At 39.8% G+C, this 143,360-nt stretch overlaps 4 protein-coding genes across 8 annotated transcripts; 2 read left to right on the top strand and 2 right to left on the bottom strand.

Moving 5' to 3' along the window:
• Window positions 1-28,694: 28,694 nt before the first annotated feature.
• On the bottom strand, window positions 28,695-50,402 carry PROS1 (protein S). The gene is made up of 15 exons (XM_036386620.2): window positions 50,268-50,402; window positions 46,655-46,812; window positions 46,208-46,232; window positions 45,805-45,891; window positions 44,416-44,538; window positions 44,163-44,285; window positions 42,331-42,456; window positions 40,170-40,291; window positions 38,407-38,525; window positions 36,781-36,970; window positions 35,958-36,125; window positions 34,768-34,936; window positions 34,167-34,315; window positions 33,243-33,456; window positions 28,695-31,042 (listed from the first exon to the last, which is right to left on the bottom strand). The coding sequence occupies exons 1-15, from the start codon at window positions 50,326-50,328 to the stop codon at window positions 30,897-30,899; spliced, it is 1,980 nt and encodes a 659-aa protein (XP_036242513.1). The 5' UTR covers window positions 50,329-50,402; the 3' UTR covers window positions 28,695-30,896.
• Window positions 50,403-50,864: 462 nt separating this feature from the next.
• ARL13B (ADP ribosylation factor like GTPase 13B) lies at window positions 50,865-84,283 on the top strand. 4 transcript variants are annotated; one of them, XM_036385312.1, is made up of 12 exons: window positions 50,865-51,104; window positions 53,462-53,634; window positions 54,990-55,060; window positions 56,861-57,110; window positions 73,256-73,361; window positions 75,633-75,835; window positions 76,830-76,923; window positions 78,061-78,277; window positions 78,642-78,758; window positions 79,202-79,270; window positions 79,951-79,994; window positions 82,185-82,268. In XM_036385312.1, the coding sequence occupies exons 2-11, from the start codon at window positions 53,576-53,578 to the stop codon at window positions 79,956-79,958; spliced, it is 1,194 nt and encodes a 397-aa protein (XP_036241205.1). In that variant the 5' UTR covers window positions 50,865-51,104; window positions 53,462-53,575; the 3' UTR covers window positions 79,959-79,994; window positions 82,185-82,268. The 4 variants fall into 4 exon arrangements, with proteins under 4 accessions (XP_036241205.1, XP_036241197.1, XP_036241223.1 ...); XM_036385304.1 differs by lacking the exon at window positions 79,951-79,994 and having other exon boundaries at window positions 82,185-84,283; XM_036385330.1 differs by lacking the exon at window positions 79,202-79,270.
• On the bottom strand, window positions 60,705-70,711 carry STX19 (syntaxin 19). The gene is made up of 2 exons (XM_036385344.2): window positions 70,442-70,711; window positions 60,705-62,093 (listed from the first exon to the last, which is right to left on the bottom strand). The coding sequence occupies exon 2, from the start codon at window positions 61,987-61,989 to the stop codon at window positions 61,111-61,113; it is 879 nt and encodes a 292-aa protein (XP_036241237.1). The 5' UTR covers window positions 61,990-62,093; window positions 70,442-70,711; the 3' UTR covers window positions 60,705-61,110.
• A 2,545-nt stretch (window positions 84,284-86,828) lies between the features above and the next one.
• Window positions 86,829-100,693, top strand: NSUN3 (NOP2/Sun RNA methyltransferase 3). 2 transcript variants are annotated; one of them, XM_054514050.1, is made up of 8 exons: window positions 86,829-86,918; window positions 87,600-87,709; window positions 88,565-88,615; window positions 89,364-89,656; window positions 90,912-91,066; window positions 91,578-91,699; window positions 95,864-95,943; window positions 100,061-100,137. In XM_054514050.1, exons 1-7 carry the CDS (start codon window positions 86,835-86,837, stop codon window positions 95,931-95,933), a joined length of 885 nt encoding a protein of 294 aa, XP_054370025.1. In that variant the 5' UTR covers window positions 86,829-86,834; the 3' UTR covers window positions 95,934-95,943; window positions 100,061-100,137. The 2 variants fall into 2 exon arrangements, with proteins under 2 accessions (XP_054370025.1, XP_036245926.1); XM_036390033.2 differs by lacking the exon at window positions 95,864-95,943 and having other exon boundaries at window positions 100,061-100,693.
• The last annotated feature ends 42,667 nt before the right edge of the window (window positions 100,694-143,360 follow it).

The following is a 143,360-nucleotide window of genomic DNA, read 5'->3' as shown; positions in this document are numbered from 1 at the left end:
GCTGCAAAAACACAGTGTGCAGGGAGTGATGTGCAGTTCAGCTGCAAAAATAGAGCATTTTTGTGACATTATGTTCAGCCTTCTTCCCCTGAGATGTCTCCTTCCAGGTCAGTGTGGACAAGGCAGCCATTGCCAGCACGATGGAGTCCATTGGCTTTTGTGCTTCTAGCAACTATAAAAGTCAAATGAAAAAAATTGGACTGTCAGAATCTCTGTTAGCAGAGATAAACACAGTTTGATTGGGGTGGGGAAGATTTTGTTAGAGAGAGAGTAAAAATATATATGTTTTGAACATATTTAGTTTCCATGAAAGAGACAGCTTAGAACATTTCAATAAGGGTCTTTCCATTTGTGTCCCTTTCAAGTTAAACTTCATCTTTTATTTGGCTTTCTTTTCTCCCATAATTGTCATCACCATCTCCACCTTTCATCCTGTTAGATTCACTGAATGGTCCCTGCCAGAGAACTTCATTGATCCAACCCTAATTTTTCAGGTGTGTCTATATGTAAAACTGTGCAATACACACTTGCACCTCTTAGGGGTGAGCAGCAACTCAAAATTCCTGTGGGAATCACCTCTTGGATTTCTTTTTCTTATCATGTTCCTGTCCTGGTATCATAGGTGGCTGGATGCTTTAACAACTGTTTAAAAATGGGAGCTCATAAGTGACAGGAAAATCCATGAATTGCCTAAATTCTGTGATCAATCGAGGTTTATAAGATTTTAAATTCTTATGATATAATTATAAAAACAGCTTTAAGGATGCACACTCAGAAAGTCTCAGCTGGTAGGATTAGGGGGAAAAAAGTCCTTTTGCAGGAAATCTACTGCAAGAAACAACTGAGATTTTGTGTAGCCTAAGTTTTCCTTAGTCCAATACATCCTGTATTCCATTCAGAGCATCACTTCTCAGTGTGACTCTCAGCTAGTGTGCATAATTCATTTACTAATGCAAATTGAATGGCCCAGGAAATAGCTCTTCTTAAAGGAAAAAAAATTAAAAGAAGAAAGGTAAAAAAAAAACCTCTTGTAGGAAAATGAAAATTTCTTTGGACAGTAAAATTCAGAGCTTTGTACTTTCTGAACTTGCATGCACATCAGCCACTTCTTACATGCACATCAGCCTATTGCAAACACCTTAGTGATATTTTATAGCCTTAATTTGAAAGATCCCAAGCTGGATAAGCTGCAAACTGGATTTGCCAACAGGTCTCTCAAGAGCTGATTTTGGTTATGGCCCATGTGCCAGTGGGACAGGCAGAGTGCAGAAGGCTCTGCTCCATTCAGAAATTCAGATTTTTGAGAGTCCCAGATCACAATGAGTTGATACTGAGACTTGGAGGGATGAGGGAAGTTGGTGTATTTGCCAGCTGTAAACATTGAGGCAAAAAGCTTGTTTTCAAGAGGTTGAAAAATGGTGTGGATTGTGCCATCCTTAATGCTGGATGTGGCAGCATTGATGAGATTTGTGCTTGTTTTTTTGGTTTGGTTTGTTTTTTCATTCCCCCCCCCCCCCCCAAGAGTGGGTCTGTTGCAGCTGCAATAGTTAATGAAGTGCTGGAAATGGAGTTGTTATCCAGCACAGGGGGAAGAGCCTTGCCTCTGCAGGCTCCCCACAGGCTGCAGGAGTCCCTGGGATGCCTCAAGGGGGGCACTTGGCCGTGAGCGCAGGCAGCAGAGCCCGAGGAGCAGGGCTGGGAGCTGGACAAACAAACATCTGGGCAGCTGCATCCCACCCAGCCTGGGGAGGGGAGGATGAGCTCAGAGCTGTGCCTGGAGCTCTCCTGAGCTCCTGCCTTTCCTCTGCAGCAAGTGGGGCTGCAAGCATTCTGCTGCAGGCAAAAAAGGACCTTCAGTTTAGGGTAAAGCCCTTTGTTTTGGGTTTGTCAGCCGAGGTGTTGACGTTTGTCTTCTTTTGGTTTATTTCACGTAAGGCTCAGCCACAGACATTCTCACAAATAAACAGACATGTAAGACTTTTGCTAGCATATTTACTTTGCCAGTGTGAAACTAATGAGTGACATATTTCTTTAGCAGCTGCCTCGGTTGTGCAGCCCCTTCCTGCAAAGATCATGCCCTGAGAATGAGGAAAAAAATTAAAAAAAGAAAGAGTTCAAAACCTGTAGAATGATAGCAAACATATAAGTATAGCTGAACAATTAATTGAAATAATAAATGACTCACTTCAGCAAGACTCTGAGTGAATCCCAATCCTGGACTTCCTGTGCTATGTGAAGAGCCCTGATTGTGTTTATTTAAATGGGAAACATTCTCTGCAAGGAAATGGGTAAATAGGGACCTCAGAAGTTCAAAGCTAAGGTCCTGCAGAAGAAATACCAAAGCTCAGGGCCATGCTCTTAATTTGTGTACAGCATTGGTCACAATTCATATCAATCAAAGATTTGTCTCTCAGTGCTTGTTCACGTTATTTGGTCTTACTGATCTTGCAAAAGTTGATCTTGTTTGACTTTAGCCTATAGGAGAGTCTGTCTCTTCAAGCTTTAATGACACATGAAGGTAACATCAGATTTACCTGATTTGGACAGTGGCTGACTGGTTTTGGTTCTCTCTTGAAACAAAAAAGGAGATGGATGTATCTAAGCATAGAATAAATTATCAAAGCAGTTACAGTTATTTAAAACCACTTGTCTCATATTCTGGAAGCCTCAGGAGAAACAGTTATCCAAAGACATTTTCTGGCTGCAGCAATCAGTGGAGGTCAACCCTTTTATTTGCCAATACCTTCTGCATTGTTTATGTGAGTTAAGTAACAATAATTTCCTTCAGCATGGATGTTTCCAGCATGTGTGAGACAATTTTTGCCAAATAGATGAAAGAAGAAGACATCTCCAAAATGTGCAGGTGAGGCGCAACGTCACATTTATAGCAGGGACAGCTTGTCAATAGAATTGTCCCTCTCCCAGCAGTGTCTGCTGGAGCTGCAGACAGAAAATCCCAAAGATGTGTCAGAGGTGCCTAAAATAACGATAAAGTTATTTTCAAGTTATTTTCTAAGGAGGTATCTCCTTCTGCCATGGCCTGACAATAAAGCTGTCAGAGATTTGTGCAGGCAGTTGGCCCCAGAGCAGATCTGAGTGTTTGCATAAGTCAGACCCAGGAGCTGTAGCACAAATATCTCTGAGAACATTACAGCTGAGAAGGTCTGCTGTGTTCATCACAGACTGAGTGATGCAGGAAGTACTAAACACAGTGATAAATTCAACTTTCTACTGAAATTTCCAACTTGATCATTGCTTGGACCACCCCTTGTGGGATACCTGGACCCCACAACACACTGGGATATCTCTAGAGCTGCTCTGAGAGCTGAAGGGTGTGACAGGATCTGTGCTTAAGGGCCATCCACTAAAATGCTTGGCTTTAACTCTGCAACAGTGTGGATAACTTCAGAGGGCATTGCATTATTAATTTATTTCTGTTAGGAGTGGGGTGAGCCCAGGAGGACCCCTTAGACCTGTGAGTGCAATTCAGTTTTTCTCCTGTCAGTTCGTGCTTGGTACCTCTCTTTCAAAATCATGTAACTCCAGAATGTAGCAGCAAGCAGACTGGGTAGCTTTTATTTTCTTGAAAGCGTGTGTGTGTGTGTGTGTGTGTGAGTGGTTTTTGTTGTTGTTCTTTCATAGGGTTGTTTGGTTTGTTTTTTTCTTGTTTTGTTGTTTGGATTTTTTTCCACTATTTTTAACAGGAGAGATATTTGTCATTCTCTATTTGTGGAAGTGTCTGGGGAAATGGACCACCACACAGACATGGTAAAATTACTTCAATTTAGTGATAATTCAGCGCCAGATTCTGGCTGTTTATAAAAATTCCCCAGGAGTTTTCAGTCCTACTTTCCCCTGCTTTAAATCCAGCCCCTGTTAACCACATCCATGGGACATCAGTTCCCATCAGGAAGTTTGCATTACCTGCACTGGTTTTACAGTGCCTGTCTAAAGTGCCTGGTTGGGTATTGTTTGACAGTAAAAAATATGCATTAAAAATAAAAAAAAAAGAGGGAGGCAAAAGCCTGTGAAAAATAATATGATGCTTACACTAGCATGAAAGTTACTCAAAGGCACCACTGGTGCTCTTTTGCAGTGCTGAGATGATTTTAGACCTTGACAAATTTAGAGCCTTGAAAGAGACACAGCAAATGTTAACCAAAGTGCCTCCAGGGTATTGATTTTAAACACCTCAACTTCACTTTGGTTTTCCATTTTTAGGCAGGAAGTTTGTCAGAAAGGAAAAATAGACACTGCAGAAAAGGAGAGGCCACTGGTAGTTTCCAAGTCAGCATTTACGTGACTCAGGTTCATTTGGAGGAGAATAATTTATGGTGGTGTGAATAAATAATAGCTGTGAGTTCTAACTGTCCAAACATGATGCATAATACCCCGGGAAAGCTTCCTTTGCTGTGTGCTAATGACTGATTGTTGGCTTTTATGTTATGAGTGACTGCGGCAAGTAAATCATTGGAAAATATCTGACGTGCTCAGGTTTGCTTAAGCAGCACTTGTCAAACTGCATCTTCAGCCAACATGAGTTCAGCTCGCTGCTGCAATCACTGTGGTCTCTTTGACTGCATTTGTTAGCAACCATGCAAAATCAGCTGCTGAACTTCAAATATCAATGGTTTGGTGTGATTTGCTTTGCATGGAATGGCTGCTGTTATCAGCATCCCTCCTCGTGGAAATAAATTTATCGAGACACCAGGTAGGTGACCATCTCATCTGGGGACATCATCTGTCAGCTAATCCTAAAAGCAGCACAAAAATATATTCTCTCATGTGTGCATTTTGTGTGTGAAGAAGCATTTTCAAGCTGTTGTTAATCTCACCATGTTGGCTGCTCCACTATCAGCATCTACAGCAGGTAACACTTCCTTTTTTTTCTTATTGCAGCTTTACTGAAATGGCTCTTTTTCTATTATTTTTTTTAATCATCAAAGAGAAGAGTGTTGCATGCTTTTCTCCCTGCCTGACACTGCTTCTTGACAGAGAACCTTGAAACTTTGTCATGAAAGGAAGCTATCTAAAATGTTGCTTTGATTTTCAGTTTCATGTCTTTATTGTTTCTATTGAGGGACCTTTTGAAAGGCAAGGGGTTTTTTTCTCTCTTGCAGAGGAAATAAAATTTTTGGATTAGGAGATAAATGGACAGTTCCAGGTTTTTTTCCCTGCATGTTGAAGCCTAAATTTATTGTGCTTTCTACATAAGCAGTTTTCTAAGTTGGGGAGAAAAAATAAGCAAACAAAAATAGCGCAAACAGTAGACCCACACCTTACAGGAGCAATAAAAATTTCTGTCTGTTCTGCCACCTTTTTTTTCCCAGATGACAACACATTCATGGAATTTCTCTTTGGCTGCCCTCCTTGTAATATCCAGGCACTGAGGTTCACTGTTAGAGCTGTGTAGGAAGGAAGTCTTGGCCTTCTTAATCTCAGGCTTCTGACAAGGACACAATTGCTCTCAATGTCACAGATGAGATTTAGGTTTTTTCATGTCTTCCAGCCCTCTGAGAGTGCAGGTTTGGGTTTTTAATTGCTTGATGTGAACAACAGATCTTAATTGGATTAGGAACATAAAGGCAGAGGATACCAAAACCTCATCCATGCATTGTCATGCCCATGGGTCACCATGGGTTTGAAGCCAGCCTTAGGGTGGTGACATGGATTTCAAAGCTTTCATCTCTTATTTAGAGTTCATTGAGCCTGCCAGTTCTACTGTTCAGCAGTCATCTTAGTCAAATCAGCTCTTCTGGCCTTTTTTTCTCTTTTTCTCTCTTTTTCATGGCAAGAAAACCTGCCCAGTGAATGATAGGGTGAAAATATCCCACTGATAGTGAATATCAGTGGTTGTACCATTGAACATGATTTTATCTGATTTAATTTCTCAAATAATATCTGTATTATTTTTAACAGGTTTTGTACTGGGGGAAAGTTTTTCCCTGCCTGCATTTGTGCTCAGTTCTGTTTACTTTGGATCCAGTGCACTCATCTGAATTTAGCATTCAGTGAGCAATTCTGTGGCAGTCATATGCATAACTTCTCACCATCTGGCATCACTATGGCTACTACTGGCCCAGTGCAGTTGCCATGGTAGTCAATGGAAATTTCTGAGGGTGACTTCACAAATCTAACACAGGAAAGAAAACCTGTCACTCCAGAAAACAGCTCAGCACTGAGACATACCCTTATCCTTTTCCTTTGCCCTATTTTTGTTGTGTGGAAATTAATTCCCCACCTGACACGTGGGGACCACTGTCTCCAGATCCATTCAGTATTTCTGAAGGGGTGGAGGATTGTAAAAACTGGTCCAAGAATTGTAAAAATAGGTCTTCCAAGCACCAGGTGAGCAGCCTAACTCTGGTGCCATCCTTGAGGAAACAGCTGAGGCATGAAAGCATAAAGGTAGGGGGGGAAATCAGCTATCACAGCATCACACTCACAGATCTGGAAACAGATCTTTGCTGTTACCAAGAAAAAATCCCTCTAAATCCTTCTATGGCTAAGTTTGTTTTAACAAAGGTATGAGTGTGTTTGATGTCTGATTAATGCAAGTCCTCCATTGTTGCTCTGGCTTACTCAGGAATTAGAGAATTAAAAGGTTACATTGAACAGGGTTCTTAAATTAGTTGAATGACTGTAATCAAGGGCAGGATTTGGCCTGGTATCTTGGTTTTATTGATGTCATCTACTTCATGTGTCTCTAATACAATGGAAATACGAGAGTAGTTTCAGTCCCTGTGACCCTCTTATGAGTGAGCCCAGAACCTCACTACGAAAAAGAGAGCTACAATATTTCAGAGTTATTTTCATGCAGACTTTCTTACTATTATCTTTTTCTCCTCTCTTCAGTGTATTCTTTTTCTCTGTATTATAAACCACTTCCCCTCCTCTGGAGAGATTTTCTCTATCCCATGCCCTCTCTACTCCCAGCTTCCTTGACCCTCTTTTTACCTTTCTTTTCACACGATACACAATTTGGGTTGTTTTCAAACAAATGTGAACTTTTGCTTTGTTCTGATTTTATTTGTGGTCTGAAAAACAAAGCACATTAACTTGAAACAGACACTGAATTGCCTATGGGGGTAACTTGCAAAGTACTGATGCTTGGAGAGCTCCCAAAAGAAAACAAAGCCCAGCAGTCTTGCCTTGTTTGTAGAGCTGATGGAGATCATTGACTCCTAAACCTTTGCCATCTCCTTCCAACCAGCCCCCTAAAATAACAAATACATGGGTTATGTCAAACAGTTATGGTCTTCTGAGCCAGAAGTGAGAGTGACATGGAGGCTGTTCCTGCTCATAAACACGAGTAGCTCATTTTGGGGGCAGCTCTGTCACTCACAGCCAGGCTGAGCTGTTTGCTCCCACCGGGAGTCTCCCTATCCCAGGGAGAGCAATCAAGAGATGGAGGCAGAACACAAAGCTCCCTGCCCGTGGTGTGAAGTGTCTCTGCAGGGTTTTTGTTTGTGGTGTCCCCATGATGTGCTCGGTGCTCTGCAAGCACAGAAGTCAGTGCTGGATGCACCAAATCTAACTCAGAAAGCAAAACTCTTAGAGAATGGTCCAGGCAGGGTAACTCAAAACCAAACTAAAGTGGGATTTTGTGGCTGTGGTCTGCTCACCCCTCAGTGGCTCAGAGTATGTGGGATGTGGATCAGCATGTGGGGCAAATGCAGGCTGTAGTATATGGTAGAGATAATTCATGCTATATATGTATAAAATATTGTAGAATCCAAGCTATGTCTTTGACCACCCTGGCTGGGAGCAGAGTCTTATTTTTATTGAATTAGTTCCCGGACAACGTTAAGATAATATCAAGTCTATTAACACATGAATGAAACCTTCCCGGGCCATGATTGCTGACTTCCCTTGAATATCTAAGATATCTAAGCCACTCACCAGGACCTGCACCTGGGAGATTGCATCTACCATACTCAAGCACCGGCACCACTCTGCTACATGTGAATGCAAGCTCTTCAGAAGTGTTCAGACATCCTCTGGACACCTGGACTTACCTTTGTCTATTCCTGCACATGTATGGCCTCAGTTCCACATGTGAAGGGACACAAAGGAACATTCGGTGATCCCTGCCTCAGGCAGAATAAACTGTATATAAGCTCATTGTACGAAGCACTCGGGGTGACCCACCAGGGACACGCTGACACTTTGTCGGTCGGATCCAGGTTCACCCAGCCCCGACACCCGGGGCTGACGCTCCCTTGGCTGTGGTGGTTTTTCTTGAAATTCTATTTTTGTTAACCATCTAATAAATCATTGCTAAATTTTCTTATAAATTTGGTTTCTGATTTGATCATTTATAACACAGGCGAGTCATGACACATCAGCATTCATTCAGCTGAGTCCAATATTTTTCTGTGCCTGTGTGAAAATAAAAGGATTAACACAGGCAGGTGCTGTAGTTTGTGTTATTTAAGAGAGCTTGGAATAAAGCAACTGCTCACTCAAAATTTAAAATTTGATAGCAAAATTTCTAAACTGCATTGCTAAAGAAGTTTTTTACACATATCATAGAAAAGTGTCATTCTTTATTGATGTTCATATAGTTCCAAAGTTTAAACAAGGGAAACTTTGCAGCCTTAAGGGTGGACCCAGCTAGAACTTGCACACAGAGAGAAGGAAGAGGACACCTCTAAACACAACAAATTGTCTAAAGGCACGAAGGTGAGAGTTGTTCTCCTGCTCAGATGGGAACCAAAAAAGGTCTGCTATAAGAAATGCCATTTGTTTCTGCTTCTGTTTTGGAAACAGCAGTAGTGTTTGCAAAGCTGCTGCTGGTAAAATGCAGAGGCACAGCTTCTGCCTTTGCAGTGTTCCCAAAGCAAAAAAAAAGAAAAAAAAGGAGAGAGTGATAGTATGGATTCTTGCTGCTTCCACTAGGATTTGCCACAGGCTAAATGTGTGTTTGCTTCCTAGGCTTGGTTGCCTCACCTTGATCCATGAGAATGATTTCTGCTTATCCCAGAGCTCTGCAGCTGGCGTGTGCTGTGCCCCCAGGGCTGAGCCCTCAAATGGCAAAGGTTCCCCTGCAAAGACTGTCATGAGGTTCAAGGGCTGCATGCCACACTTACAGCACACATTAATGTAATCAGTCCTGTGAATTAATGGGAATATTGATCACAGAATACTTTTCTTATTGATCCCCCCCTCATATTTTCCTAGGATATGTTTCCTCTTTTTGCTTGAGTTTCCTTATCCTTCTTTCTTTCCCCATCCCTTTTACTTTCCTGTGTTTTGGACATAAGTTCATCTATATCCAACAAAACCAGCATGTTTTTGGGCATGTGAAAGAATTGGCATTCTGAAAGAATTTGGTTATTATCTCTCACTCTTTGTCCACAATAGATGACTTTGGTAAGGAGCGGGATGCTGAAAACATCATTTCTCTCTCTCATGGCTCTCTGGAGTGACTCCAGAGTAGGCAATGGATTCACTCTCCTGTAAATACTGGTGAGAGACACCAGCCCTGAGAATTTCCTCTCACAGCACTCCCTCTTACGCTGCATTATGCAAATATATTACTTGTGTTCACTGCTCCCAGCATTTCTTTTTCAGGCCCCATTTAGGCAGAATTACTGAAGTCATCTAGGTAATAAGGTGAAAGAAAATAGACTCATTCAGTGACAGATTTTGAAATTGCAATTGGCCCTTGAAAAAGTGGGTGAAGTCAGGGACAGGTAACAGATGGTGGTGGTGGCTAATCTTTCAGCCTATTATTTTACCACATGGGGATCTGAGCCACAGATTTTCATGCTGAAAATAAAGGAGAAATTAATCACTGTATGACAATACATTGGTTAAATAGTGCAGGGATATTTGCCTCCATCCAGAAACCATATGCAAGGAAATAGGCTCCAAAACAAGAGTTAGCCTGTTTTTTGTGGTGACAGACATCACATGACTTCAGAGGAAAAAGAGCTCCACCATGTAGTTTACACAGAGAAAATGAATTTTCTGGCTATGCTAAGTCTGTTAAAGGAAACCTACATGCAAACAGCCCCATGGACTCTAATAGGAAATTATAGCTTCTCTGTGCAATTGATCTGGGAATTACATCACATGCATAGGACTCTATAGGATGGTTAAAACCAGAAATTATTTCATTCTGTGTTATTTGACAGTCTCTTAGCTGGCCTTTCATTGCTGAGGGTAGAAGTGCTTTGGTTACTGCAGGCCTTTATAAGTAAATTCTATTCAACTATATTAAACTTCTACAAATATTTGTATTAAATGCTTATTACACTTTGTAAGGTTTTTCTACAAAGGAAACACACAAAGAGCACTTGTGTCTATTCTCTTTCTCTATAAATCCCTCCTTAAAATGCTGTCAAGGTGAGATAATTTTTCCATTGGTCATCCAGAACTAGAGTACTAAAATTCCAGTTAACTTTCCTGCTATCCTCACTGTTGTTTGCTAACTGTGGAAAGGAGAAGCACCAGCTCCAAAATACTCCTGTCTCTATCTGACTATCAGAATGTGTTCCAGAGCCCACTTTAGACAAAGAAGACTTGATTTTGAAAGCAGATGTTGGGAAATACAGGTTCATGACTAGAGAGGAGGTGGGATACAGCTTAAGCCTGCAGCAAATCCCACAGCCCTGCCCATACATTGGCATGCAGAGAAAAACTATGAGAAGTGGTCAGGACTTGGTGCAGTGCACTACAAATATAAATGACTTTCATTAGTGGTTTTTGGAGGTGCATGGAGTATGGGAGTAGGAGCAATAAGAAAGTTGGAGGTGAAAAGCAAGCCATGGAATTTTGAGAGTCTAAAGAAAAGCAGAGGTAAAAGTTGCATCTCTGAAAAAGTTTCCCTTTGTAGTTTCCCCAACTCCATCTGTGCAGAAAGGGCCTTTTCCTCTGTGTGTGTGTGTGTGTGTGTCGCAGGAAATAAATATGCACAATTTGGTGATGTACTTGACACATGAAGTGCTGACAGAATTATTGGAAGTATCTATCACAATTTACCACGCCTCAGTGAACAGATCCCCTAGAATTTCTCCTGTGTCTCTACATCCAAAGAATAAAAATCACCACTAAAAAAAAAAAAAGAAAATTAGTAAATCCTTATAAAATTGTTGTTCAGATTAGCCTGATGTTGTGGTTAGTGGTTCAAACAGCCCTGGCTATACCTACTTTTCATTTAACTTCCATTTAACACTGACCCCAGTGTAACCCGGGGTGTTTGATCAGATTTTTTTGTTACTAATGAAGCTGTAGAAAAGGCCTTTGACACTGTCTTTCAAACCAAGGGGTGCAAGTGAGTTGAACCTTAAAATTACTTCAATTTAAATAGTTTGTAACAGAAATCCTAAGATTAATCTGAAGAGTTTTTTAGTGTTTCTTATGTTTTTTCTTGCATCCCCCAGATTAAAGTTTTCCTCATTTGGCATTTCTTGAACTTCTCTGTTACCTCTAGTCCTTTTCAAGCATCAGTAGAAACTTAACTCTGTGAATTCAGGCAGTGAGGTAAGTATTTTGTATATTTTAACACTAAAGAAGCCCCAGTCTTGACAAAGAAACACAAAATAACAAGCTTTAGTTTCAATTAAAATAGTAGCTACAAGACATCATCTTTTCAGTAGTCATCAATCAGATTTTATGGACAGACAGTTAACTGCTTCAATGCCTAATATCAAACAGAGAGTCTGATCTGCTCATTATACTGGTGATGTCTTTCCTTTCCCAATGGAGCACTCACATGGTAATGTGAATAGTTTCTTAGGATTTTTTAAAGGGCTTGATTGTACAAACTTGAGAAAGTGTCCCCACCAAACCTTCCCCACTGGTTCCTAGAGAGCAGGAAGCAAGGAAGAAATGTGGCTCCCTCAACAGAAGAGTCATATTTTGCTCACATTTCAGTGTGAGCCTGCCTATTGTGTTTGTGAAACACACTGAGGAGGCAAAAGCTGAAATTACAGTTTATCATCCAGCCAGACTGATTCATGGTTTATCTGCAGCTAATTGCTTACTACTTAACCTACTTTTAGCTGCATCCCCATATGCAGCCTTTTTCAGTCTTTAAATGCCTTCAAGTCAGTTGAGGAATATTAATTTGTTCCTCAGCCCAGAAGGGTGCCCAATTGTTGGGTCAGCTGTTAAGAAAGGGAAAATAGTCATTAGCACCAGGCAACTTGCTTTTCTTCCATTTGATCAGATTACAAATGATTTAATCAGCACTAAAGACTTCCCACAAGCAGGCAGTTCCATGTTTGTGGAGAGTCCACACTGTTCATGCCCTTTGTGAGGCATCATTTGCCATTATTTTGTATAATTTATCCAGTAGCAGCCCCTGGATGAATTAACTTATACTGTGCTTTAACTGGTGTCGGTCATTCAAACAGGAACACACAGCCCCTGTGTTATTTAGGTAAGTAAAGTTTATTATTTCACATTTATAGAGCCCTGGTTCTCCTGTGCCTTATAATCACAGAGCTCCTTTACTAGCGTGACCAGGAAATGAACTCACATCCATTTCTTCTAAAGAAATTCAGACTTACAGATTGAACATAAAATCACAGCTTCTGCAGCTCTATGAGGGTATATTGTGACTTACTTTCATCCTGTTGCTCTACAATGCATTTTAAAGCTGTTCAGGACAGTTTGAGAGCTGTTAGAAACCAGTGTATCACTCTCAAAGCCAAATGAGCTTCACTTGTTCACAGAGTGTGCCAAGGACAAGTGCAAGAGGACCTGGCCTCTTCCAATTCCTGCAGAGCAATAAATTCAACGTGCTCCATGATTTTGCAGCTGCCTAAGGCGGCAAATCTGTGTTCCTGAGGCTCTCAGTCCATTTGAAACTCTCAACTCCTGAATCAAAAATGGATAAAGGAAATTAATGAGCCAGGTTGTGCTTATTTTTATTATGGCCAAAGTAGAATAATCACGTTGCCAATATTGGTTAGACTGTAGTGACATTTAGAGGACAGGCCCTTACAGGTCGGTTGGTTGCTCTATAAGTAATTTCTGTGCTTGGAAACTCAGGTTTTCCTTCTCCAATGTTTCAGGAAATCTGCTCCCCATCACTGAGGCACCTCCATCTTGATGCTTCCCTTGATTGCAGCTCTCTGGGAAAATTTGCTTAGCTAAAAGTTCAAATACCTCTAAAGAATTTGACCTGGGCAGGCAATATGCAAATTTTCTCTCATGGTGGGAAAGGTTTAAGGAGAATTTGCTTGCCTGCATCCTCCTCCTCAGTGATTGTGCATGGGTACACTCAGCACTTGTCCCTAATGAGGCTGGAGCTGGGCTGGAGAGAGGGATCCTGCTGGGTGCAAAGCCCAGCATCAGCACTCCCACCAAGCCCTGGAGCTGCCTTTGCACATCTCCACCCTCCAAAGAGTGTGTTTGAAAAGCCCCCAGTCCTTCAGGGGTTCTGAAGCCAGGCACTGTGAAAAGGAAAGATGAATTTCTAAGCACAGGATTGCCCTCAACGGAGCAGAGGGGGAGATCCAAGTGCTGTGAGCAGCTACTCCAGTAAATCAGAACGGTTTTCAAGGGTCTCCAGCTGTGTTACAGCCCTGCTGCTGCTTCTCCTGCAATACAACCACAGGGAAAAGCAGCAACTCACACAAGGGCTGTGATCCTGTAAGTGCTGCAGCTCAGAATGCACCTACATGGAAGCACTTTTTGAGAGAAATAAATTTGGTTTCGGCATCAGTAACCAAAATCTCCAGCTCTTTCTGGGCTGGCATTCCCTGGTGTAGAAGATGGGAAGAATGAAGGATTCGCTGCAGGCTGGTGAAGAAATCTGGCTTCTAAGAAGAAATTCTGGCTGGCCACACAGCTCTTGCTCTCATCCACACCTTGTGTCACATTGCCACAGCTGAGTGGCTTCATGAATTGCACAATATGGAGTGAAATCTGCTTGCACCTGAGTTGTTGTTGGAAAAGAGTTTTTGCCCCTCCCCCCCCCCCCCCCCATGGATTTTGAAATAAGTGAATTTTATAACCTGTGAGTGTGGTTGGGCAAATTAAAAAACCTAAGCATTTATTGATTTTAGGTTTACTTTTTAGCATGTCTCAGGAATTTTGAGGCTGGACATATAGCTGAGGGTTTTTAAAATGCTTTGAGGTGGTGGTGGCACATCTTTGGAACTCCTGATACATCACTGAGGAAAAAGCAAGACAAGATCCTGCCCTTTGCATGTGTCCTTTGTTATCTGGAGCCATACTGTGGAAGTGAAAGGGATTTCTTCTGATAAACAGGAAGTGTTCTGCTGGCTTCTGGGTTTGGGAGAGAGTTCCTAAACTCAAATTTCCTTTCTGTCAGCTCATGTAACCATAATTACCAGGCACTGGTCCCTCTTATCCCAATTCCCTGTGTGACATCTGTACAGAACTCTGAAATCCCCAAAATACTGGTATGAATCTGTGTGAGGACGCTAGCTGTGGGAATTTTCTCTTTTTTTTGTTTTTCATTTGAGGGATTTATTTCTCTTTTTCTGATCAGGTGCACAGCACACTCCTGGTTCCCACACCAGAGAGGAAGCAGCTTCTTGCTGTACACTCTCCTGGGCAGTAATTACAATTTCTCAGGAACGAAGTTTAGTTTGTAATTCAACATTTCCCCATAGCACAATTGTGCAGCACCTATACAAATATTTGTTCCTGTTAAATGCCTGGGGAAAAAAACCCCAACATTATAGCAGAATAATGTAGCAGAATAGGTATAAGGTAGTCACAGGAACAAAACCTTTTATTTCCCTGCCCTTGAATCTTGTACAACATTCATTAAAATTGTCATAATACTTCCCTTGACTTCTGTAAGAATAATGCCTAAATATTTGTAGCTCCTGGTGGATTCTAGATTGATGTCCCTTAATCTATTTATATATTCAATTGGCATTTTAGAGGCACAAAAAAACTGTCATCCTTGCCCAGGTATAAATCTTAAGGAGCAGCAGCTGAGCACCAGCATGGACCTCAATTCCTGTGTTCCTCCAGTCCTGGAGAATTACAAGTCTGATAAAGCAATGGAAGTAATTTTTTTTCTGATTAACTTTATGCTCAATCTTCTTCTGGTGTCAGCCTAGTACAGGTTATACGATCTTTTATTCTATGTCAAACAGTCACAGAGAGAGGATAACATGACAGATAAAGCTGTGGTGGCTACCACTTTCTGGTCTTTTTTTAAGTCCTTAAGGATGAGCATTTAGAGCAGAACAAAAGCTGTGAGATCTGGAGGTTGGCCCCTAGGATTTCTTGTGATTATTGAATAGTTTTAGTATTATGCAAGTCCACAGCAAAAGAGATGGAAAATGGGAATGTAGATCAAGCAAATATGATTTTTCCCACATTTTTATTTTAATTTCATATGGAAGGAAAAAAGGCACGATAAAAAATATTTTAGAGAATTTATTTTTTAATTGAATATTCATAGCCTGCTGGTGAGAAATTCTGGATTATTAAAATATGTGTTTCTCTCATGTGGAAATAAGGCCATCAAATGTCTGTCCCCATCACAAAGAAATGCAATTGAAATGACTGTCAAAGTATTTACATAGTGCTGGCTCTTATTTAAGCTGTCGCCCTTAACACCCTGCAGCAGTACCCCCCCCCCCGCCTGCATCGTGGTGCCCCCAAACAGGCAGAGGTGTAGACTCAAAAAAGATTTTTTAAAAAGCAAACTTTCATGGGGGCTGTGGAATTTTTGCCTATGTTTGGGGTTGGACTGTATGAACTATTTGAAACATTGCATTTTGGGGAGTGATGTTTCAATATAATCTATTTGAGTGCGGGAAAAATCCCTCAGTGTTTTTTTGGGGGTATTTTTTGAGCACTCGTTTGTATGAAATTTTTATTTTTTAAGAGGGTCTCCTTTTTATTTTCCCCATGTGGAGTGAGAGGTCACGTTAGCTATCCAGATGAAGTGATAAAATTGTATTATCTTGTTGTGTAGAATGACAAGAGCAATGAATTCATAATCACAAAGTCATAGAATGGCTTTGGTTGGAAGGGATCTTAAAGCTCATCCAGTGCCACCCCCTGCCATGGGCAGGGACACTTCCACTGTCCCAGGTTGCTCCAAGTCCTGTCCAGCCTGGCCTTGGACACTTCCAGGGATTCAGGGGCAGCCACAGCTGCTCTGGGCACCCTGTGCCAGGGCCTCAGCACCCTCACAGGGAACAATTCCTTCCTAAAATTCAAACTAAACCAAATTTCTTTTCATTTGAAGCCATTCCCCCTTGTCCTGTCACTATGTGATCTTTCCTCTGGTTGACTTCTGAACCAAAGATTGTCCACGGGGTTCCAAGTAAAACAAAAATTGAGACTCATTTTGGCTTTTTACAATGCAGCTGCAGCTTTATGCTTTTGTGTCCAAAGAGGCCTTAAAGGTAATGGCATGTGAAATTGCTCCTCTGCAGCACTTTGGGTCCATGAGAGATGAAGCCACAATCCTTTATCTGTGTCGGCACACACAGAGCTTGCAGCAAGAAGAAGAAATTAGATTTAGAAAGGTAAGTTTTGGTTAACCTTAACTGGAAAAAAAAAGTAGCTGAAAATACCCTTCTCAAGTGCTCAAAAAAATTTCATTATGAAAAGTTAGGAAATCAAAACCAAATCAGAAGTCTGAATGAAATAAAAAGAAGTGCTCTCAATTTGAATTCCAGTGCTAAGCTATTAAGCAGCACATTTCCAAGTATTGCAACAACCCTGAGGGTGATATGGCAAATATATATATTTTTTACTGTGCTCTGATGGTAACTGTATTTCTGCAAAAGAGATTTGTTCTAGGTTATCTGTTGAAATCCAGCCAGGTCTTTGGTGGAAAAACCCTGTCTTTTGTCTATGTTTCACTTCTGCATCAGCAGCCAGACTGTTTCCATATAAAAGATGTGACTGGAATTTGCAGGTATGTCAGTTATTGGAGATTTCACACCTGCTGAGAAGCCAGACCTTTGACAGCTATAAACAGATGCCTCTGTAACACATTTGGTTCTGCTCAGAAAGTGGAAATGTTGTTTTAGTCTCTATTAAAATAATAATAGTGGAACCATAGCTTTACCCTGAATAGTAAAACTTATGCATTCACAGTCAGGAAAAAAACCTCTTCATGATAAAACTATTCGTATATTCATTCTAAAGAAATATTTTTTGCCTAAATTAATTGTAACTACACTTTATCAGGTGCAAGTACTGAGCAGAAACGAAGTTGGACTGAGGATGCTAATTCTTGTGAATATTCATCAAGCATGATCTTCACCTGGAGTTTCAGAGCCAAATACAGTGGCTCTGCAGGAAAATATTGCATTACCTGAGAAATATTGTTTTTCCATCCTTTAGGTGTGAAAAAAGAGGTCAGATTCCATATAATAATCCCTGGTTAGAAAATTTTAGTTTCTGAGAATTGTTGTGCTGTAGCAATCCAGAATAGAGACGCAGATAAGCTTCCAAATTGAAAATGACCCAGACATAGCCCATGAGGCCTCCGTTAACTGCAGTCTTAATTAAAGCCTGACTGTGGGCAGAAAAATGAAACAATAAAGTTCTTAAAAAATGCTTAGAGGTTGTTACAGTGGTTAGTAATGCTTTGCAATAATGTGTGTGCCTTTTCAGTAATAAATGGATTGCATAAATGATAGATGTAGAAGCTCCCATAACCTGATGAGTTCATTATGGAATTAGATCTTTAACTCACGTGCAAGACTAATGATAGAGGAAGAATGTTCATGCTGAAGCTGGTTGAATAGAATGGTAACTTAAAAGGCTTTAGAAGACATCAAAAATCTTTAAAAATCAAGTTACACAGGTAACAAGACCAGAATGTGCAGAGAAATCTAAGTTTTGATTTATTTATTTTTAATTAGTGAGTGCTCTGTGTAATGCAGCGAAACAAACCATGTTTGCCAGTGTTTCCCCACTTAATGTACTTTGTGAGAAAAGTCCACGTCCTGAAACATTTAAATCTAATTGCCTCTGACATCCCTGTGTCTATTTTTATATTTTTTAATTCTATTTTATGTATTTCTCTTCTTGGTATCCTGTTCTTCCTCGATCTCTGTTCTCCCTCACTTTCATGTGACCTTTCTTACTGTTTTCAGCTTCTCTTTCATCAGTGGGGATTTCAGTAGGGAGGCACTAAAACCTGCACAACCTCCTTTGGTGGGATGTTATGGTGTGCTGGGATTTTGAGGATGTTCCTGTTTTGATCAGGAGCCTGAGAACTGGAAGATATTGCTGGAGGAAAAAGGCAAATCCGCTGCTCTCTGCTGCACAGGTATTTGCACACCTTCCCACCCTGTGTAAATCCTGCAGCAGCTTCCCCTCTCCTCCACTCTCTGTACTGGGAGAGCTTTGGGTTGTGATCTGGATTCACACTTCACATGAGTGTGGAGATTAATTAAGTGAGGGATGGATACCCAAGACATGTATAATTAATGCCCTAAGTAAGTCATAAAGCAGGTCTCCAAAGATGAAAGCTCCCTGCTCGACTGATTTACTAAATCACACATTCCCTCTTGACCACTGTTTGAAGGGTCTGCACAGCCTTTGCCAGCTCTGTGCACGTGCTTTGAGAATTATTCACTTCAGAGCTTCCTGCACCATCAACAGCTCAGGATTTTTTCCAAGGAATGTTAAATCCTTTGAACCTGCATGGCTTCATAAGATCTGATTAAACCTTTTAGACCTGCCAGTGGATATTTTGCATATTGAAGGACTTCATCTCACCCTTCAATCTTGCTGGCTCACGGGGTTCCCCACATGAAAGGTGTTCTCCCTCAGCTTTGCAGATGCTTCTGTTTTCATCCTGGAAAACTGTGATGACTCTAAGGGGAAGTCTAAGAGGGAGAAAGTTTGAACCTTATTTTCTGCTACAGGGTGAGGACAATTTTCAGTTTCACTGAAAAATCTATAAAAATGAATAACAATTCTGGCCTCTTTCAAGGAGTTGCATACTTTTTCATTTCAGAGAGTGTGTTTGGAGTGTATTCCAACACTCCTGAAATATAAGAGAACCAGGGACAAGAAGGGAAGGCAGCATGGCTAAAAGCAAACTAAGGAGGTTATTAGAAGTATATTAGAAGTATAAAAGACACCCTTCAATAAGTGGAGTCCAAATGGAGATTGCAGAAAAGATAATAAGCCTTCTGGCAAGCTAAATGTGAAGCAATAATAAAGCTGGCCAAAAATGATTTTGAGGAGGAAGGGTTCAAAATTTAACAATAAAACCTTTTTTTTTTTTTGGACACATCAAAAGCAGGAAGTTTGCCAGCAAGTTGATGGGGACAATATATTACTGAAATGTAGAAAGACCATTCTAGAAGGACAAGTCCGTAACAGAGAAGCTGGACAGTATCACAAGGGGGAATGCTCATTAAGGAGGGCTTCTCTGTTGGAGCTGATTGCTGGGGAGTGTCCTGAGCAACTGCTGATCCTGGGGCAGTTGGATAGTAAAGTGGATTTGAACAAATCAACACAGAAAAAGGGGTAAGGGCCACGTTCTACTGGTGCAATCTGTGCAAAATCTCTAAAGAAACTGAAGGAGCAGCCACCTCTTATGGCACCTTACCCCTTCAGTCAGCCTTGGTTAAGAGATTAATGATATTCTGTGTCTGACTCTCCTTTCTCAAAAGACTTCAGGACAAGCAGGAATGACAAATGTGTGTCTGACTTTCATATTTCCAAAATGATCTAATATTCCTTTGTTACAGTCAAAACAGCAACAAAAAACCCAACCCAAGCCCCTGCTTATTGCAGAGCAAAACAGCTCAAATTTCCAGCCTCAGTTCTTTTGCATGAATAATTGTTCCAAATCCAGTTGAAAGGTAATATTGGGGTTTTATCTTTGCTTGATTTCGACAGGAGATCACTTTCTGTTCCAGCTTGAAGTCCTACCAGCTCCTTTGGTCTGATTCAGATTCATGCAGTGCCCAACTGGAGTGGAGAGGAAGAAACAATTCCGCCCAAAAATCAAACAGTGTCTGACAGACATTTGGTGGTTCATATTTATGGGACAAAAGCTGGTGTTCCCACTTCCATGTGCATCAGTGTGGCTGGTTTGGAGGGCTGGCCTCAGCTCTGTTCCCTGTCCCCAGTGCTCAGGGGGAAGATAAGGATTAAGTGATATTTTTGGTTAAGATGTACGAGAGCCACCTGGTCCCTGCCTGATCACCAGCATAAGCCAGAACAGCCAGCTCGTATCCAATTTCCTCTGGTCCCTGTGGAGCTCTGGAAAGCAAGGGAAAAGCCTAGAGCTCTGCACTTCATCTCTTTCCTTCAGCATTCCCATTCCTTGGTACAAAAGCTGCCATCTGCCTGGAGGACTGGAGTACATATGAGGAAAAAAATCCATTTTGCCCATCTTGTACCTGGCTGCACTTCTGCACAGAAAATGACTTCATCTGGCCCATTTTTGCCCTCTATTTTTACAGTCAGTGCCATAAACAGCCTGTACACAAACACTCCCAGGAGCTGTGAGCAGGTAAGGTCTGTGTGGCAGGGCTGTGCTCAGTAACAGCACAAAGCTCCCATTTCTGTGCAGTAAAATTCTTCCTGCCTGTGTGGGACAGGGCTGGGACATTTGTGTGTGGAGATGAACCCCCAATGCCTGTTGATATAAACCAGATGGGCTCATTCCATCCCAGTGCTTCCTAAGTACAGAGAATGTTGGTGGTGGTGATGTGTGGGCTTGCTACTTTCAGTTAGGGTCAAGGTTTAATTTCACTTTCAAAAACAGGTTGGTCATTCCTAGCTGGAAAACTTTGATCAACTTATCTGAACAAAAAGATGAGCTTTACCAGAAAAGGAGAATTGGAACCCAGCTGTACTTAAGAGGATCTTAAACACTGATTTCTGATCCCTAAACACTTCTCACTTGTTTGTTTGTTTGGTTTTTTTTGAGGGTTTGTTTTGGCCTTACTCTTGCCATGAATGGCACATGGAGACAGTAACTGTAAATGAGCATCTCCAGGTGGTTGTTGCATTTGTTATACTTTAAGCTCCTGGTTTTGGTCCTCTTCACTGTCAGGCACAAAATTTTTTTGGGTGCTGTGGTGCTGGAATTGCCTGCAAAACCTTCAGGAATGAGCAGACACTGAACACATAACTGGAAAGGATCACCTGCTTACCTGAGAATGCCTTCAGAGTATATTGTTGATACTTTTTTGTGAAATATTTTACATTTGCTAAAAGAGAAAAGTATTTTCTCTCTAGTATACTTCAAATATATGATTTTTTATTTATCATGATCATAGCTGTCTGCAGTAATGATTTTTTGCTTTTATCTTTGTTTGAAATTCATGGGGTGAGGTTTTTTCCCAATTTTATTAAACTTTGCATAATTACAAATTTTGTAATTTTTCAAACTGAGACAGAACCATCTTAATTCCCTTTAATTCAAAGACTGCGGAAGGGAAGATGAATTTACTGAGATTTACTTCAGATGTGCAACAGTTACTTCATGAAGTCTTCACATGCCATTTCAGATGTTCATCTAAACTAAATCTTTACTTTTTACATTGGTGGGGGGAAATCCTCTTTGCCCATCAACTGAAATAAAATAAAAAAGTTATATCTATGTTTAGAGAACTTCACAGGTCTGCAAATGGCAGGACCTGGTTCATTTGTATCACCAGCTGTTCCTGAGGATCACTTTATGCTCAGTTTCTCCCAGAAGTGTTTTTGTCAAAAAAAAAAAAAAAAATCTTAAAAAACCAGAAATGACCATTTTTGCACTAGTCATTTTCTTGCTTAAAACACCACGGGGTGGTAGCTGCCCTCGGGACTGTAGGAGAGGAGGAGGAGGAGGATGAGGATGAGGATGAGGATGAGGATGAGGGTGGGGAGGAAGAGGAGGATGAAGATGTGGGTGAGGAGGAGGATGAGAGTGAGGGTGAGGATGAAGGATGAGGATGAAGATGCAGTTGAATATGAGGATGAGGATAAAGATGCGGATGAGGATGCAGATGAAGATGAGGACACAGATGAGGATGAGGACGCAGATGAAGACGAAGATGAGGATGCAGAGGATGAAGATGCAGATGAGGATGCGGCGCTCTCCCGGTGCCGCAGCGCCACCGCGCGTCCCCTCCGGTCCCCGCACCGCTCGCGCATTCCCAGGAGCATCCCCGGGAGCTCGGCATTCCCAGCCCGCGGCGAGCGGGGACACAAACGCTTTCGAACGTCTGAAGAGGCTGGGAGGGGTGTTGGAGCTGGCTTTGACACCAGTTTGGAGCAGCTCTCGGATGCAGAAGCTGCGCTCTCTCCCCCGCTGCCCGCCCCGCTGCCGGGCTGGTCCCTTCCTTCCTCCAGCTGGAGCTGGCTGGGGATATCCGGGGAAAAAAATAAGTAAATCATCACTGGGGAGCATGAGGAAAGATCACCAAACTCCAGGTTGATGTTACTGGACTGATAACATTATTAGCAAATATTTTACATAAGCCTGGTTGTGTATTTCCAGGTAACTGTGCTGGGTTTAACAGCTCATACAAACATAACAAGATCTGGAGTATCACATTCTATCAAAGCCCTGAGTGAGAAACTGGCAATTGCTCATCCAAAATAATGCAGTTTGACATGAAAGGATTTTTGCCAGCCAAGGTAGAAATTCCCCACTGGGGGGGGATGCTGTATTTTGTCCCTAAAATGTGGGATTCTCCACAAACACAGGCTCCATTTCAGTAGTCAGCCATGTGAGAAGCATCCCTTTCTTGTTGGTTTTGGTATCTTAAATAAACTCATTTGCCCTAGGAGAAGAGGTGGAGTGTCTGAGGGGTCATGGCTAATATCTGCAGACACATGGCACACACACTATCTCCTCTTGTCCTGTGAGCAGGAGCTCCCCTGCCCCACCATTCAGAGTGCTTTGTATGGGATTTCTTCTTTGTGCTGTCTCAAACATCGAGTGTTTGTGTTCCTTTTTGGATGAACTTTGGTTCTGACCCTGCTGAGGGTGCATTGCTTGTTTTGGAAACACTTGCAATATCTCTGGACTGTTTGTTTTCCACCCCAATATGCTGCTACATTCCTGCAAGCTTTCTCTGGTTGTAATGCAATGTTTGGCCAGGAAACAGAGAATACAAATGGAAAACAGTGCCCCAGTCTTAGGGAAATGTAGTGAAACTGTGACAGAAAGTGTTTTATTGGAAACAAGACAAAGATTTCCAGAGAATTAATAAACAAGCAGCTGCTCAGCATCTCTGCAAGACCATCAACTCCAGATGTGTATTTTCTGGAAGGATCAGAGTATTTTGTTTAACTCTCTTCCTCTGCCCTCAGCAGGTAGAAGAAACAGAGGTCAGGTCTGGTGCTTGTGTTCCAAAGGAGATAATTAGATATTTAATAAGTGTAGCAACAATACAATTTGCATGACCAGCTAAGCATCTACAGATTTTTTTCCAGTAATAGATCCAAACCACTGATTTTCTCCAGGTATTTGTTGAAGACCAGCACTTAACAGCACATAAAGAGTCAGGCTCCAGAGGGGCAGCAGCAGGAGAACACTTCTCCCCTGCAGAGCTGAGCAGGATCTGTCTCATGTCAATGTTGGGTATCTTTTGCCAGGGCAGTGGAGTTTTGGAAGGGTCAGGACCTGTCTTTTCTGAAACAAACGCCCAACTCCTCCACAAAGAAATAGCAGTTTCAAAGCCAGTGATGGAGAACATGAAAGCAGACCCTGGTCCTCAGGAAGTCACAGCACCATCAACTTCTTGCACTGGGAGGGATGGAAGTTCAGCTCCTGAGGTGAGGCCAGGTACTGAATTCAACAGCAGCTGGTTAGGTCACCTCAGAGGGCTAGAGAGGAGTTCTGCTGCCCTGTCTCCACCCTGACAGTGCTGAAAATCCAGGTTCTCCATGGTAGCTAACACCTTTCCCTTCAAACCTACACCCCAAAGGGATACAACATCTCAGTACAACCCTAGAAGTGGACATTCCCAGTGGAATGGAGACCACAGACTGGCCCAGGGGAGCAGCAAGGGACTCTGTTCCCCTAGAAGTACAACCTGAAGAGCTATTGAACCAAAATATTAAGACCAAAATATTGTTGGGTGTCACCAGACGGTTTGAATCCCAACAACAGAAGCAGAAGAATAAGTGTGAGGCAAATCAGAGAAGGAGGCTCAGGTAGGCACTGCCTCATCCAGAAGCATGAAGAGACTTGGAGATCTTGGAGCTGAGAAAAACTGAGTGAAAGAGATGAGATTTCACAAAAGTTGAGAAAGAGGTAAAGTCCTAAAGGACCAACCCAGTTTCTTTCCTGGTTTTTGGAACAGCAAGGGAATTGATAATTCAATACCAGTGGTGGGCTCTGCAGTACAGATGTGGCTGAGCCTGGCAGAGCCCAGCATGCCTTTTACTCTGCAAACAAAGCTGTTTCATTGCTAAGCTAAGCAGGTCAGGCACAGACACTCACAGGGATCTCAAAATGCTTCCTTTGCACCCAGGAGAATTTCTGTGGGAGCACTCAGAGAGCAGCAGGACATCCAGGAATCTGCTTTCTCTGGAGTAGATGATGAAGGGGTCACCTCATACATGAAAGGAGGGCACTAACAGAGAGAATTTCCCTCAGGACAGTGTTTGGACAAACTTTTTCTTACAAAGTCAGGAGGCAGGATTGGCTTTTGCCCTGTGAGGTGGGGTAACAAAACTGGCATTCACTCAGTGAAAAAGTGAACCTTGTGGCCAGCAGCACAAAGGCTTTGAGCAGACAAAGCCTTGCAGGTAATGTGGATTTCTGTAAGTACATTTGCAGATGACCACATGAGCATTGCAGTGTCTGTGGAGACAAGGGACAGGACAGGTCCAGGGCTACCTGAGCCTTCTCTCCCTGTAACAAAGCAGCACAAATGGGCTGGCAGTGGAAAATAAGCCCAGCTGCAGTTTGCAAAAGGCATTGGTGTCATTGCAACTTCCTTCATCCTTAGGAACTGAAAGCCTGGAGAGGAAGTTCCTAGTGGGAGATTAAACTTGGTATTGCTGCAGAAAGCCAGCATGGCTTATGTTCAACATTTTAAAAGGTTTAATGCTGTGCATTTATATATAGCAAAATGTACAGCAGACATGGGAAGTCATCAGATTTCTGGCTTGTCTGGAAAGTTGCTTTCTCGCTCTCTGTATACACCACACAGCAGGGACAGCCTAAAGCTGGTGGCCCTGTGTAGGACTGCAGCAAACATGCATTATTTTTGTTTGAAGTCAGTGAATCTTTGGATTTACTGCCTTTCTCCTCTGACTGAAAACAAAACTCTGCAATTGCATCCAGGCAGATCTTTTTTCTGGTGAAGAACAGCACATAACCTAAATTTTGGCTTTGAGATCCTCAGTGTAACAAGACAGAATTCCAGAAGGATGAAGGGTGGTTGGGTGGTTGACTTTCAACGACAAAGGGATGCCTAAATTCCTTCTGTGCCCTTGGAGATCATTGCTTCGTGTATTGTTCTGCCACTTGCCTAGAAAAGCAGTTTCTGCAATTTAGGAGTTAAACCCAGCATTAGCAGCACAAAAATCAGTGCACATAAGGAAGAAAACCCATTTGGTTCTGAGCAGAGGCACAAAGAGCTTTGGGCTCTACTTAATATTCACTGTGCAAACTTCTGAGAAATTAATAACCACTTTTTAAGTTGCACTGGGTGCTTTTTGTTTGTTTGGGGTTTTTTTTGGGTTTTGGGTGGGGTGGAGGGATAGAGAATTCTTTTGATATCAAGACCTACAACAGGGTGTAGAGTAAAACTGATTAAATCCATTTCATCCTTCATTAGCAATGACCTCTCCAGGCTTCTGGTAGTAGCTCAAAGTTTCAAATACTGGCAAAGTTTGTTCTTACATTCTTGTAGATGAGCTAAACTACATTCTCACCCCTTGAGATCACAGATCACAGCTCTGCTTCACCAGCTTCAGCTAAGGATGACACTGACACCCAAAATAGAGCAAGGAACAGCTAAATGCATCCACTGCTAATACTGCTAGTGGTAAGGAACCTGGGACTCCTGGGATCTCCACCTTTTGATGTAAGTCCAAAGTCAATTGAGAAGAAAGGTTGCTACAGAGTGCCAAAAGGTGAGAGAATGACCTTTGAAGTAACCTTCTTTACAGTAGCTCTAAAAACCATTTTATTTTCCGTGGGAACAAAATATGGAAAGGTGACTCACATCATTCACATCAGTGGTTGGGCTTTTCAGTGACATGTAAAGAACTCACAAATCCCTCTTAACCAAATTATTGTGATTAGATTCTGTTCACTTGTCTAAAGAAAAAATCAGCCTGTATTTCAAATTCTTGTCAAGTTCTTTGTTGAAAGTCTTTTTGTGTGTAAATAAAGTTCAGGAAATAAGAGTGCAAGGCTTAAAAGAGACTGGCAGTGTGCTTGCCTTCTGTGAAGTGTTTGTTTTTATAGGTTGTGTTTTTAAAGAGGAAGATTTTTAAAAACAGAGCATGCTTGGAAATGCTGTTCATTTACCTTTGTCTAAAATGCTGAGTGGCTGCAAGAGCAGCCTTCTCCTGTGGGGACTGGGCACCACTCCCTCCCTGGACTGACCCAGACTGATTCCATTCCCCCTGCAGAGAGGGGCACCCCAAGCCCTGGGACTGAACCCACCCCAGCAGATGCAATGGCAGTTTGGGGCAAAGCCTGATGTCAGCTCGGTTCCCATCTGTGGGAAACAGCAAATGCAGCAAAATTTCTTCACTGGGAGTGCTTTGTGAAGCTGCCAATGAATTACTTAGGAAATTTTGCAAGACTGTGAGAGTTTAAACCTCCAGCAAGACACAAACTCCAGCTCATCTGTACAGCCTGGGTACATGCCTCTATTGCCCATGGTGCTTGTATAGGGTCAGGAATTACAAGGTGATGGGGTTTGCCTGCTCCAGGAAAATGGATTTGTTAAATCCACATGACCTCCTGTCCCAGAAAATAACCCTTTAAGAAAAAGGCTGGATTTTACCCGGGTTTAGAAGAGCAGATTGCGTTTCCATGGGCTGAGTTAGCAGGAGTCTTGTCACCAGCTGGTGGCAATGATCAGGCACTCTGTGATAGGCTAGGAAAGAGTAAAGCCTTGCTTTAATGACAGCTGTGGCTTGGTGAGGTGCTCTGTGAGCTGAGTTCTGGTTGATGGAAATCAAGAAGGGGAAAAAAAACATTCCTGGAAAGGTAAGATAGCTGAGTGGTAGTGAGAAATATTGTTTCATAGATAAACTGCTCTTTCTTAGGGCATGTTTTAAACAAAGCTATCTTTATTTGGTATTGTAAGTTACCCAAAACTTAAAACAATTCACATGTAGCTTAGCATGTGTCTTATGTCCTACTAATGAAGATTTTAAATATTAAGCTATTTAAATATGATGAATTATAGATGATGAATCTGATGAATTCTAAAAATATTCCTCCCCAGTTTTGTACCATTCATACCTGCTCAGTTTCCTCATGCAGGGTGGTAATATTGCTGGTGCTTTTTCTGTGTGTGTTTTGGGCTGGGGGGGAGGTTGTTTCAAGTTCAGTGTTATTTTTGAATGGTCATTTTGGTTCCTTGTGTCCCTCCCCCCCCAGTGCTCAGGTAGAGTGGACAGAAGCCAGTGCACTGAGATGGGTTGAGTTTCTGACTTTTTTCCTTATTTGCTGAGATACTAGAAATTCCTGAAAAAAAAAAAACCAAAAAATTCTTTTTTTTTTTTTTTTGTCACATAATTAAGTGCTGAGTTTGCTCAGTTTGCACCCACTTGGTTGATCCAAGTGTCTGTAAGCAACACGCCAGCTCCTTAACAGTTTAGCTGCTTATTTGCTTATTCACATATTCCTACTGAAATTCAGCTGCCCCTTGAGCAGAATGATGTGCCCAGTGTAATAAGGAGGGTATAGCTGTTTTGTGGATTGAAAGCATTTTTCAGAAGAATTAACATCTCAGTACCTTGGTTCTTACTCAGGAAGTGGTGCGTTACTTATCCATTGGGTATTAGCTGGTATGGTTTTCCTTGTATTTCTTTTTTTTTTTTTTTGGGGGGGGGGTATGTAACTTCTATTTCTGGCAGATGAAATGCAAAATTGTGTCCAAATCAGGGTGGTAATTTTGATATAAAAAGGTTTCTGAGGCAATAAAACACGAAGTATGTACATATGATGAATGATATTAAAGGACCAGCATCACCAGTGAGTGACAGGCAGGACTAAAATGACAAAAGTGAGCGTGGCCTCTCTTTCTTTGAAGATGATCTAGAGCCAGTCTTGAGCATCAAGAGCTCTCAATCCACCAGAAAACATGCAGGCATTAAAGCATGTAAACTAAACTGCTGTAGTATAATTGAGGACCAATTTCAGGACTGGGTTTCACTCTCAAGGAAACTGGGACATGTGGAGTTGTAGCACAAGTGCACAGGAGCTGAAAATGCCCAGCAGCTCCAGCTGTTCTGAATAAACCCTGAATGGCCCTTGCTGAAATGATTATGCCTTAAGATATAATGAAATACATCTGATGAAGGAGAAAATATAGGAATTGGTTACTTGCCCTGATCTTCTTTGTTTCCACATGTAGTTTTAAGCAAAGTCTAATTTCCTGAGGTACTATTGAACAATAAATTAATTATCTAGAGAGTATGGATGCCTATTTGGATAGCATGTTAATTGGAGCCAGTTCTTTTCTTTGATGCTGAAGGTGATCACAATCTCCTGAGTAAGGCATTAGACCACTAGAACAAGCCTTGCACAGCAAAAATGAACAAAAATATGCAAATACAACTTCAAATGAAAAGAAACTTGCAAATGCTGCTTTATTTAATTCTTACAATAGGGAGGCACTTTTACATTAAAAAAGAAGTGCAGAGGTTTCATTATTAACTACAAAACCCTAAAGTATTATTCCATGAAAACAAAGAGAAATAGTGTCTGTGTGACAAAGTGATTGGTTTTTCCTTTCATTTCTATACAATTTATTACATTTAAACAAACAAAACCTAAAAAAAAAAATCTAGAAAACAACAGCAAAAAACCTTTTCTTCTGTTCCTGCAGGCCAGAAGCACTTAGAACATTGATGACACTTGCTTTGTGCTCCTCATCTCTTACTTTCTGTGCTTGTTGTATGAGGCAGAGTCTGACCCAGGGGCTTTCCAAGATTAATGGGTGCCACAGAGATATCATAAATAAAGTGATCATGTGTTTATTTGATGTCACAAGTCTCAATTCAGCTCTGCCTTGCATGCAAAACCTGCTTGTTTCAGTCAAGTTATTCTCCAACTAACACCTGCATGCAGAGTGTGTGTGCTGGTATGGTGGAAGAGCAGGGAAGGGTGACTGCAGGAAAGGATTTCCCCTGCATGGAGTCAGAATTCCAAGCTTGTTTTCCATGCCATCCTAGAAAAATGATCTTGTATTAATGGCAATGAGCCATGTCAGCTTCTTGCTGGGCCGTACTGGGTGAAAGCTGGGAGCAAATCCTGCATTGCACTACCCAAGTGGGAAGTGAAGTTACCAATAAGTTCAGCCAAAGCAATAATAACACTGAGAGAGGGGCTCAGATTCTGCACTAACCCTTGCATTTAACACTGGAAGAAACCTCCCTAATGTCACTCAGAATATCCCTGGAGAAAGGCAGTCCTCCAAATGAATATTGTCACAATCCATCCTTCTGGACATTCACTTCAGTCTCTGAAGTGAGGACAGCAGAGCTGGGGTCAGCAATGCTGGCAGATAAATGTCTCTGCTTGATGGATGAGAGGATATATTTACACCTCACAGCAATTCTCTTGCAATTTATTTGGTTTGGGGTTAAGAAAACCACCAGGTGAGCTGCACAGGGAGGCTTCTGGTGCTGTGAAAATGAGCTTGGAAGTGGAAAGAACACTCAAAGGATCTTAAAGGAATATTGGAAATGCTTGAAATCAGCACACCTGAGGAAAGCAATACTTTTCTAATTACCTGTTGGTTTATTAAAGTTGGTTGAGCAGAATATGACTTTACATTCTGAGGTTACTGGCAAAACTCGGGCTTTCAATGGCAGCAGGGCTCACAAATAAACCTGTTCTGGAGCTCTCTGAAGGCAAGGTTACCCTAAATAAAGGGAATATGATGGATCATCAGACTGTGCTTATGTTGAACAGTGCTAGGTTTGATGGAAGAAGTATTTGCTGCAATTCCTTGGTTTTACTCAGCAAATTGCAGATTGATGTCCTGTGATCCAGAGCTCCTTCCTTCAAGTCATTTCCTCTGTTTTTCAAAATTGCCTGGGGTGTATTTTAGCCCACTTTGAAAGTAAATGACCTGACCTGATCCAGAACTCTTTTCAAACTCTAAAGCTAGGTTCTAAAGACAGACAAATTAAAGCTGGTCCAGTATTCTGGACTAAACTGTTTTCAAAAACTGAGCTACTTAAAGAAACACTTCCATTTTGAAGTTGCTTTACCACCGTAGATACAACCTGTAAACATATTCACAGAGAGTTTGGGATATAGATTCCAGGGTATTTTTTCCTTTACCAAAAGCACATATTACAAAACCTGTAGAGATTTTTCTTTGCATGTTATGCTTGAAAAAGTTTAGTAAGTCTGGTTTCATTTAGATTCTAATACATCAAAATTATTTGCAACTTGTAACTTTGTGCTGATATACGAAATAGAAGATGTAAAATTTTTTCTAAACAGAAATTCCTAAACTTTCTGTCCAAGCTAAATATGTCAAAGGACATAGCATGAACATGAAAGATAAATCTAGCCTTAAGATTTCCCACTGATATATAAAAGAATGTTTTACAAAATTTTGATCTTGATTGTCTCTTTCCAGCTGAAGAGAGAGGGTTTTTTCCCTCCATTCTATATTGAAAGGGAGAAAACCATACTGCTGCTTATTTCCCTGGCACATCTTGCATGAAACAATGCAAGCTCCATTATGGCATGAGACTAATTACACAAATTACATCTGAAAGAAAAAAAAGTTAAATTAAGATCTGAACAGTTACTGCATGATCAGTGGGCACGAGTGAGATCTGATGTCGTTGTGTTTGGAAATGGCTTCATCCAGATCCAGCTGTCTGTTGTTGACCTTCACCTCCATGCAGCCATTATAAAAAGCAGTCACTGGTGTAGCACCCAGAGGAACATCTGCACAGAAACACATTCAGTTCATTAGGCCAAGGCATGCAAGTTTCTATGGATTTTTCAGGTCAGTCAAAACATGGGGAATACTCCACTCCCCATCCATTATTTAGTCATGGGAGAAAAGGAGCAGTTTGGCAGGCAACACTTGAGTTCTTCTCCCTTTTCTTTAAGATCAAGATCAAGTCAGCAAAGCTGAGAAAGCCAGTAAAATGTTAAATATGCATTAGAAGGCTGTTCCCATCCAGAAACTGAACTCTAGGAATGTTTTCCATAGTAGCTTTTCCTGTATTAACAACAAGAGTTTGTTTCCTGGAGCCCCCTGTTCCTGCTCTGAGCTACAAACAGCTGTTTCTGGGCTTAGAGGTCACACAAAGAACTGTCCTGCTTCTGCCAGGAAGCTACTCTAGATTCAAATCTGCAGCTTCTCACTTGGGGCACCCCTGGGAACTTCACACATTTTCCTGCTTCCTCACTGCTGCTTCCAAGTGAATTCTCTGTGAAAGACTCACTTTATCTGCTGCTCATTTAGGTATTGTTTTGTCTTAGGGCAGCATCAGATCATGGATATGTTTGCAGGAAACAATATGTTAAGCACAAGTCTTAGGGTACAACTGGCTTCTTACAAGGTAGACCTAAGGGATGCAAGCACCTTCAGCAATTAGAATGAGGGTGATTAGGAGCTGATCTCAAAAGCACCCTATGTTTTTTCAGTTGTTAATCACCCTATCCCTCCTTAGGAGATAGATTTGGTTATCTGAGGAACCAGAAATGCTGTTTTCTCCTGATTTTATTTTGCTGTAAGCTGAGGTATTGCACAGAGTCCTGTAGAAGAGTTCCCTTCTGCTTTTTTCACTCAGTGAGGAAAACACTGGTTGTCACAGAACCATGGAAGTTTGATTTAACCTGCACTGGTTGTGCTGAAATAACAGGGGAATACTCCCACCACTGTTACTAGTTTGTGGAAAGGGGTATCAAAAGTGGAGACTTTTGGTCTTCATGAAATGCATGGGGTTCTTGAATGCAGAGGCTTTTTTTGGGGGGTTTTGTGTTTTTGTGTTTTTTGTTTTTTTTTTTTTTTCCTTGGGTTTTTTTGTTTTGTTTTGTTTTTGTTTTATTGTGGTAATTTGCATGTTTAAGATAGTTTTTAAAACTTAAAAACAGAGATGACAGAAAAGTGAGATTAAGGAGCAGCAAGTAACTCATACTTGCTTCTTATCTCTTTGGGATGCCTGAATAATGCAAACCTCTTCATTCTCAAGATGCTGATTTCTCTGTGGCTGGCGGTGTACTAAAAAAGAATCATTTAAGCATCACAAAGATGAAGAGGCCCAAGAAATGACTGGAATCTTAGTTACTGTGGCTCTGTTAAACTGCTGACTCACTTCTACTAAGTAAATACTGACTCATTCCTTGTCAATTCAAGACATGTCAGTCAAATTTGTAGCATTTTCTTAGGAACTGTGATTCATTCACCATAAAATAATAACATGATACAGAAAAGCTCTACAAGTAGCAACATTGTAACCATGGCACCTTTCCTCTAGCAATTTTTGAGTTTTAATTCAGGTTTTGACTATTTCTCACTGGGGCAATGCTATTTTTCCTCTTGATTTAGCCTGAAGTCAAACTATTCATACAGAAGTATGTGCACACTTCTTGGACAAAATAATCCTTGTGATAAGGATGATGTTGACATTATGTCTCAATAATGTTAACTTGAAGCTTGCTTTGAATGAAATATTTGCTGTTTCAACACATTCTCTGTCTCATAAAGATTGCGAGTCACCTCTCACTCACAGTTTAATTGCTGAAACCATATTCCTGACTTCCCCTTCTGCACTTCTGACACTTGGATTATTTACAAATACCTGCTTTTCTTACGTTTTTGATGCAGTTCCTCAGCTGTGCCAGATGGTGGCATTTCAGAAACGTACAATGCTCACCCAACTCGAAAATCAAGGTATTTTCCAAATTCAAACCTCTAGAGACCTGTCTTAATGTCCAAATAATGCTACTTATTTAAGTTAAAAAGCTGGCTGCCTCCAAAGCTGAAATGACTGGAGGAAACAATAGGCACTTGAGCGGAAAAAAACCTTTTTTTTTTTTTTTCTTTTTATAATTGTAGGCTTTTCCTAGCATGGGTAAGGCTGAATACAATCAGACTTGTAGAAATAATGAATTGATGAAAAGAAACAGGTCTCACCTGGCAGGCCACCCAGGTAGGTGACAACATTTGCCATCATTGCCTGATGCAGAATTGAGAGTTGCTCAGAGTTGCTTCTGTCTGTGTGTGAATCAACAGCCAGTTCAAGCTCCTGTTTGGTCACTAGAAGTCCAACCTGCACTCTTCTGGGGGTGCATAACTTCTTTGATTCCAGCTGTGCAACAATGATGTTCCCAATGGTCACAGTGATTTTCTAGATGGAAGAATGGTAGATCACCAAAAATGTCAAATGCAACTTTAATAAATCATTATACTTGGCCCTAGTGCACTTTGTATTTGCAAGTAAAAGAAAATATTAAATACTGGTACCTTTAGCTGGAAAAGCTGATGTGTAACTATCACTTCTGATGATGAATGCCATTCTTAAATTTATAAGTGAGAATGTTTTACAAGGAACAACTCTGGCTACAGTTCTGAGGTGAAATCCTGTTTCACCTACAGTTTTAAAGGTACCCAAGTGTTCACTACAGGTTCTTATTTTGGGAAAAAAACTGGATTAACCATGGTGTATAATTATGTTCTAGCTTGGGATGGCTGATGTAGAGGGATGTAAATGGAAACTCAAGGACAACAACATCAGTTTATAATTTGGAAATAACATGATGCCCTTACTGCATACACTGCTCATAGTTCCCTTTCTGCTCTGTGCATTTGGAAGGAAAAGTTAAGGAAAACATGATGGGATGAATCTGAGCTCAGACTACATAATATAATCTCCCTGGCAAGAGTGATTAGTGCTTAGTCACTGCTGCAGCAATCATTAATAGACAGATATTTTCTGCACATTATTACACAATCTAATTTTCAAAATACTGAAGCTACCAGCTGCACTGCAAGTGTGTGAGTAGCTTTTTTTTAGTTTGATTTTTCACCTGGCAGCTGCTAGGAGAATTGTAAGATCACCTGTGAGTCAGAGGAGTTAGAGTCCACTATGGACAATGCAAGAGGCACTGTTTCATTAGAAACCAAGGCAAACATAACACCAGTGTCTGTGGATGGGCGAATAGTCAGAGTCACATTTATTAGCCAATCTTCAGCACTGTCAAGATTATCTGTTTTAAAGAGAATAATTGAAATTAGTAAATCCACCTGCTGATGACAAATTAATACGGGGTTAAAAATTAGTATTTAAATCTCCTCCCTACTGTGGAAATATTAGTGCTAAATTTTTGAACTTAAAGGAAGAACTATAATTCTAAAGAAATGCAAGCAGATAAAATAAAAAACTAACCAACCCAACTAACTTTTAATCTGGGATCTTCAACAGTGGCCAATCTTTGCAAATAAACTTCTGAATGTAAAGCACTCCAGAAACTGAAGAGATAACACTACTGTCATCAGAATCCTCATTCAAGCAGATTCCTAAGAGAACTTAAGGGAATCACTGGTGGATGCAGAAGTGTATAGCTTAGTTTGTGTGCCTTTTTTTATTTTCTTTCTTTTAAAATTTCATCAGTTCCATCACTCAGTCAAACAAAAAACATGGGAATAGAAAAATACTTACTATAGTTTATTTGGAATGCTGCCATTCCAGTGCCAGGGTAGAAGGATCCTCTCCCCACTGATACTAAACAGTGTTTGCTTTGTTTTTCTTGAATAACTTCATTTACTCCTGAATGTCCCTGGTTCATCAAGTTCCAGGCCCGGATACAACCATCCAGACGAGGGTTAATCTACAGCAGAATGACAGCATTGGGGGTTTGAGTCCAAAGTTAGGTTTAAAAAGTTAATAATGAGTCATTATTTTCCATATTAGCTTATTTCCGTGTAGGCAATTTCCATGTGTAGCAATGTCTTAACAATGCTATAGGTTACAGCAGTGATGCTGGGAGAAAACCAAGTGGCAGGCATTTGGTACCTCAGCCTTCAAAAGGTATTTATGGTTTAGCATTTCCCACTTTGCTGCCAGGGATCTGGACAAGAGATTGCTTCTACTTTTAAAGCTTGTGTTGTGACCGAGACAAAAGGACAGCGGATTTTCTGTAGCTGAAAGAAAATTATCACTAGCAATGCTCCTTGTTCAAAGCTTTCTTATACCAAACTACAAAGAAATTTCTGGAATTGTTTTCTATTGGATAAAGGATGTTATTGTATTGTTCCATGTTTTTTTCTCTGCTTTGCTTTTCAGCAAAATTGATTTTTAAATTATTTTTTTTTCATCTAAACACTCTGTTGAGATTGCCAATTAGTTTGAAGGCTCCTGGACTGTAAAGAAGACAGTTGCAACAATTTGACTGTAGCCATTCTTGAGGCTGGGAGACTGAAAGAATCATGGGCCTTGTCCAGCCTGGGCTGTTGTAAAACCTTGTAAAAATGAAAGCTCACTGTGCTGCCTGCACAGTGAATGCTGCACTTATTTAGAGCTTAGCAAAAGCCAGGACCAGGACACGAATCACCCTGAAATGCACTCTCAGCAGCAGCAGTGCTGGTGATTTAGGGAATCTTAAAGCCATATTAGGAAACAGGCTACAGATCCTCAAAGATTAGACCAGAAGTGCTGTGTTTTTACAAGTGAAGCCTTACCGAAGGCAGACTGAAAAGCTTCACACATGTTTATTTGCATAACAGTGGTTTAATAACCACATTTTCATTTTCTAAACAAGTTCCATGCCAGGCTTGCTCCTTCTGTGACTTCCAGGAGTACACAATTGAACAGAGCATGATCAATCAAAATTAGTCTTATTATTTAATTACCTGCTTAACAAGGGCACCGCCCATTCTGCGAGGCAATCCTGCAATGTACACCTTGGTTTCCAAGAAACCCTGGGATTGTTTAAACAGAGTTCCTGGGCTGTTAATACTCATCACAGCCTCTTTAGCTATTTTTACACTGATGCTGTGTTCTAATTCTTCAACTGATACCTGGAATAAAATACAAATAATTACTTATACACACATACAAAAATGTAGAATATATTCATTTTTAATTTTTTTATAAAATAATTATGTAAGCCCTATGAAGCATGACTAATGTTTCTTTAAACCTTGTAAAAGAGTTTTAGTGCAGTCACTATTTAAACTTGATGCAGGACAGCTGCCCGTATCTAGGGACATTCACAGGAGGGTAACAAACAAAATCTGACATTAAAAATTTAGTGTGCTCTATAGATTGTGTGAGAAAGGCTTTTCATCTCAGGTGTAGAAGCTTGAAAAGCAAGATGAAGTTTTGGTCCAGCAGATGTAAAACTCGCTCTAAACACAAAGTATCCAATAGTTGTGCACTTGACCATGCAATCACAGTTTTGAATATCCTGCCACTTTCCTTTTCATGTTTAAAATTAATTGCTATGTTGATAGCTAGAGGTAATTATCTTCTCTTTGATTGTTAAAAGGTAGCAGAATTTCCTGATGCAAGGCATTCCTGTGCATTTCTTGGTTGGTTTTTAAACCTGGGGTTTGAGCGCATCATTTTAAGCCTTTTAGTAGTTTAGTTTAGCTCAGTTTCTCCCTCCTTTTTTATCAGCATCTTCCCACAGTGAGTAAAAGGAAGTGCGTGGGAGAAGGAAATCCAACTTACTATATGCCACAGTCCATCATTAATGGCCTTGCCTCCACTGGTGACTTTTGTTCCAAACTCATTCTTGAATTGAATCTCAATCTTCCCATCCCTAAGAGCAAGCAAGATCCACGCTGAGTTGTCCAGGGATTCTGCATACAGGATCACCCCCTCTGCGTCGTACGTCCGGAAATCAAACTCTGCTGTAAATCTGAGTTGTGAAGAAGGAATCTTAATAAGAACACAGGAAAGGTGAAATATTGTACAGCCTAGGATAACTCATTAGTAGGGTCAGAGAAAAGTTCATAGATAGCAACTTTTGGTGTCTCTAAATCTGAGCAGTTGTGACTTTTTTGCACAGTTAGTCAAAAGCAGAATGGAACATAAGCCTTGTTCACTCAAATCCAGTGGGAAGTTTCCAGGATAACACCTTGACCTGGGATTTGAAAGAACCTTGGTGCAGCTCCCAAATTCACTCTGAGCTTCACTTGTGAAGGATATCCCAGTCCCCTGAGCAAGAAGAGAGATGTAATATTCCTATTGCATTTTTTAGGAATGCAATGCAGACAAAACAGAAGATCTATGATGTGCTTCAGTACAGCTGGGTTGCCAAGTGTTGTCCTGAAAGAACTATAACCTAGAATTTGCTCATTCTCTCATTTGAGGATTTGTTGGCTGGATCTAGGTTGAGTGTGTGTATGTAGAAAAGTTAGGATTTACTGTGCATTAGAGGAGAGTAGAAGTAGAGTAAAAACTAGTAGTTTCTGGGACTAGACAAAACAGTTTAAGGGTGAAAGGAGAAAGCAAAGCATTTGGAAGGTGGGGTTTGCCAAGGCAGCTCTAACTCAGAAGTGGGTCGCTGTCCCTCGCAGTGCTGCTCTGTGTCCCCTAGATGGGGCTGTCCCTCGCCAGACGCACCCAAAACCGCTCTGTATTTACTTCAAACATTTGTCATCTCTGAAAGCTCTTCCAGGACAGCATTAGTGCCCGGTCAACTTGGAACAGCAGCAGAGGGCAGAGTTCTCAGTATTTATGTCCATCTGTAGGGTTCTGAGGCTCTGGGGATCACCAGCTCCACAGCTGCTGCTGCTGTTACCTTCCGGTTGTTGGGTCACTGAGTCAGGGAATGCTGCAATTTCTGCTGCTGCAGCAAAGAGGTCCAAGAGCAATAAAGGGGTCAGTGCCACGGGCAATCGCTCTGACAGCTGTAAAGAAAATCATCCAGCTGGTGCCAGAAAAGGTACTGTGCTCTGTGGGTATCCTTGGGACACTCTGTGTGTGAGAGGAAGCCCAGGGAGGGGCAGGGGGGCAATGGCCTGATTTTGTGGCTCAGCAGGACGGACAGAACATGTCCCAGCTTCTACCCAGAGCAGGGGTGGAGCAGCAGCAACATCCAAACTAAAACCATTCCCACATATAACTGGAAGGCATACTGTAAGTATTTTCATGTAAGTTCTGAATTTTATGTTGATAATTCTAAATGCCTTCTTGTTTATTCATTCATTCATCATGTAAAGGTATCTTATCCAAGGGGGAGATGGTGATAAAATTTAGGCATGCAATGCATTCTTCCTAAACCCTCAGAAAATTAATGGAAACAAATGTCTGTCATTCCAATGCATACTTTTATCAATAGCAAATGCTTACCTTGTGACATTTGGCAGTTTGAACTTTAAATAGAGAACAGGAATTCCTATAAATTGCTCTGCCAGGTAAAGCAGTTGATAATTCTTTTCAAGATTCAGTGGGATACACTCAGTAACAGACTGAAAATGGTAGAGAAAAAAAGCTGTAATGCATTGTCATAGCTTATGAAGCAACTCCTGTTGTTGCCTGCAAGCCTTTTTTATTTTTAAAGTAATGGCTAACCTCTGGGGTTTTTTTTAAACTTGAATACCTACGTACAAATGAAATGGTGTGGTTCTGGTTTTCTAAACATCCCTTATTTAAACTGCTGGAGGATAATCCAGGTTGACACACAGTTCTGGTGGATTGAAACTAATATTTAAATACTTAGTTTTTGAATTAAGAATTCCAGTCTTCCATCAAGCACTTTTCTTTCACCAGGGATATATGACACCCACCTTCTAGGGAACTACCCAGCTCCATTATTAAAGTTCTGCAGAATCTATATTTGCTCAGGTGTTAGAAGGGAATAGACAAGGGCTGTACCTTGGGAAGACTGTGTTAAAGAGAAATTGCAGAATCACAGTGCTTATGGACAAGTAGAAGCCTCAAAGCCTCTTTGATCAAATTTGAATCCTTCAAAACATTCTGTGACTGTCTTCTACTCTGATTTTGCTATGCCTGATGCATCAGTTCCATTAAATGTACAGGTGCTCTCCTTGGATTTTATGGCTACTTCATTTGATGGCTCCTGGTGTCACTAGTCTTTAGATTGAATGTATTTTCAGCTGACTGATCTTTTTTCCCCAATTAAAAGGCATAAAACTAACTTCCAGATAGAGACTTAATCGCTGTTGAACAACAGTACTGAAAATAAGAGCATCTTCCAGCCTCATTACATCTCACCATTTCAAGGATGAGCAAAATGAAATGGAATGACTGCCAAGTGCTGTTCATTAAATTTCAGAAAGTACAAACAAGCCCTAATACACAGATTCTGTAACTTGTGTCAGATCTTGTTCCTGCAGTTTAAGCCAAATTTTGTTATACTCTGTTAGAAGTGTTTTATTGTTGTTACAAATGTTTTATTGTTGGCAGTTATCTGAGCTCACTTCACATGACATCTCAGACTCCCTAACTTTTCTAAGTATACAGAGAACCACTTACAAAAAAATCCTTGGACTTCAGTCCTTAAATCCCAGTTCCCTGGAGTTTCAAACTTTCTGCTCCTAAGAAGTGTAAATTTTCAAACTGATCAAGAGCAACCCATTTTGGCTGCAAGATGTTCTCCAACTGGCAAGTATTACTGAGTGCTTTTCCTTAAGCTATGGCAGATGAGAACTGTGGAAAACAATCCAGGTTTTTTTTTCAATCCAAACAGAGTAATTCTGAAACAGTGAGTGAAAACTTTTGCACAGCCTAAGGAAAACTTGGGAACATATGGACAAATGGAACATTCTGTCTCTGAGTGGGCTGAGCAGGAATTATTTGTTTGATAGGAGAAAGCTGAGGCTTATTTTGGAAGCAGCAGGGAATAAAGATGCCTGGCTAAAGCAAGCTGCTTTTGACAGGACTCCTGTAAATGAGCATGCATGAACTGAATGGCATCCAAATCCCTGCTGCTTTGTGAGCCAAACCATAGATCAGAATCCCCAGCATTTTCTCAGGAATTTTTAATCAGTACTCAAATAGCTTCCTATTTTCCTTAATCTATGTTATCTTCTCATCAAGAAATACCAAACTTTGTGGTTTTCCATATGGAACTTTACATAGCACACTTTTACCTCACAATTCTTCATGTCCTTAGAGAGCTTGAACCCTTTCTTGCCATCACAATAGCAGCTGTAACTTCCTGGTGAGTTCACACAGAGTTGAGCACAAATATTTTCAGCACATTCATCAATATCTAGTGGAAATCAAAGCAGAGAGATTTTTTTTTCATGGCACAGACTGAAAACTAAAACAAATTAATGGAGTAACAGACAAGAGAGGTTCTCTGGAATAACATGAATTCAAAAGGTGATTTAGTAATCTGATAGAGGCCTGGAGCACAGAGCTGGAGACAATTTGGTCTGATTTCTGAGGCACAAGGTGGCTGAGTAGTGAGACCTCATAAATTGCTACCACAGATGGCGCAAATCCCATTCTGTCTCAGATCTCTTGCTTTCCTTGTAAGACTCGATGACAGTTGAGATTACTAAAAGTATATAGGGCAAATATGTGAAGAAAGAATGTGCTTTATTAATATAACCCCCAAATAATCTCAGGGCAAAATACCTTTTAAAATAACTTACAATAATCTCATAATGCCTAAGGTTCAGATAGTATCTACTTGTGAGAAGAATAGTCTGATTTGAGCTGTGATTTAAGCTAAATCAATAAAAGAATTTCATTTTTTATTTAGTAGGTTGTGTAAAATAAGTAATTTAGAAATGAAAGGCTGTTTAAACAGCCAATGTAAATTTCACATTTCTAATATAGAAACAGAATCTCTTCTTGACAAGAGACTCCAATAAGGGTGATTCGGGCTTCAGATTAAAGAAACTGCAATTTATTCTGAAACAAATAGCCCTTCTAGTGGGAAGAAAAAATTTTGTACCAATGCATTCATTTAAATCTGGGGGTTTTTAGGACTAAAATACTTTTTTTTTTTTTTGCTGTTGCTTGGAGAAAGAGAGGTAATGAAAAATGTAACAAACCCTGTTCTGTTCTTCAGCCTAATAGTATCTGTCATCATAGAGATAGCAGTGCATAAATGTATGTAAATTCAATTTTCCTACTAAGCATAATTGAGTTTAGCCACCTACAAGCAATATGACAATGAAAAGCTCATGTCATTTAGTATTTCTGTAAGGCTACATTCCTGTCAGGCTGCACAATCCTGTCCTTAGACAGGATTTGGTGACTCATTTAATGTGGTTACAACAAGGTCTAAAAGCTTAGCAGCATAATCCTCCTGCTAGGGAGGTAAGACTTTCCCTGTTGGAATGTCGTCATCTTGCAACCTCCTGAATCCATAGTCCCAGTAGAAACACAACACTTATGTGGGTTGTATCAAACTGGATTTATCTGAAGGAAACCCTAAGAGGAGTAAAAATTAATTACTGTGAATTTTTCTCACTTTGGTGCACACAGGAACAGGAAATTGTCAGTAGTGTTTTAATCCCGTAGTAACTGGACAAAGAGCTGACACCTGGATATGTAAACACTGCCACTGTGCAGAGCTTTGGCACAAAAGACCTGCAGGAAAAGCCATGGAGCAAAAGATTCATGGCCACCAGGAAGCTGCTTTTGTGTCCTTCTGAGCAGTATTACAAGGCAGCTTTTAAAATAAAAATCAGTCACTGATAGATTTTCCTTAAACTGACAGTGTAGAAGATTCATCTTCATTGTAAAACTCTAAGAGCTTTGATATCTGTTTACAGCTGAAATTAAATTTCTGATGTGCAGTAAACAGAAACTTTAGCAAGCGCAGAGAAATAGAAACATATTCTAAGACAAATGTGCAAACACTTTCAACACTGTAGAAGTTATGGTCTTTGTATGACTGGCTTCTTGCTACTTCACTGCAAGCTACCAATACTTCTCAGCTTTGCTATAATTGTTACAGAACTTTGGAAATTATTTTTTCTCCAGATTGTCATTTCAGGATAGATTCTTTTGGAGCAGATCCTTTTTTTTTCACAGTTCTTTCTCTCGATATTTAGGAATAGTTTTATTTGACATTTGAGATCTTTATAAAAAAACATTAAAAAAAAAACTTAAGAGAACTGCCACACTGTCATGTAATACAGCCTGACAACAATTAATTTAATAAAGAATATGAATATTCAGAAATGCACTGGTAGATGAGGAGCTGAGTTTGGTATAGAAGTGGATTAAAAAAGGAAGGGGGAAAGGGAAGATGAAAGATATGAAAAAGGGGGAGCTGGAGCAAAGACCCACCTTCACAGTTCTTGGAAGTTGAATTATATGTGTAGCCTTCTGGACATTCACACTCATATCTCCCCTGGGTGTTTTTACAGGTGGCTGTCCCACAGATGTTTGGATGTAGCACACATTCATTTATATCTAGAAACACAAACAAGTTATTAAAAAACAACTCCCATTCTTGCATACCATTTTTCTTCCCAACCTTATCCAACACTGTGCAAACTGAGTGAGGTTGGCAAAATTTCTTGGTAGCTCTACTATGCTGTCACAGCAGACTAGAGCTACAGCCAGAAAGATTTCCAGAGGGCTGTAGAAGATACTTCTGTATGTCCCCACTGAAAAAATTCTCTGCCTGCCTATCTCTCCCATCCCTTCATGTGAGTAACAGGGAAAGGGATGCATGTCTAGGAAGGCAGAGAGAGAAACAGGCTACAGATTTTCCATAACCTAAACCAGGCTGCATAGTAAAATTCCATCTTAGAAAAAGATATCCAGAAAGACAAGAGATAATCCAATCAGAGGTTCTTCCATGCTACAATCAATTCATGTCAGTTTTCTTTTAATTGGCTATGCTGAGAGGTGTTCAAGTCCCTCACTGTCTCTCTCTACCCCTCAAACCATTTTAGTGTCTATCTTCTGTCTTGTTTTCAATTTGTCAATGTCATTTTCCCAATGCAGATGTGACAGTGGGATTCAGGGTATAGTATCAATCTTACTAAGTGTCTTTGAGACAGAAAAATATCAGATCCCTGGCAGTACTTCACTCCCACTCGTGGATGCAGGGATCATTCTGGTTTTCTCTGTGGTTTTGTAGCAGTTGTGGAAATGGTGCTGCACAGGAGATTCTGCCGCTGGCTTGCTAGGAGTCCTGAAACTGCAGTAAGTCAAAGCTGCCTTGAATTGAGACTACTCGTCTACAGTTAATAAGTGTATTCCAAATTCCTGGTTGTTTAACTCTGTAGTTGCATGTAATAAAATACTTGAGTGCAGTTTATCAAATGATTAAACTAACACTCAAGTCACTAAGGTATATTAGTCTATTTTTATCTTTGATAACTTTTTTACCAGATTTTCCAATAATTACAGAAGTTCTAACCAATTTATCTGCTTGCCCTCTTTCATAAACCCACAGTCTTTTGTCATTCTGGCATGTCTTTAGACAAACAAAATTATCTGACATCATCCAAAACTGTTGTTCCATTAAAATGGAATGAAGTTGTCATTTTTTCTAAAAATGTAGTAAGAACTGCTAATTATGTCAATACACAGTATTTATTTGGAATGGAATGAAGCATGTAGATTGTGGCCAACAGTAGACACAAGCATGCACAGAAAAAATTATGCTGGGTGAATCAAAGAAAAATCTTTCTCTCCATTAAGAGATTTTTTGGATTCATTAATAGTTTCTTCCCCAATGAACTTCAAACTGCAGAAAGAGCAGCATGGCTAATTAGGAGTGATTTAGCCTAAATCAGTATTTACCAGAGAGAATTTCCATGGTAACAATAGCAGCTATTTGTATCACTTAAGATTCCTGTTTCAGTGTGCTTAAACGATATGTGAAACTGGTGTGAGACCAAAATGAGCTTTATGAAACTCCAGTAATGAAGCAGAATCTCATCTATAGCCATTCCCTCTTTCTTTCCTTGCTTCTTGGTCTGGTTCATTATTGGCTGTCCAAATGCCTGCAGTGTGTAAGGAATGAGCAGCCAAACTAAACCAGAGCTGTATTTTTCAGAGTCAAGGCAAGAGCATTTATGGAACTACTGGATCAAACCCATCCCTCTCTCTGGTCAGCAGGCACTGTGGTGGCATGGAAAGATGTTCCCCTGAAGTCTCCCTACCTCCACAATCCCTTTTGTTGGAATGCATGAAGTAGCCATCTTCACACAGGCAACGGAAGCTCCCAGGGAAATTGGAACAGCGTTGGCTGCAACCTCCATTGAAGTCTTCACATTCATTTATGTCTATAAAGAAAAGGGAATCAAACTCTCAGCTGAGTAGAAGGCATCAACTGACCAGCTGCAAGTACTATTCCATAGCAGAAATGTAATTGTGCTTCTGAGAACCAACATGCCATGAAATTGAAGACTGTACCTTCCTCACAGTTCTCTCCTCTCCATCCTGCTTTACAGACACAGGTATACTTGGCTTGTCCATCGATGCAATCCTTATATCCATCTTTATGGCACGGCAGGGGGCTGCACTGGTTTGAAATTTCTGTGGGATGGAAAACATGAAAGATCCTTGTTATTTGGGGTTATTTCTCCTCAAGAATCACTTTAGTCTTTCTTCTTCTCTTCCCACAGGTCATGAAATAGGAAAGGTCTTAATGTATAATATGAAGCACCCCTACAAAATCTTGCTACATTCTGTCAGCAAGAATTTTTAAGTGAGTGAGAACATACAAAGCCACCAGTACTTTTTCTATGTTAGGCAGAAAACAACTAGAAGACAAATTACTTGCTAAGCTAATCCCTGCAAGATGTGACTAGACTCGATATTATTATATTTAAAATATGTATTTCAGTTTTTAAAAAACAGTGCTCTGCCCCCATCATACTATCACAAATTTCACTAGAAAGATCAAAGTTTCAAGAACTCAAGGTTAGAGAGCTGATTTCCTCTGTTCAAGAGTGGTCAGACAGAGAAACTGGTAATTTACTGCACTATTACAAAGTGATCTGGAAAACATGTTCAGCCATGACCATGTGCAGTGTAATTATTAAGGATTTTTTTTGCCTTCTATTGCTTTCAATGATAAAAATAGTGTCAGGTGGTTAAGGATAAGTATTCTTATTCAAACTAACTGGAAGTTTCTTTGATATAACCAGGCTGTAGAAGGTTTAGAGAGAGGTTTAAACTGTGACAGTAGGAAATATGGTAAAAATGGCTTGCTGTGAATTTACTGGAAAGAACATAATACACGCTGGGCCTGTGAATGCATAGGCATAAAAATCAAACATTTGAGAAATATCCCAAGTTTCATGCTTTGTGACCTTTTGTTTGGAATCAATGACTGTGTTCCAGATAATATTTTGATGATTTGTTTTGTTTTTGAAATTTTCAGCTGTTAATGTAACTACAGGCCAAAGAGTAGAAGTAGAAATGACAATTAACAAGAGACTCTCTTACTCTACCTGACAGAACATGACTTGCTAGAGGCAAAGGGTTTGGCATAACTGTTTAAGATGTGGTAGAGTACAGAGGAAACACTGGGGAATATTGCTGGGTTGGTGCAAGACGCTTCTGTTTGCGGAAGAACTCTGCCTTCCACGTTGCAGTCAATCGTGTTCCTTTATCTTTTTAAAGTTAAAAGCAGTCACTTAAACTGCTTTCTCTGGAAATGCTCTGTCTCACCTCACATTTTTTGGTCAATTTCTGGTTTTGATTATTGAGTTTGCTTGAGTTAAACCATTTTTTGTCTCTTTTTGTGCCCTTGTGAAATGCTTTTTAGCCACTGTGTGTTCCAACACCAGCACTTACCCTTGACACAAGCCCTCAGGTCAGCTGGAGAGTCTGGAGTGACTGCAGCCACCCTGAACACCCCTGCTCGATGGGAGGCAAGGCAGCCTGCAAATGCAAAGCCACACAATCAGCTCAGGGTCCAAACAACTCATTTACACTGAAATTACACCACTTGCTGCATGGCATCTTCAAAGAGCCTGTTCTCACAGCCTGAATAGCAAAACTGGTCTGGGCATGTTAAAGACAGCTCATGACAGCCCAACCTTCAGAGTGCCTCTGTGAGGATCTCAGCACACAGGACATTCTCTGCACTATAATCAGCATGGAAATCATCCCAGTGCTAGGGGCAGAAAAACTAAACCAGTATTACCCAAATGAATCATACACTACAGTTGTTTAGGGTGGTTTTTTTTGTACTTACTTAAATATTTGGGATAAAAATATTCCTGCAGAAAGAAAAAAAAATAAACACTAAGAAAAATTTCAGGTAGATAAAATGACAACAAAATACATCACTGAATATATTCTGAAGTATATGGGTATTATAACTACAAAAGAAGAAAAGAGTTACATTGAGTAACAGAATATAGTCCTGTTTTTTTTATATGACTGTAGTTTGGGCTAAAGCAGAAGATTATTTAATACACACAAGCCTCAGTGGAGAGATTTAAATACTGCACTGAATTGGACACTTGCAAAATGAACGCAATGCAAATGAATTGGATGTCAGAATTACTTTGAAAATTGTCTCTTTAAATGGGAGGATCTTGCCCAGTGTCGTTATTGGGACCTGTAAATTCCATGTGCTTCTGACTTTCCCTCTGCAAAGAACTATTATCTATGTCATAGATACTTATGAAATACTTACAGTTTCAGGATTATTTTCAAAGATTTCCCTGGCTTCTTCCCTATTGCATAATTCTTCAATGCATTCTCTTTCTAGATTTCCCTTCTTACTTTCTTCCATGAAAGAGTTTGCTCGGCGTTTCCTCAGCAGGAACTGAGAGGCATACTGCTGGGATAAAACTTGGGAGAAACAAAGTTTCTGTTATTATTTATCTCTTTTTGCAACAGCTGAAAAATGCTGTGAACACTGAGCAAATATCAGAATTTAGCACAAATTAAATTAATTAAATACTTAGTCAGGATTTGATGTTTGCCATTGTTTTGAAAAATGTGAGCAAGACATTTTAGGATTCTCTATGTGGGAGCTGTTTCTGATCAAAAAATCCTTAATTTGTGCTACTTATCCTTAATAGCATCCATGCCTGAAGCATAATTTACGTCATACTCAGGACAAGATTTATTTTTTTAGATTATGGTTATTGCAAAGTGAGATATGTAAGCAACAAATAGATAAAACAAGCTGATTGTATTACTGGTTTCAGTGATCTGCAAGTAGATATTCTGACCCTATAAAATTTATGAGAGCAAAATTATGTCTTACAAAGTCAGGCTACCCCTTATATGCAATTAACATAAATGCCATTTTTTTTTTCAGAACAGTGAAGAACAGGACAAAGGTGAGAATGCTATCCTGGGAATATCAAGGCAGACCATCTATAAATACATCCACATTTTACAAGGTAAAACAATTCTAGCCAGCTTTTATGTTTCAGACCCAGTATGAGTCATTACTTAATATTCATGTATCTGGTTATTGTCATTTTAGTGACTTTTAACAAGTGCTGAACATTGAGAAGTGACACTAAAAATGAAAGATGTCTGCTTCAATGTTCTCTGCAGAGCACACAACACTCCAGGAACAGCCTCTAAATTAGACTGCCTGGTTTAATTTTTGGAATATAGCTTGTGATCAAGAGAAAAATGGATGAGCACAGCTGGAAGAAGTCCAGCTGATTGGGTTAAAGAGAGCAGATGACAGATGTTAACTGGAGTGCAGCACACTTTCCTTTCCTCAGCCTCTGCTCAACTTAACCTGTCAGAGCTGCCCAGCTGTGTGAGGGCTGTGACACCTGCAGTGCTCATCAGGTCTGGTGGCTGTACATATTCATCCCAGCTCCACAGAAAAGAGCCACTTAAGCACACAAAGTCCATCCAGTACTGCCTGTGACAATTCCTCAAAGCCAGAGCACCTTCACCAGCCACACCAGCAGCCAAGTGCCAGAGAAGAGCTCCCAGTTCCTCTGCACTCTCAGGAAAGAAAAAAATTAAAGAAGCTGACTAGAAAGAGCAGCTAATGAGGCCCAGGGCTTGAAAGGAGACAGATTTAACATTTAACTAAAATCACACCATCCTAAACACATTAACGGTCTCTACTAAGTGACAGGGAACATTCTGAAGTGCTGCAACGTTGGGCAATGACCTGAAGAAACCTTTGTGTTACAGCCTCCTGAGTGAATCTGACATGGGCTGAGCTTGTAACTACAAACTAATCTATTTGCTTTCATTCTGGTAAAACTAATCATCCTGGTAAGGCAGTAAATAAGATTTCCTGAGCATAAGGTGGATGTACAGCTCACCTCCAAGGTTTTACAGCACACCTCAGAAATGAAAGAAATGCTTAGAAATGTAAGAAGTTCAATTAATTAGATTAACTGCTTTATTTCTCATTAATAAGAAAGATGCAGAAAGACCATCTGTCCTGAGGCAAAAGGAGTGACAACAGAAATAGGAAAATTGTGTATTATAGCTGCTGGGTTTATTTCCATGGGGGATATCTACCCTCACAAAGATGTTGACCTTTAGCTACATCATTGTCATTTTCACATAGTTTTACAGTAAATAAAAGACAAGAAATTTTCAGACGTGTACAAACAGTTGTAACACTTTCTACTTCATGCTTTCAGTACAGTGGGGCAATGGGAACAAGTCTTTTTCCCTATATCAGAGCAGTTTATCCTTCTCCCAAGCTGATTTCCTATAACTTCTGACTTTAAATAAAACACGTAACTCAGAGCAAATTCCATGTTTTTATAGTGCAAATATTTCAATCCCCATGCCAGAATTAGCAGAGTATTTATTCATGTGTATTCTAATTACAAAGATTATGATAGGACCTTTATTAAAAGCTAAAAATCCTGACTGCTGCTTCTGCCAGTCCGATTACAGGAAACTCCAGCCCATTTCTGACCCTGCCAAACCAAGTTAAACCTTAACACACTCAGGCTGCTTCACATGGTGATCACTGAAGCCTTGTGCAACTCTAGAGCCTAACAATTTCCAGAGGTGGTGCGCAGCCACTGGATGCTTGATAAGCAAGCATCTGAATGTGATGCTGCTAAAAAAGAAAAAAAAAAAAATGTGAGAGGGGATGAGATTCAGTGGTTTCTTACAGCTCTTCTGTTATGCAGATACAACTGTAAACCTGCTTGAAGTGGGCCACTTAAACATAACTTAGAGCTGCTTACCTAAAACTTCAGCCAAGGAAAGCAATTGAATAAAACTGAATAAAAATCTTGTTTGCACAGCTCTGTAACTCCAGTGACAAGAGTATCCTGAAAAGCTCCTCAGTGACATTATGCAGCCAACAAAATAAAATTGGCCACTAATATTTACCTGCACCTTGTGTTCCTCACCTGATGTTTGACCAAATCCACCTGCACTGAGGCTTGCAGAGGCAACTTTATGATTATTGAATGGCATGAGCTGCATTTTTAAGCTGTTTTCTCTTCTTCTCCCTCTCCTCCCCTGCCACTCCAGAAATCCCTGGCACTGTCCAGAGCCAGGCATAGGAAACTGGAAATATGGACCACAGAAATTTTGGATGAGCAGGACAGCTTATTTCCTGCTCTTAAGAAAAATGACAAGGTACGCAGTGGAGAAGATAAATGGAACCAAAAACGTGACAAAAACAGGAGAAAAGATCATTATGAAATATTTATTAGAAAGTTTATTTTTAGGACCTGTTAAAAACGTTACAAAATGAACTTTCATCTTTTGATACTGCTGCCTTCCCAAGCCAGATACCCCAGCACCTTGCAGAATAGTAAACATTCGGTTTCTGTTCTGCCAGTTTAATCATTAGTAAAACAGGCCAGAAACAGCCTTACTTTGAGCTGCAATTCTGCTGCTTTCAGCCACACTGTCTTCTTCCACTATTGAGCTCAAAGTCTTTTTTGTCAAAGACGGAATACTTTATTTAATTTTTTTTTTTATCTGTATGTGAGAGCACGTAGCTCTTAGGCTGAGAGGTGTGAATTCAGAAACAGGGCGAGTGCCGCTTGTCGGACTGCACAATAAAGCCACTTTTCCGAGCGCACCGCGATCTCCCGAGGGCTGTCCTTGCAAGGGAGCCAAGCTCCCTGTGCCGACACCTTCCCGTGGGCGGCTGAGCCGCGCTGCGGCCGCCAACAGCTCCGGAGCCCCAGCTCGGCCGGCCCGCAGGAACCGCTGCGGGGAGCTCCTCACCCCACACACGGCCCGAGCCCCCGGGAGAACCGAGGGGCCGCGATGCCCCCGGGCCGCCCCTCGCCCCGCACCCGGCCCCCGCGTCCCCCGCCCCGCCCCGCATCACTCACAGGTCGCCGCCTGGGCCAGGGCGATGGCGAGCGCCAGCAGCGGGAGGCACCGCGCCCTCATCGCTCCCGGGGGCGGCCGGCACTGCGCGGCTGCTGCTCTGCGGGGCCGGGCGAGGCTGCGGGGGCGGGAGGGAGGGGCGGCGGCGCGGCGGGGGGAGGCTGGGCCGTGGCCGGGCAGCGCTGCCCTGCGGGAGCGTCACCAGGGCGCCGGGGACAGCGCCGCGGGGACGCGGGCGGGTCGCGCCTGGACCGCCCCGCGGAGGCGGCGGCCGCACACGGCGGGCTCGGCGGGCATCCCCGGCGGGAGCGGAGGGCGCAGGGCGGGCAGGGCCCCGCGCCGGCGGGAGCGGAGCGGGACAGGAGGGGCGGGCATTGCTCGTTGCCCCCCATGGCTGCGGGGCCGCCCCGGCTCCGGCGTTTACTCCCGGACGGCGCCGGGGGGGCCGGGGCGCGAGTCCTCGTCGCTGATTGGCCGATCCTCCGCCGGCACCGGGCGAACCTCCCGTTCCTATTGGTCGGCGGCGGCGCCGCCTCCTGGCGTCTGCGTGCGCGCTATTAGGTGTGTCCGGTGCCGGCCGCCGTCGGCTGTCTCCCGGGGTGACGGGATCGGTGCGGCGTCCCCGCGGCCGCCGAGCTCCCGGCGCGGCCCCGCCTGAGCAGCGCCTCGCCGGGAGCGGCCCAGCGCAGCCCGGAGCTGACCGGGAGCGGCCCAGCGCAGCCCAGAGCTCACGCCGGTCCCCACCGGCCGCCGCCGCCGTGGCGGGGCCGGGCCGAGCGTGGCGGAACGCTCCGGGCCGCGCGCAGCCATTGAGCTGCGGGGCCTCAGCGGAGGCAGCGGTGAGCGGGGCGGGGAAGGGGCCCAGGGGGGCTCGGCAGCCTGAGGGCTGGCTCTGTCCTTCTCAGAGAGCGGGTTTTGTAAAAAGCGTTGGGCTTATAAACTGAAAAAGTGCTGCCACAGTGGGAGAGAGGAGCAAGGGACACGTGCGGGGTTTTTGAGTTGCTGCTCTCTTGGAAATGGGAAAAGAAAGCTGGGAACGTGGCCGGAAAGTGCAGATGCTCTCTTGAACTGCTGGACGTGTAGTTACAACTCTTTACAGGAAATATGGTGGTCCTAAAGCTGTTCCGCACAAAGATTTGAGTGCCTCGGGCTTTCAGGATGTCACAGTTGTTGCACCTCATTTAGCTCTCAGCTACAATTCTGGCAGAGAGGATGGTGTTCACAAATTATTGCTGAATATGCCTCCTTTCCTGTTCAGTCACTCTGTTATATACATTATATCAAAATAAAACACAGTAAAGTGCACTTATAATTGACATTCAGACAAGAAACATTATAGCAGGAAGTGAAATAATTAAATTGTGTGAGGAGGGTCATTTCTAAGTGATTTGTTTAGCTGTGTTTCCAAGAACGTGAAAGCTTGATGTGGCTGAAATAAATTCTGTATTGTAAAAGCCTCTAGTGAAGGTGATGTACTAAATGTACTCTACTGAATGGTGTGCAGGCTTCACTGATAAGTTTGACAGGTTTTTGGGCTTGTTGGTTTTGTTTGATCTCAGCAAGCTGACAGATGTAATATCTGGAACAGGTTTGGGATGTTGTTAGTGCACCCTATAAAACACCTGACATGCTCTGTACATATTTCAAAGATCCAGTCTCTTCAAACTGGCATAGTAGAATAGGATTTGCCTCCCAACCATAACATTTTCAGCAGTGTTGAATGTCCTTTCCCCCTAGAGTGGTTTCTTTCTGCAATTTTTTATCTAATTTGTCAATTCCTGCCCACCTCCTTTTATGGTTTTGTATTTAAACAAGATTCTTGTGCTAGGGCTTAGCTGCTCTCTGCTTTTCGCTCTTGAATAAGTTCTGTTCGTGTCATGAATCCCATCTGAATGCTCTGGGCCATATATAGGCTCAAGAGCAATTTTGTGACAGTTTGCAAAGATAGTCTTTATATAATGGGATGGGAATTGCTCTGTGGAGGTGCTCAGGCACCGAAAATGTTACATTTATGTCATTGGACACAACTACAATGGCACATTTTGTTCACTGAGCTGTTACATTTTGCTTTCTAAAAATTTGTGTGGCTCTGTTCTCAAAGTGAGCTTTGTTCAGACTTGCTCGTGGGTTGAGGGCACCACAGCCCACTGCATGTGGGCTTTTTTTTTTTTAAGATTTTGTATTCTTCAGAGCTTGATTTTAATACTTGAAACAGTTTTAATCATCTTGCTCATTTTAGGAACTTCTCTACTCTTCATATACTCAGCTCTCCCATGGAGAAGCTATTCTCAGGTTCTTGAGGATAATGGAATATAAATGTTTAAAGAGTAGCTGTTGTCTCTGCTTTGGATGAAACCTGACCTGTTCTTGGCACTGAATGACAGCAGACCCATGCAAAGGCATCCTTGAAAATGAGCTTCATAAGATCAGGAGGAGTTCAGTTCCTACCTCTATAAATTATCTAAGCCCTCACAGTTGATCAGGATTGCTATGATCTTTAATTATTCACTTTTTGCCATCATTTAAAATTGCCTTAGTTTGAGGGTAGCTATAATTTAAAATATGAAGGGAATTTTGAGATACAAGCTTTAGGAGACCTGCTATGATAATTCTCAAAAAGAGGAATAATCTGTTTCTTTCTGCTTGAAGAGTGGAAAGTGGGACTGTGGAATGATGGAAGCACTTGGTACTTTTATTTAAATTAGTGACATTTACTAGATATCATTGCCAGTTCCTCAAAATACTCACTAGAGAGCCCCAGCTTCCTTGCTCTGGGATCTTTTTGTGCAAAAAAATTGACATTTAAATGAATACACTTAGCAGGGATGTTCTTTGTTTGCTTTTAAAGCTTTATCCTGTTATATTCTTGTAAGTTTTACTCATGCTTGAAATTGGCCCTTATTCTCTGTCAGCAGGGCTGTGGCACTTTTGGTGAGACAAGGACTGAAATTTTGTAGCTGGATGTGTCTGTTCCTCTAGCCTCCAAGTTTCCTTCTGTGCTGTGGCCTTGCATTATTATTTGGGATAAGCAGTGTGTGGTGGCTGTCCAGATCTGTAAGAGGGGGCTGGATGAAGTGTGTGAGGATGGAAAAGGGAACGATAACAAGACTGAACATAACACACTGAGCAGGAGGCTGCTGCCTTTTTTCTACAGAGTGCCTAACTAATGGTTTTTTGTCCTTTTTTTTCTTTCTAGGAGTGACAAGAAAGACCTTGGCTCTGAAGTCTCTCTGCCAGTCTCCTGGGGTTGCTCTGGCCCGCCCACATCATTCCTGCAGCGTTGGTGGCTCTGGATGGCTGGTGAAGAGGGATGTTCAATCTAATGGCCAATTGCTGCAACTGGTTGAAACGGTGGAGGGAACCTGTCAGGTAAACATGGGAGAGTATTTTACATTTCTCACCTTCCCAAACTGTGTTTTATTCATTGTTTCATATTTGATCATGTCCAGCCTCTCACCCACCAGCACCCCCAAGTTCTTTCTCCCCAGGCCTCTTCTCCATGTGCTGATACCCTGACCCAGCACCTTGTACTTGATCTTAATAAAGCTCCTGATATTCCCATGGGGCACTTCTTGAGCTTGTGCAGTTCCCTCTGGGTGGCTTCCCATCCTTCAGGTGTGTCAGCCTCACCACTCACCTGCAAACTTGCTGAGGATGCCCTCAGCACCTTTTCTGTCTCATTAATAGAGATGTTCAATAGCACTGGTGCCAGTATGGACCTCTGAGGGGCACTGCTGCTCAGTGGTGTCCACTGGGACTCCGAGCTGTCACCACTACCCTTGGGCTGTGAGTGTCCCAGCAGTTCCTTATCTACCTGCTACTCCACCCACTAAACCCCTCTCTCCAATTTGGACAGAAGTCATGATAAATTGTATCTGTAATCCTTCCTTTGTCCTCTGCTCTGGTCACTCCATCACAGAAAGCTTCTAAGCTGCTCAAAGTAAAGTTTGTTTGGTTTTTGCCTCACTCTTCCAGCTTCTGCATTTTGAGATTCTAAAGTATAATTTAATTTTTGGGTTCTTTTCTCAGAGGTTTCTTGCTCTTCTGAAAGAACCTGTATTATACTTCATGTTTGATAGTATTACATTTTCAAGTCTGCAAATAACATTTTTTCAGAATTCCTTCACTTAAGGGAGCATAAAATTGAGCAAATTGATTTGATCACTGAGTCTTTGTGAACAGGAGGAAGAACTGAGGTATACACACATAAATATGATTTTCCTGTGCCTTTTAAAATCCTATCCTGAGAAAATATTAACCTGTATACAAGTTTGCTAATAAATTGTGCATTCCTAGCACCTCTGGTTTGCACATTTACAGTCTAGAAACAAAGGCATGGTAAGTCCCACATATTTCCAGCACAACACAGGTGTTGTTCAGACACACTGATGGAGACAAAAATAATTATCTAATACAGGAAGAACTCTGAGGCAGAGAGATGGTAAAAATACAGGGGAATGGAACTGCAATTACAGGAATTGCTAAAGGGACCATGACAGGACACTTTTCATTTCCTCCCTTCTTCTGCTGGTCTGTCTGATCAGATGATTGGACATATTAAACACCAAACACACAATAGTAACGGTGCCTTGGTATTTTGAAACCTCTTCTTTCTGTTATTTGATGGTAAATTTGCTGTGCATGTGTTTAAAAAAATAGAGTGAATGGTGTGTAGCTAGAGGGAAAAAAGAATTAAATATCTGTTTTCTTTTCTCCTTATGGAGGAAGGTGACACTAATAATGGTGGGTCTTGATAATGCTGGGAAAACTGCTACAGTCCGAGGAATTCAAGGAGGTAAGTGATTGATTTATCATTCAAATGAAGCACTGAGAATATAATTCCTAATTTTCTGTCATTTAAATCTGAAAATATTGCTGCATCTCTTAATGTATCTCTCCCTCCCATCTTGTTGAAAGAAAATGTTGGTGGTTGTACCATCCAAATACCATATATCACATTTTAATAAAAACTCTACAGTGGACAATACAGTCATTGGACTTGATTTTTTTCTCTTGTTTTCCTTGTGTGCATGTGCTGAAGTTGCTTTCAGGTGACCATTCCAGTAATGTGCATACAGCAGTAAACTTTATATAAAAATCAGTGTTGTGAGTATATATAAGGTCTAAAAGAAGGAAATTGTTATGTGTAACATTAAGGATGGTTCTAGTGTTACATATTTTTTATCATGATTTATAATCAAAAAATGATGATAAATAAAATTGCCACTAAGACACCACTTGATTGCGTGCAAGCAGGATATAATTTGAGATAAAACTTATGAAAACAAAAATTCTGTATTTGTTTTTCCTCCACTTGTGGGATTGTCTTTCTAAATAACTTTCATCTTGTGCAAGAACAAGAGTTTACTTAGTAGTGTTTTGGCAGACTTGGAGACTCCACCTCGAGTTTGTTTACTTGTGTTATGTAAGTTCACAGACTTGCTAAGGCCCAAATAAAATCATGAGTATTCTCTCCTATTCCTCCATCTTTGCCCTAAAAACAGGAGTGTTTCATAATTTAGCCTTCCATTCTATTTGAAAACCACCTTTACTGTCTTTACCCTCTGAATATAACAGTTATTTCTAAAATTCCTATTTTTCAGGGGGAAAAAAAGTGAGATAAAGATGCATATTTCTAAAGGGAAACTCAAGGAAAAGATAGTTCTGATTTCCTTGAGTGATCCCCAGGGCTTAAATGTCCTGAATGCTGATCTTGGCTGTCTTAAGGGTAGGAGCAGAAGGCTGGTGAGGATTCAGTTTCTGCACTGCTCTTCAGAGCTCAATGCTTTTAGCCAGACCTTCATTTTTTTCTTGTCAACAAGCTGAATTTTCCATGTTTGTCCTGCCTTGAGCTACCCAGGTGCATAAAAGAGAGATGCAATTATCTCAGCCCTGCAGGCACAGCTTAGTGGTGTGAGATGAGTCCAGGCTTTCTTTGCCCTCAGGAAAGGGAGACAGCAAGCAAAAGTATTAAACAGAAATCTGTCATTTTTTAGCATATTGCATGGCAAATTAGAAAAAAGCAGCAATTAAAAATTAGCAAACAAAGGCTAAAACCTGACCTTGAATAAAGGGAATCAAATCATTTACATCTCAGAAGAAGATGGTTTCAGTCATTTCATCTCAGCCCTTGGTTTGAACTTCTGAAGCTGTTTTGGCAGCCATGAAGGATAAAATATAAATTTGGCAGAGCACAAGGGTTTCCAGGTCATAGTGCATTAACTGGTTTGGTTGCTTTCCTTCTCAAAGTTGAATTACTACAATGAAAATCAGTGGAAGTGAAAATGCAGTACAGTAAGTGCCACTGCAATGGAACTGTGGTGTGAAATACTAAAATCTGCCTTTTGGGCCCCTCTCTTTTCTCCCTCCTTCCCACTCCCCCAGTGCTCCTAACTAAATAAATGTAAAGTGACTAGCTGAGAGACTAGTTAATTTAAAATTCCCTGAGGAGAGGGGAAATCTTCATGTAAGCAAAAATGTGGTCAGTAATATTTAACAAGGAGTTTTTGCTCTGTGTTTTTAAAATGTGAATTTTGCTACTACACAAATCCCACTATAAAATCCTCTTTAAACTGAAGGCTTTCTTCTTTGACAGAGTCTCCTGAAGATGTGGCTCCAACAGTTGGGTTTTCCAAAATTAATCTTAAACAGGGACGCTTTGAAGTCACCATCTTTGATTTAGGAGGTGGAAAACGAATCCGGAATATCTGGAGGAATTATTATGCTGAGTCCTACGGTGTCATATTTGTGGTGGATTCCAGTGACATTGAAAGAATGGAAGAAACAAAACAAGCCATGACAGAAGTATTAAAAAGCCCTAAGATATCAGGAAAACCTGTGTTAGTGTAAGTAGTATAATAAATGTTCTCCTAATAATCTGAAATTGGGTGAAATTAGACCTAAAGAACTATTTCTGTTGTAACTAATACTGCTGTAATGTTAGCAGTAAGCAATATTACAATTAGTTTTACGCTTTTATGTTTTATTTAATCCTTCTCAGGGATATTTATTTCTCTCCTCTTTCATTAGCCATGGAAAAATAACAAGGTGGGATTTTTTAATGCTTTAAAATTCTAATATTACTTGAAATACTAGGTTAAAAGGCTTTACAAATTTCACGTGGCAACATGATGCAAAAATATTGTTGCTACTTATGCCTACATTAATTAATTAAATGGTAAATCGTTGATTATACTCAGCAATAGGGTGACCTCTCAGCAATAAATGTCTTATTTACTTAATACATGGTTCTGCTGATATATGATCAACAAAATCTCATTAAAGGAGGCTTGCTTTAATTATTTTGGGCACCTGCTTTTTCTCTGTTTAATAAGGTTTGTAAAAATATTGGAAAGAACATATTTTTTTAAATTCCACACCAAAAATATCTGCTAACAAATAAGCTTTTGAAGTTAAAAAAATAAACTCTGAAAGTTTAAAATGGTTTGTCAAGTCAGTATCTTTATGTCTGGTGAGCATAAGAGCTCCATAATGCATAAATTGCACAACATCCCTGTACTATCATAAAGAATGTGTACAGGTAAGAGGAAAGACCTCTTATTTTTAAGAAATAGTGATGCTCTGCCAGTTTGAAGCTGAGCCTGGCTAATTGTGTTGATGAAGTGGAGGATAGTTCAGCAAAGTAATGGTGTATATGTTGAAAATAGATTAGATTTTACCTTTCATTGCTCTGCACGTTACTGGCACAGGCAAGGCAATAAAGCCAGCTTAGTTTAACTCAAATGAAAATGCAGCTGGGACTGTGGAAAGCTGTGCTGTGTTTTTTAATTAAATACAATTTTATGGGGGGTTGGGGTTGTGTTTTGGTTTTGTTGTTTTTTTTTTTTTTTTTGGGTAGAATTCTCTATAATCTGATAATGATATTTGTGTGGCTGACTGGACCTGCAGAGAACTCACTCACTTCCATGGATCTTGATACTGCTTTTTGATCCCTATCAGTAGCTAATCAGAAGGTAGAGTGTATTTACTAATTGCTCTAATGGTGACAAAACCAAGTTTGTTGATGTTATTACCATTTATTAGATTAAACTTAAAGCCTTTGATCAGATTTTGCTTTTCAGTGTCCCAATTCTGTGGAGGGATCCAGTAGTTCTTTGGTTTATGCTCCTGTGTGACCCTGCCTCTTGAGTGAAGAATTGTTTCCTGTATTGTCAGATTTCCAAATTTATGCTGAAAGTTAGTCTTTTTTAATATAATATTAATTTTAATGTTGAGATTTTGTTTGTGGGCTTTTTGGTTTTGTTGGTTTTGGTTTTTTTTAAATGACATACTTGCTACCCATGTAGCAAGAAGTTCCCTAATATTTTGCTACATTTTTTAATTGGTGCATTTTAATCCATGCAGAATAGGCTGAATTGCACAATGTGGACATAAAATTGCTGCTAAATTCTCTTATCTTACAGAAATATGGGAATATGAGAAATCTGATGTTCAGTGTGATGTTTTCTACAAATTTAATTGCTGCTCTCCCACGTTGTTATTTATTGCTGCCCATGGAGGTGTCACAGAATCATTTTAAGACAATTTTCCTCAAATGTGATAGTATTGTCTTTTACTGTCTCTTGGTATAGATTACTTAGAGATGTTAAACTTGTCATTTAGGGTTTTTTACTGTTCAGTGTTATCACTTTATTAGTGTTTATGGGTAAATTCTTCTGGCAGCATCCTCAAAACTTATAATCCTAAGTGAAGAAAATTTAAACTTGTATATTTTTGTCCTTTCTTTTATCAGAAAGGAGCACACAGACATCATATTATGCAGGCAAATCCTGGGTTTTTTGGGATTAGTTGTGTTTGTTTGGTTGGAATCTTTGTTTTGGTTTTGGTTTTTTTATTTAAGTTGACATGGATCATGTAGAAGAGGAAATGCAAGCCCATGTGCTGTGACTGATATTTTATACCAAGGAGATTTTTGGGCAGGTATTTTGTTAGGAGAAAGCTACTTTCTACCTGTTATTTTGGTGATAAGGGATTATAGCTATTAATGTTTCACTTTTCTTCATAGAACCCTTGAAGCTGGGCTTTATTTTGTTTGGTTTTCTGCATATTTATGTAACTACTGAAAACACTGGAAAGTTACTTTAGTGATTACTGCAAATCTCTACTGCTAATCATTTTGAATGCTCAATATCAAATTCAATGTAAACTGTAGTTCATACTATTATTTCATGCTATTTATTTTCAGTTAATAGTACCCCCTTATCAAGGAAAAGTTTTCCACAAATCTTTCTCACTTCCCACTTCTCCTTGAGTGTGTTTTATCTGTCTGTTTCTAACCAATTTATGTCTGGAAATGACTTAATCAGGCAGCTCTTTTCCTAAGTATTAAAACTTGAATTTTGAAAACTTGAGTTTTATTCCACTATTGGAAGTACAGCTCTTGTTTATTGGCTAATTTCTACTCTGCCCTTGGAACATAAATGTATTTTTAATATATGCAGTTAAGGGGAGAGTATTTAATGAAATTGTTCCAGTGATGTCATCATGTGAGTTTATTTTTTGTTGCTACTGTGTAAATAGTACTTTTTACTTTAAGGTTTAGACCTTTGATTGTATTTTGATAGCAGTTAATTTCAGTTGCAGTTTTACTCTGGGATGGAAGGAATCCAAGTATTTCTAATTACCACAATGTGAAAATTACTTTGATAGTAGATTTTTTTTTCTCCTACGTGCAACTAAAGACATCCATTTCACTTAGTGTCTTGCTGAATTGCAGTGCAGTTTGTTCTGCCTTCTCTGACTGTCCAAGTAAGGTGTCTTTGCACAGCACAAAGCAGTTCAGGAATACATTTCTGGTTTGCTATTTGGTTTTAATGTGGATTTTTTTTTTTAATTTCTTCTTGGAAAGAACTTTTTCATCTCAGTTACTTTGCTATTGTCTGTTAAATTGCATGGAGAGCTATTTCTCACTCAGTTCCAAAAGGAGCTGGTTGCCGGAGGTTCCTTCCAACCTAAATCATTCTCTGGTTCTAGATTATGGGGGAGGAGTAGGGGGTGTAAGGATGGAGTTCTGTTTTTTATTCTATTTTTTTGTTAATTTTGTGCTAGCAAAAGTGAGACTGCAAATGTCACTGTGTATTTAGGTAGGACTGGCAGCATTAAGAATGTGCCTTGTGAATGTGTAATTAAGGATCGTATTCCCCTATCCTGGTAGGGCTCTGCCTGTAGAGCTAAATAATATAAGTATCTCTGTATCGATTTATGAAAAGTTTATGAACTTTTCCTATGGATGTAGTATTGTAACATTCCTGATAAGTTTTCTGACTTCTTGTTTGGTTTAGGCATCCCATTCTAGATTGTTACTAATGGTGTCTGCTTTATGTGTGGAGGTTTGTTTTGTAGAATTTTAGACTCCTGGGGAAAAAAAAACATTTAGAATTTAAGCAAATAAATATAAATGGTAAAAAACCACAAGGCAATTAAAAATACTTATTATTATTTTGTGAAAAGTAAGTAAAACATTTTTATGAATCCTGTCTTTGAGATTAACAATATTTTCAATGCCTCCCAACAGCACAGGGAGTTTATTGCCACACTGTTTTAGTTTGAAGAACCAAACTAAACTTTAGAACTTCTAAACTTTTGAGAAGTTTATAAGAACAAAAAAATGTCACTTTTATCCTTTGATCCTTTCCTGTAGTTGACATGTTTCTGTGAAAACCATAAATTCTTTACTCTGTCTTGAAAAAGGATGCAGTTTTTCCTGAGAGCTCTGCTGAAGGGAAAATGGAGAAAAGTAAAGCAGTTAAGGGATCCCAAGAGTGCTTTCCAAGATCAGTTTGGTGCGGAGGAACCATTGGTATTTCAAGCAGTTCATTTCTGGTGTCATCTGCAGCACGGACAACACCAGCAGCAAATTGCTTTGCAAGGGTTTCTTCTTTTATACCTGACTGCAAGCCCAAACTTTTCTTTAGATGCTTGAGTATATTCTTGAGCATTGTTCATGTAGATTTCTATATTGTTGATCATCTGCCCTTGCTCCTCCACCAGAAGTGAGATCTGGATAAAGAGTTCTTTCACATCTTTGATCTGGTTCTCCAGATTGACCAGTTCTTTGTGTCTCTGCTCTATCTCTGACAGCTGAGCTTTAGTAATCTTCACTTCAGTGAGTAGATTTTCATTGAAAATCTCCCATTTTCCTTGCTGGAGCATGTCATTGACCTCCTCCTCAGACACCTCTTTGCCAGCCACCTCGAGCTGGCGGAGGATGAAGGTCCTGCACTTGTCCTGCTTGGCCGTGATGGCCTCGTTGTAGGAGAGCATGGCCTGCAGGTAGCGGTGGGACAGGAAGGCGTGCTGGGCCGCCAGGATCCTCACCGTGGCTCGGGCTGGCCCCTGCTCATTCTCAGCTCTCCTCACTGTTTTGGACAGCTCATCCAAACCTCTGCGTACGTGTTCTGCTTGCAGTTTGATTTCCCTGGCTATGTTAGATTCCTTTTTGAGAACGCTGAACCTTCTCATTGAAGACACGAGGCTTTTTTGTTGTTGGCTGAATTTGTTGACTTCTTCCACCAGGTTATTAATTTCGTTCTGAAGCTTCTGGATGTCGTGCAAGTGCCTTTCAGTTACGGGCTCTTTTTCATAAATAATGGCCTGCTGTTCAAACTCCTCCTGCTCCTCTTCTTGTACAGTTGCACCATTGTTTTCCCCACCCATCTGTAGTTCCTTAGCCCTCAGTCTGAGCTCTTGCAGACGGTCTCTCATGGTTTTTGTGGTCAGGATTCTTTCCTGCTTTTTTTTTTCCCCTCTCCTCTTGCGACACAGGAAGTTAATTCCAGTATCTTTTTGGTTTAGTTTGTTTCATTGCACTGTAATCAAAATGTAACAACAATCAACGTTAGTGGCTATATGTATATATGAAAAGTAGTTTTGGAGATTAGAGCTACTTCTCTCTGCACCAAAGTAAAAGTAGGAATGAGTTGGAATGGGGGGTATTCTGAACAAGTTGTGATTAGTAGCCCAAGGCCATTTTTGAGGTATATTTGTGATGCAGCACACAGAACTGAGACTGGAGAAGTGTGGGGGGATAGAATGTAAGAAAATAAAGACAGCGCAGAAGCACCCCCATCAGTCTCACCCCTGAGGAGTTGCAGTTGTATTAATTACCCAAGATTAGGAACAGGCCTGCCCTTAACAGGCCACAGCTGTGTCTAGTAAGGATGAATGTTATAAAGGAGTGGGCTAGCTGGGAGAAGAGAGCTGGGGATTTGTTGGCTGTGCTGTGTAGAAGTCGTCATTGCTGTGAGGAGCTGCCTATGCGAAATCACCAAGAAGGTATGGAACTTTTGCAATAAGATGACAACAGAGAAGACTTATTTTGGGGAGGAAGAGAGAAGTAACTCTAATTATTTTATTGTTATTCTTTACTTGATGAAAACTAATCAACCTATAAATATTTTTGGAAATAGAAGTGGGTGTGGCTGTGCCATTCTTGGATTCTCAGTAGGAAGTATTTCAGTTTTTGAGATTATGAGGCAGACTGTAATGAATCAGCATTCTGGTGTGAATTAAGGTTATTAATTTGGCCACACTCAAAAACCATTCTCTGTTTTCCTTGCCTGGGGAGTTAGATAGTAACTGAAGCAGTTAGCTACAACAAAACAGAACAGACCTTTCATCATTTAAGAACTCTAATAATTTAGCATGAAAACAAGTTAATTTTTTATGTTTGAGTTTTTATGGAGTTGACTCTATATCACTAATGTTGCAGCATGAAGATATTCTAAGCCTCTTTGAATTACTGTTATCTACTCTTACACTGTCATTTACATTCTTCATAAAATTGATGCAAATGTGCATTGTGAAGCACAATAGGCTACAATTCAGTGCTGTTTCTTATTTAACAGAAAGCAGATACGGTTTTGTTTTGTTCCCTAGCTGTTGTGCAAGCTTTACTGGAGAGATAATTAAGAGCAAGATATTTTCTAAAACACGCCCAATGGAAACTAAGTTCAGCTATTTTTAATCATAGGGAAGAAGGTATTTTTCTCAAACTCTACATAAATGATTTCCTTGGACTGTGATCAAGAATGGAAGATTTCAGTAAGAAGTAACATGTTCAGGACTAGAAGATTATGGGATTTTTTACTTAGGGTCTTCTGGTTCAATCAGATATGTGTCTTTCAAAGGGCTGTTCAAGCATAAAGGTTAAACAGCACAGTGGTATCTTTTGGCTCTTTCAGAGCTTTTAGTGCTGTTTTCTGAAATAGTAGCATTAAATAGTTGCAACACTTATTAAACCCTGATTTGACAGATTATATTTTTTCTTAGCAAGCAAATGTAGGATTTCTTAATAGTATCCAAAAGATACGTTTTTAGAAACTGCAAAAGGTCTATCCAGTAACCTGTCAATATGCAAACGATTTTCTTGCATTTGAACAGTTCCAAATGATACTGCTGTGGTATCTCTGCTCCCCCATGCATATTTAAAGTCTCTGAATAGATTTTTGTAAAAGTCATGGAGTTGAGCAGTGTGGACATGTCTTCACAGACTTAAATCTAGCTTTTTGCAGGAGGACTGGCTGAAAAACAAAACTTGAAATGCTTCAGAGGTCAGTCATGAGAAAGAATGTTGATATTCTACCCTAGTGTGAATTTTCCTTACTGCTTTTTTTTCCCTCTAAGTGGCTTAATATTTGAATTCAGTGTTTGTCAATTCACATCAAGAGAAGACTTGTGATCAGACAAGTTTGCAAGTTATTTATTGGGGAGTGTTATTCTTGGGTGAGGAAAATGCAAAATGTGTTCATTTTGTGACAGTAATGCTTCTCCACTGCTGAACTTTTCAGTGGATGTCCTCATGGCAGAAGTCAGGCAGTTTCTGCCATATAACATTCTTCAGGAATGTTCCGGAGCTGCTTGGCACCACCAACAGGGAAAGTTCAGCCTGGGGCATGTGAAAGGACCCAGGGCTGCTAAACAGGGCCTCAGAGAAGTGACCTGAAAATCTGTTGTAGTCCAGCCTCACACATCTGCTGACCCATGTTAACTTAGCAGGGCTGGGCAAACCTGCGATTACAAGCAAGTTCTAAGGGCACCCTTAATGCTTATGCTGTGAGGTGACAAGAATTTTTTTTAAGAGAATAGGTCCATTGCTCTTGAAATAGCTGTGTTCTTTGGAGGTGGAGGGAGGAACCTCACAGAACTGAAAAACAAATCTGCAAATATTGTTAAATATCAGAGAAGTGAGCGGAAAATACTAGAGATTGTTTTTTCTTGTTTAAAGATTAGTCTCACAAAAGACTGGAATGCAAGCAATTGAATCTTAGTTTCATCTCTTCCCTACTGTTGGGCTTGCCTTCAAAGCCTGCCACTGAAAAGGCTTGCCAATAATTGTGCTTGATTATACTGGCAATTGGAACACATGCTGGTCTCAAAGAAATGAGGATGTCTTCATGACAGAGATAACCTTGGAAATTGTTGGCTTGGCTTCTCAAGTGTTCCACAACAAGCTCTGTTCATTTATTGAGGCCTTGTTTTGTCCTACGTGTTTGTGTATAGGGGCACATCCTGTTTTTCTTTTGATTGAGATGAAAGCACTTCACTTTCCTTAAAGTTTTTGTCAGTACAGAGAGAAAATACCCATTCTGTAGAGTGGAGTAAGTGGCATATGTGGACTGAAAGCACTCTAGTGACTTAGTGTGGCCCCTATGTTCGCTGCCCATTGCAGTTATTGTCATGCAAACCCATTGGTGATTAGGTTTGTTCTTCTTTAAGCATCTTTGTCTATAGCAATCTATAGTTGGCAAGTTCAGAAATGCAATTTTCACATCCTTGTCAAATATATTTTAAGGGTATATCAAGAGTCTTTGCTTTCTGATAACTTGGCTGTGTTGCTTCTCAGGAACAGCGTTATGTGAATCTCACAATTTAAACAGATGCCATTGTGAATCTCACAATTTAAACAGATGTGTGACTGGGGAAGTCTTGATAAAGACAATTACCTCAGGACGCTGACTAGGGGAATAATAGATCCCAGTAGCTGGACCACCATTAGAATCTGTCATGATAAAATATGTCTAGAAGTCAAAGATAAAGAGGACAGAAATGAGTTTTTTATATTATCTTCTGCATTTGATAAAAAGGTAAGTTGAAAGGACCGCTTGCTTAATTGCAAAGAAACCGCTTAGAATGTTCTTCCACCTGTCTGATAAATTTATCAGTAGACCCAAGAAACATGGAGCCTACATCCAAAAATAAGATTTGGGCTACCTTAAGTTGAAAGACATAATTAGATATGTAAAATAGGAAAGATAATCATATGGAATTCTCTTGTTTCTGGTTGTACTTGGGTTTAATGTCTTCTAATTTGGCTTTGTTGGATTATTTCTTCCCCAGTCCCCAAATTACCAAAGCCTCCTGTTCATTTTAATTTCTGCTTTTGTTCACTATTTCTTAGTTAATTCAGCACTCTGATTAAAATGCCTGCCAGCAAAGGCTCTGTTTCTATTTGATCTTTGATACAATTTGCCACCTCTCCTTGGTTTTAGTATCTTCCAGAGAGGAGGACTTGCAGGCAATCAAGGAACAGAATCCTCTCTTTAAGAGCTCTTTGATATCTACGATCTGTGTTCTGGCTCATGCTGCCTTCTTTACCTCTGCTGAAACGGCTGGATTTTTGTTTGTTAGTGTGGGTTTTTTTTTTGTTTTGGGAGGGTTTTTTTAAATGATTGCACCAAAAATAAGGGTAGGCTTGTTTTCCTGACCCTTAGCTATGAGTCAGTTAAGGGCACTGAGTAGACTTTCAGGCAATGTGTCCCAAGGGAATTTCATGTTACATGTAATCTTAAACATTTTTTTTAAATTATTATTTCTCATTCATTTCCAAGCTGCAGTGGAATTACATTACAGCTCTGTCATGTGGTGCCAAGAAACCCATCTAACTTTCTTCTGAGCACAATGGCAATGAGTAAATCTTGGAGTCATACTCTGGAGCTTGATTACTGCATAAATGTCTTAAGTTAGCAACAAAATAATTTTTTGTTGCTAACTTAAGAGACACATATGTGAGACACATATATTATTAAAATGGTTATAGTTTAAAATACTTATAGTAGTCTTTGGGGAAAATTGGTGTTTTGAGCTGAAATTCAGTTTGTGCTCTCTCATGTTCTCACAAGGAAAGAAGGCACTTGTTTGGTGGTGTTTTGAAATCTCGCCCTGTTACTCAAAGATGTATCTGAGGTTACTAAAGTAGGACAAGTTGCTGTAAGTTACATTTAGTTTCTTCTTTGTAAAGTTTCCTTTAACTTAAATACCTTGTAAACAAACATACTTAAACACCAAGGATTATAAGACACAAGGTGGTTGGATGAAAATATCCTCTTAAGCATCTCTGTTGTAAGAGAAGTCCTCGAAAAAACATACTTAAAAATAGTTGTAAGTTCAAGTTTCTGTTTATGGAAAGTGTGGGAGTGGTTCAACAAGAGAATACCAAAGGCAGAGAGCTTCCCCTGCCTAAAAATATGCCACAGATGAGATGATAGTGCAAAATCAGTAACAGTTTGAGCAAAGGGGATGATCACAATTCTTCTCTGGGGGCAACCTGTGCCAGAGCCTCCCCACCCTCACAGTCAAGAATTTTGTCCTAACATGTGATGCAAATCTTTCTTCTTGCGTTTAAAACACTTCAGCCTTGTCCTATCACTGTGTAAAAACTGCCACAAGACTTCCCTAGGGAAACTAAAATTACCAGAATGTGCAAGAATAGAAATGCTGCATCTGAAGCAAGGTAGCTTGGGAATTCTTTAATTAGTGTGAAACGGATTGTTGGGAGGTGAAGAAATGAATAAATTGAATAAAACCAGCAAATTCAAATACAGTAAAGCAGACCTGAGTATTCAAAGAATTCATAAGGTGGGGAAGAATTAGGCCAAAGTTGCTGGCAATGTGTAGGCAAATCATGCCGTTCTGGAGTGAGTTTTCCAAGAGACCTGGAGAGCGGGAGAAGAGACTCAAGATGTTCTTGAGCCTTTAATCTGTAACACAGTCATGTTGTAGGAGATATATGGTGTTTTGCTATTTTTGAAGTATTTAGTTCAAAGATACAAAGAGTGAAATCAGCTGCAAATCTGAGCTTGTTCCTTGGAGTTTTGACATCTTTGTTATGATAGTGTGGCTGCAGATGTAGACTTGGGGAAAAGCATCTGCCAGCATTTCCATGTCTGCAGACATTCCTGCTGATACTTTGGGTAATAGGGGGTGAGGAGTTCATGCTTTGGCACTGATATAATTCCCAGTGAGGGTGATGGACACTGCACTTCACTGACAAAACAATGATCTCACTCTCCAAGTCACTTAGTCTGCAGCTAATTCTCTGTAATTGGTAAGAACTTCATGTTTTGATGGTGGTTTTTTTCACCTGTTTAACCAGAGATTTGTTGTCAGTAGTGTTCTTTAGGAATCCTCACAAACCTAGAGGTTACAGAAACCTAGAAAGTCATGATCTCCTCTGCCCAAAGATCACTTCTTTAAGGTCCAAATATTGATATATTTTAAAGCAGTACTTGAAAATAAAATAGGAACAAGAGAAAGGGCTGCAGCAGGATAGAATATAGGTGGGATTGTTTCCATTTAATAGGATATGTAGTTTGAATTCATACTTAACAGCTTTTTATTGCTCTAAGTGGTGTGAGAGATTTGTCTTCCTGACAGAAGTGCAGACTCAGAATTTGTGCTGTGCACCATCCCACCTGCTTTACATTCCCATTTAATCTCTGTCAGACCACAGAGCTGCCTATCACAGCCTTGGAACTCAGCTGTAATAAATGTAAGGCAGCTTTTTTAAAAAAAGTACAGCCTATTTGACTATACTGAATTTGCCCATGGCTTGATATATCAAGGTGAAATAGAATATAAGAAACCAATTCACTTTTTTTTTTAAATCTTGTCCGAAAATATATTGTTATATCACTTAGCATCACTTGTTTTGAAATTACACATCTGGAAGCTGAACATAACTTGCTTTAGTTGAGCTCAGCCATTGTTGGCTGCAGCCTGTTTGACTAGGAGGTGGGATTGAACTGATAGCAGACCAGTGTGTGACGAAACATTTTCAGTAAATAGGAATATGATTCAGACCTGTGGTGAGAATGAGGCCACTTAAGAAAATGAAACTAATTATAATTGCTGTTCTTATGACCAGTTCAAAAGCTAACATGAGACTACAGTTGCCTGGAGATATTGTAAACAGGAGGAGTTTAGAATCTTACTTTTAACTGTTCTCTTATTTAAAAGTGACCTGGAGGAACTGTCTAGGGAAACTGTTGACTTATTGAAATGTCTCCTACAGCTCCCTGGAGTTGTATGAAAGCAGGCCAATAATCTTGTAGCACTTTAATCACCTTTTTCTCATTATAGTTAACCATAATATTCAAAGTGTTGTTTTGCATGAGAATTGGAAGGCATGAATTGAAATTAAGTCCCTTTGAGAAAGAGCCACGTGTTAATCATCAAAATTTACTGATAGGTTTGTCGTTGTTGTCAGCAACCCAGAAGGGGCAGGGGCTGGAAACAGTAAAGAAGAATGTGCTTGGAGATCTGTCAGCACTTCCATTTGGAAGGCAGTCTGCAAAAAGTCATAGAGCATGCTTAGAACTTCATCAAAAGTGCCTTCTGTGGGCCACTTGAAAGTCTTGGTCTGCTCTTCTATTTGTTTGTTAAAAGTATGAAGAATTATATTTTCCATGACTTCCTCTAAAACCTCGTGAACTCCCAATAACTGAAGAAGAAGGAACAAGAAAAACAAGAAGACAAGTCACTTATTTATGCCTGTGTGTGGGTCAGGAGCTTGACTTTCACGGATGTTAACATAAGCAAAACATAAAGAGACAAAGTTTTTCAGGCTGCAGCTGCTGAGGCCTTACTTTTTTGGACTAAAACATCCTTGTGATGGCTGTCCACAGGATTGCTCAAGATAAAGGTTAATGGATGAGAGATAAAAATTCCAAAGGGAAAAAGGGTAGAACAGCACTTTAAATAGAAGATTCACTGTAGAGTGAAGAATATGGCTTTGTTCTTTCCCCTTGTTTAGACTGCTGTTAATTTCAAAGGTTCTGGCTTTGTTTTCCCAGCTAATTCCATCCCTTAAAGCTAAGACTTCTTGAAGTAGACTTAAAGACTGATCTTGATCATAGGCAAACCATTCTCATAAAGATTCATTTTCCTATAGTTGCTTTCAGTCATGGAGATTGTTCTGAGGCTAATACTTTGACCTCAGGGATGCTTTGCTTTTCATTAATTTTGATGGACGCTATGCGGATCTTTCACAAAATTCTGGGGTTGTGATCACTGATTCTAAACAAATGTAAACCCAAAAGTAGCATATCTGAGGCATTCTTACAGATTCTGTATTGCAAATTAAACTTTTAATACTGCTTTGGTTTCTGTTGGGTTTTTTCCCCCTCTTTTGCTCAGTATTTGAGATTTTATAGACAGGTCAAGGAACTTCCATAGCATTCAGACTTTGTTTTTCTCTAGCAGAAGTGGCTTCTAAGAGAAATATTGTCACTGAGCTGTAGATGTCAGTTGTGCCAATGCACACATAACACTCCCTTTCCACATTGTTTCTCGTGACTCTTAAAGTTGAAAAGCTCTCCAGTTGCTTAGAAAAATCCTACTTGATCTAAAAGCAGTAGGTGCCAACTTTCTCTTTATTTCTTGCATGAGGTATGTTTGTTACACTAAGACAATTCATATATACTTTATGTGAAACTGAAATAAGCCAAGCATGATTTTATAGATGAAAGCTTCTTACTCCGCGAACTTAGTATGATAAACTAACAGCCACTCGTCTGTGCTTTCAAGTATGTTTTGATATATACCTCCTACAGGGTTTTAAACATGATAAATTGCTATATATGAAGTTCAGCTGACTTGGAAAATTAAAATCAAGGTCTGTCTTTTAAGATAACTGATGTATTCCCTAAAGAAGGGGGTTTTTTTGCATAAAGCTTGCCTCAAACCCTGGTGTTCCTGTGAAAGAGCAGCAGAGCTGTGAGTCCATATTCACCCACAGAAATACCTAACTCTTTGCAAGGCAGACGTATATTATTTTTATGTCTTGACACTTAGGCACATTTCCATTCTAAATCCCACTACAAAGCCTTTTTCTGATATTTTCAAATTTAGAAACATTAAGTAAGAGAAGAGTATTTACCTCTGAATCTTGTGCTGGTGGCTTTTACCCTTTACACAGGAACTCCTGAGGTTAAGCTTCAGTATAATCCCAAAAAACATTTTTCCAGAATATTCCCTAGGCAACTTGGCTTGAGTAACATTCCATGAGGTATTTCCTTCATTCCTCCTGCTTCTAATTCTTCTATCGTTGTCCAGGTGTGATCATCCTCAGGAGTGGTAGGTAGAGTGAGAGAGAAACTGCCTTTTGCAACTGCAGGAGACAGGCAAATCGATTACTTTGTGCCTGGGGAATCTGGTTGTGCCTGTTTGAAAGCCAGCCCTGCTGGGAGGCGGATCCCTCGGAGTGCCAGGAGCAGGAAGTGCCTTGGAGCAGCTCCCTGTAGGAGCTGCGAGTGGAGCACTGCTTACCTTGGAAGCACGAGTGTAACTGCAGGCTTTGCTTTCTTCTGCACCAAAGCATGGAGGGAAAAGGAATTATTGAGGTGCATCTGTTCATGGGGATAAAAAATGCCCCTGCAGATAATGCATTTTACTGCAGTATCTTGAAAATACCTGAAGTCCATTTAAAAGTTTGACCTAAAGTCTGAAGAGGGCGTGAGTGTCCAGCAGTAGATGGACCTCAGCAAAACCACTTCAGTTCCTGGTGAGAATAGCCAGAAAATTGCTTTTCCAGGTACAGCATGTCAGCCAGGTTTTTGTTAGTATTGCTGCAGAGAAAGTGGAAGCTAATTGACCAGAAAGACAAATATGACACCTTTGAAGGTGTTAGAGGTTAAAAATCAGCAGCTACTGCGAGCTGTAGGATGTTAGTGTCAAACTGCCACTGAGCTATGCAGCTTACCAGCATTTCATTCTGCTTCAGCTGTGCTTTGTAGGCTGTGCAGAGCAAAAATAGTGCAAATAGTGCAGTTATTTAATCTTCAGGTGAGAGAGGAATAGGCTGTGGCAACAAACACTGCTCAGAAATATTTCCTTCAATTAGCTCTAGATGAATTGACAGCACTGCTGAGGAATGCTTTTTGAGACTAAGAGGCAGCACAGTAGGATTTTCAGACTGTAACAAAATAGGTTATGTGGGGGAGAAAAAAAGTGGAGGTAATTTTTTTCCAGTCTTTAATTACTTTTTTGCATTACATCTCAGTTTTTCCCTGGTTTAGCTTTGGTTTCATAGCTAAATACTGAGAGGACAGGTCTTGTTCTAGCTGGTTGGTGAAAAGAAGCAGTGCCAGAGTATTATAAACATATTGAAAGTATCACAGGTTCTGTCTATGCTTTGAGCAGCAGTTTGGGAATCCCTGCACTAAATCATACAAAGCACTGCAGAAGTAACCTCTTTAACTAGTGAGAATTCATTATCAAGGAAGGGCAGGGAAGAGCTTTATGCTCTTACCAGCTCTGCTGGCCAAGCCAGCAAAGTTCTGATTGTCACTAGGACAGAGGGATTTTTATCCCCAGGATGATGATACATAAGTGAATAGTTTGAGTGATTTGGACACCAAATAGTTAACAATGGTGAAGATTGAGAGAGACTGGATATTTGAGATGCTGCTTTTCTATGGTCTCCTTCATAAACAAATTCTTCTTGAGAAGGAAGATGAAAGATTAGATAATGAATGGTAGCTCATGAGGGTAATGGTGACAAGGAATGTGGGGTTTTGGGCTGTATATGCAAAACAGCTTTTTTCTAATGTTTTTGATGCTGAAAAATCTTGGGAGTGAATTAATTAAGAATTGAAGCTCTCATACTGGGATTCTGGAGAATAGGGACAAGTAAGGTCTTTGATCAAATTAAAGTGCTGACAAGTTCTGGTAACTATGGAGTGAATTCTTACCACTGTTCCTTCCTAGCAAAGAATTAACATAAATTCAAAGTACAAGCTTTGGCCTAAGTTCCCTAAAAGCCATTTGAGCTAATGATAATAACTTGAGATTTCAGGAGGAAGGCTATGATATCTGGTTCCAAAACCTTCTGCCCCTGAGCTCATGGATGCCAAATATTTGTCTTCTTATCCAGAAAATGTTGCTAAATTTCAGAGGAACGTTATTTTAGTGGAATTCCTTTATTAGAGAGAAGCAAGTACAAGTTTCATATTTTCTAATGCTGTGCAGCACGCTAGCTTGGATTATTAATGTTATAAAAAGTGCAAAATGAGGTTGGATTGTAATTTTATACTCCTAATGAATGTCTGTCTTCTAGGGTCCTGTTTCCTACCATATATAAGTGACAAAACAATGATCTTCATCTTACAGAATACTTATTTTGTGAGTTATGTGGGAGTCTTTTGCTTTCCTCTGTTTAATAAAATATAGTTTTTTAGAGCCATTCATGCAAGTTCTTCCCTGTACCCTTTAAGTTTTACTCGGGAAGAGCAAGTTCAAAATATTGTTAAGCATCAGAGAGAAATGCTGGGTCGCAGGCAGAGCTGAGATGATCCTGAAGCACTTTTAAACAGGGAAATGCTCATAGTTCAGGAAGTTGCAAAACTGTGAACTTTCATCCACAGGCTCCAACAGATTGTCCTGTGTTGCTTTAGATGTAAAGCAGGATGGTCTTTTATGTCCATTTTCTTAACTGTAAATATGATTGCTTTCACTAGAAATAATATTAACTTAGTAATAAGCACTTCGGTGATTATCTAACATTAGTATCTGATGAAAATAGTGCATAGATGAACATGCTTATTGAGTAGAAGAAATAATTGAAGCTGAAACAAGGAATTTCATCTTTTCTTTCTCAGTCTTCTTCCTAGTTTTGTCACCAACTCATCTTTTGGAGATGTGAGAGCCTCTCTTGTGGCAGGATGCTGAGTGTTTCTTTTGATCTTCCCTCCAGGCTGGCAAATAAGCAGGACAGAGAAGGAGCTCTGTCAGAAGCAGATGTGATCGAGTCCTTATCTCTGGAAAGGCTGGTTAATGAACACAAGTGTCTCTGTCAAATTGTAAGTAGATTTTCAGATGCTGTATTTTCTCATATCTGTGTAAAGCTTCCATTAAGGTAGGCTACATGGCATAAAACTGAAATTTAAATGTAGTATTCATTGTCCTGTGAAGAAAAAACCTAGCAGGAAGTCGTTGTGGGGGAAGCCAAAACCAGAAGGCTTTATGAAAGCTGCTTAATATTGGTCAGTATTTCAGATAATATATCCAAATTAGTAGTCCCTGAAGTTTTTCTTTAGGCCTTTGTTTTAATCTCCCAGTGTCTTAGATAGGGCTTTGCTTCCACAATCTTTTCCTGATGGCAATAAAAAACATTTTGAAAGACAATGAGGGTTGTGGTGTTATTAACCAAGATAAGAAGGCAGTTTTGCAAAACCATTTAAGCTTTGGATTTTAAAAATAAAAACTAATTTTAATTCATTAGGGAGATTTGCAAAATTTATAGAGCACTACATACTGCTATTTTCTCTAATAGCTGAGTTAGAGCAGGGCATAGCTCTGTTTATTATGTCATGATTATCTGAGTGTTTTTCTTAGTGCACTTTTGCACTATGCACATATAGCAATCATAAAAATTAAATTTGCAAGTTCATCCTTGTTTGTTTTTTCCCAAGGAGCTTCTGTGCCAAAAATATTTTCTTGAAAAATATTCAGTAAAAAATGACCTGAAAGATACTAGTGTATTCCAATACATCTCAATTGTTTAATTTCTGACATGCTGTTCTTGTTCTTTATTTATATTTTGTGTGTAATTAGGAAAGACACCAGATCACGCACTCTTAAGACTGTTTCATACTCTAATGGACACCTTCTGTACCAGGCTCTTCAAAGATAAACATGGTCCCAAATTCCTTCAGTAGGAGGACTCCTGGGGTCAGTTTAAGCAGAGGCATTGTGAAACAAGATGGAAAGTTAGGCAATGACCAAAAAAACTTTTGTTTCTTCTTGTACTTAGTTTTCCACTAGATCTTTAAATTTCACCACAAAGTATTAAAGCAAAATGAAGGAGTAATTTGACAGTGTCAGTGAGAATGACCTTCCTCTTTTTATTATTTAATGTCTGTATATTCAATTTTTCTAAATTTTTATATTTTGTAACCAAACTGGAGCAACTATAATCTTGGTGCAAATTGAGAAGAACATTGCCCCAGTGCTGGCCAGTGTTTGATCTCAGTTTTCTCAGAGAAACAAGTTGTAGACATCTTCTATACATCTCCTTCTTGAGTAGATTCTGCTGGAGGGTATTGTAAGGTTCCGTAGTGAAAAGGACTCATATTTGAACCTTAATTTAAACATAGCTGGTCAGAATATTTTTTTTCTGTTGTAAATTGAAAAACATTCCATATCTGACTGTGGTGCCATTTAAATCCTTGTCAGATGGAGAGAGCACTGAGAGCTTTTCACATGTTGGCATTGGAGAGTCTCTTTTAATCTTCATAAAAACAAATCATGAACACTATCAGTGTAAAATATCATCTCTACATGTCACACAGAGCTGGATCTATTCAGTTGTTATTCAGAGAATGTTTTAAAAGACACATAGAGTGTTCCAAAACAATCTGGAAAACAGTTCCCAGGAGATTTTAAGAGAACATCTTTTCCATGTTCCAAGCTTGAATCCAAAAAGCTTTTTTTGTCCCAATTAAAGCCTATTTTACTTGTCCTCCTGAAAATTTTTCATTTCCTCCTGAAATGAAAAATTAAGAGGAAATTATTCTTTTCCTACTTGCAGTTTCACCTTATGTTTTTGAAGGCTATTTTCCTATCTCCCTGAAGTGCTTTAATCTCAAGAGAGGCGCTCTTGGTCCTTCAGTGTTTTCTTACCAGATGTGTTTTCAGAACTATTTCAGAACTATTTCCTCAATGAGGTTTGTTTTCTCTTTCAACAGATTTGCCTAGATCATGTTTCTCTCACTTGCTACTGAGAGTATAATGACAAAAAGTATTACTCCCATTGACTTGCCATGCCTGTTCTGATGTAAAAAATTGGTTTGACAGCTTTTCTGTCAAATTCACAGGAGATTTTATTTACCCCCGAGGTGCTTATGAACACGTTGAACTTTTTTTCATGAAATGAAGCAAAGCTGATTCTCTTTCATCTCAGATTTTTTCCATTTTGATTGATAAATCTAGCATGGACTATTTTTAACCCATAATTCTCAGTGTTTTAGAAGCTTCACAGTCAACAGTCATTGTTCAGCTAATTTCTTGTTTCCAGTCAAGGAATGTGTTCTGAACTGCAAATTTTTCTCTCCTTTTCCATATATTTACAGGAGCCTTGCTCAGCAATCATGGGCTGTGGGAAAAAAATTGACAAATCAATCAAAAAGGGATTATTTTGGCTTCTCCATATCATAGCAAAAGATTTTGATGCCTTAAGTGAGCGCATCCAGAGAGACACTACAGAGCAGAAGGTGCTTGAGGAGCAGAAGAAACTGGAACGAGCTGAGCGAGTCAGGAGGATACGGGAGCAGAGGTATTTTCCTGTGATTCCCCACTCCATCCCTTCCTCCCTTCTCTGAGATATTTGGGTCATTCCTGTGCATAGATCTTCTGGGAACCAGGCTATCCAGGATTTAAAGCTTACAAGCCAAAAGTCTTGAAGTTTTTGCCTATTCATTCCCTTTATTTGATTTGCTGGAAATGTACTGTGAATGAGAATTGCAAAGTAGTTGTGGCATAAATTTGGCCTTACTAATATAACTTCACAGAAGGCTGACCTAAAAAATAATTCCTGTGATTTAATCTGAAGTTACCTTCTAAAATAAAGTATTAAGTTAGAGTCTTTAACTTATATGTGAATATCAAAGACTAGATATGAAAATTTATTCAATACTATGCTTAATAAACTTCAGGATATCCAACAGGTGAGGCATGAAGGAACTAAAGATGATGCAGCGAGGGAATGCAGGATAACTGATTTATTACTCCCTTTCAAATCCCTTTCTGGTCTTCAGCAGCCTGCTGGGGTGCTTGTGAAGAGCTGATGTGAATCATTTTACTGGGGCATTCTTAAAATATTTGCTGAGCACCCCTGTCCTCTCCTCTGCCTCATATAGGCAGAGAATTTTGAGTCTCAGTTACTATGAGAAGTAGCTGGGAAGTATCTTAGACTCTATTCTGGCTGTTTTGGTTTAAATAAGCAAGTAAATTACTAAAGTACATTTTAAACAGCTGCAACTTGACATGGTCTTCATATATTTTTCAAAAATTTCTAAAAAATTGGTTTGCTCCTAATCTACCACATGTCTCTGCACACACAAAACCTCCTGACCATATTGGATTTGTTGGGTTTATGCGACACTGAGAGGTGTAGTGGAGAGGCTGACATTGTTCTCTATAAAATTTATGGCTTCTTCATAATTCTTTTTTCATTCTTCCTCTTTCCCCTTCCCTTGCCCCCAAAAAATGTCCCCAAAACCAAACACCAAAACTACTGAAACAACATAAACCCAACAACAATGCTAAAGGGAAAAAGAAGAAGGAAATGCACCTGAGGAGGAAGACCCTGAGCCTGGGAAATGTGGAAACCCCTTCCAGCCTATATCTGCTGTAATCTCTGAGGTAGGAGAATATGTGGAAATCTGGATCTGTTTAGAACTATCACTAACAAATGTCCGAGAGGGAAGGAGAAAAAGGAAAGAGTTTTTCTAAGCCTGTCTGCACAGCACTTCTTTAATTCTTTCTTTAATCTTGGCAGCCTTGTTTTCTGTGCATTGAATTAACGTTTTCATGATAAGAAAACCCTTATTGATTAGGGAACAAAAGTTTTGTAGACACAGTAAAATAAATGTAAACACATGACCGAAAACATTTCCTAATTAAACTCCTGCGATTCAGAAGTGGAAAATATTCAAGGTCTATTAGTTTCTTCTAAGGTGTTTTAGTGATGTGGTGAGTCATATCAAATCTTCCTGACATCTTGAGTTATTCAGATTTGTGAGCATAACCTCTTTTCAGTTGAAAATAGACTCTTGAGAATTTTTTATTAATTTTGAAATATGAAAATCACGTTCATATTAAAGTTTCCTTAACCTACATTTCTGAGTTAATATTATTTTTATTCAGTTGCCTGGAGATAACACAATCTAAAGAAACACGTAAACTTTTCCAGCAAGTAATTCAAACATTTGCTTTTTTCCAAGACAAAAGCCCCCATATCCACAGAACGTGTCAAGGCAGCCTTATGCACAATAATCCATTAAGCAATAACATCAAAAACAAGAAAATGAAGGTGCAGCTGTGAATATTGCAGAGATGGTGATTTAATGATACAGAATTGTAAAGCAGCCAGTCATTGAGGCTGTATGCCACAATAGGTATTTATCCAAACTGGGATAGCATTTTCTGGAGACTTAGGCTCTGTGCATCTGTACTTTTTTAACTAACACATAAAAAAATAGTTGAGGAGAAAGAAAGTAGAAGGTTGTTTTTGTTTTTTTTTGTTTTTTTTTTTTTTAATAGGACCAAAAATAAAACAAGAAAATGGGCAATAAAGCTAAAGATCCTTTTGTTTTATAATTCCCCCTCCCTTCCTCTGGATAGGATATCGGAAATTTAATTTCTTCATATATTTGAAAATAAATTCTATGCTAAATGTAGGATGTATGGGGAATATTTTTATTTTTTAATAACCTTCCTGTCTTACTAGTCATTTTACAGCATTAGAAGTCATTTAAAAATTCTTGTCCTTTTTGTTAGAATGAAAAACAGCTGGAAAAGGAAAAGAAGAGACAAAAGTTGGAGACTGAAAAGGCTACAATTGTCTTGAAATCCCAAGCAGAGCAGGACCACTTATCAAGTAGCAGTAGCCAAAACACAAATGATAGTAGGCTGGAAAGGTCCAACTCTACAACTGCCCAGCTTTTGCAGCATGCAGAAGAGAGTGACCAACAAGCCTCAGAATGCCTTGACTCAGGTGAACTGCTGCCTTTTAAATCATTTCATGTGATTTTTCTCATGGTTGTTCCTTCTGTCCATGTTATTTGTCATGATACCACATCCCAATGTCATCTATTGGAAACACAAAAATGCAGGAGTAAGTTATATAAGTTGAATTTCTTCATGGAAATTTCTTCATAGAGTTATCATATATTTTATGCCCACAGCTTACTTTTTATAGCAAAATGTTGTGTGACTTATATTTCCCATAATTTATGTCTAAGTTTGGACTGAAAGCTCTGATGTATTCTCCCCAACAATTGTATTATAATCTTATGTAGGATATTACCTGAATATAACTGTAGGATATGTAATGGGTTTTTCTTTTCTGTTGGATGTAGATAACAATAAGAAAAAAAGTAAAAAACCAAAATTAAAAAGGGGCCACAGAGTAGAACCTGTCAATGCAGAGGACTCTCTTCCCAAGAATCCTACACCACCAGCAGCCCTTCCACCAGGTAAGTGTAAAAACAGTAATTGATGTCTCAATTTGTAGTTGGTAATCCTTTAAAAGTCTCATTGTGCACGATGAAATGGGACTGGTTTTCATACAGAGAGGAGCTACTAAACCTTTCTCTCTAGAAAATCTTTAATGCAGTTTCCCACTTCATGATATGAACTTCCAGCAGTATTGATTTGGCCTGTTCCATGGAGAAAATGTCATTTTCCCAAAAATAGAGCCAGAAACTTGATTACTCACTGAAGTGATTAAAAATAACAATATTTTTAAGATTAATCAGTTTATTTTTTTAAGTATTTCATTATTCCTTACCATGGATGCAATGTAGTGCTTGGGCATTTCTAAATGCTTTGATTTCTCCCAAGGAGATGTGGGGTCTGTACAGCTCAGAATAATCCAGCGCAGTCATGGAATGCTCTGACAGTTTTTGTTTTCCTGTAGTTGGATGGGGAACTCCCAAACTTAATAGACTTGGAAAACTTGAGCCTCTTGGTGAAACACATCATCCTGGTAATTGAAAGTATTTGGAGCTTTGTACCTTTTTAAACCATTCTCCATTGTCCATTCACTTCTACATTCACTTCATTCTTTGTCTGTTTTTCATTTCTAAATTCCAGTTTTCACTGACCAAAAGCTTTCCCTTTTGCTTAGTAGAAAGCATCTTTTTGATTTTTTTCAAGTCTTATATTTTATTAGGAAAAAGAATGAGTTCTCTCCAATTTCCTCATAAAGTTTAAAGTGGCATGGCATATCAGAAGTTGTTAATGATGTGAAGTTATTTGCACCTAAAAATTATAAAGTGACACATTGCATTTAAAATGAAAATTTTTAACTGGAAATATCAAGGTGCAATAGGCAGTCTTGATTTCTTGCTTCAATAATGACTACTTTCTATTTTTGGAAGATTGTGGAAGACTTTTTCCTATGTTGATGTTACATTTTTTCCTGAGTTTGAGATGATAGCCTTTTCATTTTTCTTACATTTTTATTTTTCAAGTTTTGAAAAGTGAATTTGGAGACATGTGGAACACAAGAACAAGGAACTTTTCTGCCAGAGAACCAAAAAATGCCTGAAGGGGAAATAAGATATCTAAACCCAAAATATTTATTTCTCACAAGAAGGAAAGTCATGTGCTTAAAATGTGATTTGTAATGTTGATCCTAAATCCATCTTGCTCTTTTTTTTAAAGGCAAATAGAGAGAAGGTGACAAGAAATGAAAGCCAGATGAAGAGGTAGGGAGGGGAAGAAAAGGAACTCAATTTTTATCTGTGCCTAATGGAGGTGTTGTATTCTGTAGGAACAGCATGGGTGGGACCAAGAGGAAAAAAACCTGCCTAAGCTAGGTGTTAATTTTTAAAATAAGTACAATTTATTTAATATTTTGGAAATGGCAAATATGTTGGTAGGGAAATTCTCTTGACCAGAGATGTAAGAGCAAACTTGAAGTACTCAGAATTTATAGCTGAATTCCAGGCATTGCCTACTCTTTGGGAGATTTATTCTTTTTTCCGGGAATTTTGAACCACTCACAAGATTTCATACTTGCAAATCCTGGCAAGAAAACTGCTTTCAGGAAAGCACTATTTATAAATGAGCAAAGTTCTTCACATTCATAGCCCAGCACTGTCAAACCTTTAGTTAGGTCCTGATTTCCAAAAACATCATTTATTTATTTCATTTGCTTAAAGCAGCTGTGGGGTTTTAACTCTGTCAATTTGAGATCCATAAAATCAGAGAATTATTGAGATTGGAAAGGACCCTTAAGATCTTTGAGTTCCACTGTGAACCCAGCACTGCCAAGTCCATCCTGCACTGATTTAATTTCCTACCTGGCCTTGCCCATTTTCTCTTACACAACAGTGTTTTTCAATGAATTCTTACATATTTTGCACACTGAGAACCTGCTCCTCACTGGAAACTCAGAGTTTCCCTAAAACCATTGGACCCTACCTTGGATTCTTTGTTTATAATAATCCCTAAATTGCGTCTTTCTGAAAATCAACTTATGCTTTGTTGTCCCTTCAGCAGAGAAATAAATGAGTGTTGATTTTTTTTTTTTTCATTCCCCCACCTTTGCCCAAAATTCAAAGGTGGGTTTAAAAGCTTTTTCAGACATTCAAACTTTGTAATTACTCACTTATATTCACTGAAGACTGCAATTTTTTCAGTCATGCTCATAATTTTGGCACAACATGAGGTGATGAGTGCCTGTTTATTGTCATTGAGGAGGATACATTTGCAAGAATGTTAAACCTCTTTCATTATAGGAGGCAAGATTCTTTGCAAGTCCTAAAGTGCTCTGCCAGACCTCAAAAAATGGATGAATAAAACCATCCAGTGGAGACATTTTCATTGACCTTTGAATCATTTGTTGCAGTTTTCTTGCTGCTGTAATTAGTGCTATTGAAATCAAAATATTTATGACAATAACATAAATGTGTTCTCATTTTGCTGACTAAATGGAAAGATAATTAAAACCTCAGTCCTAGAGACAGCTCCACATATTCTTGAAGTAGTGTAGTCCAGTTTTCCTTTTGTTACTCTTAGCTCAGGAATGCAATTCTAACAGAAGTTATTGCATCTGTAGGACAAGTGGAATATATTCTTCTTGGAAAATGATGATTTATTAAAGCTGAATTTTGTGTTGGCAGGCCATCAAGGCTTTCTTGGGGAAGAGGTGGTCTGTATAAACAGATTGAGATTTGAATGCTTCAAAAAGCTGCTTTTTTTTTTTCTTGATTTCTACCTCTTTCCTCTTCCCATCTTCCATATTTTTTTGTTTGTGAAGTGCTTTGCATGTTCCAGTCTGCATGGTTTTTTTACTTTATATCCATTACAAATGCTTGAGAACACTTGTTACTCTCTTCTGATGTACTTACTAGCTTTGTCTTGTACAAATTTACCACTTTAAATTCCTTTATTGATTAAAGGAAATGCTGCAATTTTATCTAAAAATTCTGAAATAGTTCTTTTAGAAAGTTATTTTAGCTTGGAAGATAAATGCCATGCATAAATGGTTCCAAAATCTTGGATTCTGCTCATTATTATTGTCATTTAAAACTATGTTGTAGTGCAGTCTTGGATACAGCAACATACAAAGTTCAGTGTTTCATTTTTTCAGTGTTATTGTACACTTTGAATTTCTCCTTTCCCATTTTTAGGGATGCTTACAGATCCCCTTTGGGCTTGATCTTGCAAATGCTGATGCATGTGTAACAAAACGTAATTAAACCCTCGTTTGGCCAATCCATCTCTAGACATTAATTAGCACTAGGTTTGAAAGTTTGCTTGGAGGAATTAGCTCTAAACTCATAGAATAACCTGGCTTTCATTAAGGAAGTAATTTAGTAAACATTCTCTGAGCCAGAAAGGGGATAGGTGACAGATTGATGTGTTTTTCTGCTCTGGAATTTCTTCCACAGATTTCTATGGAAAGCCTCTGCCCCCGCTGACTCTACGCCAAAGACCCAACAGTGATACCCATGATGTCATTGCTTAACTGGAGCACAAAGAGAATTTTAAAAAAGCATAAATTAAAAATCCTATTTTTTTTATCCCTTGAAGGAACTTTTTTTATGTGACATTTTATCAGCATGTGACAACTAAACACGGAGTTCATCCTGTTGTGCTTAATGGTCAGACTTTATCATTTACTTTTCACATCACCAGCTCTTCTTCAGGATTTATGTGGTTTACTTGTGAAAAGACATGGCTGTAAGCCTGAAGAAAAACACCTTCAAGATCCCATAGTACTGGATTGTACATTCCCACCGAGACCTTTCTCCAGGTGCTGTGCAGGTGTTGGTATTTTTTCAGGGAATAAATTATTCTAAAGCGTTTTGTAAGATTCCTGTATGATAGGGTGAATATAGAAAGGTTAAACAAATATTGAATATATTTTTCTACCTTTTTATAAAATGAGTTGAAAGTTTGAATGGAGCTGTGTACCTACTACCAATGAAATGATACCTAGGGAGCATTATAAAGCTGATAGTCAAGTGCATAAAAATAAAATGTGTTTGACTCTTATATTTCTTTTATAGTACCTGTAATTTTTCTTAGGTATTACACTACATATTTAATATTTCTGACAATCTGAAGCAGAGGGTACGATAAAAAAATGAAAATAAATATATTTTATACAAAATAGTGCTATTTGAACTATCTGGAAGTTTTCTTACCTGATGTTTTCTTTGTTTTGTTAACTGAGTTTGACATAGGTAATAAATTCTGTGGAAAAAAATAGAGTGAATACTGTATTGTCTACTACAACAAACAGGAAAATTCACATAGTGGGAAATTTGCACTAATTAAATCATCAATTTTGATAGGAAACTGAATCAACCAGTATGCAGATGACCTCCCTCAGGTTTTAATCTCAATAATACTAAAATATCATCTTGCAAACTGAAGAAACCCTGGGTTTTTAAGGATTTCTTTAACACTTCCATGTAATGTGTTGAAAATCACATACCAGTTATATCTAAACAAGAAGGGTTGCAATTTGTTATATTCCTGTTTAAATGTTTTTACTGTTACATTGGAGACAACCAGTGGTGTATTTGTAAAGGTTCGTTGTTCTGCCACTTAATGACAGACAGGATGAAGGCCCCATCCAGGGGGTTTTCTGGAGAAGCAGTATTTGATAATTTTATGTTATGGTCTGTCATCAATAATGTGGTTTTACCAAAGGAGTTTAGATGTTGAAACAATGTGGTGTATTATGTGTTCAGCACTTTGAAATCCTTGCCACGCCCCCCTTGCAGCAAGGAGTTGAACAAACATCTGCCATATTAAAATGAAATAATTAAGATTTTTAAATAGTAAGATGGAATCAGTTTTAAGGATACTAAGTTTGGAATAGGTGGAGAGGTTTATTCCTCTATGTTTGCTAGTTTAGAGAAAGGAGGAAACAATTTCGATCTGACTACCAGCATGAGAATACTTTTGCTGTATTCTAATACTGGAACATGATTCAGTTGAATTATTCTCAGGATTTGGTCATTTTCCCTTCAGACAACACAATACTACGTGGAGGGGAGGTTGCACAAAAACATACATGTGCAATCTCCACTTGACTAACACTACTCTGTTACCACTTAAGTTTTTGGCTTAAAGGTCCTACTTTTGCAGACTTACTTTTTTACAGCCTCAATTTCTAGGAATGTATTACACTTTCGTTTTCCCTCTTTCCTACAATAAATCATGGAAGTTTTTATTAAAAATAAAGCTAAATACTGCTGTGGTAACAAATTTGAGAAACTAAAATGTTGATGCTTATATATGAACTGTGTGTTCTGTGTGTCGTGTGTGTGGACACATGTATCATTTTTGCTTTTAAAATAAATTTTACCAGTATGTGACCAATGTACTCAAAAATATTTTATAAGTTTTTGTTTATTAATATGCTTTGTAATTATTTACTATGCTGGGGGTTTTTTTCAGTAATTTATACTGCTATGACTTTTTATTTGCTCGAGATGACATTTATGTATAGAATAAAACTAATGTAAAGCCTCAACATGATTCCTGTTTTTACAGTTTTGTGGAAGTAAGTCTAGCCTATAAATATTTAAGGGCTGCAAGTCTCACATTCCTAGAATTCATGAAATAGTCCTAATAGATAGAATCTTTGCATATTTTTGCAGAGAAGTGTGATCAAATTTAGAATATACTGATAGATTGGCAATAAGTTGAGTGTATATGTATACCTGTAAAGAGCTTTGATAGTGCACTTTAAATAAAAGTTGTGCAGCTAAATTGAGAGCACAAATTAGATTTTGCCAGACTTTTTGTCATCCATATAATCACTTTAGAAATATATCAGTGCATGCACTAAGAGTATTTGTATTTAAATACAGGACTGTTAAGAACACAGAAATTCACTATTTAAGCAGAACATTTTGTGTTATCTGTATCTAGCATCTTGAATACATTTTAGACAAAATATTTTAGAGGTAAGTTAAAAGTATATTCTAAGAAGGAATAGTAATGTTCATTAACTGAATTAATGTGAGAGACTCAGTGCTTCAAAATAAGTTGTTCAGTTGTCTTCCCTTTTAGTTACATCCTAGAATCTGGAGGAAGACCTTAATTATAGATTTTGAGGTTTTTAAATCAAAATTATTAAAAATATACATATTTGGTATCCATTAGGTCTCTGGTGTGAGATTGGAAAGGATTGATGGACCGTTACAAGGTAAACAACATTGATTCTTTTTTTTCCTTTAAATAAGATTCAAGCAGTATTTTTTTCAGTAATATATTCCAGTATTTTAGTGGGAAGTTTACTACTGTAACATCAGGATGCTTGCTCAATAACTTTGCCATCATGTTAGCTTCTTGGCTTCTAGGATTCATTCAATTTGAAGTACTTCACTATTTTGAATAGAACATACCCACCAGCATTTCATTTGTAAATGGAATAAGTAATAGAGCCTGTTGTAAGTGTAATTTGAGGTAAGTTTATCTGCAGTAGCACATGAGAGTGACACAAGATGCATTATTGCTGTTTGCAGTTTGGCTGTGATGGTGGTGGTGCTGATGAACTGGAGTCCTTTCTTTGGTGGAAGTCTGGTGTCAGACACATGGCACTATCTGTCATATAGTGGAATATAGCCATAGATTTAGGGGAAGGTGACTCATTCAGCAGACCTTTTTGTTATACTGTTACAGTAAAATTCAATTATTGTGTACATTTTCTGGTATGCTACTGGCCTTGGTAGAATTACAACCACAGAGAACTACTTTTTATACCAGTTTTGTTCTGTGTCTGTCTGTAAAACTCACTTATCAAAAAGCCTTTCAGGTTTCCTGCATGTTTGATATTAAGAGGTCTCTGTTTTGCCTCCAGGACCTTTGTCACAACCCTGATAGAAGCATTTTAAATCAGCTTTCAAGCTAATCTGCATGAGGTGAGCAAAACCGCTTAGTCTTCATTAGCTTCATTAGGTGCCTGAAACTCAAATATTTATCCATACAGCAACACTCCTGCCTTTACCTTTGCACCCCTTTCCAGTCTGGATTTCAGAGGCTGGGTTCAGCCTGCAGAAGCTTTAATTAAAACCACTCTCAAACAAGTTTGCTGCTTCCACACGGCTTGATCTTAGCAAGAGAGTTGGCAAATGGGCACAAAAGGGTTTGTGGGGATTTGTTTTGTTTTGCTAGGACACTGATTGCAGGATGCCCTTCCTTGGAGGAGCAGTTTGCAGGTCTCAGTTCTGTCGAGATGAAGGGATCGGATGAGAGCAGCCTCTGATTTTAGTGCTGCTAAACCAGGGACAGCTGAACTGGGGTACAGTGGTCCTTCTGATTCCTGTCCCCCAAAAATGTTTGATCCTGAAAGTGTGTGACAGAAATCTCTGTGAATAATTGATTCTCAAGCCTCTAGCAGTTTTTCATGGCAGCAGCAGTGGGTTAAGCTAGAGCTGATCTCCAGTGTGGTTCAGATGAGCTGAGTACCACTTCTAAAGCCTTGGGCCAGACAGGAAAAAAGATCTGGTGAAGCACAAGCAGAGACCTGATATTTGGGGGGGGTGTGGATGCCATCAGACCCTCCAGCAGGTGCTTGGGATGAGGATCATTTTTATACATTGATTAAGTAAGAGCCGAGGTGTTGTCTAATCCTGGTTTGGCTACTGCTGAGGCAGAGGAGTTGGGATGGTGAGTCAGGCTCCCACGGTAAAAAAAAAAAAAAAAAAAGGCAGCTAAAAATTAGGAAGTTTAAGGGGGTTTTGTTTGTTTGTTTTTTGGTTGGTTTTGTTTGTTTGTTTGGTTGTTTTTTACTGTGAGAGTAGTGAGACACGGCAGTGAGGTGCCCAGGGAAGTTGTAGGATGCCTCAAACCATGGCAGAGTTCAAATCCAAGCTCGGTGGGGACTTGGGCATCCTCCAGGGGGTTGTGTCCCCACCCTTGGCCGAGGGGTTGGGACCAGCCGATCTTTCAGGTCGGTTCCTGCCCCTCTACGTTCCGTGGCGCTGTGAAGAGCTCTCATTCCCAGCCGCGCCCCCGGCAGCGGCGGCACCGAGCGTGGGGGCCGGGCCGCGGCCGCCCCGCCCCGGGCAGCTGGGGCCATGCGGGGCCCGGCGCTGCCGCTCGCCCGCCGTGCCGGGGCCGCGCTGGGGCTGGGCCGGGCGGCCGGGCAGGACCCGGGGCAGGTGAGAAGGGACTGGGGCTGTGGATGGGGCTGGAGCCAGGCCGGGGGAGCCGGGGCCGGAAGCGCGGCGGGAGGGGCCCAGCCGCTTCCTGCTCTGGCCGTGCGAGGAAAAGACGGGAAAGAGCCGGCCCCGTCCCGTTGGCGCTGCCCGTGTCCCTCCTCCGCAGCACCGAGTGTGCCCTGGGTTTCTGTACCCACGGCCGGCAGCTGCTCCGGCACTGACAGAGCTTTCCGTGGTGCCCGAGCTCCCTCCCGGTGCTGTTTTTGGAAGGAGCGCGGTGGGACGGGACGGGACGGCTGCTGGGTGCCCCGAGGGAGGGAAATTGAGCGTTTGCCCTCGGGGTTTGCTTAGGAACCAAAAGCTCTTTCCCTTCCTTTCGTAGGGTAAACTCCATCAGAGTGTTAGGGTTATCAGCACAGTGGATATGGAGGGGTATTTATTAACCAACCGAGTAGGGAGGAAGAGTGTGCTGTAGCTTAAATCTTCTGCTTTCTGAAATGTCTATTACATCTTCATTACATGAAGATGTGATATTTAAGCATTCTAGTATCACTGATATTAATATTAAGCATTCCAATAACACTAAGTTGATGTAATTAGTAAGATGTTTTTATTCATTCTAGTGAGAATTAGAGAGGGTTTAATTTGGTTTTATTACTTTCTTTCTTGCTTTCTCTGAAGCTGGAAAAGAAGGCAAAAGGGAAGCTCCAGAAGCAGATCTGCCAGGTGGTTCTGGATCACTTCGAGAAGCAGTACACGGCAGAGCTGGGAGATGCATGGAGCAGTGTCAGGTCTGTGGCTTTGAGGACATGGAAGGAAAGGGAGAGATAAGGAATTGAATTAGTAATGACACGTGTGGCGAAGGCTGTCACTAAATTTGGGTCTTGATCACAAGCTGCTAAAGAGCTTCATTATTAAAAAACAAAAAGTGCCGATGCATAGCATTAGTTTAATTAAGTCAACTTAAAAGCTCTTTGATTGGATCAATGTGTTTTTCTGCTTTAGGCAGTGAATACTTCTGAGGAATTTTTTTTTTTTTAGATTAAATGAAAAATTTTTAATAGGATTTCAAACAGAAAGGGGGAAATCCATGCAAGAAAGAGCAAACTGAAATACAAGCAAGCATGTTTCTATCACACACCACTGCTGTCTTCCAAAAATATCTGTTGATTTAAGTTTTACTGGCCCAGTGTTTGCAGAACGTAAAATGTAAAAAAGAATACTTGTAAAAATGGCATTTTAGTGTTGGCTGGAATAAGCATTGTAAAACCAATGTGTGTGTGATTATTTTTGTTGTTTACAGCTAATATTACAGTTATTTTTTGTCCCCAGGGAAGTACTTTATAGTTAGGAAAACCATTCTGCTTCATCATTTATATCTCCAACATAAAACAAAAAAAAATGGACAATGTCTTGTTTCAGAAGAAATTGGTGCTTTAAATGCAATAATTAGAAAAAACAGTGGCTTGATTTTCTATTAAAATTACTTTCCTGTGTACTTTTCTAACCAAAATGATTAATTTCACCTTCAAAGTGATGAATTCCTGATTACACCAGAATTATCCAATAGTGAGATTGTAAGTAAAGGCTTCCTACACTGTTTCATTTGATGGGTTATTGAATGGCTTTTCCTTTTTCCACCCTAGAGACGTGCTGACCTCACCGTGGTGCTGGCAGCATGCCGTGCTGCTGAACAGGTTTGTGAAAAACTGAATGCAGTTTGTAGAATTTTTTAAAGTTTAACAGTAGTAGGAAAAGGAGGACAATATTTCTAGTACTGGGGTGCGTCTGGCCAACAGCCGGAGAATACTTCTGTGTATACAAACAGTGTTATCTCTATACTGTTACGTTGCCGAGGTACATGTGTAGTCATGTGTTTCATGTAATATTCAAACATTCTGGGGAAGTTTCTGATGATTTGGGAACTCCTTTGTTAGACTTCTTCACACACTGCCTTATTTGCATGACATTCTGGGTGTCAGGTCAATGTCTTTTATTTCTTCTTTTGTCTCCATCCTGCTGTTTCACATCCTCTGATAAGAATTTAGTATGTCCTCCTTAAATTTAACATGGTATCTCTAATTGTCCTCTGGTGCTGTGGTTTGTGTCATGGTTATCTTACCACTTGGATAGGTTGGTCAGTGGATGGCCTTACACTGTTTTTAGTTACACAAAAGCCTTTTTCACATCTTATGTTTTGCTGAGGTCTATAATATAATACATTAATCACACTATTATTTCCATAAGTGATACATAGATAATCTATTCATTACAGTACTATTTCTGTGAGCAACAGGTGCAAACTTAAACTGATAGATTCTATTATATTAAAAGCAGCTAAAAAGAGTTATAATTGATACTATCCTAAATACTTGTAATTACTAACAACTTGTATAAGCTAATACATAAATGTGAAAGCCAATATTATCTGGTCATTTTTCACAGGTTCAGCCAGAGCCCTGGCCTGGAGAGTAGCCTGGCTGAGCAGGGATACCATCCTGCCTTCCCAGCAGCCCTGCCCTACCTCCCTGCAGCCTTCAGGTGTTACACCAGGACAGCTCCTGGCAGATTCCCTGCACAGAAGCACCAGCCTGGCAGGCTGAAGGAGTATTACCTGCTCAATGCTGCCTCGCTGCTGCCCGTGCTGGCCTTGGAGGTGAAGGATGGGGAAGATGTTCTGGATCTCTGTGCTGCACCAGGGGGCAAATCTGTAGCTATCCTGCAGTGTGCCTGTCCAGGTAATGGAGCCAGGTGCTGGTGAAGGGGGAAAAAACCAAACAACAGTTTGTGTTCCACCTAGTTCTGTGCTGTTTCATAAGGATTTTATGAAATCTGTTTGCCTAAAAGAAGATTAAAAATGCAGTCCTTGCTTTAAGGTAGGTTACTGCAGAGTGACAGGCAGAAGTAGAGTAGCTCTGTGGATTTTTTCTCAACTATTACCTCTTCAGAAGTTGCTTAAAGCCATATCAGTTTGTTGGCACAGGGATGTAAGTAATCTGCAGACTTGTTCTTGTCCTTTTTTACTTTTTTTTTCGTTCTTCTCTGTTGCCTCTTTTGCCAATACTGTGCAAACACTACAGGTAAATTTAAGTGTGCTGATGTAAAGCAGAGCTTAAGAAATTATGCCAGATGCAATCTTGAAATGTGCAAGATCTGGGCAAAGAGAGAACGTTTATGGTAAGGAATTGGTTGGAGGAGGATTCTGAGATGATCAGAGTGTTTAGAAGGCAGCAGCAGCAAGCAGCAGCTTGGACCAAGGAGTTCAAGCAAGCAGGGATTGCTGTTTCCCAGTTTATTTGATGGCTTGGGTAATAATTGTTTCAAAATGCTCACAGCACCTTGTGCTCCTGCTGGTGAGACCATTACTATAACCACCTGTACCAGCTGATTACAGCTGGTTTCCCTCCCTCCCTTTTCTAGAGGAATGGGGAGATGCTAGTGAAGTAAATTAAATAGGAATTGTCCTTTCAGAAGGTTTAGAGAAAAAAACCCCAACACTTTACCTTCTGTTTGCTTCTGAAGAGACCAAAATGTTGCTGAATGGGAGATGTGAAGAATTTTATTCTGAACATACCTCAGTGAATGCTAGGATGTACCTTAAGACAGACAAAATTGATGCTTTATTTATTTAAAAGGCAGTTTAATAATATGGGGCATGCACTTCATTTAGATGGTGGCTCAAGGAGCCCAGGAAGGCACTCACTCTTTGGATATAGGTCATGATTATAGTTTGTTTTACTGTGGAAGTCTGTTGCTACAGAAGGATTTGCTAGTAAATATTTAGGGTTTGCTCTGTAGGAGCATGTTGAAGTTTATTTAGGTTTATAAAAATTCAGTAGTATTCTTTAAAAGTGCAATAACACAGGCACATAAGGTATAAACTTCATGGTAGTCATTGAAATGCAGTAGAACTTCCAAAATGGGTCTACCTATCCTTGGGTGTTTACTTCTCTTTGGGTTTTTTTTTGTTTGTTTTTTCCTTAATTTTCTAAGGTCATTTTCACTGTAATGAATATGATGATTTGAGGTCAAGATGGTTGGAGCAGACAATAGAATCCTTCATCCCAGATCCTTTTATTAACTTGATAACAGTCTCTAAACTGGATGGTAGACAGATTGGAGATCTTCAGCCTGAATTTTATGACAAGGTAACATTATTATTGGCAAATTATATGTCTGCATTCTGATTCTTCTTACTCTGTTGCTGTCTTTCTAATTTTCTTTTTTTTTTTAATTTTTTCTGGGCCCCCCACAAAAATACCTGACTGTCACGGGGAATAAAATAATGTACAGGATTTGTTGAGCTTCAGGAAACACATTATGAAGCTTGTACATTTATTCCTGTGTTGGATGATGCTGGGAATGAATTCTGAAGACCTTGTAGCTGTAATTTTTGCATGATGTGTAATTAGGAAGGGAAGGACAACAAGAGAGAGCTGCTCAGGTAGATCTTACTTTCAGGGCACTATTATTTTATTTCCCCAACTGCTAACCCTATAAAAACATCTAAATAGTAATGGGATCATTTCACCCCCAAAATGGAAAATAAAATTTTCTTAATATTTGCAAAAGAAAGTTGAATATATTTTGGCACACAGTGTTCAAAAAGTGACCATCCTTGTTGAGATTTTGTATAATTTGATTTTATTAATTGTTTAGGTCCTGGTTGATGCTCCTTGTTCAAATGACAGAAGTTGGCTCTTCTCTGCTGACCCTCAGCAAGCTGTGCTCAGGCTCATGCAAAGGAAGGAGTTGTCCTCCCTGCAGTTCCAGCTTCTAAGGTGAGAAGTGCAAAAAGGTAAAGGAACTTCCTGTAATTAATAAAAATTACATGGGAGCAACCCAGGATTCCTCCTCTGGAAGTAATGTCAGGAATATATGGTTGGGATGCTGTTTAGAGTAGCCAGTGGGTCTGAGATAATGAGGATGTGGAAGTATCTGTGGGTGATATCAGCAGTGAGGCCTTGGTCCTCTTAAGTCACTCACAGGAATGTCTGCTTGCACATGACTCACAACAGCCTGGTGTAAAATCAAAATATTTTAGGTGGACACAGCTAAAAAGGGTTTAGATATATTCTATATTGATTGTGTAGCACAGAAAGGCTCCCAGTCCTAACTGGCAGGGTAAAAAAGTTAAACAGTGTGAGGTTTGGTGGGGGAAAGAGAGGATTGTTTGTTTTTGAGAACACGCCCCCAGTAATCCAAGGCCAGGCTGTCGTGTATTACACATTTTAATGCTACCAGCTATGGGCTGATATTTGTGAAGCATTTCAAACTGCACAGTTTTTCTCATGGGGGAAAAAAAAAAGAGTGACTTTTCAATAAAACCTTCTAAAATAAAACCTTGAATGTTATTTGTGGAGTAACAGTCATGCCTGAAGTCCATCTGTCAAAGCAAATTGAGGGAAAAATAACATATTATAAGAAAAAAAAGGAAAATTTTTATGGAAAGTTCCCATTGCAGTTCAAGATCGTTTAGCAAGACTTCCAGTTGTAAAAGGCCTGGCAGAAGCCTGTGATTTATAACAGAAATATGAGGATCTTATTGCAGTAATGCATCATGTCATCCATTTCCTTTGAAGACATCAATCACATTTAAAACACTGACCTGTTCCAGTTTTCCCTTTTCAATATCTGACATGGAAAATCCAATTTGTGAACCTGTAGCAAAAGGAAGCATACATCATGCAGAGAAATTTTGAGAATTTGCATAAATCATTCCACATTGTAATCCTGGAGAACTCATGACAGCAGAAACCTTGTTTTTTTTGTGTTTTTTTTTTTTAAATACATTCCTGTCAGCCCAAATCAGATTTAATTGAATTATTCCTAAATAGAGAGAGAACTTTCTGTTGAACATGTTCTTTACTTTAGCAAAAGAAATAAGAATTTGTAAAGACAAAATTCCTTTGCTATATAAATTAGTAAAATACCTTTACTATATAAACTGTAGTAAAAGGATGGTTACTTTCAAGAGTTAGAGTTTATAAGGGTTATTGGTAAAGTATATATGGCTTATTGATTGGGTTATTTGTGTTACTGGGTAAAATATTTAAAGGATAGCTGTCCACTTGGTGGTTATTGTTCAATTTACCTGATCACTTTAGAATGAATTCCCAGTTCTAAAGACATCTCAGATCCCATGTGAAAGGGGAAAAAGGAAATGATAAAGCAAGATGACAAAAGGCTGAATGGATTGTGACAAGTGTATTAGAACTAAAATTCTGGAATGCTTCCCTATTCAAGCCTCTGTTTAATGACTAGAGTGCATAATTATAAATAAAAAGCTGAGTTTGAATCTCTTTTCCAGTACTTCCAGTAATATTCAGGCGGGCTGAACCTCCATGAATATTACTATTAAAAAAAAAAGAAAAAGAAAAGCTTTACTGCTTTTTACACAGCCAGCTCATGCAGGGCTTTCTCTGGTTCATTGATTCAGGTTACCTGGTGCTTGATGCTCCCAGGTGTTCCTGACCTTGGTTCCTGTATCTGTAACCAAAAACAAGTGTAAGGCTGAATCCCAGCAGTTTTATTGAGAGTAATGTAAGAAATACATTATAAGAACGTGGAGTGACAGGACAAGGGGAATGGCTTCAAATTGAGAGGAAGTAGGTTTAGATGGGACAGCAGGAAAAAAATTCTTTACTGTCAGAGTGCTGAGACCCTGGCACAGGGTGCCCAGAGAAGCTGTGGCTGCCCCTGGATCCCTGGGAGTGTCCAAGGCCAGGTTGGACATAGCTTGGAACAATTTGGGATAGTTTTGAGGATTGGACTGGAAATGGATGATCATTAGGTCCCTTCCAACCCCAGCCGTCCTGTGATTTGAAAGTGAAGCTTGAGGGACCAAACATTATTTCAGTTTAGCAGGAGGATGAAGTGTAACATAAAAATGAGAAGAATGAAATGCAAAGTGGAGTTCTATTTTTATTTCTGTCAAGCAACAGCCTAAAATTTGAGATTCCCTCCTTCTTAATGAAGGAAATGCTTCACCTCTAACTTGTTTTTATGGATCTGTTTCTGAGGAAGCTGGGGTCATCAAAGAGGGAGGTTAAGGAAGGAAAAGTATTACATTAATTACATGCAATACAATGTAATTAATTAAGTACATAGAGGCTTCAGAGAATGAAGATCTGGAAGAAGCTGATGCAACAATATTCTTCCTGCAGCCTGCATAAAATCTGAAATGTAAATAAGTGATATAAATGCTGAACAGCAAATGTTCTAAGCAATGAGGGCACCACTGATTTCAAGGAAATCGAGATTGTAATGATTGTTCATACCCAAACCAAAGCATCCCTGCTGAGTGCTCTAATCCAAGAACACACTGCAAATCTTGTTAGTATTTGGAGTGTTCATGCAGAAAACAAATTGCAAAGTTAAAAAAAAGAAATATTCACTTCCTGATGCTAAATGCTAACACAAAATACAGTGGTTCCCAAAAGCAAATTTACTAATGTTATCAGTTCTCAGAGAGAAATTAAATTTTGGGCTAAGCTTGAATACCCGATTACATAGTGGTTAAACTGTTATGGATGTTGTAATTATTCTTAGACTGGTTTCTGCAGCTGAAAGGAACTTGTGTTAGGGCTCAGCAGAACAGAAATCCCACAGAATACAATTTAGAAAACTCAGCAAAGGCATTCAGACTGCTGGAACTCTTCTATACACAGCATCTCTGAGTAATTAAACAGCTCTGTATTCTCACTGAATTGTGGGGTTTTCCACAGGAGAGAAATTGTGTGTTCTTAGCTGGGCTTTTTTGTGGTTATAGAGTGAATGCAAAAATTGTGTTTATAAATATAACATCATATATTTAGCATATGTCACAATTTCTGCTGTGTGGAGTAAATTGTGCTGGGAATTGCTTCATCACATCTTCAGCTCTTTCCCCTGGAATTTTTCCTTCTGTTCCTCTGTAGCTGCCCAGTTAATCCTTTTATTGTCCAAAACCATCTTCTCCATTAGCTCCACTGGGAATTTTTGAGAATTCCTGCTGTTGGACCAGCAAATCTGCTGTGGGTTGTGTGGATGGTAGGATTCTTTAGCCACTTTCTATCCTACAAAAGCTGAATATTTTGTGTGTGTTTGTGCTGTGCCGTTCCCCAAAACACTTTTGATTGGGTTGTTGGAGGTTTTACGTGGTTGCTTGGAATTTCTTCAGAAAGAGTGAGTGCTGTGGCCACTGCTGTGGCTCCAGGTATTCCGTCAGGTGTTCCATCATGTTTTATATTAAAATAATTGGTTTCTGATTTTAAGTGTGGCAGCACTCAAGTCCCTTAGGATATATTGCAAAGCCAGGTTTATTGAATATATAACTGTATGACTGAACAAATAAGCTACTCAGCAGCTTTTTGGGATCACATATTTGAATTCAGGCACAAATTTTGCTTTAATTCCACCTTCAGTCCTTTCTCTCTGTGTTTTATGACTGTGAGGATAACCACTAACCCTGAAGTTCTCTTTAGTGGGCTTCAAAAGTCTTTCATTCTCCCTCCTGGGCTGTCTCATATCCCTGTTTTAACAGGATGAATATTCCAGAAGTCACCATGCAATGAAGGAGAAAGATCAATAATTCTAGCTGTTTTTTTTGTCTTTGCTTTAGAATAATTTAGAATTATTTGCAGTAGAAATGTTGCTTATTTTGGGGACAAATTTTGTCTAGGGTAAAACACACTTGGGTTTTTTTGGATTTGTGGGTTTTCGTTGTTTTGTTGAGAGGGGCTTGATGCTTGTATCTCCTTTTACTTATAATTCAATTTAATGTTGAAAAACACAGTGATTTTCGTGGTTCTCCTGTTATTCTGAGCTGCAGTGTTTCTCCACAGGAGCAAATTTTATTTAGAGAGGAGCAAAGGGAGTGCTTGAACTACTGTCACTGCCCATCACAAAGTATTAAAAAAATTGGTATTTTGACACCGAAGTATTTCCTTTATCATTTTGTCCAGGTTCAAAGAAATAAAAGCAAAACCTTTAACATGCGGGTCATATTGCCACAAAGTATCTGGACTCTTGTGAGAGGCAAAAGGTAATGTGGATATTTTAAGTCAATAAAAAGAATAGAATTGGCATTTTTTATTCTGATGAGACATTATCGTGCCTGCTGAGCAGAAATACATAGTAGTTGCCAAAAGATGGCACTGTTGAAGTGTTTTGCTAGTTTAAAATTGCCCTAAAATTGTGTCATCTATAAACTTTAATACAGAAAATGGTCGAATTATTAACATAATTAATGCTGCCCCTTCCCATGGCATGCAGCATAAACCCACGTGCCAGAGGATAGGCTGGACATGCAGGTGCTACCTATAGTGTGAAATACATATTTTTGTGTCTGCCCAATTTTAAAAGGCAGACACAAAATATTTGAGACACCCAGACTTTTCTCTGTCAGTGGGAAGAATCCTTTTTAAGTCCTGGCTAACTACATATTAGCTGCATGGAAGAGTTTTTTGTGTTTGTCACGTGGCTTTAGCAAGATAATTTTTTTCCCCTGAGATATTAAACAGTAATGCTGTAACAGTAATTACCTAATTTAGTAAATCTTGAGAAATAAAGTAAAGAAAAAAAAAAGAGCTTTGAAATAATATATTTCTTTCCAAAGTCTTTTCAGGTATTCCTGTAATACAGGGAGTTAGGATAGATGAATGCATCTGTTGTACCTCTGACTTCCACAGTACAACATGAACCTGTACCTAAAGAAACACCCTGCAAAAATAAAAATATAAAATATTTATTTATATATAAAATATATATTTAATATAAACATATAATATTTTTACTTGTTTTTTGTTTGTGCTGTAAAGTCTCATTTGGAGGGGAGCAATCTGCATCTGTTAATTTGTTTTACAAAACTTGCGGAATGAGATGGACAGAAAAAGGCTCTAGAAAAAGTTTCCAGGTCTCTTAATGTGTGTTCTGATGTTTATCATGTGAAGCATGAAACCTTGCAGTAGTAGTGCTTGTAAACTTGTAAAATTCATTACAGGAAATATATGTACCTGAAATAGAATTAGGATATTAACTAGATGTTTATAGCAGCTGAAAGTTTTAGCTCTTTAATAAATAAATGTAATCTGTGCCACCAAGAGAAAAAGAACTGCAGATTAACTACTTTTAAATAATGTGAGGGGTTTTTTTAACTTTGTAATAAGAGGAAGGTGAAAAAATATTTTGGCATCTTCATTGTTCTAGATTTGACTTCCCATTTTTGGGAGTCACAAAGTAACAGGTGCTGAATTCCTTCAGCTAAGAGTTGATAATTAAGATTCCCAAAGAAAGAGAAATCTTAATTCCTAGATGGTGGAGTTACAGTAGGACTAAGCTATGCTTCATCTCCAGGCTAGCCCTTGGATGAGCTTGTTTCCCTCCAGTGGTTAGAGAGGAAGTTGGTTAAATATATTTGAACGAATTCCCTGATGATCAGATCCTGCCCTGAATGAATTCTCTGTGCTGCTGATGAGGAGAGGACCAAACTCCCTGGGTCTGCTGGCCCAGCTCAGTGTCACCTGTGTGACTTTGAGCCCAGCACTTCCTCACTTGGAATTTTGCAGCTCCCTGCAGGTTTATCAGAAGCCAGGCACATCTTAATCAGAGCTGGGGGCATTGACTTTGAGCACAGGCACTGAAACAACTGTTGCTGCTCTTGACAAGATGGATAGATACATTGATTAACCTTGCTGCCTGAAGTAATTCTCCTCAGATGTTTTAATTCCTGCTGCAGGTTCAAAATAAAGAGAGCTGCACTAAAAGGCTGACCTTTTTGGGTCATGGGCCAGTGAAGATTCACAAGTTGAGGTTTAGACACAAGGGGGTTTTGAGGTGAGATTTTCAAGTTTTCCTTCAGAGACCTGTGCTGCTCTTTCCTCTGATGGACTCAGCTGGAGGAGCATGGTGCCCTTGAAAATGTGTCTTGATGGATTCTTGTTTTCCATATGGGAAGAAGAGGACATTTAGCAAGTGTCCAGGATTTTAACCTTGTAATCTGTAGCTACATCTACTTTTTCATCTTTTACCTTTCCCGTTTTTACACGGTAAAAGAATTTTCTCTCTTGTGTAAATGCTGTCTTAGAGGAAGGAAAGTTGTGGCCATTATCTGCTTCTCTGAGTAAAATTCTCAGGTTTGCTAAAAGTGTATCTCAATTGTCACATTGAAACGTTCCCAAGCTTACTGGCTGCCCTCAGGGCTTGGCACTCCTGCATGCATGGAAAAGGTGTAGCTGGCAGGGGAAAGTCTGTCAAAAATGAGTTATGTGGGTGGATTCTGATAAAAATCTGAAGATCAGCTTGACTTCATGAGAGCCCATTTAGACTTCAGCTCTGTTCTCTTTGATTTCTAATGTGAAAGATAAAAAGCAAAATCCAATATATGGGGGGGGAAGCGATTTTTAATTTCCTCAAATGGGAGTGAGGCCAAGATATAGGGCATCAGGCTCTCTTGCTGGTTTGGTGTCCATGAGAAGACAAGGTTGCACATCCCTGCTTTGTTTGAATTTAGAAGTTAAGTCCATGTATGTGGGTGCACTGTGGTTATCAATATATACTTGGCTCACTGCTTATCATAATCAAGACTCATAAAAGAATTGAGCAAGGTCATGTGTATGCTCCCAACAGAAATAGGTTTGGTATAATTCTCAGGAGTTTTCACCTGGTCTTATCATTGTCTGAAGCAGTGTCCTGGTGTTCCCACATTACTTTGGACAGGACTTTTTAGAGCAGCTTTGAAAGCTGTGATCAGCTTTGATCCTCCTTGTGCTGAAGCTTTTCTTTATTGATTATTTTCCCAAAAAGTCTCAATTCTGTTAAAAATGGCTTATCTTTTCCCCCCTTGTATTTTCTTCTTTCCTTTCTCAACCGTTTTTGGTCAGCTACCACCCTTGGGAAGTCCTCAGCTTGTTTCTAGAGCAATTGTTATTTCCATGGTATTGTCTTTGTTAACTAGACTTGGAATCAGACTTCTGCATTTGGGGGCTGCTCACCTCATCTGGTTTGAGGAACTGGTTGTTTCTTTTCTTCTTATTTGTCCCAGGATATTTTTTCTCCTGGGGTGTGGGCACAGTTTTGTCAGCATTATCTGACAAGTCTCTGATTATTCAGTGTCATTTACACCATTCACCTGTTCTGTTTTTTTTGGTATTAAACAAAAGAAATCTTATTGAGGGAAAAATTGTATTTAATGTGGTATTTTCCTGTAGTATTTGTTTGTATACCAGCTTACAGTTCAGTCTTTGACCCAAAAATGCCTCAAAAACATATGATTCAATGGGATTTATCTTCCAGACAGTGTTTTAATAGCAAATGAACCTCTTGTGTAGCTTCCTCTTTTAGAAATGTGGTGGTACCAGGTTTGAAGAATACTTCTGTGCTGCAAGATTTTTGAGTTTTCTCCTTACTCTTTTAATTTGGAGTAGGTGAATACAACTTGCATATCTCATTTCTATACTCATAGGTTGTATTTCATGTGTCTGAGTAAGGACTTGGCAGATCTTGTAGTGGGAAATAAGCAGTTTATTTAAATTCAGTTTTGGTGGTAAAGTGATAAAAAGCCTCTGTTCCCTCCATCCAACAGCAGTTGTGAAGCTTTCAGGCTTTAAGCGACTATTTTACCTTGTTTGGTCAAAATTTGTCAACAGGTTTATAAGGAAGGGCACATAAACAAGCAAGAAATGATCCTTAAAAAGAGATTGAAAAGCAGTGGCTCAGTGACACCCCCAAATCCTCTTACCTGCTAAATGAGTTGCAGAATTAGCAGGAATGTTTCTAAAATTACAGCCCAGTCATTAATTCAGGCTGTCTGCTGGTTCACACAAGCATCATGCCAAGTGTCTAACAGGCCCTTTTGATGTGGGGTAACCCATTCTGTGTGCAATTGCAGCATTTTCACAGCAGTGCTGAGCACAGGAATTCTGAATGGATGCTGCTTTGTACTTGTCACTGTGGTGTAAAAAATACCTTCAGCTAACTGAGAATACAACAATAAGTGAAAAGCAAAAATTGTGTTGTGGGTGGCTTCCTGAACCTAAAGTTAAGACATTTTTGTAATGTTATTTTTATTTAGACTCTGGATTTATAAGTCTACACATTGTCCCACTAGCAGTATGTCACTTTTGATGTTGATTTTTTCCCCTTTTTCCTGTTGTTCTCTGCAGGTCTGCTGTTCAAGCCCTGCGTCCTGGTGGCTCCTTGGTCTATTCCACGTGCACCCTCTCCAGGGCAGAAAACAGTGATGTGATCAATCTCATGCTGAGCTCCTGCAGGAATGTGATGCCTGTGGATATAAGTGGACTGGCCAGAGGTGTTTCCCAGGAATTCACTTTTCTCAGTGGAATGCAGCAGCATGAACTGCTGGTTCTCCCAGAGATAGGGAGGGCGTGGGGTCCCATGTATGTGGCTAAATTAAAGAAAGTGTCCTCCAGCTGATGCCTGTTGGTAATGAACAGTATATGATGAATTAATATTGATTTAATACAGTATGTGAACACATCCAAGGCAACTGAATTTAGAGTGTTGCAGTTTCCTGATCAAAAGAGAAATCAAAAATTTCAAAAGAAATTTAACTTACTTGAACTTAAAATGCTGAATGTGCCTTCCAGCATGAGCATGTGAGCCTCTGAGAAGTCCTTAGGAAGTTTGTATAGTTTTCAAGGTGGTGCTTTTAAAGGGATTTGGATTCTAGAGTTGGGGCTTAATGTGGTAGAGTTTTGCACTGGTTTTGGTTTATTTATTTACTAACTTGGTTCTTATACAGCTTGTTTATAATAAATGGTTTTTGGTGGTCTGAAGTCACGGAAATCCTGCATTCTCTCTAAACACATCTAGAAATCTGTGTTTCTGCAAGAACTGATTTGTATGGACAGTGTCATCTTCAAGCACTGGCAGAACAGGTTTCATATTTGCTAAGTTGTTTGCTTAAAAAACAAAGGTGTCTTTTGTTTATAGATGAAAAGGTCGGCAGTTAGATCAACATCAGTTTGTTTTTTTTAATTTATTAGTATTCTTCTATTTTGAGCTTGCAAAAATATGAATTGAAAGAGTAATGGTGCATATATTCCAGCCTATGCTTGTCTTGAAGCAGAGTGGAACCCTTTCATCCCCAAGGGTTCTTTCCCAGATGGAAGGTGATAATCACTGGTTTTAAAAACTGTTTTAAAGAACAGAGGTACATGAGTTGCTCTTGTGGAAATGGGGGTGCGTGGCATTCACTAATTTCACAGAATCACAGCATGGTTGGCGTTGGAAGGGACCTTAAAGATTATCAAGTTCCAACTTCCTGGCTATGGAAGCGACACCTTCCACTAAACCAGATTGCAAAGTCCCATCCAACCTTAAATTAAACACCTCCACGGATGGAGGACCCACACCTTCTGTGGGCAGCCTGTTCCAATGTCTCATTACTCTCACTGTGAAAAATTTATTTTTAATATCAAATCCAAATCTGCCTTCCTTCAGTTTGCAAACATTTAGTATATTTCATGTGTATATCACAGAGTTTGCCCTCAGAACAAACCTGCTGAGGCAAACAAATGCATCAGAGGTTCTGAAACCTCACCCTTTGTTGTGTGAGCTTTCACAGTTATCCTTTCCCCTGCGTTGAGATGAAAAATGTTTGAGGTGGCCCTGCAGTGTTAAATTGTCAGCAATGTCTCTGAAAACTGTAGAGGCTGTAAAGTTGATGCAGTTTGAGGATGCAGAGGATACTGTGAAAAGGCCTCACAGCATCTGTCCCAGGAACATTAAATGTAATATCCAGGTTTGGAGTCATGTTAGGCTGCTGGGTGAAATAACCATGCCTTTGGCAGAATGCTTCCCTTCAGTTTCATTTGCCCTGTGGAAATTGAAATGGAAAGGCAAGAATGTAACTTGTTCAGGGATGGAATTGAAATATGTGCTTGAATTGGATGGTTGAGGAGGACGTGGACTGGGTAATCACAGGAAGAACAAAGAGGCCCTTGAAAGCTGAACTCAGTCTCAGCAGATGGGCAAATTCCTGTGAGCTGTTTTAGACCTGTGTCTAAAAGCTACACTGAGTTCTGTATAACCTTTTGCTGATCTCCTGGAGTCCCTTTCCAGTCCCAACCAGTCTAAAAATGCACCAACAAGAGAGGTAAAAACAAGGGTAATTAATAACTGATAATTATTTTTGTTTGTACTTGATTAATTCTGGTTTATGCTCTATTCCAAAGTGCTGTGGAGTTGTTTTTTTCCTTCTGTTCTAATCAGTTCTGGCTGGTGACAGGAAAATGGTGAGCACATGTGGAGTGAGAAGGGAAAAGCAGAAAGGATGGAGGCAGGCCTGTCGAGGTGAGGGGCAAAATTTGCACATGTTGGCAAGTACTGTCCCCTCAAAGGTGCTTTTTTGAAAGGCTTCTTGTCCATTCAAGTATCTCTTGGATACTTCTGACTTCTGCTCCCCTTCATTACAAGGCTGCAACATTTTTCCTTTTTACACCTTTTTTTTTTCAGCTAGTTAATTGTAATTTAATTCCTTGCCACATCCTTCCTTCTCTTTCCTGAGCAGTGCTGACGGAGATGGGGTGGAAAACAAATCAACCTTTCTATCATAGAAGAAATTGCAGCCCCAAGCAAGTTGAGGGCAGGAAAATGACCAATTTTTGTTGCACTGGGGAGTCCCAGAGAAATCTTCATGATCTCTAATGAAGATTAGAGATCCACAGTTGTATGTATAGCACACACCAGTGCCAGCACCTCAGAGGCAACAGAGAGCTCTGGAGTTCAGCTGCCCTCATGCTTTTCTGCCATTCCCTTTTCCAGCATCCAAAAAGTCACTTCCCTGTGTCAGGGGGGTTGGCAAAATAAGAAATTGGAAAGCCTTATCTAAAGGCAATTTCAGTATTTACCAAATTTTATCCTTTATTCAGTGGCATCTGACACAGTTCAATTATGGCTTGTCAAAAGCATTCTCCACTGTGGAATGGAGTGGAAAAACAGATTACACAATGTGTTTGGGCTGATGCAGCTGACCAGGGGACTAATGAACTCTTGGCTCTCTCAGTAAAGTGTGGGAAGGGAAGGTTGAAGGAGGGGCAGAATGAAAAGATCAGGACTTGCCAGCAGTGGCAGAAAAATGTGACATACTGTGGCTTTTAGCATGGAACAGCAGCAGTGGCTGCAGCCTGTTCAGGAAAAGCTCTGTGAGTGGAGAGGGGAGAGAGCCACAGGTACTGGGCTGTGAGTATCCTCTCATTTCATTTGACTGTCTTAGAAGGAGAATTGAAGACATCAGTTGTGAAAACTGCAGTGGGATTGCTTTAAATTTGCAGGGTCTATAACCTAGCTATAAGAATTCAAATAAAACATGTCTACCTGCTTCTTGCCAAACAAATGGCTGTATTGGTAGATGTTCCTATCAGAGAAGTTTATTGGTGAGTGGGAGAAAATTCTGAGACTTAGGCCTGGCTGTAATAGAACTTCTAAGCTGATGTAACTTTATGCAGTATTGGCTATAAATGAGATTCTTTGTTCTGGGAGAAATTCGAACAGCACCTGCTGGTAGTCCCTTAACTTCCAGGGAAAAGTGAAATCTGGAGTTCTCTGATTGCCAAACCTGGCTCAGAGCACACAGGGCACCCAGTCACTGGTCACAGCTTTTAGATGTCACCCCACCACGTGATTCCTGACTAAAGACTGGTGTTTATCACTTGTCAGAAAATGTTTTCCTTGTCTGATCCTTGTGTCTGCATCCTGTGACTTGAGGTCAAGGTCTAATGACCTTGGAAGTTTTTACTTTTTTACTAGTTGTACATAGTTTTCAGCAGGGTCAGACATCATGCACCTTCCACAGCTCCATCTCAAAAATGTTTTATGTGCCACCAAAACAAAATGCGTGGATCAAAAAGTTGCAGCTGCTCTTGAGGGGAAGAGATGAACATAAACCTGAGTCAGTTTTTTGTACTCCACTGAGGAATTTCTGCTGCCTACAGCTGTATCCAAGGTGGTTCTTCCCATCAGGGTTTTCTGCTGTTTCTCTCTGAAATGGCCCTATGGTCACCATGGTGTCATGGTGATGTGACCCTTCGTCACACCCTTCAGAGGAAAAAGAAATGGATCTGCTGCCCTAAACCCTAAACAGGTAATAATCCTATAGGGAGAGGTGCTGCAAATGTTGCTGCGGAACTATTTTTTACAGATGATAAAGTCACTAGGAGGCAGCACAGCAATCCAAATTTGAATGGAGCTGGCACTTCATCTGGTCAGTGACATTCTCACCTGTTCTTTCCAAAATGATGCTTCCCTGACATGAAGCTTTCATCTTTGAGGACCACAAGCATTTGGCCTGACCTCACCTCTGACAAGGCAAATCAAATAAAGCAGTCAGAACAGACAAGGGGCTTGTTTGCATGCAGTGTCAGAGCAGATCTTGCAGCCATCCACAAGAGATTTGTGTTGATGTTGCTGTGTCTCAGTCCCCTGTGCTGCTCTGGGGTAATTCTTGTACAGCAGCATCTGTGTTGGGGATGGGCCCTGACACGATTCCTGCTGATTCTTCCCCCGTCTCCAGTAAATTCCTTTGCTGCTGGGCAGATCTTTAGAGTCACATATCTTCAGTGAGAACCTGGGAATGGCTTTCAAACCACCTTTTGATGTCATTTGGCCAAACTTCTGTCTCAGAATAAGTTCTGTGGTAACCTTTATTGTAACCTGCTCGAGGTCCCTTGATCTGAGGGTGCCTCAAAACGTAATGCATCTTTTAGATCTACTTTTTCCTCCTTAATGCACTGGGTCCTTATTGAACATCCTACCCTAAAAAATAGAGGAGCCTGGGTGCTCTCTACCCTAACCAAAACAGGGTAAAGCCCAGAAGTGTGATGAGGCAGTGGGGAGAAGGTGGGAGAGGAGCCCAGGGATTTCAGCCTTGTGGAGAACCATCCCACCACTAACAAATCAGCAGCTCCTCTTGCCTGCATTTGGATGTGGTGGGCTGTGAAAAGCAGGGAAAAATGTCATTGATAGAGTTCTCAAAAAGTATCTTATAATTGTCCCAAAGTGGAATAAAATGCTAAGAGCAAATTCAGAGCTATATATATATATTTTTTTCTTTTTATTTTGCTTTGTTGATTTACTCTAGGAAAAAATCTATCTTGTCTGAATGTGTGATTAAGTAGCTGATGGAGTAATTCTTTACAGGGAGGAGAACATGCCAGAACATTTGAGTGGTGTAAAACAGGCCTGCAGAGAGGATTAGAAAAGGTTCAAGGAGGAGTAATTTTGTATTGGTGGGAAGTAGATTTAATAGTACTTTTTTTATCTGTAATTTTTATGATTCTCTGGCTAACCAGGGAAATGTTTAATGTTCCTTGTACAGCAGTGAAGGTAGAAGAAGGCAAATTGACATCCCCAGCACTGTTATAATTCATTCCATTACTTCAACAGAGCTTTTATATTGTCACGCCCATAAAGCGCCAGTGTGCACGCTCAGAGCCAATCCATCTTTATATACTGCTGCTGATCCCATTGAAGGCAATGGCAAAACTCCCATCAATTTTAATGGCACTGGGATATGGCCCATTTTGTAGATATACAATGGATATTTCCTGCACGCACCATTTTTTGTGTGTAACGTGCTCCTCAGCCGAGGTTCAGAGAGTGTTTTATAAAGTGGTGAAGTCACGACCATTGATGTAGTCTCCAGCTGATGAGATAATGTGATCTGCCTTCAAAGCAGGATTTAAAGGTTGGCATTTATTTATCTACCTGTTTTTTAATTTGTTAGGGGCATAGGATGCACGCAGAACGTCTCCATGTGTAGAGTACTGCCTTTGAAAAATTTGCCCAGATAAATTGCAGGAGGTAACTGTTTTAGAAATAGATGCTGCACTTGCAAGGTTAACATTATGCTACAGCACTTAAAAACTAGAAAGCATCAAAGAAAATTGAAGGCAGTATGGATCAGTGGGTTAGTACATAAAACAGCAGTCTGCAGAAGCAGAGGCTAAGAAAGGTCCCTTTTGAAAAGCAGTTGTTTGGATAGCAACTCACTCAATCAGCAAGGTATAAACAAACAACAAAAAAATTAATTGGATTAGTACATTAACTCATGTTCTAATTGGGAAATGTTTTGAATGGAGGCAAGGTGCCTGTTACCTGCCTAACCCATCATCCTTGACCCTCTTTAAAGAACATGCACAATGTATGAGCCATATTTTAGTGGCTGTGAATCTTGTTGGTTATGCATTGAAAGCTCTGGATTCAGAGCAGCTTTCAACGTGTGCACAGTGGAGATGGGATGAGCTGCCAGGCTGATGTTCTCTCTCAGCTTCCTTTCCTCACCATAAAGTATGCTGGAGAGCAGCACATTCCCAGTTCAGTGCAGGAGCACGGTTTGCAGAAGACTCAAACAAGAAGTTTGCAGTGTAACTAAAACTTTTAGGATGTAGCTGTGAGTACATAATTCAGCAGGCCTTGCTGTACAACACTCTTACACTTAGTGCTGGCTGCACTCACAGCTCCGGCAATTGGATTATGCAAAGGCTTGTCAACTCTTTCCTTAGCTGGGTGCACACAGGAGCTTTTCCAGCTTTTGCTGAAGCACGGGCAGTGCCAGGATATTGAGGAGTCCTTCTTTCTGATGGTGTTAAGTGCCTGTGCTGCATGGGAGTGACAAAGCCATTGAACAGCCTCATCTCTATGCACAGCAGCCCTTTTGTATCCAGTCCCTTCCAGCACTCCTGGAGAACAGCACTGACCTAGCACATGTGAATTCACTGGTTTTGGTGGGCTGGTTTTCACCATCTTCATGTTTTCAGGTTTGGTTGTGTTATTTAAAATATGTAAGTAGCAGGATATTTTGCTTTGTTGGTTTTTATTTTGCTTGGGAGGCATTGTTTGTTTGTTTGTTTTAAATTATAGATACAAAATTGACAACTGCCAGGCTGGGATTTATATTCCTCTCCTGCTTCTCAGGAGATTGCAGACCTTGAATTCCAGTGCTGAGAGCAGTTTCAGGTGGAGCTGTGTCCCAAGTGCTCAGCTGTGCACCACAGCACCATTCCTTGTCCAGCACCTGTAAACCACCACAGAGGCTTTGTGGAGAGGCTCAGGGTGGGTCACAGTTCAGTTCCTGGCTCCTTTTTCTATTTCTATTGATTTCCTTTGGCAATTTGCTTCTGCTGTGACTTTTAAAAGCAATTAGTGTAGGCCTAAGTGCCATCAAAAATCAAATCTTCCCATTGCCTTACCCCAAAACAGATTTAAGATTTATTGGAGCATATTTGCTAGTTTGCCCTCAAAGTCTCCAGGATTTCATTTTTTCATCTGTCTCCTGATAATGATGCACACCTGTGAGCCATACAGATCTTGAATCAACAAAACCAGGCTTGCCCCAGTAGCATTTGCTAACTTCCACAGAATCCCAGAAGCTGGAAAAGACCTCCAAGATCATGAATTCCAAACTTTGACTAAACCATAGCACTGAGTGTCACGTCCAGTCACTTCTTGGACACTTTTAGGGATGGTGACTCCACCAACTCCCTGAAAAATCTGTTCCAGTGCTTGACAACCCTCTCAGTGAAGAAATTCTTCCTGATTTCCACCCTGAGCCTCCCCTGCTGCAGGGGGACTCCTGACTCGACTCCACCAATTTTCAGAAGACAGCTGATCTGGGAATTTATTTTCTAAGTTACAAGGCTATTTAGTGCTTAGCAGATTCACTGGCTTTGCTGAGAATGTACAATAGTTTAATAGCAGAGGGTGTGGATGAAGCAAGCTTTTTACCACACATTTTTATTCCAATGTACACTCTCAAATGACAGTCTGGCAATCCACAGCAGCTGTCAGTAACCTGCAAATCATTTCTGCCCTCCCTAGCAGGTGTCACAGTGGCTCTTGGCAATACACTGTGACATCCAGAGATGACAAAGATTAGAATATGTGGAAGTTGTTAAACAAAAAATGTATAAAATGTTCTTTCTTAGACAAAAAAAAACCAAACAAAAACAACACAAACCAAAAAATCCACCAACCCCAAAGCACAGATGCCTGGCTTTCTGACAAAATCCTACCTTCTTTTTTTTATTATTATTTTTTGCAGAATAGAAAGTGCTTTAGCTTCTGAACTCAGCTTTGCTTTAGCCTAAGATATAAGCTGCTTTTTAAAGTTATTGATGCTTGACCCATGAAATAGAAAATTACATATAAAGTGGATTTTGAGCCCAGATTTCCCATGCTGGAACCAAAATACTGTAGAGTGCAACAGCTATCTAGCAGATCTAGTAAAAAGAAAATTAAGGTAATTAGTAATGGCTGGAACACCATTTTTTCAGTTATTTCCAGGTGTTTTCAAGTGGCAGAAAACTTTGAAAAAAGGGTCTTAAGAATGTTGGGAACAGAACTCTGAACTTCCGAGTTTGTCCCTTTTCAATGGTCTGATTTGCATAAATTTGTAGCTGTGGAGCTTCTAACGATGTGCAAGCAGGACCTTCTTTACCATTAAAACTTGGGTATGTTTTGTTTTGTCTGTTTTATTGAATCTGTTTGATTATTGATTTTTCTTCAGAGACTTTGAATAAGAGGAATATCTGGAAAGAAACAAACCTATGCTAGGGAGAAGTATCTTAAAATTCTTAAATCTAAAGTTTCTTCTTTTTCTTTCTGTTGAGGAAAAGAAAGCAGGAAATGTGCTGTTTCTGAAATAGGCTGTAAAAAAGGATAATGTAAAAACTTCCCAGGAAAGCACATCCTCTGTTGAATTAAAAGGAAAATGGGAATTCCCTTTCCATGTTCCCTTTAGTCTGTCTGCAAGGTTAACAGTGCCTAAGTGACCCTGTAAAAGCTATTTTTTTTTCCCTTTCTACTTCCTTGGGCCTTCAAAATCATCTCAGAAATTTGAAAATGTTAAACTTAATGCTCCAAATGGACAAAGTTTCAGTTCTAGAAGACAAATCCTCAGGTACACAGCTGCTGGTGGAGGAAAGTCTCATTGATCTGCTGTGGGGGATTTTAATAAAAATGTTGTGTAGACTAGTGTGGGAAAAGCAAAAGTAAAGTTTTGCTGGAATACCTGCAACTGGTTTACACTATTTAATGGATTATTCCTATAATGAATGAAGCAGGATCAGGCCTGAAAAGGCATGAATTTCATGAAAAGATGAAATTTTTCAGTCCTTCCTACCTATCCCTATCCCAGCTAATATTTTCTGGCTAATAATTCTCTTTCTCAGAATGGAAGAGACTTTTATGATCTCTGCCTGGTGACAACTGCTGTTCAAAATTTATGCAGGGCTTGCAAACAAGTAAAAGTTTTCTGTCTAATCCTATTTGAATTCCTGCAGCTGTAAACCTCAGCTTTTAGTGTCTGGAATGGTAATAAGTTCAATATATATATATATATATAAAAATATATATAGAGAGAGAGAGATGTATATTGGTATGTATATTCATGGGAGATTGTATTAAAATGTAACGACACAAATGTAATTTTCATTTCAATTTTGGAGAATAAAGCAAAGCCATCTTCTGTGGGTCATAGTTCTCCTACATTGCCTGCCTCAGAGAATGGGACTTGAATTTTTCCAATGAAATTAGAATGTCATGGCCTTGACCTGAATAAAAACAAAAGTTAAAAAAATATTTACACAGAAGATGGAAGTGTAATCCATGGGATTTCTCTGGCTGTTAATTTGTGAGCATTGTTAATTCAGTAGCAATATTAGTGCAGCTGAGTGTCAATATTCTCACATGCCATTATATGCATTAAAAATGCTCCATTTGCCTCGTTTTCCCCCCTCCTAACACGCACAATCAGTTTCAAGTATAACACTCTCAAATTTTTATTATATTCAGCCAATCCAGATCTCATTATATTGGACAAACACTGTACAGGAGGAAAGTGGATCACATAAATGCTCCTAATATTATTCATGAATTTTCCTAATGCAGTGCTTCAGAAATATGCTACAAATATTCTCCTATAAATTACTTTGTTTAAGTTCTGGTATTGTGTTTCTATGGGGGTTTTTTTTGGGTTTTTTTTTTTTTGTTCATTACTATTTAGAAGGTTTTGATTTATTGCTTCAGATAAAATTGAGTGCTTTACTATTGCTGTTTGTTGTCTACCACTGATGGTGATGCTCATCCCACCTCTTTTTTTTTTTTCATTTTTTAGTTTTTTTTAAAGCATGCTTTGAACCAGCCAAAATTTATAATTGTTAAATAGTCTTTCAGCCACTATAAGTAATAGTTTTGACTCCCTCTTTTCTTCTGATGTAAAACTGTTTGCACCTGGTGGTTGCTGTTGGGTGTAAAACAGCCCAAAATATGGGACCAGAAATATAGAGATTTTTTTAGTACACATATGAATAAATAATAAAAAATAACATTATATATGTGAAATATATAGGTTAAAAACCTATGCAGTATTGTATATGGCCCACATAGGGTCAAGGACAACTGCAGGTAACTCCTTCTTATTAATGGAGAAGCTCCAACCTTAAACTGAGCCATGCTGTAGTGTTTAATAGAAATATTATCTGTGATATTCATTCCTGTAGGATGTTTTAACATAATTGTAAAGCAAGATTCTAGCTAACAAATGCCACAGATTTTTTCACAATAATTTCAGCATAAATCCATGGCATTTCTATGGCATTTTATTGTCCCAATTACCCTTTTTTTAGGTTACACAAAACCTTCCACAAAGAAGTAGAGTATCTCCTTCTTGTGGTTTGTTGAAATCCTGGTATGACCAGTGGCATAAAATGCAAAAAAAATATACTTTTGACAAGGTTGGGTCTGTGATATCTGAGCATTGCTGCTTACTTGAAAAGATCATTTGTGCCTATTAATTGAAAAAAATTCTTCTGTTGGTTAAGGTATGCTTACTAGATCAATTTATTTTCATTATTTGTTTGGGTTTTTTTTATATTCCAAACAGGTGAAATTTTGTGTGATTCTGATTCATGTGGACAAACCAAATCTGTGACTGACAGGGGACTTGAAAAAGATTCCTCCAGAAATGACAAGGCCAACATAAAATAAGCAGTGGTTGAATTGGTATTTACACTCACATATTCAGTGATGTATTAATTTTAGTGGTGTTTGGTATTTTTAAATTGTAATTATAGCAGATCTGCTTTTCTGATAACACAAATATATTGATTGGTACAAAATGGCATTAATTAGAGAAATACGAAACATTTTAGATTTAGATGAGGGTCAGAGATGTGCTGCTCATTTTTGTATCAAAATTGCTATAGGTGCTGAATTTCCATAGTCTCTTTTCCATCTGATCCTGGTTTTGACTTCTGTTCACTAAAGTTATTAAAATTCTTGTGCATTCTGGGTATGAATAATACATAAAAAATCATTATTAGTACACTTACTCTTTACTACTAGGAATCCACTATTTTTTTTTTCCACAGCAGATTGCTGGGCAGCATATTTTGAGTCATTCCTTTATTTCCCTTCATCCAAGAATTTTGCACTGAAGGGGCTGCAAATAAATCTGGAGCTGGAAGAAAAAACACCAGAAAAGTCAAAGTTTTGAGGTCAAACCATTCGCTGTATGGGGCTTTCTAGGGCAATTTTCACCTTTTATTCTCCTTTTCTGGTCTTTTTGCAAGGTCTGACATTATTGGGTTCTGACCCACAGCTCCACATCTGAATATTTATTGGGAAATACACACCTGTTGAAACACATTCCTGTTGATTTGGAAGTGGGTGAGCATTGCTGGAATAAACTGCTTTTTTTTTTTTTTTTTTTTTAATTTTCCTTGGATATGTCCCCAGTTAAGAATGCAACATATCAAATCCTGATATGCAATGAGGTGACAATTCCTATTTGAGAGAGCAGAGACCAAGCAGAATTTTCATCTTGAGAGAATGACCTAATTCAGACGATGATTCCAAAATGAAAAATGCAGGCAAGTGATGTCCAATTTGTCATGCTAAAGAAATATTTATCTTTAAAGTCTGAACATTGTCCTGTACCCAGTTCTGCACATTCCTGGCTTTGATTAAACACCCTTGTACTTTTCTTGCTGTATAAGATTTGACAGTTTTCACTGAGTTTGCTGTTCCCTCACTATTTTCTGTGGGTCTCTGATCCTTCAAGCTCAGGATGAGTAAGTAATTAGCTAAATGGTTGTTCTCTAAATATACAGAAGCCTTCTAAGGAAGGGCATAGAAAGAATTAACCTTTTTTGCCTTCACACACATCTCCTAAAGATCTGAGCAATTGATTTCACATAGGTAACAAATTAAAGTTTAGCAGCAATGTGACAAATACACTTTATTTTTGCAGCTTATTTCACCTGCTCTAGAAAAGCAATGCTTAGGCAGGTTATCAGTAAAGGACAGCTGGCATTTTTGGGAATGGACACAAACACTGAGCCTGAGAGGCTCTTCTACTCCTTCATCTATTAATTTTTTGGGTTTGTTTTGTTGTTTTGGAATTTGGTTTTTTGTTGGTTGGTTAAGGTTTCTTTTAGGAGAGCATGGATGTGCACAGTTATTCCCCCTATCAGGATCTGTTTTCATGTAATTCTTTTCTGGATTCTGAACTAACCATGTAAAATCAAATTAGGAACTGCTTTGAGGTAGAATTTCTCACAGGCTTTTAGGTATTTTTGATCTCAGTCTGCTCTACTCAAGTGTGATAACAGATAATTTATTTGCTAAACTGGAATAGGATTTGATTACTAAAACATATAGTCAGAAAATTTGTAAATTGAAGCCAAGAAGTCAAAAGACAATGAAAGCAGTCATGTATGTCTAAGAAAAGGATAAGTGTGCATGTATTGCTTTTAAAACACAGAGCATAAACATTGAATGAAATTTTCTATATGGAACCAAAGTCCCTGTGAGAAGGAGTCACCTTATAAACAGGAAACTGCAATACAAATTTAAGAAGCTTACTGACCAAATCTTTATTTAGAACTATTTATTCTGTGTATTTTGAATGTATAGAATCAAATATACAGATTTCAGCTTGAGATGTGGTTTCCATCTGAGCTGGAGCTCTTCACTTCCTCTTTTTAATATACATATGTATGTGCTTCATATCCATCAATGATTAAGCATATGTGCTTTGCCTTTCAGAAAATCAAACACATCATGTGTGATCTAGAACTGGCTGAATCAAGGAAACAACTACATTGATTTTAGGCATCAATTTTGATGTGTAAATGTGAGGGGTTTGGGCACTTTTGGAAAGAAGAGCTGTTCCTTTCTGTTTTGGTAATCAATGACTTTGTTGCCCTTCATCAGAACAAGAAGTCTTTGCTAATTTGCAGTGGTGAGTGAAAAAAACTTGTCCCCTAATGAACTTTGTGTATGGCTACTGCTTCAGTAAATGGTGTTCTGCTGCTCTTTTCTATCAGTGTTAGCTCATATTTATTTAGGCTGCTTCATCTTTTACTATTCAATGTTCTGTCCTCTGTCTGCAGAAATAATGAAGCAACAATAAGAAGAATCTTGACTGCAGCAGGTGCCCTGCCTTTGAAAGGTGAGAACAGTTCACAAATGCTGTTTTCTCCAAACAGTAAGCAGTGCTATTTAGGAAAGTGCTTATAAACAAATGTCTTGCAGGGCTCTTACACAGCATTGTTTTTAAATGTTCTGCTTTTGTCAGAGAATTAAGCTAAAAACCACCTGCCTTCTGTCTTAGAAGCATTGGACTAAATCCAGATTGAGAGGTGGGAGCCTTACCTGCACTGAGCTGGGTTCACTTTAGTGCTAATTGTAATTCCAAGTAGCTGTAATTGCCTCACAGAGCCTGGGAGGAGGGAGCAGCATCGCTCTTCTCTCTTCCCCTGCTTTCTACAGCCCTCCTCTAACAGAGATGCTTGAGGGCAGGAGTCAAAATGGAGCAATTCCAGTGGGCTTTTTGCTCCACACATCCAGTGCTCTTCCTTCCCCTGGCTGGATCCTGCCGTAGGAGGGATGTAACCACGAGCTCAGAGGAGAAGGAAAACTCACCTTCTCCTCTGAGCTCGTGGTTACATCCCTCACATCCCTTCGGTCCTTCCCAAATTACTCACTGCCCCTTTACCAAACACCCTGCTCCCTACCACTTCTATTTAACTCCTCCTCTGGTTTTCCATCCTCATTTTTCCTTCTGCTTAGAGCAGAGCAGCAGGAAAGCTGCCTGTCTTAGGCCCATGGGCCAATGTCACCCCAGTGCTGACAGGAGCTCTCTGTGCTATTTTCAAAGGTAGAAGGGGGAAATTGCTTCTGCAAGGAATGCAAGACAGATGGCTGCAAGTACAGCGAGCACTTACTTGGTGGAGGGAAATAAAACCTGTGCCTATTGCACTCTGACAGATTGGTTTGAAAGGGTTCCATGCAGTTTATTACCTCCAACATGATAAAAAGAAACTTATTTAGCATCAGTGACACCCCATGTTTAATCCTAACTCTTTCAGTGGGGAGGTAGAAGATTATAAGTGGTGGTTTGAGAGCCACCAGCAGCTCTTTTAGGCATCTTAAATCAATTTATCTGTAGGCTCTCTGTAATTTGCAGGATGAGGGAATACTGAATGTGAGAGACAGTTGTACTTTTCCATGAACAAAAAGGTCAGAAAAAAATTGCTTGTCAGGCAGGTATATAGTAAACATCAATTTAGCCTTGTGTGGATCAATACAAGGTTGTGTGTTCATATCTGATTACCTTAGATGGATTAAGATGTTGGATATTATTAAGATAATAAAAGACAGGATTGGCATCAGAATGGTGGCACTTTGTCCTTGAAATTCTGTGGCTGGAGAGGTTGCCATTTGTAGATGCCAGATGGTTCTTGAAATCCAGTTGCTGAAATGAGGGAAGATTTGTACCTGAACAAGCTTTTCCTGTGAAGTTTCCTTTGGATATTCTCTTCTTCCTGTTTTTTATAGATCTTTTTTTTGTGCTGTTTTCATTTGCAGCCTCTTTCCATCTTTATGTTTTGTTAATGAACAATTACTAGCATGGTATCTTGCTTCTATAATCTTTCTGTTTTTACCGGCCAGCACTCCTGGCCATGCTCAGGGTTATCCATGTTATTTTTGTGGTAATTTCTTGAAACTGGGCTCAGAAAATTGAGAAGACATATTTTACTGAAGATCAGGTAAAGCATCCATCTCTCCCCATTTTCAAATCTGGTTTGTGAATGTGAAAAAATATCTGTTTCCTCATTAAAATTAGTCTGGGGTTGAATACTTTTCCTACTCCTTCCACCCTAAAGACCAGGCATTCTTTGGGTTCCCCTCCCTGCCTTTGCACTGTTCTGTTAAAGTGTTCCTTTCCAAAGTGTCATTGTAAGGACAGTACTCTTCTGAATCATATTTCTCAGACAATTATTTCAGGCTACACTGTTATAATTGATCTTGCTTTATGGCTTCATTGTCTTCAGGAAAAATTGTTTTCATCCATTTTAGATTACACCTAAATCTTTGCTTTTTCAGTCTGCATGCAGTGTGTATTTTGAATACTGTTTTTTTGGCTTTTTTTTTGCTTTATATGGCATCTGCTAATGTCTTATGATAGGAACAAAGTTCAGTTTGAGCTTTGTCCCCTTCTGATTGAACTCCTGCTGTAGTATTGAGTGGGTTTAATATCTTTCTGTTCAGGTATACCATAAAAATATTAATATTAAATATTGATTAAAACATATTGCATGTGTGTCCTGGCACAGCAGTTTTCTAGTGCCTCTGTGGGAATACTTCTATTTTTTCCTTTGAGTCTTCTGGGGATCACTTATGATGAATCATTTTAATTGCTTTGTGATTTGTAACACAGTGAGTGGAGGTCTCTTGCTCTGCTGTGTCTAATATAAATGTAGGCTTTCCTCCCTCTGACTAATGGCTTAAGATCAAAACATCCAGCACAAATCAATATTAGATACAGCCCAGCATCACCTGTAGATGGGCACTGCACTAGAAAAGTAAACATAAAATGAGTCACACTTTGTGTAGCTTCCTTTGCCCTGGGTGTTGGATAAGCTCTGACCTCTGAAGAGGCGATGGTGTTTGTTTGCTTGTTTGTTTGACTTCCCAATTGTTTTATCTCTGATTAGAAGACCCAAGCCCCAGCCGCAAGCCCTAAGTGTCAAAGGGTGGCTGAGTCCTGAGGGTGGAGTGTTACAGATGAAAGTGGCTGGAGGCAAGGAGGTTTGCCTTTCCAAGGGAAGGATGGATGGAACCAGAGGAACTCGAATGGCTCTTTGAGTTTGGCTCTGGCTAGGAAATGAGAGTAACAGAGCCCTATCAGAGTAACAGCCAAATGGTCTGGATCGATCCTAATGCAGCTTTGACCTGGTTTTGCTGCAGGCTGACCCTCTGAGGTTGTTTCAGTTCTCAGCATCAGCAGAAAACACAGACCTGTCCCACTTCTCCTGGAAAACAAGGGCTCAGCTGGGGTGCTGACATAAAAACTTCTGCTCTCCAGGCAGCAATCTGCTTTTCTTCCTTGCTTTTCATATTCCACAAGGATGTACAGCAGAGAAAGGATTTTTCTTTTCCTTTTTGTGTTTGTTTGGGTTTTTTTAAATAGCCTTGCCTGGTGGTTTAGCTGAATCCAGCTGACGCATTGATAAGGTGCAGCTATTATAATCAATAGACAAGAGGCAACCAACTGCTGCTGTTGCTCCAGACCATAAAGTTTGTAAACTTCAGACCATAAAATGAGTGTAAGGGTACGTTCCTGGTTAGATCAGCATTTCAGCTACTGAGATTTTCAGGCTCTTCCCACTCCTTAGACCCTGCACACGTCACAGCCACTCCCAAGTGTCTCTGTTGGTGGTAAATGGATGTAGAAAATGGGTGGGATTTTGTTTGTAGGGTGGGTTTTTTGGTATTTTTCTTTTTCCTAACTTCAGTGGTGGAAGTTGACTATTCATCTGAAAAGTGATGGTTTATGGCTCATCAGACTCCTGCAGATTTTGCTTTTACTTCCTACTTTCGGCATGGTTTTGCATGTTTGTGAGCCACACAAGGGAGACCTGCTTTTAACACCCTCATTAGGGAGGAGGAAATATTTTGCTTCCAAAAGCTCTTATTCTGTTGTTTGTTACTGCAAGCTTAAAAATTACAACGTTAGAAATATTTCAAAGTTCTCTAGAGAATGAAGCCTGGTTCAGGAGACTGATGGCCAGATTATGCTACCAGGTATGACATAAATCAAGAACAACTCCACTGAATGCAGGGCAATTTCTCCAGCCTTACCAGGAGCAGAATGTGACCCTCAGTTTAATTTCTGAAATGGTGCCTGAATTTATTGGAGCTCTGCATCTCTGCAGGACCTTTCTTGGCTTTGCTGCAGTGGTAGCCTGATGTAAATCAGATTTCCTTGCAGCTGAGAGCAGTGCTGATTATATATGAAGCTCTATTAGTGCTTGCTGGAGTTTTGTGTTCCTGAGACCATGCTAGGCATTCAGAGAGCTCACCCTTCTGCCTGTGACCTGCAGGAGGAGTAAAGTGTTTTACAGTAGTAATAAAGAGATTACATTGGATGAAGTTATTTCCAGTAACTATATCAGGAAGATTGAGAGTCAATTATCCTGGCCAGGTTCATCTTCAGGACACCAGCAAAGCAGAGGGTGCAGACATTTACACTGTACCAGCAAAAAAAGATTTAAAGGCACTATGTTCTCACTGAACACTCTGGCCTTATCTGCAGGAGCAACCCGGGAGGTCACTGAGCATATTTTGGGAGCTGCAGGGGTGTTCTTTGACCCCTTGGACTCCTTTACTCAGCAGCAAAAGCAGGTTGTGTGGCTTTTGTCACCTGTGGAAGTGACTGCTTGGTAGGGACAATAATGCTGAGGCTCCTACTATTTCTGGTCTCTGTTTTAAGAATTTATACTCTGTTGCAAAACCTGCTCTGATTTCAGAAAACTTCCTAATATCTTTCTCTGCTGTCTCTGTGTGCACTCTCACATCTAAGCTGCACACGTATAATTTCCCTACGATAAGGTGCTAAGTGCATTCCTTCTTTCTTTTTTTCCTTTTTTAAAATAATACCTACAAGATGTGGAATACTTGCTTTCCAAAAGTATCTTTTCTATTTGAGAGCCCTGGATTTTTTTTTTTTTTTGGCAGGGTCCTGTAAGTCAAAAGATTCTGTTGCTTCTCTCATGTTTCATCCACAGAGGGAAATGTTGCTTGAAGAAAGGCCATATGCACTGGTGGATGATTCTGCTAACTATTTTTAAGGAAAGATGTCTGTTCTGAGAATGTGACAGCTGAATCTGTCACCTCTGCCCTTCACAATTAAAATAAATTGATGATCAGCTGGTGGGTGGGACTAACACTGGTAAAGATTTGCTGACATAAATACATAAATCCAATGTATGTCCCAGTTACTCTGTCCACAAGATTTTGTCTGTTTTGTCACCCTTTACTTACCTTGTGAAGGAGATGCTTATTTCTCTTCATCCATCTATAGTTTTACTGTATTTTCTATATATTGAGTTTTTGCCTGTTGGAGCACTAAATGTATTTCAGATCAAACTGAGTTGAGTGATTCCAATTTGACTGAATGACAGAAACCCCAAATCCTTCCAGCAGGCAGTGGTGTCAGAGAAGGATTATTATAGTTTCAACAGCTTGTGATGTACCCAGAAACACATATTGTTTTTCCTTTCCAGCCCTTTTCCTTCCTTTCTAGGGACTGTAATGCAATTAGGAGTTCAGCTGTTTATAATGAGGGGTTTTCAATCTGGTTTGAGCTAATTCTAGCAGGTAAGTACCTTTATAGACTCACCTCTGGCACAAGTTAAAATGGTCTGCTTATCCAAAGAATGGACCTAAAAAGTGTAATCATCACTTGATCTGCCATTCTGAATCAAGGCTGTCTATTAACAAGTTCCTATTTTGTTTTGGTAGTATTGATTCCCCAGAACTGATTGCATTTCAGGAAGCAGCACACCTATTTCTTCCTCAGGCTCTCCTCAACAACCACTTTGTCTTAGCAGTGGTGGCTGAACTGCTAAAGCTGCTGCTTTAGAGAAAGAGGGAAGCCTAAGGAACTGATCTGAAAGCCAAAAAAAAACCAAAAAGCCAGACCCCTCAAAGAATTGGCATTATCTTCAGGTGGACCACTGCATTGGAGTGGTTATCATGGAATTAATCTACATCTGCACCTGGTGGGGAGAAGTCATGGAGTGAAAAAGGATCTGTTTTTACTGAGATCCACAACATGAGCATGATTTATCCCTGTTTTGCTCCTGTATGGCTCTGTTAGCTGCACTTAGTGGTCTGAGGGGTTTACTGTAAAGAAGTTTTCTCCTGCTTCTGTTCCCAGTTGCTGTAAATCAGAAGCTGTTTCACTGAGCTTGTGACTTGAGTTGTATAAAACCAGCGCAGATTCTGGTGGGTTTTTTTCAAGAATTTCAAAGAATCCTGTTTATTGCATAGTATTTTTGGCTGTCAGCAACAAATGACTATTTCTAGATGAATTGCAGCTCCCATTTGTGAGAGGGTTGGATGCTGCTCTAGCTTAAGCCCAGAGAAGGATCCGGGTAAAATTGCTCAGGCCAACAAATCTTCTGTGATTTCTGGAATTCTGTCCCAAGGTCATCAGAATTAAGCTTCAACTTCTGTAAGAAAATCTTTCAACAGCTTTTTTAATGAAGTTTTTGCTGAGGAAGGGCAAAGATTGCCCCAAACTTTTGCAGTGTCTCTGAAGATGCTGTGTGGAGTTGTGGGGAGAGAGACCATTTCTCCCATCTTGGAAAGGACTCCAGTGTACCTGAGGACACAGGTTGCTGAAAGCAGGATACAGATCCCCTCAATTCCTGGGTAATTCTGAAAACTGTGTGATTTTGCATGCTCAATTCTGGCAAATTTGAAAATATTATTCTAAATCCCTGTCCTGTTGTTCACAGCTGCTTCACAAAGCTACACTGCTCTTTCTGGTTTCTACCACTACTGAAGTGTGGATCCTTACCAGGTTTTTTTGCCCCACTTTTTTCACCACCAAGTTTTTTAGCTAGTTCTTGGAGGGAGAGTTCTTCCTTGTCTCAAGGTAAACAAACAAAAAAATAGGAGGTGTCTGTCTCACAGACACAGAGGCTTTTCCTCTGATGCACTTTCTTCTGATCCCTGCACTCTGACTGATCCAGCAAGTGATAAAATATACCTGCCCCTTGCAATCAGAATATTATGCTTTTATGTGCTGACTTATGCCCTGGGATCTCTAAACACTTTGCAAACCTTTTGGCTAAGCTGTTGTGAAAGGAGAGGCTTTATTCTTATTTCCTGCTTAAACAAAACGAGGAAGAAAGGAGTGTTTTGGCCAAGGTTTGTGTTTAGCTGCAAGACCTTAAGCTGTATCTAACATCCATTTTTTAATTATATGTAGCAGGAAACCTTTCAGAATGTTTTGGGTGTTTGGTTTTGGGTCTACAGCATTTGGAAAACACTCTCAATCCATGGGAAAATTATGGGTCCTAGGCAGCTCTAGCTTAGCTGGTGAAGGTTGTGAGCGTATAAACTGATGAATTTTAAGTCCTTTAAAAGTATGACTGATTAGAGCCTCAAAAGTTGTAATATTTTACTACCTATGTAATAAAATATTCCCCCAAGCCTACAGTGCCATCCTCAGGCACACCCCAAATGAACAAATCTGCTGCCTTTACTTTCCATCTTCTGGGAGCACTTTTCCTCACATGTTCCTTTTCCCCTTTTTCCCCCAATATACAGAAGAGAGATGGTCTTCTTGTTTTCTGTTTAGGGCTCAGGAAAAAGAGTGATGAAAGGACCATGACATTCATTTATCCTGGCTTTTCATGTGGTAAATTTCCTTTTTTTCTCACTGGTAAATGAGAAGCTTGAAGAATCCCCTAAATGATCCATAGATACAGTGACTACCATATAGTAGCCCACTCTGACTTGTTCATGGATGTATTTTTAACTGAAATTTGTAAAAACATAATAATTTTGTGTGATTTCCCATGTTAATTTTCAAGTTGATCATTCATGTTTGGGTCTTTGTCTTTCCTGATGCTTTTACTTCAGAATGATTGATCTATAGTAAATGAGGCAAATATATGAAAATATGTCAAATGTGTGTACAATGACAGATTTAGATAATTCGCCAAGATAATTTTAAAGTGCCACTGGCTTCTGCATTTATTGTAGTCAATTCTGTAGCTTATGTTTCATGAATTTTTAGTCCTGACATAATAATTTTTAACTGTAGGAATGACTTTAGTACTAAAACTACCTTAAACTAACAGCAGCATACACATGAAATAATAAAACAAAGCAAATTTTCATCTGGAATAGAGGGAAGTACTGTGTTGATCCAGCCTGGAGTAGCTACAGTTTATGGTGGGAGATTTTTTTGCTGCTCATGTCACAAGCAGAAATATGGAATCATAAGGCAAAAATGAGTAGCACCTTCAACATGAAGGTTTCCTACATAATTGGAATTCAAGGGACTACCCAGCTGGTGAGAAGGAATTGGTAGGTGTGGGATATTTTATGATAGCAGCCTTGTGGTGTGTCTGCAGTAAGAAATGCAAACACATTAAACTCTAAGGTAATGTTGCTTAAATAATTTGTGTGCTTCTGTATATATATGTTTGCATAGCAGCAGTAGCAGTTATTGAAGCTGATGCTAGATATTTCTGGAATTTCCATTCGGTGCAGGGGTTAGCTACATGTAATTTTGAGATGTGATGGCATTAGACATTTCTCAAACACGTGCCAAAACCAACAACCCAGTAATTGCTTTTTTGCCTTTCCATTGTTCTCTGCTATTGTAACTGCTTTCATGTGTTTACACTGACTTATTCTTATCTGTAGTGGTTTTAAATTATAAATCTACAAACAACTGATGCAAACTTAGAAAAATATAAAAGCTGCAAACACTTGGGTCATCCAGCACAGTGATGCACTAGGATTCCTTGCACAGCTTTCCTGAATTGACCATATTTACTGTGATCATCTAAAGCAGGTTTTCTTTCTGTGCATTTTTGCTCAAAAGCACTCTAAAACAGTGAAGAAAAACAAACAACCTGGCTTTCCTGGGAATAAAATATTTACAGAGTAGAGGCAGGTGTGAAGCCCACTGGCAATTCTTTGGGCAGGGAATGGAACACAAAGCAGAAGGGTTTCACTTCCAGCCTGGGAGGCTGTTCAAGGATGTTGCAGGTGGCATCAGTGTTTGAAATGTCCACAGATGCATTCCCCAGGAAGGTGAGGGCATGGTGTGGATTCCCAGCTGTGCAAGGTGCTCAGACCTCTGCCCTTCTGCACAGCTGGGCTCTTCCTTGGGGCCTGGGGCTTCTCCCTGCAGGGTCCCACAGCAGGCAGGGGTCTGGAGGTGCCCCCTGGCACACAAGAAGCACAGGGAGCTGTGAGGGGCTGGCCTGAGCTCTGCTTTCCATGCTCAAAATTTGCCCTTTTGCCTCCTTAGCCAGGAATCAGGTAAAGGCCAAAATTTGGCTGCTTAAATTCACTGGTGTCACCAGAGGTGGGCAAATCTGTCCTAGAAAGGATTCCTATATGTGAAGCATGATAACTTTAGATATCATGATATGCTGCCTATCACAATGTAGTCCAAAGTTAATTCCCATCTGATCATACAGGAAATGTCAGATTTTGCAATGTCTGTGATGGATATAATAAGAGTTTATCATCAAATATCTCTTAAACGCTAATGAAGGCAGAAGAAACGGTAAAGCAAACACCTTGTCAAGTTAATCCCTATAAAAAATCTGTTCAATTAATAAAACTGGCAAAGAATCTAGGAACGTGGGATGAATCCAGAGAGTGATGAGTTTTTCAACCTCAGTTTCACCAGTTCCTAATGTTAGGAAGAAAGTGGTTATTAAGTGAGATGGAATCTATGAGATCTTTCCCTGCCCTTTGTTCTGTGGAGAGCCCAGCATTAAAAGAGATTAGGATTTTCCTGGTTTATGAGGGGAGAGAATGAAAATGGTAAAAACATCTCAGACAGTCTGGGAATGTAGCAAACAGCAGATCTCCATAATTTCTCTCCCCTGATAACCAAAGCCAGTCCAGCCAATGCAGGAGAGAGAGGAGCAGCAGTGCCTGGGGTTCAGCTCCTGTTTTTTCCCAGGAGAATGGAGAGCACCCACCAAGGCTCCAGCATCCACGAGGGAAAACTGGAAGGAGCCATCCCACCTGCAGAGAACTGCAAAGGTGAGGGGGGTACATCAGCCCTTCTTGCACTGAGATTTTGCTACAGGCTTTGCATTCCTACAGGTGGTTTGTGGTTTTCCCCCAGAGAGGAGGTGGATTTGAAAGCTCCTTTTGAGAGCAGAAAACACAGAGCACTGAGCCCCCATCTGCTGCCTTACACAGAAATGTTCTGCTCTGCAGTTAATGCTCTGTACTAACCCAGCTGAAGGCTGTAAAGGATGTGCCCATCTCTGCAGGATGCTGGTTGTATTTAATAGGCACTTAAGTGCTTACATGATGTAATTTTTAACACAGGATTTCTACACAGTAATAAATCCACTTATTAATAAAGCTTCCTGAGAACTGACCAAAAAAGAAATTAGGATTTTCAAGAGAAAAGTGAGAAATTTCCTGTTTATCACACTTAAAATAGTAAATGCCCTCCCTGAACAGACAAAAAGAGTCCACTGGAAGTTATTGACTGACCTAGTACCTGAGGGACATAAATCTGATGCACATTTCTTTCCTTGGCATTTAAGAGAGTCTTTTTCCATGTGAAATGGGATAGCTGGTACAGAAAATTGCACTGATTCTGTTCTGGTTCTGTCACTTCAGCCAGGACAAGGAGCTCAGGCTGGCAGTGCTGGAAGGAAAGGAAATGCAAGATTTGGAGATCATAACCCTGTCACACTGCAGTTCATGGTGAGGTGGCCATTTATACAAATTCATTCAGATGCTTCTTTCAAGCTTTAGTTATTGTATTCCACAAAACTGGGCTATGTGTTTTTGCCTTGGAGCAAGATTATGTTTATTTTTCCCTGGTAAACAGAAGGCTGTTTTTCAGACTTAAAAAAAACCCTCTACATATAAAAAGAAAAGAAGCCTGTACCTGATGTAAAATTTGAAATAGTGTTAGGTAATTCAAATGAAAATTTCACTACTGCTCGTTTCAGACTTGGGTTGGGTTGTAGGGGTGATGGAAAAAACTCTGCATGAAAATGGATTCTCAGCAAAGCCTAACAGAGTATTCAGTGCTATGTTTTGTGGTTTGTCCATAAATAACAAATTAAAAAAGTAACAGCAAAGAATTTAGCAGAATACATGATGAAAAGTGATGATTATTTATAAATTAGAATATCTATTTTCCAGCTAGAGAAGAATTATCAATTAAATCTCTTCCCTTGAGACTAAGAGCAGATCTTTAATCCTAATTAATACTTTTACCTGTAAAATTTGTATGAAATGAGGAATTACATGGTACTGGAAGTGGTCACAACCAGCCATGAGAGGTGCCTGTTGAATGATTTAGTATCACATGGATGAAAGGCATGATTCTGTGGCTGCATCCTGGTATAAGTGGCCTCCTGGAAAATTCAGAATTATGTTTTAAATGTGGGCGAAATGTTGACTCAGTCAAGTCAGACATGGATTTCAAGAGTGTCATGTCAATAATAAATGTGCTAGAAAATCCCATCCCAAAAATGTCATGGCAAGAAAGGGTTAGACATGGGCTTAGCAATTCCTGCTCAAATGCAATGGTTCCTCTCTTAGTGGGTGGAAACTCCATTTCTTCTCCCTCTCTTCTGGCCTAACTGATTTGTTCTGAGAGTCAGCCTGTGCAGGATTTTATGTTATTTATGCAAACATTTGCACCATATTGATTAAGAGCAGAGTGCAGCAGAGCCTTTTATAAGCCTTAATAAAATTCTGGCTATTGTCATCACTTGGCAATTCATGAAAGGGTGTGCTAAGAACCCATAACCTTGTCTGTTCTGTCGAGAGTGTTCCCCTGTCAGATTCATGTGGTTTCAGTCCAGCTTTTTCTTTTGTCTGTTTATATGCAGACATAACACTTAACAAGGGATAATGTGTAAACAAGAGCATGCATTATGCAGATAAATAGACTCCCACTGCTGAACAAATCCTTAGCAGTTTGCATTAAAAATAAATACAGATGCAAACCAGAATTCAATATTTATTTTAACAGCAGGACTTTATCATTGGTAGCATTTCCCTGATGTTTCCAGAATTAAATAAGTGGCTTTTAAAAGAGATTCACCAGTCCAGAAGTTTGAAGCAATTTAAACCTTTTCTTAATAGCACCAAAGGGAGAGATAACAACAATTAGCAGTTCTTCACAATATCAGGAAATTGCATCTGCATTAACTGACTGAGAACTGCTGGATCCATGCAGCCACAAGTCTCTTTACCCACTGATAAATGTGGCCATCAGAAGTGAAAGGAAGAAGGCACCAAGATTTCCACAGATCTCAGCATTTTGAATAATACTGAGGTTTTATTCAAGGCACAAAATGGATTTGGCTTCCATGCTCCGTTGAACATCCAAAGGAAAGAAGCATAACTCTCCTTGGGCTTTAAATATTCCCAGTATGTTCTCTCATAATTTTAAAGGTGCTGCTTAGAAGTAAAATTTTCAGACATTCAAAAATAAAAAATAAAACATTATTTAAAAAAATATTTTTTTAAAGTTTTTTTTATTATTTTTCTAAGAGCATCACATTTCTAAGCTTGCCTGGAGCATTTATTCTTAAATGCTAGACTCAGTCTAGCTTCAGTCTAGTTTCCCTCATCACCCCACTCCAGTGTTTTTGATGTGATTGAGGTCAGAGGGGTAAATATGAGGTCCAAGGGATCAGTGCTGGAGAAGGAAACAGTGTTTAACTTCAAGTTCTAGATCCAAGATGAGATCACGAAAGGTGGCCTGGTGAGGAGCTATCAAATAATAATGAGCAGGGCAAAGGGAGCACAGCAATAAATGTTCACTAATATTTCTTGGAATAAAATTATAGATACACTTTTGCATTTAAAGTATTATAGCAAGAAGGTAAGAAAAATAAAAGCATTGAAACACCTGGATAAGAGGTAGTTACACTGTGTCTTCTGTTCACTGTGGATGCAGTTGTGCTTTTTATCAGGCTGCCTGTTTAAAGATGCTTTCTCTTGCATAGACATCCACTTGAGTCATTCCATGATTTTAAATCTCTTGTTGTTTCATGGTTCCTCTCCATCAAAAGGAAGGAAATGCCTTCACTGTATGAAAGCTGCATGGCTTGGTGTAATCAGTTAATCCTGTTCTTTATAGACAATTCTTTCTTCCACCAAAGGATCTTGGAGAGAAGTTTTATTCTTTTTGCTGGCACAGAGGTAAAGAAGGAATTTGAGAACTATTCTACAACACCAAACTGAGTCCAGAACTCCCTTGGAGTTGAAATTTTTCAGGCAGCATTTGCCAGAGTGGGAAGGACTTGAGGTAAGTCAGAAGTGCTAGCTGAGATCTCTCCTGCTGCAAGTTTGCATATTGCAAAGTGAGCCTTGGAAATTATGATACTGGGACTGGTGGGGCTTCCCACATCCGGCTTGTATTTAATTCTCCACATTAAGAACTTGCAATGTGCATGTGTTACTAGCAAACTTCAGCCTTGCAGGTTAACAGGATTTAAAAGGAACAAGGATCCATGGTGTCTGCACCATCACAATTGGGTGAGCTTCGACAGGAGACTGGAACTTGGGTCGTGTCAAGTCCATGACCACATCTAAAAGTCAGTAGATGTGTTTCCGCTCACACAAGCAAGGGGAGGATTCTCACCCTGCAGAACTCAGCAGATGCTTAGGAGACTGTGTCAGGCTTTTTTTGTTTTGTTCTTTCCTCTCCCTCAGCAAAGTGCAACATATGGTTAACTTTCCTGTTGCATCGTGGGCTGCTAATGAAGCAGACACTTAAGATAATTATGCTTCCCTCTTCAAGCTTCCTGATTTGGCAAGCTCATCTATTTGGAGTTCTGGGCTATTGCAAGGGTTTGTGGGTTTTTGGTGTTTTTTTTGTTTCCTTAGTTTTCATTATACATGAAAAGCTGCATATTTTGATTTGTTGAAAGTCCAGTTAAACATTTAAGAATCCAGAAGAACCTTTCAAGACATTCACAACCTTTTTTTTTTTTTTTTTTTTTTTGGTTGCTGTTTTTATTGTTCCTGGAGTGGTTTTTTTTGGTGTTTGGGTTTTGTTGTTTTTTTTTTCAATTTATTTGCCAGCAAAAACAAATGTAATGTTTCATTTGGGTGATGCCAGCTGTCCATTGTGAATGCAAATGATGAGCCAGTGGAGCTGCATGGCTGCCTTGAAAGAATGTGTGAAATACAAGTTACACATCCTGCACGTGCCTCTGCTAGGAGAATCTATTCACTCAGAGGACATTTAGCTGATGTATTGTACAGCTGGTCAAACAATGCCTTCAGGCTCTCTGAAAGTTTTCACAGGAAATTAAATGCTTTGGAGTTTGCTGCAAAACATTATTTTATAAAAGCAGGGTAATTTTGAGAGTGCTCTTTTTAGACTGCTAATTTCAGTTCTCTGCCTCTTCTATTCAATTTGCCTCTTTTATTCTTTGTTTTAATCAACTATATGCAGTAAATTTCTAAGTTGATTTGTTGTGGGTTTTTTTCCCTTTTTTTTTCTTTTTTTTTTTTTACCACTTTGTGATGCTCAACTAAAGTCAGCATTTAGGTAATAAGGAATGTGATTTTTTTTTTTGTCTTTGGCCTGTGGGGTCTTTACTGTGTGCTTCTTGGTGCCTTAATATTCTGTAATCTCCAAAACATTTATTCCCATTCTAAAAAATTTAGATTTCTATTCCAAGGATACTTTATAAATCATGAGAGTTTAAAAGGCACCAGGATAGCAAATGGGCAAAAGGGGCCTGCAGTTTTTTGTCTCTCATGGAAAATGCACACACTTAGAGATAAGACAGAGTAGCATAATCTGTTCTTTCCAGCTCCAATTTCATCAGACTAATTAAAGATGCCTCCAAATCTTTTTGTATTCAGCAAAGAGCACAGGTTCTTAAAAGCCATTGAGCTTCATGTGACTTAAATGCCTGCCTGAAGTTGAAAAGCACCTTCTTAAAAGCTTGGAATAAAAGGAAACTTAAAATAAGTGCCCATGTTCCTCACAGCCAAAGCTCTCATGCAGCTTAATTAAGAGCAAGTTTGTTAATTAGAGTAGCACAAATTACAAACTCTTGGAGACCATGCTGAAGAAAAGAATGACAAAAACAACTAACCCATCTAAACTTTAAATACCAGAAAACTTCCTCTCCTTCCTTACTCTAATCCTAGGGGCAAAACTCCAGACATTCTTAAGGATTGGAAGAGGAGAAAGAGGCACTGACTGCATCAGATTTCTTCACTTCTGATGTAAGAGAGTGGACTGCACAGAGAGAGATTTTTAGCATCATCATCCAATGTGCGATGCAATGGCTTAAGTTTTATGTTGGTATTTTTTGTCTGAAGCCTAAAGATTTGGATCAAAAGAGAACAGTCCTCAAAAGCTCTGATGAAAAAAATTCACATTAAATTTGAAAACATTGATGAACCAGTTGGATGATGGAGGTGACTTCCCACATGACATCAAGTTTGGGATGCAATGTTTTTCTGGGGGTGATTTCAATAACTACAGCAAAAAGAAAATCCCTACATTTGCAAGGATTCTAAGGAACTCTGTGATGAGCTGGGGAGAGGGTTTTGGGGAGCTGCATTTAATTCCCAGGGGTGGAAGGGAAGGGAGGAAACATCAGCATCCTCTGAAATGGTCCCAGTTCAGTGGGACAGCCCAGCTTGACCTTGCCTAAACACGAGGACAGAAGATGACATTAGGAAGATCCTCAGTGTCTTATTAGGCACTGAGATCCTTGTAGAAATGAAAGGTTATGCAAATGAGTGTATTTTCTATTTTTTTTCCCTCCTAGACTGCTGACACAGAACACTGATGAGATTTGGGGGAGATGTTTTAAATTAGAAACTTGGGAAGAGTTGACAGTTGCAGAAGGGTACTGAGGTCACCCAAAGACATCTGGTAGGACTGTCAGTCAGGAACACAGTGCTACTTTGCCAAGTGTAGGGTAGGATCGAAAACTGAGCTGCATTGGAGAAGGAATACATGAAGGTCAGGGTTGAATTCTCAAAAAGTAGCAAGGTTACAGATGTGAACTACATCAAATTAGGCGCAGGGCCAAAAGTGCACATTAGAAATGCTGGTATGCACAATGTTTATGGAAGTTGGAGTCATTTCTGCATTTAAACATAAACCAAGTCAGCAAAAATTACAGGAGGAAAAAGGCACCTCTTGAGGACTGTTGATTACAGACAGAGAGTATAATCACCTCTGTTTATTTGGTGATTATTTATTTGGTAATATTTGCCTCTGTTTTTGGGCCCAATTTTTCTGATTTCATTCTTCCTGCCCTGTGTGTGTCCCCATTTCCTTCCCCCTCTCTCCCCACCTTGTCATTTGCAGTGTTCAGGAGTATTTAGGTAGGATTTCTTTTACTTCCCACTGTTCGTTGTCAGCTCTTCCCCTGACTCCTAGCACAGGCTTTGCTGAGATCTTGCCAGTGACTGATGCTGGGAAAATACCTGGAGGTTGCTTTTGTATTAAAAAAATACAGGGGTATCCTTACTTTGCCCATGGCTGTACTGGCTTCAGTGCCTGGCAGGTTTTCTTACACCACCTGGTAAGCATGGCCTGTCCAGGCACAGCTGGTTTGCAAAATGGGGCAGAAAGTGTTTAAAGAACAGACATTTATGGAACACTGGATGGACAAACCAACCTGCCCCCGATGCAATAGAGGCAGAAAATTAAATCTAAAGAGGTAAGAGAAAAAAAAAAAAAGCTCTGATCTAAATGCTGGGATATAATTTCTTAGCAAAATTATAGGTGTTGTTATTTCTGTTTCCTTCTTAAGAAAGCAAGGAGTATGGCACAGCCTCCAAAACAGCACTGCCTTTCTTGTGAACTCAGGTAAAGCTCAGATCCAAATCCAAGGAGAATTTTGAACACTATCTGTCATGGTTTAATCCTGACAAAAAAGAGCTGTGCAGCTCCCTGCTCACTGTCCCCAGCAGGGTGGGGAGCCAGCACTGCTCAGCAGCAATGAAAGCAGTGTGTTATCAACATCATTCCCATCCTAAATCCAAAACACAGCACTGCACCTGCTGCCAGGAAGAAAGTTAACTCTGTCCCATCCAAAACCAGAACAGTGTCCCCTCAAAGGGTTATATGGGAAATGCTGAGCTGTGGCCAGCTGAGGATGGATTGGATAAGGAAACCAAGCTGACAACAAAGCACTTTGCTTTACTACACAGAAACAGCTTGGGAATCAATCTGGCTGAAACTTTAACCTGGCTGCAATGACATTTCTACAAAAGGCTCCTTTTCTGGGAGATCATGCATTGCCACTTCTTAGGGAAGCAGAGTTCTTGGTTGCAATGTAAACCTTAATATTCACAAGGATAAAGCAAAACATACAGAGTAAACTGTGAGTGTGTGGTAGCTGTAAGGACATCAATGAGCTTGTAGGAGAGATTTCAGTGGAATCTTCACATTCTGTCAGGACTAATTACCCACTGTCTGCAGGAATGGCTCTCGTCTTTGTCATGGCAGCAATGTTTTGGGCAGCCCTGGCATGTCACCCTGATAGCTGTGCTGGATTGGATGTTAGTCTGGAATCCCAACATGCAAAATCCAGAAATGGTCCAAACCTCCATGAGCTGCAGGGGTGCCTCACATCTGTGAGACCACACTTCATGAATGCTTTTTTCAGATTTGTTCTTTTGGTCCAGTGATTCGTGATCCCCCAAGAAGTGTGCTGACCCAGTGGCACTATTTACCCTGAAAGGTCTATAAAAGGAGAAGCCTGCACCTGAACTGCAAGGTTCTATAGTTTAGGGAGCAAAAGGTAGGGTAGGCTGGTCCTGTTGCTGTTTTGCCCAACACAAAGGTTCAGTTTCCCAGACAAATGATGGACAGTGCCTCCAAAATTGGAACTTTGATCCCAAAGGGGCCCTGTGTTATTATAACATAAAGAATGGTTATTAAACTGTCAGAGGGTTAATAGTTTCATCTTAATAATCTTGATAGATGGTGCACATTTCACCAGTGCTCCAAAAGCCCTCAAAGAGCTTTAAAATATTTTACTATTGGCTTGCCCTTCATTTCCCAAGGAAGTCTAAGGAGAACTCTTCTTGCTAATAAATTCTTTATCATAACATAGCTGGTTGTCCTCTTATCGAAGGGAAATATATCCTTTGCTGTGCTGTCTGATTAATTGGTCTAATTTTATCGGGAAAATTAAATTCTCTTCGTTATCTAGGAAGTTATTTAAAGAGGTCTGAGAAAAACCCCAGCCCATGAGCCTGATGACTTTATTAACTTATTACTTTTTAAGTGAGTTCTGTCTGAAGCATTCCCTTCAACTTTGAGGACTATTTGTCTTCTGGTCTCAGGATTTCAGTATGACAAATGGGATGTCAGATATGACTTACTGCAAGACCTTATGGGATTCATGGAGGGTGGCTTTTACCCTTACCTCTAAATGCTCTCTAAGAGGCAGCCTGTAAAGCTGGCCAATTTTGACCAAACCAGAGATCTCAGTGGCTTTACAACAGGCAAAGTAGCTGCACTCTTAACTGATGCAGTTCTTAAAACATTACTGATCTTTGAGTGAGAAAAAGTAATAAAATATATGTGTAGAAATATGCATGGGAGTTGATCCCAGTTGTATGTGTGTAGTACACAAAACAAAATAGGTTCCTGGCAGTTTTAAAACATTGTAAACTGATGCTTTACTTCTCTTTGCTTAGGCCTGTTTCAGAAAAGAATCATTTCCCCAGATGTGCAAAGCTGGTGAAGATCTTCATCTTTGTATTTTCCAAAACTACTTCAAGATGAATGTAACAACCAGACTGAGGGACTCTGCTAATTCTCTTTATTCTGGCCTCATCCCTGATGGAAAGGGCAACAGTTGGCAATGAGGTGAGACCATGAAGCATATAAACCCTCATGCCAATTTCTAATAACCTGTGTTTAGGAAGAGATTTTCCCACAGGTTTGTAGGATTGTGAAATGGTCCTGATGCCCAGGACCATGTCCAGATGCCTCCTGTAGGTCTCCAAGGCCCATGAATGCCTCTGCAACCTCTCTGCTCAGCCTGTGCCAGTGCTTGGTCACCCTCACAGTGAAAAAGTGTTTCCTGATGTTCAGGCAGCACCTCCTGTGTTTCAGCTGGTGCCCATCTCTGGTTCTGTCACTGGGCACTGCTGAGAAGAGCCTGGCTCAGTCTTCTTTGCACCCTCCCTTCAGGATGGTGGAAACAACAAGTATGAGAGGACATGGCCTCAAGATGCCCAAGAGGATGTTTAGATTGGATATTAGGAAAAATTTCTTCACCACAAGGGTCATCAAGCCCTGGAGCAGGCTGCCCAGGGAAGCGGTTGACTTGACATGTCTGGAGATGCTTAAAGGATATGGTTGAGCAGCGGACTCAGCAGTGTTAGGCTAAGGGTTGGACTCTAAGATCTTAAAGACATTTTCTAACCCAAATGATTCTATGATTCAGGTATTTATCTCCAGTATCAGCTCTCCCCTGAGCCTTCTGCAGCCCAGGATCTTGTCAGCCTTCCTTGCTGAAGGCTTGGCTCATGTTCCCTGTGTTGTCCAGCAGGACCCCCAGGTTATTTTCTGCCAAAAGCTGCTTTTGCAGTAGCTTGGCTCCCAGCACAAGCTGCTTGCTCCTTCCCACTTGTAGGAAATTCCTCCCCGTGCACAGGAGGGCTGCTCCTTGGTGGTTGATGAGTTCTTTCAACGCTTCACAGAAGGCACTGAAGGATAATTTGCATTTACTAAAACAGAGCAAGCTATGACAGTAATGCAGACAACAGCCCACTGTAACATATTGCACTCCATGAAGTTTGGAGGGAGACAACATAAAACATTAGAACATAAGTGAAAGCCTTTTATTGATTGCCCAGAAAGGAGATCTAGAGATTAAAAAATAGCAACAGGAAAGGAAAACAGAAAGCACAAATGCTGCAGAGTTCTGTTCTTGGACACTCTTCATTTACAGTTCACTGCTTTGAGTTTTAATGCTTCCTGATAAATCATATGAAACATTCAATATTTGTATGTAACCATCTGAAATGTATATCTTTAAAAGATTAAAAGTACATTAGAACATGGAGAAGGTTGTCTGTTATTTTTATTAATTAGTTTAATATAGAAGCAGTGGTCAGGCATATATAATTTATATATATACTTATGTAAGATTTATATATGGTATGAACCTGAGAGGAATATGGTGTGGAAATGGCTGTGGTGCTATCTTCCCTATCCATAAGAAAGGTGGACTGAAATACCCAAAACTTCACAAAGCACAAAGTCTGGACAAGTATTTTATGGTAAAAGATAAACCCAAATGCATTGTGCCCTTCACTGTCAACATGATAACTTGTAAGTGTTCTTTTTCCTGCATCTTCCTTCTATTATTATCATCCTGTCTGAGCTAAATGACCTGTGACAGATGAGAAATATAGGATAGTTCATGGACAAATAGCACACTCAGAATTGGGTGTATTGTGAGAGTTTTGTAACCTGCTATGCTGAAGCTTAACAGAAATGCAAAAGATTTTTTTTTTAATTCAGTCTGGAACAAGTTTCCAGATAGTTGATTAAATGAAGTGCAGGATGAGGCTTCATTCTGTTAGACTTTTCTGATTGGAAGATTGCCTTACTTTGTGTGAAAAGTAAGAGCAGTGGGAACTTCCAGGTTAAATATATGATGGCAAATCAGACTCAGTGCTGCAATAGACATAATATTCCTGGATTCATGATTCATTCCATGAGGGTTTTGGAGATACTTCTGGTTTTGGAGATATTTCCAGTTTTGATCTTCTGTGTGGAAGTTGGATGCTTGCCTCTAAGCCCAGGTTGCAACAGCATTTTTACTTTGAACTGAACTTAAGCAAGTATAATGGTCCTGGTGTTGGGACTGAGGCAGAATGAAGTCACCACTTTTTAAGGTCCCTTGTACCTCTGTAACAGGGGACACAAATTAGCTGCCAGGTTTTTTATCTCCAGGTAAGGTACTCATTTTGCTCCTTCACAGAATAGAGAACAAGCCCTCCCATGTGAAGCTACCTTTTATTCCTTCACAGGAATAAAAGATATTCATCTGGTGGTAACGTGCCATTTTCCAGGACCATTTCAATAAATGAATTATGATCCCTGAGTTTTGTAGCCCTTTCTGACTAGTTGAAGTGTTATTTATAGTGAAACCTAGGCAAGGCACGTTTCTTGGTTAGTGAGTTCTTATTTTTATGTGCTACTTCCAAACTTGGCGTGGGTTAGGCAGATTTTCTTCCTTAAACTGATGCTGTTCTCTCCATGTAAATCCAGCATTAATTTCATGGCTGATGGCTCAACTGGCTCTGGGAGGGGTCTCTGTGATTCTGTGACAGAGCTTCTTTCAGTAAAGGTGGCTGGAACAGCAATGCCATCAGTTCAGTTCTGCCATCTTCTTATCAATCCATTTCAATAACGTTTAAATTTGGGGACAGGGGAGTGATTTGTTTGAAGTTAATGACAGCCAAATGAAAGGGTAAGATATTTCAAAGATAAAGGTGAGGCAATTTCACTCATCTTGACTAAGGAGCTTATGACTCAAAGGTGTTTTGTTCTTCAGCTGCTCCTTGAAACATGATCTGGTTAATGAAATTCATATTTATTGGTTTGGCTGTTCATTTTTAATTCTGTGTCTGATAACTCAGTGCCTGTTGCTTATTTTAATTTTTTTTTTCTATCTGATCTGCAGAATTAATTGTTATTATCCTGAAGTAGTTGAAGTACATTTCTTGAAAATAATGTAAGCTGTGCACTTTCTGCCAAATTTTAGCAGCTTGTTAATGCTAATCCCAAGGACCATCTTGTCTCTGACAACAGCATCAAATTACAAATTGCTTTTACAAGAAATTCAAGAGTCAATATTTCGCAAAACAGCTTGGGTTGTCACTGAGTAGAAGTGATTTTCCTATCTCAACAGCTAAGCTGAGCTGTGGTGTGCATGGATTTTCATCAGGAAGATACAGATCTTCAGTTCTGGAATTAATGTTCTCCGACTCACAGGTTCTTTTGACCAAGCCTGTGTCAGGTGTCCGGTGTTGTATGGCTCAGCAAACTACTGTTGGTCAGTAGTTTGTGTAAATTTTAATTTTTGTATGTGAGAAAAGGGGCTTGTCTGCTAGGGGAGAGGAATTCTCTGCTATGTTGGTGTCGGTCTTTATCTTCCAGTGGTCATACAACTCAAGATCCCCTCAGGTGGAAAAATCTTCAGAGTCTAAATCTTTAGAATCCATATAGTGACTAAAGATACAGACAAATACTGTGACATGCAGCCAGCCAGAAATTGTGTTAGAATTTCTGAAATTCCAGAACTAATTTTTTTTTCTATCTCACATGTGTTGCACTCAGGACCCAGAAGATGCATTCTTCTCCTTCAGGAAAGCAGGTTAATACTAATAAATAATATCTTGATAATCTTTAGCCTGTTAGATGGCAAATATATAGGAATTACTATTATTATGTTGAATAGTGTCTCTCAGAGGTGAACACCCAGGCTGGCTGATGCAAGGTTCCTCTTATCAAGGATGAAAACAGTGACATGAAACTCTATTGTAAGGGGCTTGTCTGCCTTTAAGGTCTATGAATAAATATTTAATTAAAGCCCAGGTCCTTAATTTTGTGTAGTTCAACAGGCTGTTTGTATTTCATTTTGTTCTCTGGCTCAAGCCTTACTTTCACCCTCCAATATTTATATGCAGGGATGGAGGAGAGGTGGCTCTGCTGTTGGGCATCCCTGAACCAGGGATTGATTTGTGTTTGTGGTTGGTGTTTTGGTTGGTGTTTGTGTTCATGGTTTTTGTTGTGGCTGGTGTTGTGGTTTGTGGTTTGTGTTTGTGGTTGGTGTTTGTGTTAGTGGCTTGTGTTTGTGGGTTTTGTTTGTGTTTGTGGTTTGTGTTCATGGTTTCTGTTTGTGTTTGTTTTTGTGGTTTGTGTTTGTGGTTGGTCTTTGTGTTCATGGTTTATGTTCATGGTTTATGTTCATGGTTTACGTTTGTGGTTGTGGTTGTGTTCGTGGTTTGTGGTTGTGTTTGTGGCCTGACCTGTGGGCACTCAGGGACTGATTGCCCTGTGCCCATCAGTTTTTTATAACACACACACAAGTCCCAGGTGTTTGGATCATCAGCTCTTCCATCCTGGTTCCCTCTCCCTAGTAGAAAACGCCTCTCAGCCACGCCGCGAGGCCGTGAAATTGTGTGAGCACCGCTCATTAAAATGACTGGATCTGCTGTTTTAGTCTGAGTGTCTGAAGGTTTTTTGAAATTGTAATTTTCCTGTGCTGCTGCTGCTGCTGTGTGTAAAGGTGACCCCAGTGTGCTGGGCCCTGGGCAGTTTGCTGCAGACAGCTCATCAGCGTGATTCATTTGGCGGGGTGCTCAGTCAGCACCTCCTCGCCAGCAGGATGGAGCTCCTCTCTGATCTGCCAGGATATAAACGCACCTACTAGAGATGCAGAACTCTCTGGAGATGCATTAGGGTTTGATTTTTGTGGCAGCAACGCATTTAACAGGGGTACACAGGTTATAACCCCTGGTTCTGCACAGGGAGAGGCAGGGCAGTGTCATCTGCAGAGCTCCTGCTGGAGAGGGACGGCTGAATGCTGCATTCCTGCAGTCACTGCTCTTTCTGTCTTTCTGTCCCACTTTCACCTCGTTTGGAATTGTTTAAAATTGTTTCATTGCTGCCTGTGGCCACATGATGGCACAAATCAGTCAAGGGAGCATCACCACGATGGGAGCATGGAGAGGAGCTGAGGCTCCCCCTCAGGGCTTATCCCTCCTTGCCACTGTTTGGATCCACAAGTGACACGATCACAGTGAGGGACAGGGTGGGGTTTCAGACACAAGCTTAAAAAGTAAGCACTGGAAAAGAAAAAAGTTAGAAGAACAAAGCTGTTCTGAAGCAGGAGCAAAATGCATCTCTGGCAAAAAGAAAAAGTTGGCTTTTAAAAAGGGCTAATCGGAAGAAAACTTTTGTTTCTCTGATTTGTTTTGGGTTTCCCTTCAAATGATCAGTAAACTTGCAGGAATCGGGAAACCCTTTTTATTTCTCTTTTAAATCCTGAAAACATCATGTGCTGTATTTTCTTTGTGAGATCTGTAGAGAGGAGACTGATTTTTACAAATGGTGATTAACAAAATCAGTCTCAGCAGTTTTATACTTAGTTTCTTATATCTTCAGTGTTAATAATCTAAATATATTGTACATAAACTTTAGTGGTTCCTCTATCCTGCATTGTCCACCTCCCTTCCTCATCCAGTGCCCTAAATGTGTGCCTCAGCAGAACGATTGAACTACTTCACTTCCAGTTCACTCCTTGCAAGGGGGAGGAAGGATGAAATTCCCAGCACCACTGCCTGTCTTTCTGCCGTTGCTACCAGAAATGTCCAAAAGTTGTGTGTAGCTCTCAGGAGAAGTCTCTCAAGCTATTTTGAAAGATTATTTTGCATTTATTAACAATAATTTTGTGAGTTCTAGACTTCTGGTTCTAGACACAAGTCAGCGAAATTAAAGGGGAAAAAAAAAAAAACAGGAAAAAGAAAAAAGGAAAACCCGCACCCCTAAGTCCTCAGGAAGCTTCTCAACCATAAGACAGAGTGCAGCCAAATCCCTGAACAGAATATGAAAATTCCCAAGCATCAAGCAAGCATTTGACATCTCTGTTAGTAAACAAACACAGCACAGTTGCATTTCTCGTGACACAGCAGCAGCACAGCCTGTTCTGCCTCCCTCTCCTTGCCCTTTTCTCTGTTCTCCTCCTGCTGCCCCCATCGATGGCAAACATTCCAGAGGCCAGTGACAGCATCCGTGTCTCTTTCAAGCTGAGAGCATTAGTCAGGCGTTTGAGAGGGTTATTTTCCTGCCCTTGGGTACCCCAGCAGCCATGGGGAAGATGCAGGAGTTCAGGGACTGCTGAGTGCTCAGCTGCTGCTCTCTCCTAAGTGAAGGTAAGTGCTGAGCAAGTACAGCATTTAGAAATAAAAGAAAATATTTTTCTGTGGAGAATGTTTTTTTGACCTCACAGCTGTTAGGTAAAATGAAAAAAAAAAAAAAAGATGAAACTGTTGAGCAGAGAGAGAAAAATTCATTTTTTTTTTAAAGAAGCAAACTGCTTTACTACATCAAATTCATTGCACTATATAGAGAAAACACTTCATTTTAGAATCATGCTTTTAGATTAACCTATCCTAATTTTATTTTTTATAGCCCACTGTCACTATTAATGCTTAGTAATATCTTAAGCTGTATTTGTCATGCTTTTCCTCGTGAAAAATTTCATAAGCAATCCATCAGCCTTTCACAGCTTTTTTTTTTTACCTGGAATACAGAATTTTCCAAATGAGAAGTACAGTGCAAATTCAATACAATCACAGAATTTTTAGGTTGGAATAGGCTTTTAAGACCAAGTCCAGACTTCCAAGTCCACCAGTAAATCACACCCCTGAACTCCTCATCTACACATCTTTTTAAAACCTCCAGGGATGGTGACTCACACAGGCAGCTTCTTCCAGTGCCTAACAGCCCTTTCCATGAAGAAATTTTCCCTAATACCCAATCTAAGCCTCCCCTGGTGAAACATGATATTCAGAATTTAATCTCCTTTGGCATTTAAATAAAACATAGGCTGAATGCTCAAACTTGCAAAAATCCCTTGAGTTTTTCACTGAACATGGAGAGTCAGGACCTTGGTTTTGTATTTCATCCAATTAAATTGCCTTTGGTCCCTGACTGCCATGCTAAGACACTCCACTAATTTGTATCAAAAAAAAAAAAATATAATTCCCAAATTGCTTACTTCTGGTACCAATTTTGAAGTCTGCTTCAAATGAAGAAAAGGAGTTAAGCTTGTTGGGTAATATATTCTGAGCTTTGCATGGTGTGGCTTGCATGCCATGATAAGTAAGAATAAGTAAGGCCTTGAGTGAAATTGGAGCCAAATAAAGCTCAGTGTTCATGCTTTCAGATTATCTGTAAACTTTAATTCAGTTCTAGGCCTGGTGATTGTGTTGGAGCCCAATGCAGTTTGATTTTGATGGCAGGGATGCTGCTTCAGATGGAATGTGGTGACTGGGTAAAGCAGAAGGACTTCCTGAAAGGTTATTTGGAAATGATACCAAGCAGAAGAAAAGTTTAGGTCTACATGTTCTTGCAGGGGAGAAAGTGAAGTGCTGAGAGCAGAAAGGCACTGAAACTTTAATGTGAGTGCAGAAAGAAGCATTCATTACACCAAAAAAATCCTGTGGTCTCTAGGAAATGCTAGATGAAACCTTTCAGTCTGAATCTGCTAGATGGCTAAAGGGACAAGGGAGCCCACTGGAGAACTCATTATTTTTGTTTCCCAGACAAATATGCTTGAATTAGATGTTGTTTCCTGATGTCCTCTCTGGCAAGGCAGTGCTTCTCTTTCTAGATTGCCCTACTGGCTGTCACTGAGTTCAAGTCAAGGAAAGTCTCAGCACCACACTGGGAAGAACCCAAAAATCCAACACCCAACATCTTCCAGTGCCAGCTGCCTATAAAATGTCACTGACTGCTGTGGCATATTGTATTGGAATAAATCATGTGAGATTCCATTTTCTTCATGCAGGAAAAAGCCTCTTCTTTATTCACATAACTCATTTCTATACAGTTTTACAGACCTCATGTGTGATTACAATTGGTTAGTAGCTTTCTTGCCAATTACTCTATTGGTTAGTAAAAGGTATTTTACTTGCCCATCAAATCTCTCTATTCTTAAATTGTTTACATATTTTCTTCATTGATTCTCACGGGGTAGATTTAATGTTTCTGTAGGTGCTAGTTGTTTTTCACCCAGGAATAGATTGTTATGTTAACAAACTGTTCATACCAGGATTGTTTTGACATGGGAACTTGCTAAGTGCTAACTTCTCTTAGAAGAAATGATCAGCCACTGATCTAACAGAGCAGACCTGATTTTATGAGGCCTTTATTTTATAGGTTTTCTACCTTACTGCAACAGCACTGTGTCCCTTTGGGGAAGAATTTTCACCTTGTTCACCTGAAACCAGTCCATGGCACCACGACTTGGGCAGTGGCAGAAGGTCCAGGCCAGCACAGGGCAGCCTTTCCCCAGTGTTTCACTCCTACACTAGCCTGAGGAGTGCCCTGCAGACAAGTCTTTGGGACAGTAATTTAGATTAAGCTGTAGAGCTCCAGTTTGACTGCAGCTTTTAAGTGAGCTTCTTCCATTCTGAATTGTTCCCTAGACCCCTTTTCCTTTCACATCCTTAAAAAGTGATCACATTATTCTTGGGCTGTTGCATATGGGCTCGAACGGAATTTAAACTGCCTGCCTGACAATGATGAATGAATCAACTCCAAATCCCTTGATGTGGATCAGCTATATAGCATAACAATAATATTGTTGTTTAACATTTATATTGAAGTAATACCATGAGGAATCTCATCCATTCAGGGACTGATTTTGCTGGAAACTGAATAAAACACACAGTGAAATAACGAACCTTGTTCCATAGACAAGGCTGTCTAAAAGACAAGCTGTACCTGTGGAAGGAGACAAACAAAAAAGACAAGAAGCAGAATGATATAAATGACAGTTGCATCTTTACACAAAACCTGGGCGCTGCTGAATTTTCTTGCATGGTTGACCTGCCATGTTGTTTCTAGACTAGACTTTGCTCATCCCTTTCCACTTTAATCTTCTTTACCCATGCTGCCAAATAAACTCTTAAACCTCTGGCTTTTCCTAGCAAAGTTTGGAAAATATTGGAAAAAGGAAGCTGTCCAGGAAATTCCTTGTGACACTTTGTTATTACCTTTGGACCAAATGATTTTAGTTGGCTTTCTGTACCTTGGCATCCCTATTCAAGCTTACTTGGGTGAATTCTTCTCTGCAAGATGTTTGTGAAGCTCTCTGTCAGATTTTCAGATTCTTTACTTAGATCCAACTGTATTGAATCTGTTACATTCCCTCCCATTTCTCACTTTGTAATGTTTCAAATTTGCTATTTGGCTTCTCACATATATATATAAATATATATATGGAAATATATATATTTATATATTTATTTATTTATTGACAGGTCCATTCTTGCAGCTGTTCATTGTTCCCTGTGTACAGCAGGGAGAGATTTTAAAATCACTCACCTACTTGGTCTAACTATTTTCTCTGGAGCCTAGTGCCACAAATTTTTAGTAAAAGCAAACTTGGACCTCTTGCTTCAAAAGGAATAGACCATTCCCTTGACTGTTTTTGAAAGTCACACCCTGGTTGTACAGTGTTAAAGATATGTTGCAAAAAAAAAAAAAAAAAAAGAGAGAGAGACAAAGGAACGCATCTTAATAAAATATTTTTATTTAAAATATTTTATTATCTCATAGGTAAGCTCTATGCATATGTGTCCATGTATATGAAGGTGCTAACAGACATTTTAAAAGAAAATTTGGGCTCCTAAGCCACAGAATCCTACACACCAAGGTTCTGTTAAAATCTTAACAGTATTAGCTAGACTTCATTTAGTCAAAGGATATAAATATATAATTACTTTTTGGAAAGCATTCTTCTAGCCTGGATGACTTGTGCCACATTACCTAACACAATTCCTGTTACTTTGTGAGCTTTTACTAAGCTGGAAGCACTGGGTGATTACTGTCTAATAAAAAAAAATATCCATATGCTAAATTTAAATTTCCAAGGAAAAGTGAGGAATATAATAAACTGTAAAGTACAAGTTGTGATAAGGCCGCGGATAATTCCAAATTATAAATGATTTAATTTTATTTTCACAGGAAGAGGCTGAAACGAGGCTGTACCTTGCTCTGAAATGACACAATAATTAGAGTGAGTACAGGATTACTGCATTTGTCCTGACTTAATATTTCATCAGGATCAGATGGAATTAATTTAAGTCTGTGTGGTTTTTGTCAGAGGCCTCACACTTGGACTGCTCAGCTGCAGAATGGGTACAGCCTTGGCCATTTTAGCATCTACCTGCAGTGAGGATGTTGCAATCCACATTTCACTCTGCTTTGGACCCTGATGGTTTTACAGAGTGAGAAATATTTCTGGATTAGTTAGGGAAGAGTGCAGTGTCTCTGCCAAGTGCCTGTAGGATTGCTGCACTGGATTCCTGGGCAGCTCAAACACAATTTGTATATGAATAGAAGGCTGTTATAGGGCTGGACTGAATTGAGGGGAAAAGCAAAACACCATGGAAAAAACTGAGCAGAAGAAGATTGAGAAAAATAAATATATATTTCACTAAATTGCTAAAACTGGTGGCTGTGATTACTTGATCAATATGTCAAAATATATTTTGAAAAAATGATTATATGCCATTCTTGTGAAGACTGCAGTGTTGAAGAAAAATGAAATAATAGCAGAGGGGGATAAACTCCAAGAATGACTTTGCCTTTTAAAGCACACACCATATCCCCCATGCCCAAGTTTGACAGCATAGTCTTCTCAGGGATGCCTTTTGGCCACCATAAGCCTTAGTCAGGAAAACATGCAGTGCTGTTTGACAGAATGTGCAAAAAGGGGAAATTCTGTTGGAATTTATTGAATGATTGATGATAATTTAAATCCACTTCAGAAAAGCCGTTGTGTTCTGGAATCATTTCTTGGCTAATGTGCTAATAAAAATGCATTGCATAATGCTACTGCTGGATTTCAAACAATTTAACAGCAAAAACTTGCTTACTGAGGAATATTGGAGCTTCCTCCAGAAGAAGGATAATATCTATAGATCAGAGATAATAATCTAATAATAATATCTATATATTATCTATGATATCTATAGATAATAGATAATTATCTATAATCTATAGATAATAGATATCACTGTTACTATTAGATGATAGTAATTATGATGACAATGAACTGGGCCTTGTTTACATTTGCAAACCAGAGGGAAACCTTGCAAAAATCTTCCCTGATTTTAGGATGAGTTGAGCATTAGGAGGCAATTACCTCAGCTCAGCTTCACTTCTGGCCCTGGGTAGGTCATGGGGCAAACCCTCCATCCCCACACATGTGAGCAAGGTCAGTGGAAAGAGCCAGTGCAGATTTCTCCAGTGCAAAAAAGGCATTCCCTGGCTGCCTTTTAGGATCAGATGAGTTCTTTTTGTTTGCCTGATTGGCTTTTGGCACAATCTCTGCTTCTGTGGTGACTGCAGCTCAGCTGGTGAGATTTGGAGTGGGTGGAAACTGCCAGGATAGCTGAGCTCTTTTCAGAGGGACACAGTGACAGGATGAGAGACAACAAACACAGGTTGGAATGTGAAAAATTCAAACTTCATATTAAGGGTTGAATGTGTTTTTTCCCCATGGAGAGGGACAAACACTGGGAAAAAATTGCCCAGAAAGTTGTCTCCATATCACAATTCAAGGTTTGTCCTATGTACCTCCTGTGCTTATA

This window comes from Molothrus ater, chromosome 2, assembly GCF_012460135.2.
Source record: "Molothrus ater isolate BHLD 08-10-18 breed brown headed cowbird chromosome 2, BPBGC_Mater_1.1, whole genome shotgun sequence".
Classification (NCBI taxonomy): domain Eukaryota; kingdom Metazoa; phylum Chordata; class Aves; order Passeriformes; family Icteridae; genus Molothrus; species Molothrus ater.
Note: the sequence above shows the minus strand (reverse complement) of the source record. Positions and strands in the feature narration are given on the sequence as shown.

What these genes read in the sequence shown, in the direction of transcription:
- STX19 (XM_036385344.2), bottom strand. Translation starts at nt 61,989, where the DNA reads ATGAGAGACCGTCTGCAAGAGCTCAGACTGAGGGCTAAGGAACTACAG.
- ARL13B (XM_036385304.1), top strand. Translation starts at nt 53,576, where the DNA reads ATGTTCAATCTAATGGCCAATTGCTGCAACTGGTTGAAACGGTGGAGG. An exon ending in AGGAGGATACGGGAGCAGAG is followed by an intron (nt 75,836 to 76,829) that starts GTATTTTCCTGT and finishes ACAATGCTAAAG; the next exon opens with GGAAAAAGAAGAAGGAAATG. An exon ending in TATCTGCTGTAATCTCTGAG is followed by an intron (nt 76,924 to 78,060) that starts GTAGGAGAATAT and finishes CCTTTTTGTTAG; the next exon opens with AATGAAAAACAGCTGGAAAA.
- NSUN3 (XM_036390033.2), top strand. Translation starts at nt 86,835, where the DNA reads ATGCGGGGCCCGGCGCTGCCGCTCGCCCGCCGTGCCGGGGCCGCGCTG. An exon ending in CATGCCGTGCTGCTGAACAG is followed by an intron (nt 88,616 to 89,363) that starts GTTTGTGAAAAA and finishes CATTTTTCACAG; the next exon opens with GTTCAGCCAGAGCCCTGGCC. An exon ending in AGCCTGAATTTTATGACAAG is followed by an intron (nt 91,067 to 91,577) that starts GTAACATTATTA and finishes TTAATTGTTTAG; the next exon opens with GTCCTGGTTGATGCTCCTTG.
- PROS1 (XM_036386620.2), bottom strand. Translation starts at nt 50,328, where the DNA reads ATGAGGGCGCGGTGCCTCCCGCTGCTGGCGCTCGCCATCGCCCTGGCC. An exon ending in TTGAAAATAATCCTGAAACT is followed by an intron (nt 46,233 to 46,654) that starts GTAAGTATTTCA and finishes TTCTTTCTGCAG; the next exon opens with GAATATTTTTATCCCAAATA. An exon ending in AAACTGCCAAATGTCACAAG is followed by an intron (nt 36,971 to 38,406) that starts GTAAGCATTTGC and finishes TTCACAACTCAG; the next exon opens with ATTTACAGCAGAGTTTGATT.